General features: G+C 35.6%; 4 protein-coding genes, 4 long non-coding RNA genes, 1 other non-coding gene and 1 pseudogene across 11 annotated transcripts; 4 read left to right on the top strand and 6 right to left on the bottom strand.

The window, feature by feature from the left end:
• Positions 1-5,365: 5,365 nt before the first annotated feature.
• On the bottom strand, positions 5,366-11,878 carry LOC146935790 (putative disease resistance RPP13-like protein 1; annotated as a pseudogene). Its single transcript, XR_015030360.1, has 6 exons — positions 8,089-11,878; positions 7,944-7,961; positions 7,237-7,383; positions 6,579-6,632; positions 6,268-6,378; positions 5,366-5,789 (listed from the first exon to the last, which is right to left on the bottom strand). The product of XR_015030360.1 is annotated as a putative disease resistance RPP13-like protein 1 (transcript).
• A 9,542-nt stretch (positions 11,879-21,420) lies between these two features.
• LOC146935789 (uncharacterized) lies at positions 21,421-24,485 on the top strand. Its single transcript, XM_085749099.1, has 5 exons — positions 21,421-21,597; positions 22,899-22,970; positions 23,654-23,743; positions 23,938-23,980; positions 24,337-24,485. The coding sequence occupies exons 1-5, from the start codon at positions 21,421-21,423 to the stop codon at positions 24,483-24,485; spliced, it is 531 nt and encodes a 176-aa protein (XP_085605225.1).
• Positions 24,486-25,626: 1,141 nt separating this feature from the next.
• On the top strand, positions 25,627-26,475 carry LOC146935788 (uncharacterized). Its single transcript, XR_015033103.1, has 2 exons — positions 25,627-25,699; positions 26,117-26,475. It is a non-coding gene; the product is annotated as an uncharacterized LOC146935788 (long non-coding RNA).
• Positions 26,476-28,535: 2,060 nt separating this feature from the next.
• LOC146935787 (uncharacterized) lies at positions 28,536-31,266 on the bottom strand. The gene is made up of 2 exons (XR_015030359.1): positions 30,689-31,266; positions 28,536-29,340 (listed from the first exon to the last, which is right to left on the bottom strand). It is a non-coding gene; the product is annotated as an uncharacterized LOC146935787 (long non-coding RNA).
• Positions 31,267-34,871: 3,605 nt separating this feature from the next.
• LOC146935786 (DNA-directed RNA polymerases IV and V subunit 5B-like) lies at positions 34,872-38,982 on the top strand. Its single transcript, XM_085750868.1, has 4 exons — positions 34,872-35,198; positions 37,334-37,510; positions 38,122-38,235; positions 38,622-38,982. The coding sequence occupies exons 1-4, from the start codon at positions 34,938-34,940 to the stop codon at positions 38,745-38,747; spliced, it is 678 nt and encodes a 225-aa protein (XP_085606994.1). The 5' UTR covers positions 34,872-34,937; the 3' UTR covers positions 38,748-38,982.
• Positions 38,983-46,563: 7,581 nt separating this feature from the next.
• On the bottom strand, positions 46,564-48,831 carry LOC146935785 (uncharacterized). Of its 2 annotated transcripts, XM_085750866.1 has the most exons (3): positions 48,671-48,823; positions 48,138-48,220; positions 46,564-47,556 (listed from the first exon to the last, which is right to left on the bottom strand). In XM_085750866.1, exon 3 carries the CDS (start codon positions 47,544-47,546, stop codon positions 46,845-46,847), a length of 702 nt encoding a protein of 233 aa, XP_085606992.1. In that variant the 5' UTR covers positions 47,547-47,556; positions 48,138-48,220; positions 48,671-48,823; the 3' UTR covers positions 46,564-46,844. The 2 variants fall into 2 exon arrangements, with proteins under 2 accessions (XP_085606992.1, XP_085606993.1); XM_085750867.1 differs by lacking the exon at positions 48,138-48,220 and having other exon boundaries at positions 46,564-47,435; positions 48,671-48,831.
• Positions 48,832-59,386: 10,555 nt separating this feature from the next.
• Positions 59,387-59,492, top strand: LOC146935784 (small nucleolar RNA R71). Its single transcript, XR_015033828.1, has one exon. It is a non-coding gene; the product is annotated as a small nucleolar RNA R71 (small nucleolar RNA).
• Positions 59,493-73,049: 13,557 nt separating this feature from the next.
• Positions 73,050-75,106, bottom strand: LOC146935783 (uncharacterized). Its single transcript, XR_015030358.1, has 2 exons — positions 74,577-75,106; positions 73,050-74,501 (listed from the first exon to the last, which is right to left on the bottom strand). It is a non-coding gene; the product is annotated as an uncharacterized LOC146935783 (long non-coding RNA).
• An 885-nt stretch (positions 75,107-75,991) lies between these two features.
• Positions 75,992-76,670, bottom strand: LOC146935782 (uncharacterized). Its single transcript, XR_015030357.1, has 2 exons — positions 76,475-76,670; positions 75,992-76,289 (listed from the first exon to the last, which is right to left on the bottom strand). It is a non-coding gene; the product is annotated as an uncharacterized LOC146935782 (long non-coding RNA).
• Positions 76,671-118,775: 42,105 nt separating this feature from the next.
• LOC146935781 (uncharacterized) lies at positions 118,776-119,288 on the bottom strand. The gene has a single exon (XM_085749098.1). It carries the CDS (start codon positions 119,286-119,288, stop codon positions 118,776-118,778), a length of 513 nt encoding a protein of 170 aa, XP_085605224.1.
• Positions 119,289-121,896: the final 2,608 nt, after the last annotated feature.

The raw sequence follows: 121,896 nt of genomic DNA, 5'->3' as shown, positions 1-121,896 counted from the left end.
TACGGAAGTCATATATCCACATAGGTACACGAATAGTAATTACTTATAGGGATAGCCTATTAAGAGAGTGTAATTACATATAGTCAAAATCAATAAATGTTCAACGACATTCAATTAATCCAAGTTTTATAAAAAAAAAAACGTGACTATGAAAATCCATAAAAGCAAAATAGGAAATTCAATAATCCCCAAATTGGATTAACATAGACACTTAGTTTAAAAAAAAAATGTGGATTAATGTGGCCACTAGAATGTCAATAACAAAAGAACATTTATGATTATCTCAAATTATAAGTACCACAAAAACACAATATCATACTCGATAGGAGTATTGATATTATACATTGTACTTACTATTTATGACCTCATAAAATGTGGAATGTTGGTAAAACAGAAGCACAATGTATATTTGCATGCCAAGAAATTATTGTGCATATTCCAACAAAATTGACTTAAGCATCCAATTATGATGCTCATTGAGATCGATAGAATTTTAACATATATCTCAATATAATAGAATGAGACTAAAGTTTAAAGTCTCTTAAGCTATGCCATATTTTATAGTGTGCACAAGAGTATATGGCGATAACGACAATAATATTGTGTACACATTTCTCTTGATCTCACATATATATATAAACAAGAGTGAGATTTCTCATTTGAGCTCATAATATATAATATTGTGTACACACTCCCACTGATCCCACATATATATAAACAAGAGTAAGTGGAATTCTCATTAGTGATCACTGATACAAAATATTATAATAATGTAATATTCAACAGTGGGATACTCAATTACTAGTGCAAGATCATCAACATAAGTGGTTATATAATTTTAGCCAATAGAGTTTCATGAACTCAACCACATATTTTGCACATGAGCATAGCAGAATTATTAACACAAGTGGTAACTCAAAGATAATATGAAATCCCTTAAATACATATTTTATCAATGGCAGATATCATCAAGAATTGGGTTTCATAGTTAACCACATATTCTGCATTTACAATTAAGGAGAACGTAAATTTTCATTTAAGAATTTTATAACACAAGATCTCCTTTTCACAATTAAAATTCCACAGAATTTTATAAACATAGTAACCGTTATATGACAGAGTATGATGATTATATAAAAATTTATCATCATATGAGTGAGATGAGTCTCTAAAAATAGGATATAAGACTTTGTTCACAATTTTAATAACTCACTCAAAACTCAAACGCTACAATTATACTTACACAAATTATATGACAGAGTATGATGATTATATAAAAATTTATCATCATATGAGTGAGATGAGTCTCTAAAAATAGGATATAAGACTTTGTTCACAATTTTAATAACTCACTCAAAACTCAAACGCTACAATTATACTTACACAAATTTGAGAAACAATTAGGTTACAAGCAGCGGAAATACACAAGACTTATATTTTATTATTATTGAGGATATAAGAGAAAATAGTCATAAGCTTCCATAAGTATTAAAGAATAGCAATAACATAATTAATATCCTCAATATAAGTCTCTATTTCATATCTAAAATATGAAAACAAATAAATATATTTGTTTATGAGATATAGTTAGTTGACATGTAGAATTTTTCTCACTTATGTTAAGTAATGTCATACCGATAGGGTATGTCCATCACGTTACAGAATACATAGCAATGATTCTCCCACTTGATAGAGAATAGACAATGATAGTTGAATTAAAAAGGTTTGAAAGATATTTTAAATAAAATATTCAACTATTTCTCTATCACAAAATGATATGTTAAGTAACGTCACACCGATAGGGTATGTTCGTCACTCACATAACAAAGGGATAGTAGCAATCCGATATATTTATATATATATAAAAAAACACATTTAGGTAGAAATTTAATTCAAAATGTAATAATATTGGATTGCAAAATTTATACAATTTTCTACATGTCTTTTAACAAAGTAACTTACTTATATTAATCTCATTCAAGGATCTTAACGATAATAAGTAAGAACTATATCATCACAATGTACCATTCTTTATGTCTTACAAAATTTAAACATTGATAGAGTATTCTAATTATAATTGACATAAGTATAAACATTTTAGGTACATTGAATAATAACAATTATATTAATAACAACACACCGATAGGGTATGACTGTTACCAATATAATACTAATCTATTTAACAAAATTTGCATAATTGTACCCACGATAGGTGAGATTACAATTATACAAATAAATAATGTTTATGCTTAAGAGAATATGATACAATAATATCATGCATAAACAATTATACTTAAATTTACTCAACTTCGGTCATATTCAAATGATAGAAAAATGTGCTTAACAATATTTTAAATTAGCACATCATAAATATGACTTTAGAATTTCTTTTATATGAAGTAGTATAATAAGAAAAGTTGTTATTTGGAATAGAAGTGTGTCAAATAGTTTTCTAATTTATCCAGAAAAGAACTCTTAGAATAAAATTTTTCAATACTCCCACTATAAATTAGAAAAAACACAAATACAAAATGGAGCATTATAGTAAGAAAATAGTATATAACAACAGAGTTCTGTTTAGAATATTCTGAAAAAGGATTTCACTTCTATATAGGATATCATAATTGCACAACAAAAGAGAAGAAGAACTAAATTTCTTCATATGTGCAATAATAAGCAATAAGTCACAAGAGGATAAAATAATTAAATAACAACTTACCTCGCAGAGTGTGACATTCATCCTTATACTTAGAGCCACTGAATTTTGATGACTTAACGAGAATATCTTATAATATAGTCATCTCAAAAATATTCATCAATAGAGAATAAGCAATTATAAATAAGCATATGTGAGACTCTAATTATAAATCAATATGATTTATATAAGAATTCAGATGTAAGGATGATACATATTTCAAAAATTGCCTCCATTCTTAATAAGTTGTTTTGATAATAGTTAACAGATAAACAACAAAGAGGTTTACAAATTTTAATTCATCATTATAATTTTAGCATAAAAAATGCAATAATGCATTATTTACTATATACAAAAATACAGTTTAACATAATTGTGATCCAAATACTTAATTGCGACAAGACACACTAATAGTATTTATCACAAAATTTAGAGTAATAAATTACGGGTCTAGATTAGAGAGTATAGCAGAAAACATAATGTATATCAAAGAGAAATATGCCAATTTTAGATTCAATTAATATAAATGACATATATATACAACTCACTATACTCATTTTGAAAACAAAATATTATGAAGACCCTTCAAAACAATTTGTGACAAAAATCAAAGACAATTGTCTTAGTTTAAACATGTCGTCAAAAGAATGATCAAATAGTAAACTTTGGATCTCTATGCTAAGACAATATGAATTAAAGAATATCTTATAGTAGAATATTTATAATGCCAAGAATATTTAAAATCATAAAATTTAGATTAATTATATTTGGCATTAAAATTAATAAAATTGAGCCTTCTATAAATTCACAATAGTAACATTTTAATTGATTAGATAGTTAGTGTTACTAATATAAGAGAGAATTTTCAAAACAGCTTAAGCTCAAATATTGAGAATACATGATTTGAAATAAATTGTTCTCAATTTAATTGATATATGATCCTTACAAGATTTGACAAAATTTTGAAATCCATGCATCAAAAAATACAATATCAACAATTCTCAAAATATATTAGTTTATACAAGATATTTGAGACAAGAATATAAGACTGAGTCTAAAGATTCTTCACAATACTAACACTTTAAAAGAATAATTTACATAAGTGTTATATTTTATACTCAAATCTAAAGAATGGATGATTTAAAAGAACATATGATTCTCATATTAGTATACATCAAATATTTAGAGATCTCATAAACTAATTTAAATCCCAATTTTTATGAGTACAAAAAAAAAAAAAAATCAAATCTTCTTACGAATATTTTGGGTGGAAGAAAAAGTTATATTTTTATCCCAAAATAATATAATATTTACTAATTAATTTGGGGATGTAAAATTCCTCGTTGATACATCAATCTCAAGTTTGAGACTGAGATTTCTCATAAATATCAAACAAGAGTAAGGAATATTCATATAATTTTCACACACAAAAAAAAGTGAGAATAAAATTTAATTATCCCCCAAATAATAACATATAAAATATCCTGTCAAACATTCCAAAATACTATGCCAAAATGACGATACATAAAACAAATTATTTGGCATTAAAACAGCAATGCAGAAAGAGAAGAAAGACAAATAACATCAGTTTTTTTTTTTTTTTTTCACCCGGAAATCATAAACGGGTTAAAAGATCCGAAAACGGACCCGGTTTGGTATGTTGATTCCGGCCATGTAAAGAAGCAATATTTTGACAGTTTCAACTGTGATATATCGATTGACAAAAGCCCTCAATCAAATTATGATATCATGAATAAATTTATAATGGGTCTTCTTTACCCGTATTACAGAAAACGGGTCGTCGACAATCCTATTCAATATTACGGTCTATGCGATAAAATATGACGATTCAAAACCTTTAAGAATTTAAGAATTTAGATAATCATCAATCAATTAGAGATAAATTCAATGTCGAAGATATGGGTTATTTTTAAATTAAGAAATTTATTTCTCATAGAATAATACTAGAACATATCGCATTCCAGAGAAATTCAGATTGAATTTTTTATTTTTTTTTTGGGTTCGTAGCAAATCAAAACAAAAAAGGAATATTTCACACAAGAATTTGATATGTGTATATATATTGATCGTGAACCAAATCTTATCAATGACAAAGAATCATCAATCGATAACAAAAATGATTCACGTAATCACACAGCAAGAATGATCAATATTCAATATACAATTTGATAACAAAATAGCCATAAAATGTATCTATCGGCTCTGATACCAATTGATGAAAGTTTTAGTGCTTAGTCATGGATCAATAGATACAAATTATAGCATATCATCAATAACAAAGAAAGAACAAGAGATTGTGTACCTTTGAATTAGGTTGATGAGGATAACCGTAGACAACGCTGACAACTATGAGAGGGTAACTACCCTCATTCCGTCTAGCTCTAGGTTTTCACCATGACATTCAGAATAATTAACCGTCTAATGGGATGACGTTTAAATAGCTAAACGGCTGAGGGCAGGGACCTCTCATTGGGCTTATCTAAATGGTCCAACCCATCACGGTCCATTTAGTTACAAAAGCCCAATCACTCAAATTCATCATATAATTAGTGCTTAACACAATAGACCATAATTTATATTATGACACCGACTTATAATAATTGATTATTGTCAATCCATAATTGATTAATTAAATAATTAATCCAACAGTTTTCTCATAAAAATGGAGCTATATTAATAAACACACATATGCAGGCCATTTTTCATCCTGATTTTGAGCAACTTGGCCAGGATTTCATAGTTATATATTGGTATTAATTAAACTCATATTATCTTTACGGTTCAAGAAAAGGATTCAAACTTCAATGTATTTTTGAAAAATGGTTCTGCATTGTCTGTAACAGAACTGGATAGATGGCTGCTATACTCAACTAAACTCTTGCTTGGATGGCTCTCTGCTCTTTCATGGTTTTGATGCTCTTTCTCTAAATGTGTTAAATAAAGGATGAAGGGTCCTTGGCTACTGTAAAGTGTCAAGGATCTCTCCATGAAGGCCTGGATATTTTCTGAACACCGTTAAGATTTGTGGCGAAAACCATTGGACAAATCTACCTTCAGTTGAGCGAATACAAACCTAACATAAAAATAAATACAGATATTGTGTCAAGATTATTGGAATTGGTCAGTGTTTTCTAAGAGACTACAATGAATTAACATGTACAGGATTAGAGGCAAATAAAACATATTACGTTATAAAAGCTTAACTAAACTACCAACAAGAAAAAGTACAATATGTCAAGCCTAGTCAACTGCATAAATCGGAACAGGAATAAGTAATTTTGCATATGCAAAACCACTAAAATAATTTTGACGGTCCATAGGGCTCCAACCAGAAGAGTCCAACCACATGAAGATTCCATAAAAAATGTTTAATTTTCTACATGCATCCCTTCTCATATTCTCTACAATGATTCACTAAATGGCTACTAGTCATATCAAGAATTTTGAAAGGATCTGAACATCAGTTCTCAGACTAATGCATACGAAAAATCATGAACAACAACATGTAAAACTTAATGAACTGTTTAGTGTACGGAAGGGAAGAATGGTACCTCCAGGCTTCAAAACAAGTTCCTTGCAGAAAGGACTCAGAGTCTCAGACAAGCATGGATTCGTAAGGAATAAAATAAGTCTCCATTCACTAGCTCAGCAAAACACCAAGACTGTGAGATTGAAATTGAACTGTTTTATCAATCACTTCATGAACCACATCTGTTACTTTCTCTAGAGGCTCTATAGTCATCATTTTGGCTTTAAAATGGCAATGTAACATTATTTTTTGCTATATTAAGAAAGAAAGATGAGCACTGGACCATGCACGTAGTAAAAGGAACAATGTTAAATCCAATCGAAGAAGAGATACCTCTGCTACAATCTTGGCGCAATCCATCAATCACACTCAAAGCCATTGGTAAATCTGCAAACAGGATAAAATAATTAAAAAACAAAGAGTAAGTCACCAAATCTGATAGATGAACTGGTAAGCAACAGAACATACAGTCTTGAAAGTCAAAACATAATTTAGGATCACATAACTTCCTTAGGCATCATAATCCCAACTGGGAAATAAATAAATAAATAAATAAAGCATAGTCTAGGCTATCCTAAATTGTAAGATTTTAAAAACTCTTGAGGAAAATTAAAAGGTTGATAGAAAAGAAGCTACAACTTTATCTATCATGCATGAGAACAAAGGGTAGAAGGCTAATCACCTTTGCATGAGAACAAAGGGTAGAAGGCTAATCACCTTTTTTTGAAGAAGCCAAACTCGCCCACCAGAATTGGCATCGAGGAGAATCGAACCTGAGACCTTGAGAGAAATACACTCCAAGATCCCAAGCCAACCCAAGTGGGTTAGAAGGCTAATTACCTTATAAGGAAATGCATATATGATGTTTATAAGACTAATAGTTTAAAGAAGAATTTAAACCATGTTACAAGAGTTTGATAAAAATTAAAAATCAAATCATTAAAACAAATTCATTAAAATATGTATGAACTTATATAGACAAAAAGATTACCTAACATATTTGTGGTCAGTTGTTGTTTTTCCTTTTCATTCGTTTCATTTGTTCCTGATTAGTAAAACATTTACTGGACTTGGGAAAAGGCTGTACACACGAATTTGGCTTCTCACAACAGCAAGATTGGGCAAAAGCAGGCGTGACCATTGTTATCAAAAACCCGACTTAAGTCTCAAAATCCTGGTTTTTGCGACTTTGCGTAGCTTCAACGACCCAAATCCATAGCGAAGTCCCAAAAACAGGCAAAATCCTATCAAAATCGCACAAAATCGTGAAATCCATTCAAAATCGCAGGATTTTGATGGATTTTGAAGGATTTTGTTCATTTTTTTGATAAGGGTCAATTTTTGACCTGGTTCGTAAATTGACCCGATTTGAATCCATGACCTATTCTATAAATACCCGAAAGGCCAAAAATTTTCATTCCTTCACTTCTCCAACATTTATGTATATGTATTTTGTGGACTTTGAACTTTGGACATTTATGACCATATGCAATTTATAACATATATTTAACATTATTTTTGTTTTGGTAGAATCCTCGATTTTGATTGCGATTTTACGAGTCCCGACTTTGCTATCCTACATCGATTCTACAAAAGTCCTTGAGTAAAATCCTTCGATTTTGATTGCGATTTTACGAGTCCCGATTTTGCTATTCCCTTTCGACTTAAAGTAAAGTCCCGATTTTGATAACCTTGGGCGTGACACAGAATATATTTCTATGATAAAAAAGAGAGTTATTGTCAATGTATAATATAGTACTTTGATGTTACTATTGTAATTAACAATTTGATTGATGGTGACATAATAAGAAAGAAACAACAAAGAAATATCTTAGAGACTCACCAGCAATGGAAAGCAAGTCATATTTAGTACTGAAAGAGAAGTATGTGACAAACTCATGTGACCAATTCATCATCGATAATTATGGAGGGAATATAAGCAATCTTACGCCACTCTTTCCCTCGCTTCCTTCGCAAATTTGCTTTCAGTAATGGACACCGAGTCATATTTAGTACTGAAAGAGAGGAAGGCAGTCCTGTTTTTGGTAACGACTTGAGTTTGCGAGCGTTAATAATCTCAAGGTTTTGGAGAGAGGTGAGATGTTGAAACCACTTTCCATCAATTCTTTCATCATTAAGACCACAGATGCATAATGTTTCGAGCGATTCAGGTAGCAATGGCCCCATCAGCGTTTCGCAACATTGAAGGACAAGTGAGATGTTCCCAAGTTGGCTCAGTATTCCACATGATCCCTCCAACAGAACCAACAGTCAGTTCCTGTAAACTGCTAGGCAAATCATCTATGACAAAAGATTGAAGATTTGGTAGATCATCAATTTCCATTTCTTGAAGGCCTGTTAGAATGTTCATTGCTTCAGGTAGTGAACGAAGCTTCTCACACTTCCACACTGCAATGTAAATAAGGTTTGGAGTGGGCAATCCACCTGTGGGAAATGATTCCAATTCATTACAATCCCATATTTTGATGCTTCTAAGAAGTGAGAGGCTCTTTTGCAATGCGTCTTCTGCAATTGAAATTGATTTCAGATTCTTACAACCCTCAATAAACAGATTCTTGAGGACAGGGAGACCACCCAAGGTAAATGATATCATTGAATTACAACTATATGATATTTTCAGTTCCTCGAGCGACGTGTAATTGTGCAAGTATTCATGAGTAAGGAATTCCAAATTCTCACAATTACAGATTTTGAGAAATTTCAAGGTTTTTGGTAGACCGTCTGTTGGGAAAGACGTTAATGATGGAAAGCCGTCTATGGTCAACTGTCGAAGAGAATTGAGAGAGAGCATCAATTGGCTGAATACATTTGACAACAGGAATATACCTATGAAATTGATATTAGGATCTGAATGTCTTGAATTCACCAGTAGAGGACATCCTATTAACTCAAGTTCAGTTAAGGAAGGAAGTTTGTCAGGTATGTCTCCTCTTAGTTTCGGGCACTTACTTAGTAACAGACTTTTTAGTTTCGGAAAAATTATAGCCCCACCCCCAATCATTCTCCACTCCTCCCACTCTGGCATATCCACGAAGTGTAGAGTCTCCAAGGAGGGAAATGGTTGAAATGAAGGAGATCTATCACTTCCACAGAACTCGGTTCCAATTGTATGTACTGATTGCATCTCTTCAATAATGAGTTCTTTCAGATTAACCAATTGTCCAAGGGGTGGAAGCCATAAACAATCATTACAATTCGAGATCCTTACATAGAGCATGTTGCTAAATGAAAAATCACCCAACCAACTTGGAAAGCTGATTCCACCACAACCTTTGATGGTAAGACTTTTCAAATTTGTTGAGGGTTGCAAATGTTCAAGCACATCGCTTTTAATTTGTGAATCTGGAAAAGTACCACCACAACCCCATTCTAAAGCTAACTCATCGATTCCTTTTTTCATCTTCATATTGGCTTGATCTGCTTCAAAGGGGTCATTAACATTTTGTAGCTCTGAGATGGAAAGTTTTCCATGTAGGTGGAGAAATTTTCCCAGCTCCGCTAGCTTCAATCCATCATTATGCTTGCTGACAACAAAGTCGGACAAAGTATGGAGATTTTCTAGTTTGGCTATTTGTACGGGCATCTCCCTCAATGCAGTGTCACTAACGTCAAGGTGACGGAGATAAACCAATTTCCCCATGTCCTCCGGCAATTCAATGAGCCTTCTACAGCCTGCCAGTAACAAGAACTGCAGATTGTAAAGCTTGCATGTTTGAGAAGGCAACCTTTCAATCTCAGTGTGGGAAAGATTTAAGTACTGCAGGTATAACAATTTTCCAATAGAGTTGGGAACCGCTGTGATACTCTTGTAGTTTGACAATGACAACACCTGTAATTGTTTCATTGTTGGCAACAAGTCAAATACTACCTTGTTCGATAGCAAAGAGCGAGGCAATCGTTCTTGTAGTGGTAATGCTAGAAAGGATCGTAGACCATTTACTCCGTACAATTTATCAAATTTACTAAATGAGTCATATATCCCTCTAGTGTATGACAAATTATGTACCTCTTTATGTAGGTTATGTTCGTCCAACCTGATACAATATGGAGGTGAAACCATTGTAGCTAAATCGTGGATGAGGTTATGCATTTCAAAGTTTGCTTCATCATCACCAATATATCGTCGTTGTATCAATGACCTTGACACTAGAGCATCAAAGTATGCTTCGCAACTTTCCTGACCTATGTACCGATCTACTAAGCCTTCCGCAATCCACAAGTGAACTACCATTTTTTTGTCTAAGATGGACTTCTTTGGAAAAATGGAGCAATATGCAAAGCATTGTTTTAAAGGATCCGGAAGATAATGGTAGCTCGATTCAAGAGCAGCGTGCACCTCGTGATTAATCGGTTCCCAAATGTTACTTTCTAGCACATTATACCATTCATCTGTGGATAATTTTCCGTAAAGAAGTGCCCCAAATTCTACTGCAGCTAATGGTAATCCATCACACTTTTTTGCAATTTCCCTACCGATTTCTTCTAGATCGGATCGTTGTTGGTCGTTACATGCTCCAAATGCATATTTGGCAACTAAAGACCAACAATCTTCACTTTCAAGAGGTCTCAAATAGTGAATAGATAGAAAGGTTTGCATGGATAATGTAACTCTTTCATCCCGTGTTGTGATGATGATCCTACTTCCTGTTTTCCCAACATTCAAGATGTCCATCATATATATCCACTCGAAAGAGTCCCACACATCATCCAGAACTAGCAAAAATTTTGTTGTGCTTAAAATTTGTTGCAATGTCGCTAATAAAAGTCTCCAGTCGCCACTGGTGTCATCCTTTCTTTTTGTATTGAAAGATTCAAGAGGTCGAACATCCAGATTATGAGTCCAGATTATTTGTGAAGTAATAGATTCAAGAATGGATTCCAAAATCCTGGAAATATCAATTGTTTTGGAGACATGTGCCCACCCTCTCACTCCAAATTTATCCTTAACTTGGGGATCATTGTAAAGGAGTTTAGCAAGGGTTGTTTTACCAATCCCTGCCATACCAACTATGGAAATAACTCTTATTTTACAATCATCACCTTCACTAGACAACAAAAGATGTTTAAGTTTGTTTATATCATTGTCTCTTCCATAAATACAAGGTTCATCAAACACAGCAGAAGTTGTTGGAGTTTCATTGGAAACACTTAATTCACCTAGTTGCTCTCCTGAACTCAAGCCTTCTAATTTTTGAATTATTTTTTGCATTTTAGAATTAATGACTCCGTTAAACTGTTTGAAAAGAGAAGAAATATTTTTGAGAACCTGAGCAGTAGCAGTTTGGTTTTGATACTGAAACAAATTTATTTGGTCAAACAAATCATCAGCTTCAAAGACAGCATCTCGCAACATATCCAGCCTCATCAATGTTGTCTTCAGCTTTTTCAAGATTGAAACATCAAGCTTGGTGCTCTGGAAGTTGTCTACGAACTCACTAGAAACAAGCTTTTCTAACAACACCTCCACAGAAGTTGAGAAGAGTGTTTCTCCCATGATAGCCTCCATGCTTTGTTTGCAAGAACAAGAGAAGAAATCACAACAAAATGAAAGTGTGTATGCAACAAAACTCTGCTACTATTGATTTTATGTAAAAGAAGAAAACGCGGTGGATAAGAAAAGTTTGTTGGCTATTGAACTAGTGGTCAATACTTCATCACCTAAAAGTCAGAGTAATCATAACAAGGAGTAATTCTTGAGCAAAAAATTGGTATTTGAACACATCCAATCAAAATTTGACATCTCAAAAGCATTCAACTAAAAATAATAAATAATTATGACAAAGAGGGAGTGTTTTTGGACAATGAGTAAATGGTTATTTGGTCTCTTAGAGCATTTCGATGCTAGAACAATGTTGATGTTCTCAAGTTAATTTTTGTTGGCCAATAATTATAATATAGGATTTAAGAAGACTCTCTCATTTTCACTACAATGCATTTAAGTTCTTAATTTGTTGAAAAATGCTAACAAGTGCCCTAAGGGCATTGTTTAAGCATCTAAAAGTAGCAATTTTTGCATTGGAAATTATACGGTTATGACTTTAAAAAGTGTTTGACTTGTATTTTCAAGACATAGTTTCTTTTTTTTGGGTTCCTTAAACAATGCCCTTAGGGCACTTGTTAGCAAGACACTAATTTGTTTTAGGGTCTTGTTAACCAGTGCCTCCGGGGCACTAGTTAAGGAACTAAAAGTAGAAATAAAAGTCAAATTTTGCATTGAAAAAAACACTTTTTTAACTTTCAAAAAGTAGAATACACAGTTTCCAATACAATATTTCTTTTTATAATTCCTTAACCAACATTTCCCTTCCTTTGTTTTATATGGAGTCCACCATGAACTTCACATGGATTTTCTTTTCCTTTCATCTTTTCTCTCTCCTTGTTGTTTGCTTTCTCTGACATAGCAGCAGAGAATATTTGCCTTCACCTCATAACAATTACTTGAATTTTCAGGGTGACTGTCATTCTTATAGGGGGAGTTTACTCGGGGTGACGTTTAGTATGGGAATAAACTCTTTTTTCCCATGATGGGAAAGTGTCATTTACAGCCATAGATTTAATAGTATTTTAATTGGATGGCTGAGATGGAAGAAGTGGTAATTGTTGCAACTTATTGTTGGTCATTGTATAAAAATAATTCCGGCCCCACCAATTAATTAAATAATAATTTAGCATTTGTTTGTTTTATTTATTTATTTTTTTATCAAAACTCATTCATTGTCATTCCTTAAAAAAAAAAAAAACTATTATTCGTCCTCATCTCCTTCATCAAACCTCTTCAGATTTTTGATAACAAACCTCTTCATATTTGATTCTTTTCTTCTCCCTAAATTCATATCTCTTTTGCCACATATCAATCAACCACACTCTTTTTTTGCATCAACAACAAATAACTCCAGATTCATCCTTGAAAAACAAAACCCCAAAATCCAAATCTAAAAAACAAAACAATCTGGAAAAAAACACCAACCCAAGAAAGGATCCAACGTCGAATCTAGAAAACCCCAACTCTGAATCCGGATTCAACCCCGTGAATTAAAAGCAAATGTTTTCTTTTCTCTCGGACTGCATCAGTCAAAATTTCAGCAAGGTCAAGCTCCGCCTTCTCCTTGCGGCAGCGGCGATGGTGATGCTCCGACCACCGCTGATAATTAAAAAGTGTTTGTTAATGCTGTGTAACCATGAAAGTCCAGCAAATTAATGAATCCAAAAGAAAAGAAGTTTTTTGGCTGCAAGAGATGGCATGGTGTTAAAGATGGTGGAGATTGAATGTTGGAAGGGAATCAACTTGTGCTATCGTTGTTGGTGGTGGTGCTCGGAATCTCGTCGGGATGCCATGGTTATGGAGGTGGATGATGAGTTTTGTGGGTTTCTATGCAGAGGAAGAAGGAGTACAGTGAGAGAAAATGCAGAGGAAGGAGTACAGTGAGAGAAAATAATAGTACTGTATTTGTTTTTAGTAAATGGAAGAGATAAACTGAAAAAATAAAAAAAGGATTAAAAAACTATTTTAATTTTTAATTTTTTTATTCCTAAACCGGGTACACCGCCACCTGTCCTGGGAAATGGAACTTTCCCATGGTGGGAAAAAAGTGTCCATTCCCAGGCTAAATGCCACCTTTACTCGGTCAGTCACCTCAATTCACATTGATTGCATTTCAAGTCAATACTTGGCATGATGTTGGAGGTACATTGAGGGCATTTCCGATAATGTAATTGAAAAATAAGTGTACATCAAGTTGTTTTCGACCTCGCCCAGAGACTATGAAATTAGGCAAATGTTAATTTGTGCCTTCAAGGGTATATGTTAAGGAACTTATTATAGAATTATACGTATTAAAAGTTGTGCAGTCAACTTCTTTAAAGTTACATTATCATGTTTTCTAATGCAAAATTGTTCATTTTAGGTTCCTTAACATATGCCGTTAGAGCACAAGTTAACATGACCCATGAAATTAATAAGGCTAAGTAATCATATCTTTAATCCATAAATAGTATATGATTATGGTTGAAGTTGATGTTTTCTGTCTACCTTGAAGACTCTGTCAATAGTTGATGGACGATGACTATGAAAGCCATGAGGAGAATGGTGAAGAGTTTGGAACATAATTTTTATTACGAAATAGGAAAATGTAAGTAAACTGTGAACATGGATGACGGGTGTGTGTGTGTGTGGTGAGTCGAGGATCCCTTTGCATTAGGTGTTAAAATTGGTATACTTAAACCTTTAGCCATTGAATCATGGTTATCCTTCTAAGACTTTAGATAACTTGGACTTTCATTAACATGTATATTTTGTGAAATGTGCATGTAACCATTGAATCTTGGCATCGTGTTATAAAATAATTTATGTCTTAAATTTTGCATAGGATAATGCTAAATGACAATCCCACGATTTCGGTTGCTCTCTCCAGCAGCATTATACATCTCCAAAGAAAACAAACATTCTCCAATACAAAACACAAACCAGCCTCATCCTCATTCGTCTGCAACTTCCATGGCATTTTCTTTGTGTCGAATCCATGATTGCAGCTTCTATTGTTGCCATCAACCACAGCAAGAATCTGAAACATTTATGTTTTAATGCTAAGATCAAGCGGCCAAGAAGCCCCTCAACCTCATGTGTATTTCCCGAGGACGTCGACGATCTCATATTTGGAATGCAAGTTAAGGAACTCGGTTTAAGTGTCGCTGGAGTCGTTTTCGAGGTCGGCGAGATTCTTAAAATTAGAGACGTCTTTTCCTGCACCTCAAGGCAGGGCCATCGTTTCATATTCCTTTTCTGTCTGTCTTCCTTGGAGCCTCGACAATGGAGACACTCATCTTTAGGTTCTTAAATGGGTCTCACGTGTACACATCACTCATTTATAATTTTTTTAATAATAATACTTAATAAGAACTCAATCCCTCCAACCCAGCATCTCACAAAAATTTCTTAAATGGTACCCACTAATCAACTATCAATAACTTTGGATCATTACATTTCAATTTTTTAATATTAAAATAGCGAGGGTTCCGCTTAAAAGTGGAGGTCTAAAATAAGACCCCGGATCTTATAAGACCCTAGAAAAGATTCTCCCTAATGGGGGTACCTATGTCTTAAATGGTTAAGACCCTCCTATTGGAGATGGTCTTAATAGCAAACTGGACATATGCTTCATAGTTCGCTCAATTGAACTTATTAATTTCTTAAGATTTAAAGAAAGTGGTTCACCTAGTTATAAAAGAAAAAAAGCATAGATGTTGAAGTCACTGGTTAACCTTCGGAGAGTTTCCTAGTTCGATTTCAATTTGAGAGCGAGGAGTATTTTTTAGATTAATGGGAGGAAAATTACAAGCTTTTGGGTCTAGAAAGGTAAAATATCTTTAAAAATAAATGGTAGAACTGCATTCATGAAATTTCGCGAGGATATAGTTTGCGAGATAGAGACTACCTTGTGTGAAAAAAAAAGTGTTTATAACCAATTTAAAAAAAAATTATATGCAACTATAAATTAAAATTTACTAAAGTTTAATGTTTTGAAGTCTTTACCTTCTTTTTTTTTTGGTGTCCGGGGTTCGAACTCCGGATTGCATATATTATGTGTTGTCTTTACGAACTGAGCTAAGCTCACGAAGACAGTCTTTACATTCATGCATAATAGCATTTTATTTTAATTTTATAAATATTCCTTTCAACAATTCCATAACTTCATTTAATACTTTATACTTTGTATTTAATATATCACTCATTATTTTTAATAAATAAGTAAAAAAAATTTACAAAATAAACAATCATAAAAATGATACTAAATTAAATGAAACGAGGGTGTAATATCCCACTCGACGAATATTGGAATATTATCAATCAAACGAGTCAGATGACAAATGTTTAAGGAAAATAAGTATGATGGAAATGTTTATTACGAAATGATAGGCAAACACGAGTTAAGTACCAGTGTCGTATAAACACGCTTAAGGCAAGGGCATAATGGTAATTTCACGCAATAGGGGTATTTAAGTATTTTGGCCCAAAAATATCTCATTTCTCTTATCCTTTCTCTCTCTAGGTTTTGGAGAAAGAGTTTTCTCCTCCTTCTCTCTTCTCCATCGCCCCCTCTCCTCAATCTTCTTCCCTCAAACTTTCACAATCTTTTCATGTGGTAATCAAGCATGAAGTTTGATGAACTTTTGTGCAAGAAGCAACTTTTAACCTTGGATTCATGCTTGAGCCTCAATTCTTCTCTCCTTCAAGAAGTTAGGGTTTGAAAGATGTGGAGTGAAGGTGATGCTTAGAGCTTGAACTTGTGCGTGAAATGGTTTCTTCATGGTTAAGAATCAAAGAGAAAAATGAATTGAAGTTGGAATCAAGAGCTAGGGTTTGGTTGCCTGAGCTTGGAACTTGGAGCAATCACAAGAAACTTATTAGGTGAGTTCTATAGATAGCTTTCCTACCCTTTGGGACTATGTGTTTATCTTTGTAAGGAAAACATGAAAAACTAGGGTTTTATGATTTATGATTAGTTGCCTTTTTCATGCCATGCTTGCTAAACATGTAAATACTTGCCAAATGAATGTTTTACAAGTATTTTATGATCAAATAAGTTCAAATATGCATTAGGTCACTTGGTTTTGAGGTTTTTGAGCCAAAAATGCTATTTTTACAAGTTCTGGACTGTCATAACTCGTCGGGCGAGCTATTACTCGCCATGGCGAGCAAGACCATAGAACACAGGGGTCTGCTCGCCACCAACTCGCCTTGGCGAGCTGACAGCACCAAAACGTGTTGTTGGCTCGTTCCAGGCAGTTTTTGGGCAGCTTCGTGTCGGGTTTTCTCTATGATGTTTTTAGAAAAGTAAACCCCTCAAACCAAGGTCCTAATTTATAATCTTTTAAAAGGTTTTCTTTAGAATGAAGCAAGTATTTAGCATATTAGCAAAGCATGGCAAACGAGAGAATGTTATGATATAAGTCGGGTAGCAATGCAAATCTTTAAGGAAGGGAATGAATGTAGAGCCTCGACATAGTTCGTCGAGAACTAGAATGCTATGTATGTGTTCTAAGTATGTTAAGACGCGAAGTGTTTAGTGTATTCTCTTCGCACATGAATTAGAATGACCATGCAAGGAAGTTAAGCCGTCATTAGATAAGTTAAACCCTTGACTATGAATGAGCATGACAATATAGGTAGTTTACCGCTAAACGGGTAGATCACAGACCCGTGGTAAGCGAGTAAGAATGTATAGGTTTAACCATACGCGTATGTATGATTAAGACTATGTTTATTGGAAATTTAGATCTTAATAAAAACAAATTTCATAAAGTATGTTCAACAATTATGAATCAATAGCGGAAGCAAACAAAACGTTGAACATGATTATGATCGGATCTACGACATGTTTGATTTATCAAGGATATTGAGAATTAGGGTATTAGGAATACCTGATAAGCTTTCATGGCAGTCCTCTCAACGACAACAGTAAACAGAGAGAGGTGATCGATCTGAAACAAACAAGAACGTTAGCAGCGACTGGTTTGGTTCTTCCTCAACCTGTACCTTTATGCCTCAAGTTCTCTTCAGATGGGGAGAAGAGAGAGTTTGCCGTGGACGGTGTATTGGGGAACATAGCCTATTTTATATTGGATGGCCATTAGGGTTTCCCATTATTCCGTTAATGGGTCATCCTGACATCCACTCATTGAGTCCATATCAACTAATTAAATATTTAATTAATTAACCAATTAGAAATCTAATAGCCTTATTACTTAATTTGATCACAAATCAACTAAGGTCCACAAGTGATAAATAACTAATATAATTATTATTACGATATTTGCCCACATAATGATATTGGAATATAATAATATAATAAAATATTCCAACACACATTGCATACTATTTTGATGGCGCACAACATTTTACAATGGTGTTCCGATATTATTTCTCATGTGGCATAGATTAAATTAATTACTTAGTGACCATGAGCGGCAACAATTCGATACGTAATTGTTTACCTCTGATTCTTTTTTCTCGATTCTTTCTCAGTGTCTCCCCATCATCGGAGGTACAAGAATATCATCACAACTCATTGGACCCCTACGACGCATTGGGTCAAGGTTAATTCGGATTGTTCAGTCATTAGTAAGTATATATGCTTCTTGTGGGGGCATTTTCTAAGATCACTTGGGCACTTGTTTAGGATGATTTGCTTGCAATTTGGGTAGCCTAACTGTTTTTGAATCGGAAATTTACGGATACATTTGGGTTATGGAGTATACAACTCAACATGGTTGGTGGAATTTATGGTCAGGGCCAATCTGAGGGCCAAGCAACCCAAGCAAGGGCTTTAGGCCTCAAAATTTTGGGTGAAAAAAAGGCCTCTAAATAATTAATTTGTTTATAATCATATTACATGACAAATAAATTACAGACATTTGCATAGCTTAACTGATTATCAAAAAGGTCTCAATTACTTTTGGTCATGAATTCAAATTTTGGTCTCCACAAAATTGATTTTATATAAATATTCTCTTAAAAAAATAGTTTTATAGGCCATATTAATTTTTTTTGTTTTAGGCCTCTTAATCTGTTGGGTCGGCCCTGTTTATGGTTAGAGAGTTATTATTCAGTGCTATTTTGGCATTCAAGAATCCTGCTATCGTCCATATCTGCCATTCAAACCAGTGGCACAACTCATTCGCATAGGCCTACAGGTTGTATATTCGCACATCTATCGTGAAGGCAATGGTTGTGCCGACAAGATCAACAATATGGATCATACTTTTCAGGGATCTGTTTGGTTTGATGCTTTGGCCTCTATTAATTGTTATGTTTTTCTTAGGGACCATTTTGGTTTGCCGAATTTTTGCTTCCCTCAGATTCTTTTCTTTTCCACGCTTTCCTATGGCCTTTCAAGGATTTTGGTTTGGTTCCCCTTCTTGTATATACTTTTCCATTTTTTTAATAATATTTATGAGTAAGGCGGTATAGGATAGCGGTCTCTCAGAGGTGTCAACCTAGTTGGAATGTCTGAGTTTTTCCTTGATGTCCGTCCTTTCTCTTAGTTCATCGAAAAGAAAAGCATATTCAACTTTATATAAGTGGTTCATGTTTAAAAATTATGCTTAATAGGTCATTTGGTGACCCAATTAATTTTCAGTTTTCATTTTGGTCTTATAACTAATAAAACTTACGTTTTGGTCCCCCAATTATACGTCCGTCAGTCAAATTCGTCTCGTTCCGTTAATTTTAACCCCAAATGGTTTAAGATGGACCAACATTGTACATGGTCTACCATAAACTTTATTAATTTTTTTAATTTTAACCATTTGATCTATTTTTCAAAACAGGAACCGTTGGATCACATAGGTCTATTGTATCATACAGTGATCCATCCACAACTAATCATTTTCCCCTTTCTTCATCTTCTTCATTCCTCTTCTTCATTAAATTCATCATATTCTTCATACATTTTCATCAACATACCCAAAAAAAAAAACTGATATTTATAATCATCTATAAATTCATTACACAACTTTTCATCATCCCATCATCAAACGACACAGACTTATTACTATTAGTTAAGAGTGAAAAAAAACAACACACATTGCTCATATCAATCTCTCTATTTTCTCTCGGCTCATAGACCTTATTAATTTTTTAATTTTAACCATTTGATCTGTGTTTCAAAACAGGAACCGTTGGATCACATAGGTCTATTGTATCATACAGTGAACCATCAACAACTAATCATTTTTCCCTTTCTTCATCTTCTTCCTTCCTCTTCTTCATCAAATTCATCATATTCTTCATAGATCTTAATCAACATACCCAAAAAAAAAAACTGAAATTTATAATCATCTAAAAATTCATTACACAACTTTTCATAATCCCATCATCAAACAACACAAACTTATTACTATTAGTTAAGAGAGAAAAAAAAACACACACTGCTCATATCAATCTCTCTATCTTCTCTCGGCTCACACTACTCGTCTCTTTCTCTCTATCCAAGCTTAGCAAAAACAACACACACCAAGATTCATTAAGATTCATTTTCCTTAATTTAGTTTTAGGTTTTCTTCTCTCTTTTCTCTCTCTTCCTCAAAACCCTTTCACAAGAATTCAAATTTCAGATTCCATATTTTTTAGATTCAGATTCCCCAAAACGCGAATTCCAGATTCTTCTGATTTTCACTCGAATTCCAGATCCTTGTTCCAATTTTTTACACGAATTCCAGATTCCCTCTGAGGGTTTTTGTTGTTGGTGGTGATTCAAATTGAAAGATGAGAATGGATTCAAAGAGTGAGGAGTAATCTTTTGACATTTTGTGAATCTGAGGGTTTGAATTTTGTGAATTTAAGTTTCAGTTACATCCAAGGGTTTGAATTTGAGATCGTGAAATTTGCAGTGATAGAGTACGAGAAACAATCTGGTTTGAAACTGAGTTTGGGGAAAGTGATCAGATGTGAGTATTAACTTTTCCAAGTGGAAGGGAACAAATGAAGGAAGGTTCGTGAAAGATGAAAAAATTGTGCTTGAGAAATGAGTTATTGTGTGTTTGATTTTGTAGTGGGGAAAATTGAGTTTCAGTAATATGTTTTGGAAAAAAAATTCTATAAAAGGCTGAACCTTTTGAACAGATGAAGATATGAGGAAGAAGACGAGGGAAGATGATCAAAAGTGAAAAACATTAGGTGTTGATGGTTCACTAGAGATACAATGGACATACAATTAAACGGTTAAAATCATATAAAAAATATTAGACATTAAAAAACTAACGGAGGGGACCAATTTAACTGACAGACGTATAATTGAGGGACGAACGTGAATTTTATTAATTATGGAACCAAAATGAAAAGTGGAAATTAATTGGGGGACCAAATGACCTATTAAACCTAAAAATTAAAATATATTTTAAATTAATAAAAAGTCAAGTTAATTTTTTTACGCCATAAAAAACGTCAAATGTTTCCTAAAATGTAAAAAGAACAAAAAAATAAATAAATTAACTTTGGTCAAGGTTCATGTATCTTTTGAAGTTTTCATATATTTTTTTTATAGGAAAAAAATATTTTATAAAGTATTCAAACCAAAACAAATAACATCATCACATAAAACCAAAATCAAAGTGATAAAATCGAATGCTTATCCTATAATCTCATCCTGCATGATCGATGGCACACTTTACTCCTCAATCGCTCTCAACAAAGAACGATACATCGTTTATAGCTTTTCCTGGTGATTCTACCCAATCTAGCACCACTGATCATAGGATGGCTTACATGCAAAGCCTTGTTATTGAACTCAGCAATCCGGATCTTAGAGAAAATGCTCTCTATGTGCTCTCCAAGGTTCTTACATATCTATCTTTCATTTTTTGTTCATTTTTAACGTCTCTCATGGGATTCACAAGTAATCCAAATCTTGGAGGCGTTGTGATACTCTTATACTGTGATTTAAATTGTCTATGTGCTCCTCTACCAACAATGAACCCTTTTGCTAGACCTAATAACATCTTTGAATTGTCCGTTGTGATAACAATGAACCCTTTTGCTAGACCTAATAACATCTTTGAATTGTCCGTTGTGATATTTTTTATAATTGAATTGAAAGGGTTCAATTTTTTTTTTGTGTGTTTACGCTTCACTTCTCAGGGGAAATGAGACCTGATAATTTGGAGTACGTCTGGGAGGTAAATAAAATTTGGCTCAGAATTATTCCACCCAAGAATTGAACCCAAGTTCTCCAGAATAATTTGTCTTTGGTGGAGCACATTAACCACTTGAGCCTAATTGCTTGGTTATTGAAAGGGTTCACTGTTTAGTGTATCATGGGAGAAAACTTTAACTAGTTTTTTTTTTTTTTTTTTTATAAATAATCAATATTTTTCATGTATAATTTGATTTTTTTTTTCCTTTTCAATTTTAATGCATCTGAATCATTTTTTGTTGAAAACTTGGTATTCGGTCAAAGGACCGGAACACCATTGAAAAATTTTACTGTATAGCCTCATTTAAAGTGAAGGCAAAGTTTTGTATGAATTAATCCACCGAAATTTGATATTGTGATTTTTTTTTAATGGTTGAGATGATTGACTGAAATAATCAAGATTACTATCGCACACATGTATCAGTGTCACAAGATTTTATCATCAAGCGTATCGATCTCAAACAAAATTATTTATGTGTGCTCTTAAAGGTTCCTAGAAATCCATTTATCAATTTTTTATTCTATTTTTCACATCTTTCACTTAACCCACACATGTAATCCAACTTTTGGAGAAGTTGCCAAGCGTTAAACTAAACGTGCTCCTCTCTTAAGATAGATTTGAATTGTGATATGCCGCATTGTCAGACTATATCCATTTAGCAGACTTAATCACAATTGGTTTAGATTCTAAAGTTGAATCAAGAAGCTTCATTGTTTAGAATATCAGTGAGAAAAACCAAAACTTTCATTAAATTTTTTATATAAAAAAATTATTAATTTATATAATTTGAAGCATAGTTAATTAGTTGAGTATAATAGCTTATTATTACATGTATCATGTTTGTTTTATTTTGGAACTTTTATACTAAAATTTCGGTAGTATTCGTTAATGTTGCTGAAACTCATACAATCAATACATTATGTTGCATTTATTATATTTCAGAGCACCAAGTTATTTGAGGAACTTGGACCTTTATTATGGAATACTGTTGGTACTATTGCAGTATTTTTACAGGTATGTTACATGTGACCTTTACTTTCAGCAACTATAGCAAACATCTTCTTTTGTTCGTAATATTTTTTTAGAGCTTTACTATCTGTTACAATTAAACAAGATTTAATGAAAAAAAATATTGTGCATGTATCTTACTTGTGGATGAAAAATAGTTATTATGTATTTGATGAAACACACAATGGTATTGGGTGAAAATTTAATCATTGTCCTTTGTCGTATTACAATCCTTCAGAACAATCATTATTTCACCATTTTTAGATTTTGAATCTCTTCCTCCCTCCCTTCCTCCCTCCCTACCTATCGATCGATCTATCTATCTATCTATCCATTTATCTACCATGTAAATCTTTCACCAGATTTATGTTTATGTGTTTCCAACTTTTCGAGGGAGACTTAGAAAATATATGGTGATGGTATGATTCAATTTAGATATTTTTTAAAATAATTTTTCAAGAGAAGTTAGCTCAATGATATTTTTTTTTTTTTTTGAGGGAATGTTAGCTTAATGATAAAATTTAGTTTTTAAACCTCTAAGAAAGAAGTTCAAATCTCCTCAAACAATTGTAAAATGACCATTAATGTAACTCTTATGAATATATTTTTTATTGTTTAAGGGTCAAGAGTATTTTACAAAGATGTTTATTGATTTTCATACACTTATTGAGTTGTGCTATTTTTTTCAGGAAATAATTTCAATATATCCTACTCTTTCACCACCGAATCTCTCTCCCTCACAATCAACTCGAGTGTGCAATGTTCTAGCATTACTTCAGGTGAGACGAGTTTGTCGCTACAAGTTTTGAATATTATTTTAGCATATGGAAACTTTGATTATACCCCAAAATACATGAAAATCAATCATGTTAAAATGAATGCATATGTAAACATTATACTTTTTTCCTTGATGTAAAAAAATATATATGAAACTAATTCTTCTAACGCTCTTTTCTAATGTTTTTTTTTATAGTGTGTGGCATCTCACCCTGATACAAGGATCTCATTTCTCAATGGTAATGTTAAGTTTGTTATTAATCTTAATTATGTTATTCTGAATTTCAATCCAAGGCTGCATGTAACAAGTTGACAATATTTATTCTGACAATGATAGAACTAATGTTAGAGTAATAGTTCTTTTGTGAAAATACTACGGAGATATATAACTATTTGGTGAGATTTGTTTGATCTCATATGAGTAATAATAACGTGAAAAATATTTTGGGTAAGAGGAATGAATTTGGATTCTCTTTGACCGGCTTTTGGTTGCAATAACTTGCAGGCCATTATGTTAAAAATGGGAAAGTTATAAAAGAAAAAGTATTACTCTTTTTATTATTTATACTTACCTTTTTTTTTTTATTATATGCAGCTAATATGCCTTTATATTTATATCCATTCCTTAAAACGACAAGCAAGTTAACACCCTTTGAAAATTTGAGGGTTGCTAGTCTTGGAGTCATTGGTGGCTCGATGAAGGTCTTCCATCCTTCTAACTTTTGTTTTTTTAATGCATCATGACTACAAATTTAATAAGTTTTTCAGAGAGTATAGTTACTAAAAATAATGTCAAAAATCTTGCAATGTGAAAATATATTTTGCAATGGATTATGTATGTCATTAAATTGAAGTTGTATAATTATTTATTGATTATATTCACACAATAAACTAATTAAGGATTACTCTAAACTTTATGGCAATTATCTTTCTTCCAAAAAAAAAAAACTTTATGGCAAATATCTAGTTATTTTTAGCGGTAATTAAACATGTTTTTACCAACATTCCTTATAACTGTCCTTAAAACTTTTACTAACATTGGATTCACCAGTTATAATAAATTAATTGTCGGTAAAAGTTTTAACGGTCACTTGTATTATCCCTAAAATTAGATATTATTGTAGTGAAATATTTTGTTTAATTTCAATCTTATCATACTCTTGTTATGTTTTCAACTACATCTATTTAAGTTGCACAACTAATTATATGAAAATTGATATTAGGTATTTGGGACTTACAAACCCAACTTGTTAGGATTAGTTCATCTACATCACGAAGGGAACTAAAATGTCACAACTATTTATTCTTTTTAAACGATTGCTTAAATTCACTTTATGTTTGATTTTTTATTACATGTATACCATGCTTATTTATTTCGTTTTGTGGTATTTGATATTCACAGGTTAACACCAAAGAAGTGATAGGTTTCTATCTCTCAAGTGAGATAATTTCACTATGTTTGTCTAATATGCAAAACGGCAATGAATTGACAAAAATTGTTAGTTTCTCTATTCTTATTGTTTTGCCAATTTATTATTATAGAGTATTTTGCCATCCATTTTTGTTACCAATACCTGCTAATGAAAGTTGTATATCTCCACAGGTTGCAACATTTATAATTCTGAAAATTATATTAGACGATGATGGTTTGGCTCGTGTTTGTGCTACAACAGAGAATTTTTTTGGAGTATGTCGAGTTTTGAACATGATGTTGGAAGATCTTGAGAATCCACCCTCACCTCGTTTGTCGAGGCTTTTGATTTCATGTTATTCTCGTTTATCTCAAAATTGCAGGTTGGTTGAGAAGTTCCATGATCTTAAGAATTGTTGAATATGCCTTTTCTCTTGTTTCAAACGTTCCGATCAAACTTCTTTCATCTTAAAACAGGGCTAGAGTTGCATTAACAACTTATCTTCCAAACAGGCTCAAAGATGCCAATCTCATCAATTTTTTTCGTGTAAGTACTTCTTGTGGTATAAATATAAATTTGATTCAGAATTTGTTTGATACACCTAATATGATATAATTTAATATTATAAGATCTTCTATTTATCAACAAAATAAATATTACAAGACATGCTATTAGGGTGGCTTTTAGGTACACAACCTATTGAATGTGTGTATCATACATATGTGAAGATGACCATTGATTTATTATTAACTAATTTAATGATTTGTATTTAAGAAGAGATACCTCTTTAGTAAGTTTTGTGACACATTTATGGTATTTTCAAAGTGGATACTAACTATAGGATTTTAGTCTCTTAAATACTCAGTTTCATATCTAGAGAAATTTCAATTGCCTTTTATAAAGAGAGAATTCAATTGTTAGTTTGTTTACATTTATTGATACTAGATATTGTTTCAATTTCAGGATGATCCAAAAACTATGAGGTTGGTACTGTTGTTACATGAGAATGTTGGGGTGAACCGAGTTCCTTTAGAAGCAGGTAGAGGAGGAATTGATGATATTGTAGGGCCATCATTATCAAGAAAATGATATGTATTGTACTTGTTATTGGGTTTGAAACACCAATACTCTATGACATATTTATCTTTCTACTTGAAAAATTGAGTCAACTTAATAATGTCTTATGTATTAAATTGTAATAATTACTTTGAGTTTAAACATGTTGCTCGGTTGTGTTGATAAATTTAAATGTATTATTAATGATTATGGGGTTCTTTTGCTTTGACCCTTTGATGGATGTTCAACTTATGGTTAGATCGTTACATTAATGAATTATTTAAAGTCTTTGATATAGTTGTTTTTTACTTCATCATATTCAAATTTAAAAGAACAATGAGATATTTAGGTTTTGTGCATAAGAAAGATTTAAAATGAGGTCTCCCTCGTTTGACATCCTGTGTTGTGAACAATTGTGAAACTCTAAAACTTATGCATATTGAGGTGGTGGAGTAATCTTGAAAGTTTTTTTTGGGCCAATCAGAGTCTCATTAGTTCCTCCGTTAAAATTAGAGGCTTTTTTGGCCTAATTATTTTTTTCTATAAGTATTCAGAATTTCATTTTTAGTCCCTACAATCAAAGTCTCATCAGTTCCTCCGTTAAAATTAGAGGCTTTTTTGTCCTAATTATTTTTTTCTATAAGTATTCAGAATTTCATTTTTAGTCCCTACAAAAGATAATTGCACTTTTCAATCCTTGTAACAATTTTCATGAGCATTTTTAGTTCATATAAAATTTTTGATCATCATTTTTAGTCGTTGTGATATTTTTCGTTAGCACTTTTGGTCCTTAAAAATGCTAGAGGAAAATGTTTCAGAGACTAACAATTAATTTTTTCCGTAGAGACAAAAAAACAAAATTATAAATATTTAGAGATCATTTACTTAATTAATGCATAATTAAATATTAAATTCATTCTCAAATTTTATTAATTGTTTGACTAGATAAATTAATGGAAAAAGTACAATGAAATATATCTACCTATAAATTCTATATCTATTTATCTATATCTATAAATTCTACATAGTTTTGTTACCACAGACCCTAACCCTAATGCTCTAAACCAATCAAATGTGTTTTCTCAAGACCCTTATCCTGCCTTTATTTACAAAATACCCTCATTGGCACGTGATATGATTTTATTGTCGTGCTTTAATACACCCAATAAATGATAAATGTATCAACTTAATATGTGACTCGATACATCTCATAACATCCTTATTTGCCAATGGTTGCTCTCCCTAACTAATGTTTTCTCATCCATGTATGTATTTAATGATATGCATTATGACACTCATTAAAAAAGATCTACTATAAAAACATTACACAATATTAAGATCTACTATAAAGATTTTTTTTTTATAGAAGATGAAGAAAACCTTACGTTTTTGAATTAGGCTTAATTGCATTTTTCCCCTATCTTTTGCTAATTGTGCGATTTTGCACCCCCTCTTTTGTTTTGAGCAATTTTGCACCCCATCTTTTGCCAAAAGGGGCAAAAGATGGGGTGCAAAATCGCTCAAAAAAAAGAAGAGGGGGTGTAAAATCGCACAATTAGCAAAAAGATAGGGGGTAAAAGTGCAATTGAACACATATGAGGTGCAAAATCAGAAAGGGGGAAAAAAGATGGGGTGCAAAATCGCTCAAAAAAAAAGAGGGGGTGCAAAATCGCACAATTAGCAAAAGATAGGGGGAAAAGTGCAATTAAGCCTTTGAATTAAAACTAACGAAAAGGACCAAAATCTGTAACGGAGAGAAGTTAAGGGACCAATATAAATCGAATTTTAATTAAGGGACCAAAACGATACTACCTAAATAGTTAAGCAACCAAATCAATGCTCAATCTCGGTACTTAACACACACAATTCGTTTGGTTCAGGACCCTTCCATTTTCACACTAAGGTGCAGCTATACAGATCATTTTGCCATATGACAAGAATCCTATAGAGAATGTAATACTAAGCTATAGCGTGGTGTAGCTCTAGTGATTCTCAGCTCTATGTCCGTTTATTAACCACTTAAGCTAACTGAGATTCAAAGAGTTATAACTTCCTATAGCGTCAATTTTACATTTAGGATTCTAGTCCCTTTCACTCAATGGTGCTTAAGGTCAAAATAATATCGAATAAACATTTTGCACTCCTTACTTTGTTAGAAGTAAAATTTGTCAGGATTCACTTATAATGGTTTTGAGTTAAAAACTGTTTATCTGAGTAAAGCATGGTGCTACAACTTTATATATCGCTAGTAAATTAATAAATCATAACCTCACCATGTCTAAACCACTAGGGGTTTAGCTCATGGTGAGTTGAACCACAGGAAATGAAAATATAAAAATGGAAACATAATTGCATAAATCATTAGATAAGAATAGATTTTACAAAAGAGAAATTACAACCCTTTAAGGATGGAGGTGAGTTCTTTGCAGATCTCCCTTACCAATTTACTCTAATAACTCTACAAATCTAAGATTCTAACTACTATGCTTTAGATGTGTAATGGATGAAGATATGAGATGAAGAAGAATGATTTGAATCTCTAATGGTGACTAATTGGAAGTTGCTTCCTCCAATCTCTATTCTATTCGGCACATCCCCACTAGCACACCTTGAAAATTAGGTCTTGTTATCCTTTTATAGTACAAGTCCTTTCTTATCCTTTGGTGCCCTTTTAGGTCTTTTCCCATGTGGTGGTCCTTACCTTAACCATTAAGCATAGGAATATACCTTTATTCCTTTTGTGTACCATTGGAGACTCCCCTATCTTCTTCTCCGAGCACAAGATGTTATGGTCCCACTTTAGTGCTTATCCAATAAACCAAGTATGATTCGTCGCAAAGTTGTAGCTTCCTACATCTCCCGGATGAATCCTTCAGTACTATCTCCTCTGAGCTGGCAATCTTATCTCATGGAATCAACATATTCCTTATTTCTTGTACTAAATTCCCTGGAGCCAGCTCATGTAAACTTGGTCCTCAAGACTTGCAAATAATGGACCCAAGGTCATACACTTGTACGACCCGCACTGATAGATCTTCAATGCTATAGCTTTGGACTCCTTTTAAGCGTTATGGCTTCTTACATCGTTAGCATGCTTCCCAGTGTTGTAGCTTTGAACATCTTCCCATGACCTATCATTCAAACCAACACTAGAAAGCATAAAAGGTTCCTAAAACTCAAATAAACATAAAAAAAATATAAAAGACTAAATATACTCAATAAAGGTTAAATAAGCTTTGCATGCGCTCGAGGATCACATGTAATGGGAGATAAATGCAAGTTAATACCGACATATTTTCCAGTTATCATCTACATACTGAACATTTACCGTATTTAACATTTAAAGGCATAATGGCACATAATGATATATAAACAATTAATCATAGGATAAAAATCAAAGACATATCAAAACATATTAATACGTAAGCAATTTTTCAAATTAACATTTAGATGTATGCTCACAATACTAAAAGACATAGGTCTTAAAAAAAATCCTTTCAAGAATTCAATTACGGAACTTATGCTCATTATGATGTATGAATACACAATTTACATACACACTTTTACTTTTAAGTTCCCTTGATTCTTTTCACAACACTTTGATTTTCAACATGACAAAATACATGTCAACATTACTCACATTCACATTCATGAATCAACTACGACACATTTGGTACTACTCCTAATGACATGTTTGACCGATACAGACACATTCAAAGTCTCACAAAATCGCTAAATTTTTTCTGGGATCCCTTAGAGACATGCCAAAGTTATAAAGGGTTTCACATTTGATCACAAAAAATGAGGTGCTCCCTCAAAGGAATTCCCCCTCTTTGTACTCTCGTAACTTAACAAGTAAATCACCACAGATGTGCACAATATAGTTGTGTTCCCATGTAATGATTCTCGTTATACCCTATCTATATGATGATCGCAACACATCAGTTTGACCACATGTCATAACATTACTTTCTTCCCCATTGTTTGACTTGAGTCACTCCTTAGTTGAAGGATTATTGTCAATAGAGGATAAGGACTTAGAACACTTTATGACAATTAACATTCAACACATTATGCAATTGACATACAAGATTTCACAAACACGTAATCATTTTATCACAAAATATTGACACATAATCACAACTCATGCGACATTTAATTACACAATTATTATGTAAGGCATTTATTAGAACATAAGGATCAAAACACATGATCACATAATCATAATCGTAGACACTAAAGGCCCGTTTGGTGTACAGGATGTGATAGAGATAGGATAGGATTATAAAATGGATAAAGATAGGATATGATAGTGACATGATAGACACTTATCCTATCATACGTTTGGTGCACATATGATAAGAAATATGATAGCATTATGTTATCCTATCATGTGTTTGGTGCACATTTGTTATTGACACGACAAGAAAAGATTAACAACACTGCACCATATTCATCTCCTACATCATTCTATCATACCAGATTCACGATCTTAGACCACCGTCGTCGAGCCTCCATCTTCAGCCGACGAAGCACCTCACCCTAAACTCCTAACTCCACCAACTGTGAAGCCGCCGCTACCACATCATGTGCAACAGCCAATTGGAATTGATTAGGGAAAAAAATCCATATCCTTTAATTTTTTTATGGCCAAAATATGAAATTATATTAAAATTGAGACCTACACACCAGGAAACATATAATCCTAATTCATTCCGTAAAGTGCCATTTGAATATGCCAAATCCTATAACACCAAATCCTATAATAAAAAAGAAACACTAAATCGTTCATCATAGCAATTTGAATATGCCTTCGTTGAAATCAATTGCTTCATTGAAATTAATTTCTTCGTTGAAATAAAATTCTTCATCATTCCAGTAATTGAATTTGCAGAGAGGATGAAGAGTTTGAGTTGTGAAGTTGTTCGTATCAATTGAAATCAAATTGGGAATTGATATGTGTTGCCAATTCAAATCGATTGGGAAGAAAGGCAGAAGCAGTGGAAATAAATTGTTGGAATTGAAATGTTGGAACAAGGAAATTGGAAAAATGAATAAAAAAAATAACAAAATACGAAGAAACAGAAATGGTGGTGGGAATCGAAGGATGTATTGTGGTGAACATAGGATACACGTGTGATAGCTATATGCTATCATGTTTCTAACCCACCAAAAACTAAGGATAAAAATAACAAAGGAGGAGTGGGATAGGATAAGAAATAGGTTAAACTTATCCTTTTCTGTTGGTGCACCAAATGACAGATTGACTCATGATAGGATATTCTAATCATACCATGTCTCCTTATCCTGCGCACCAAACGGGCTCTAACAACTTAATTAATGACTAACAACATATACACACATTATATGAAATTTACTTAACAATTATTATAGAATGAGGTCAATAACCTCATTCTATAAACTTCTCAAGAAAATGTTTGTTGCAACCTTCGTGTATACCTGAATGTAAGTGAAATAATATAACCTTTGGGGATACCAGCTTGATATTAATGTCTTGCGTGTATCATCCCTCTTCGATGGAAGGATCCTTGTGTTGTTTGCCCTTCATCGAACTCACATGCTTCTTTCGTGTGAATCAGACATTAAAACACTATCAACATACAAATTGGATTGGAATCTATAAAATACGCAATATGCGAATGAATATAATAAAATATATAATAAAATCTGAGACCGTGTTTATTCAATGCAAAAAATAAATTTGAAAAACTCAATATTAAAAAGAGATGACTAAGACAATTAAGTGATAACAATAATTGGAAATAGACAATTAAGTTTCTAACAACTATAATAAAATAAAATAAAAAATTTTAATCTCTCTAACGAAACATTTTTAAAAGGGATTAACATTTTTATTTGTGTTGCAATAGATACAATCAAATTTGAATCTAAGATCTCATGTAAGCTACTCAAACTTCCCTTCATTAGAACAATCCTAAAGACTTGATGAACATTTTTTTTTTATATAAGCGACTTCAATAACATATGATTAAGTTGTCTCAATTTACTTCTTTAAATAATAAATTGGATCTCAAGGTTTTGTTTTCTTAGATTAAAATTGATATTCAACATGTCCCTAAACATAACAACTCAATTAATGATGACATTGTAGTATGCAGAAGTCGAAATTCAAATATGAATTTCTCACTTATTTACCTTAATGAGTGAATTTCTAACCACTCAGTTGATTAACAAACAAAAATATTGTTATTACTAAAATAAAAATTTATATTGGTTTTTTTGTGGGGAAATATTCCTTTTGATCCTTAAATGTGTCACGAGTAGTCACGATAATCTTTCAATGTATCGAAATTCCAATATAGTCTTTGTTTGTGCAGTATGTTAGTCAAAATAATTCTTTACGTTAAAATAATCTGTTAATATTGTCATATCAGTCATTATATGAAAAGAGTTAATGTCAGCCTTGAGAGACTATTTTAACTATTTGAGATTTTTCAAAACGTAAAACTTCTAATAAACCGAAACAAACAAAAAAGTGTTGAATAACTCTATATGTCAATAGCACTCAAAATTCCAAATAAAACTAAACCTAATATATTCCTAAATTTTTGAAAATTCGACGGCTGAAGCGACCAGTCACTTAAGCGGATAAAATCATACTCTTGATACCATGTTAACAATATAATCTGACATGAACATTTGAACAATAAGAAGAGAAGAACACATATAGACTAGGGTTTCATAAACATAATGAGCAAAGCTTGAATGCATAGTCTTACAATAAGAATATATACTAAATAATGTAAAAGTCTTAAATGCCCTTACTAACAAATAATAACTATATTATCGAACAATAATCACAACTCATGATACATTTAATTACACAATTATTATTTAAGGCTTTTGTTAGAACATAAGGATCACAACACATGATCACATAATCATAGTTGTACTAACAACTTAATTAATGACTAACAATATACACACATTATATGAAATTTCTTAACAATTATTATAGAATAAGGTCATTAACCTCATTCTATAAACTTGTGAAGAAAATGTTTGTTGCAACCTTTGTGTATACCTGAATGAAAGTGGAATAATATAACCGTTGGGGGTGCCAACTTGATATTAATGTCTTTCACGTATCATCCCTCTTCGATGGACAAATCCTTGTGTTGTTTGCCCTTCATCGAAATCACACACTTCTTTCATGTGAATCGGACATTAAAACACTGTCAACATACAAATTGGATTGGATTCTATATACAATATGCAATATGAGAATGAATAGAATAAAAGCTTACCTAAAAAAGAGAATAAAATTTGTGACCGTGTTTATTCAATGTGAAGAAAAAAAAATTGAACAACTCAATATTAAAGAGAGACGACTAAAACAATTAAGTGTTAATAATAATTAAAAAGAGACGGTTAAGTTTCTAACAATAATTTTTTTTTAAAGAAAGTTAATAACAATAATAATAAATATAAAATAAAACAATTTAATCTCTCTAACAAAACATTTTTTAAAAGGGATTAACATTTTTTTTGGGTTGCAATGGAGTCAATTAAATTTGAATCTAAGATCTCATGCAAATTACCCAAACATCCCGTCATTAGAACAATCCTAAAGACTTGATTAACATATTTGTTTTTGACAAGCGACTTCATTAAAATATATTTAAGTTGTCTAAATTTACGTCTTTAAATAATAAATTGAATCTCAAGGTCTTTTTTTCTAGATTGAAATTGTTATTCAACATGTCCCCTAACACAACAACTCAATTAACAATGACATTGTAGTATACAAAAGTTGAAGTTCAAATATGAATTCATTAACTTGTTCAACTTAATGAGTTGATTTCTAACCACTCAATTCATTCACAGACAAAAATATTGTTATTCTGGGACTAATCATTTTGATCACTGAATATGTAATGAGTACACATGATAATCCTTCAATTTATTGAAATTTTAAAATAGTTTTTGATTATGCATTATGTTAATGTCAGTATTAATAGCGTACTTGGTTCAGCTTCTTCTTGGGTAAAAAAGCACTTCTAGCATATCAAAATGGCTTCTTGCTTCAAAAACACATTTTGGTTCAGCTCATGAAAATCAATTATTACCTCCAAAAGCAATTCTCTTTAAAGCTACTATTCATAGCTTTTGAATCATCTAAAAGCAATTGTACATTAAACTACCATTAATTTCTTTCATTGCCTTATTTAATTGCCATCAATTTCTTTCACCATTTCTCTTATCGTATCCACTTTGGTAATTATATATACATTAAAAAGTAATTTTGTTCAAAATCATTCAAACAACATTCTTTTTATGAACTCGTCACTATTATAAGTAAAACTTCACTTTTTAGATAAATTGAATAATTAATGTATCTACTAATTATTCAATTTATTTAAAAAGTGAAGTTTTACTTGTAATAATAACCAAATGGAATAATTAATTTTAAATTATTACTATATCCAAACATAAATCTGTTAAACTCAATTATCACAAAATTAATTCTATCCGAATTAATAATAAATTCTCTACACACACTCAAAGACCAAAGTCATTATCACACTTTTCATATTCTTTAAATATTTTGTGAAAACGACAAAAAAGATCGTAACGGAAAAGTACTATAAGTACACACTCGTCGTTTCGTTTCATATACTCCTTCTCTACTAAGTTTCCTACTCAACCAAAAAAAAACTCTGCAACCTTTTTTTGTTGTTTGAAAATGGCGATGAATGAAGAAAATGTCAACGAAACAAGAAGCGAATGTTTGATTCGTATGTGCAATGAAGAAAGCAACATTGAAACCATTCGTTACTTCGAATGCAGAAAGACTCTGATGGAAATGCTTCATGATAGAGGCTACAATGTCTCTGAATCTGATCTCACTCTTTCTCTTTCTGAGTTTCGTTCACGTTTTGGTGAATTTCCCAAACCTGATACCCTTGGTGTTTCTGTTTCTCTTCGCTCTAACCCCTCCATCAAGGTATTATTTTCTGTATTAACAATGTTACTTATTTCTAAGGTTTATTCACGAAACTATTTCAATGTTTGGTTGCATCTTCATTTCGATTGTGACGTGATTTTGAGTTTGTATTTGATTTTTTGTAGTTTTGATTACGTTAGGGCATGTTTGCTATAGCTTTTTCAATAAAAACCATTACTTTAAGAACTTTCATATGATTTTTTTAATGAAAAATGTAATTAGTTGTTAGATTAGTTTTTCTTGTTTGTTCAGTTTAAATTCGTTGAGCTATCCAAACCACTAAAAACTTTCATATGAGCTTTTGAATGGAAAAAATAATCTAAAAATTGAAAAATGGAAAGCTATAGTGAGTAGCTTGTCTTCAAAATCATTTTTTATAGATGATTTTTTTAAAAGAAAATAGTTTTTTAATGGTAAAATAACTTTTTCTTTTCTTAAAAAACCCCTAATTTTTTTTTGTCAATAGTGACCGTAATTTCAAGTTTAATATCGTGTGGAATCTTGGGCTCGAACTAGTCCTGTATATTTCGGTGTCAACTAAGCTATGTTCACGATACTTAAAAAAAACCTTAAATTATTGAATGTCAATCAATATTTTATTACATGTAACAAACAGGCCATAGTGTGTCCGTGAGCATATCTCGGCAGAGACAATGCATTGGTATATGCAGTGTCCGGGGTTCGAACCTCAGGCACCCACTTATTCACCTTGAAAACTAAAAAAAAAAAAGGCCCTTAGTGTTCTTGAGTAGAATTCATTTATCCAAAAGTGCTTCAAAAATGAAAGTTGAAATTTATTTTTTTGGAATTGTGCTTCAAAAATGAAAGTTGAAATTTATTTTTTTGGAATTGATTTTGAATCTGACAAGTGTGATCTAGTGGAAATAAGGTGTCTGGGATTGATTCCATTTTGAATATCTTTTAGAAAATGAATTTTTTGCATGGTTCAATATTTTGTTTCATGATACTAGTTTATCATATTGTTTCTGTTTGGCGCTGTATTGGTGATTTGATGGGAATAAGGAGGTTTTACATATGAAGGTCTCAGTGGCAGAGCATGTCCTTTTTGCATACAAGTGATGGCTATTCTTGTTGCTCCCAAACTTACATGGATCATTATGTATATATTTGGATACTCTTACAATCTTAAAATGCTTCTGGTTGGTTTCATTATTTTAATTGTTTTTGCTTTGTATCATCATACTGAACATGAAAATTAGTAATTTTGAAGGTTAAAAGGAGTAATAGTTTTTATGTTATGGCTCTTCCAGTTGATTATTCATAAGGAAAAAGTTACAATATTTTCTGTTTATATTTTTTTCATAGAAGAAACTAGCAGTTTAATGTATTCTGAGAAGTCTCTAATACCATGTAAACTAACATCCATTTTGCTGCAAAATTCATTCTCTGTTTTTGGCTAATAATCGATGAAAAATACAAAACATCAAGAATATTTTTCGCCAATATGTTTTCACATGCTACCTGACTATTGAATGAGAGTGCATACTAACAATATGTACCGATTCACTTCATCCAAGATCCAAAACAAACCTTAATTGTGGTAAAATTTTGGGAAAGTTTTTGCTTTATATAGATAGTCATTTTTAACTTTAGAATTTGAGTCGATTCTAATCCAACCCCACAAAACTAGCTAGTAAGATGAGGGATGTTCACCACTTATAACCAATATTTAGGGTCGATAACTATTGACCCAACAAATCTAGAATAGACTCTGATACCAGCTTAGAATTTGGGTCGAGTTTAACTCAACATCACAAATCCAACATAAACGGAGAAAAATGATAACAACTTCTATTCAGGTTGTATCACTATCCAATTTGACCCTCAACAGTTAATAATAACAGAACTGCTATGTGAGAATGAATTATCTTTGAACTGTTATGTAAGAATAAATTATCTTTGAACTGTTATGAGTTTTGATTCCTTTCATCAATCTTGGGTGACATAAGATTCTCCCTCATTTGTTCAAGATCAGTTGCATTTTTTGGTCTCCTGACGAATGATTTAACTGTTTGTACGTTTTTAATCCACTGTTACGTAATCCTGTAGAATGAGGGGTGCTTTATACATTCACTTTTGTGGTTGCTGTTGGCTCATGAAATTCTGCTTTGCAGGTACAAGTTGTTTTCCCAGGAACTGATGATATCAGAAAAAGCAACTTGATTGTTATACAAAGCCAGATTGTGGAAAAAGAAAGGTTGAGTAGGCTGATACTTGTTGTGCAAAGTAAGATGACTTCTTATGCTCGTAAAGAATTGGAAAACTGTCCATTTAAAGTTGAGATCATAAACGTAAGTTAGCCCTTTCATGAATGTTTAATTTGAAATATTTTGGTGCAGAAAATAATTAACCTTTTTTTATTATTTTAGTTGTTGTAAATTATGCATAATATGTTAAGCAAACTAGGAACATATGTAAGTCCTCTTTTCTGGTAAGGTAAAATGGATTGCAGAATATGACTTGAGCTTATGCATTGATCACGTATGAGAACTGAACTTTGCTATTTTAGCTCACAATCGCACATTATCTATAAGATGACTTTAATTTTTTTCCCCATTAGTGTGTTATTCTGGGATTGAAAGATTGAAATCTTTATCCTTTTGACACAATGGAACCACAAGTTCAGACCAGAGGCTTATTCATCAATATCTTTTGCAGTTTTGTTTTTGTGTTTACTAGATATAGTAGGAGAAAATATTGAAAGGGTCTAAAGATATTTTCATTTCTAAATTAGAGATCGGTTACAAGATTCCTAATGTGTTAAAGTTCGTATAATGCGATTTGATTTTGAATTCAAGATTTGTGTGAACATAATCAGCAATTGATTCCACTTAAGAGTTCCGACCACTTTTAGTTTGCAATGGTTTTGTAAGTCCATAACACCATGTTACTTTGCCTCTAGTTGAATGACTTGCTGGTCAATGTGACAAAGCATGTGCTGCAGCCAAAGTATGAGGTTCTGACTGCTAATGAGAAGCAAAAACTGCTCAAGAAGTATAACGTCGAAGAGAAACAGGTAAACTTGGTAAATATGCTTATTGGCTGTCTATAACAAGCACTTTGTAATCATTAATCATTTTGACTCCTCTAAATTGAGTATGGGTGGAGAGTAAAGTAAGTAATCTCAACAGTTAATAACAAAAATTAAGGGTTTAGGTTTTAACACATTCCTGATTTGTTATGCATGTATGTAATGTCATATATTGTTTTATGTCAGTAATATTACTTTCTTTACAGTTTAGAGTAAGTTGCTTGCTGTAGAAGAGTCAGATAACTTAGAATTATGATTTTCTAATGTTGAAAGTGTAATACTATAGTAAACCATAGCTAATTTATATTGATTAAACCATTATTTATATTGATCATACCAGTAATTATATCTTATTCTGTTGCTCTTTTTAGCTACCTCACATGCTAAGAACTGATGCCATTGCTAGCTACTATGGACTGGAAAAAGGACAAGTTGTCAAGATCTCTCACAGTGGTGAGATGTTTAATTCTCTCGTAATGTACCGCTGTGTCGTGTAATAGTTCTATTACATTATGCTGCCACGTATGGAACAGCGACAATTACAATTTCATTGTTTTAGAACCTATACTGCTTAAAGTTCAGAAAGATAATATTTGAATTGGTAAATGTTTAGCAAGTTCTATTGTGTATGAGTTCAGTGTTGCCCATACATGTTAGAAACTTGTCAAGATGGAAACTTATTTATGATGTTGATCACATCACTTCTTAATTCAAAAGCTTCATTATTCAATATATACTCTTCCACTTATATGAAAAACTTGTTTGTTTAGAGCATGAGTAGGTGAATAGAGCTGGTATCTGTGAGTTTCAAAAGATTTTGTTCCCTTTCCCTCGAATTATTATGACCAAAGAATTTAAAAAATTATCTGTGGGTGCCAGATATAGAAGTATACACAAATGGTGTATGATTGCAAGTAGGAGACAGGTTAGCTATACTGTGCTGAAATGTTAAATAATCTAAATGATTTCAATAACTATTGTTGGTCACTTTCTTGGAAACTCATACATCAAAATAGTGATCATTTTTATTGACTTGGTTGTTCGAACTACTGTTCATCTCTTCCTTTACTTTAATTGTAATGCTTTTGTTATTTGTACGATTCACTATTTTGAAAACTAAACCATATACTCTAGTTTTGGTAAATAAAATTAAACTAAACCAATGAGAATTGGGTTTAGTGGAAATAGCTAAACTCATACAATACATCGAACTATAAATTATTGTTTAAATCTCGATTGGAAGACATTTAATGTTAACAGTGTCTCAAATAAGATTATCTTAAGTGAAAGAAATCTATGGTAAAAATAACAATACATAATTAGTGACGAATTTAAGCATTTTAAATTTTGCGAGCAACATGCATTTAATATGGACCCTTAAAAAATGCTTCAAGCTATGTTAAGGAATTTAAAGTACTCCCTCCGGTCCTTAATTTAAGAAGAAAAACCAAAAAACATCAAAACCAATGTCAGCATTAATTGTTGTAACTTTTTAAACATTTTTACAAATATACCCTTATAGAATGTTGTGAAACATTAAATACATCAACTAATATTAAAAAGACAAACATTAAATGAGGGATAATAAAGTCTTTTAAGCAATAACTATCCTTAAAAGTTGTGACATTTGCTTAAAAGTTTTAAGCAATAACTATCCTTTAAATTTTGCGAGCAACATGCATTTAAGGATGGTTATTGCTTAATTTTCTTAATATCCCAAAAATCAATTTTAGTCTCTCTAAAAGGGAAACCAAACATACACATAGTTTGTTTTCACACAAGTAACATATTACTCCTTCCGTTTCAAAATACATGTCCATTTTGGAGAAATTTTTTGTTTCAAAATACATGTCCATTTGATAGTTTAAGGATACATTTTGTCTATTTTACCCTTGTTTACCAATTAATTGGATTCTAGATTTTCTCCACAATAATTATGTTCCACTAATAAACATTGACCCAATTTTAAGTGGATTTACTCATGCACTCTCCCAAAAAATTAATCCATCGTGTGAACCAAGAAATTATTTTCCCATGACTACTGGACTTTCTAATTTGCATGGCCAATTTATAATTAAAACTATAAAAAACGACAGAAAACGACATCACTGCGGAGAAAGCCATGTACCAGTTACGTATACTAACAAAAAAGAGTTTAAGCAAATGAGAGTACATACCAGTTAAATCATGTAGTTCTTGATTTAAATCAAATAGTGGCTCTTCATTTAAATCAAACAATGGTTCATCATTTAAATCAAATGGAAAAGCATTGAGATCCATAGCAAAATTTTGTTCTTCGTTAATAATATAAATTTGATAAATGAGTACCTAACTCTTATATATACTGAAATTATAAGTGTTTTTAAAAAAATGATGGGAAATACAAATTTTAATTTAACTTTGGTGGTAAACATTTTAGGATTAGAGTATAAATAATGGAGGGAAGTTTTTCAATTGAGTTTTAAAAAAAATTTGATAACCGAAGCATGCCATTTAGATAAGAGAAGTTGAATTCCACACGACACCGCAGCAATAATCACGTCATTTACTAGTACTCCAAAATGGTATTGGTATTGCCATTTGATTAACTTTAATTATTTTGGTATTGGGAGTAATTATGAGATGGTGTAAATAAATGTAAAATGGAGGAAATCGAAGACAAGGGTATAATATGAACTTTTGTGTCAAACTAACTTCTTCTTGGTTACTGCAATTTCTTCAAAATAGACATGTATTTTGAAACGGAGGGAGTATATTGAAGAGTCCAGCTGGGATCAACATATAAACTTAAACTTCGTACAGGTAACTATCTCTTTCGAATTTCACCCTTTCTTATTATGGTCATTACCAATTTACTAAGGTGTTGATTGATTAGGAAAAATGAGTTGGCATCAATAAGTAAATGTTTCAATCTCAAGACCAATTATGTCCATGAAATTACATTTTTTTCTGTGGACCATTTCCTATCTTGGTTGCAATTAATGGACTGAAATTATCATTTAAAAGGAAACAATTTAAACTTACCATATGGTTCACTTGTTTCAAAAATAAACGAAGAAATGTCCACTGGTTTCAATTGTGGTATCTGCCAAAATCTTTTGCACATTATTTCACTAGCCATATAAAGAATGAAGATATGACTTTTACATGCGGTCTGCGATGGTCTATGGTTCACCTATGACAGTGATCTAGCTATTACCTAATTGGATTTGGACAACAAATAATAAGTGTGGTTAGTTGAAAGAAGAAAAAAAAAAGAGTAAATAATAGTGGTGTGTGTGTGTGTATATATATATATATATATATATATATATATATATATATATTGGACAAATATTTGAAAGTTGTGTGAAATTTTGTTGACGAAAGATATCATATTTGGTTATAAAGGCTCACACGATGATTTAATTGATTTAATAAATCAACAAAAATAGCGAGAAAATAAATGTGTGCCTCAAAATTCAACTCATATTTACTTTTCTTTTGTATGTATCGAATTGTCAATTGTTAGATCATTGACTTATCCGTGAAGACGAAGAAATATGTGAGCTCTATTCTTTGAGTGTCGTTAATTTTCATAAAAGTTTTAAAAAGGGCTACAGTATATTTTCGGTCATCTGTCTTTAGTGAAAATTCATTTTTCGTCCTTTTTTTTTATTTTTATTTAGGTCCGTTTTCTTATAAAATAAAATTTATTTTGATACTTTATTTTTGTAATTTTATACAAATTTATCATGTAAACAATTTTCGTTAAATGTAATATTATGGGACAATACTTGGATGATATTGTGGTGGCAATGTTATATGATATCAGCCAACCACAGTGTGACAAATGATTTTTTCTATGAACAAGTGGTTTTTTCTCTCTTTCACATGAATTTTTTGTTTTTTGTAACTTTTTAAATAAAGGGTGACACGTGTCACACTGTGGTTGGTTAATGTCACATGACGATGACACCACAATGTCACACAAGTGTTGTCCAATATTATGTGGTCATTTAGCGTATCATGTGACATCAGTGATATGTTATAAAGAGCTGTGAAGTGGTCCTCCTCTACGCTAAAATTCGTAATTTGAGTGATGGTCTACTTTCTTTTTCAAAATTCCATAATTTATTTTTTAAAAAATAGAATTTTGAGTAAAAGATAAAGTATCAAAAATATATTTTAACTAGAGATGACACTCGGCATTCACGAGTACAAATAGTAGTAATATGTTATCCGTTATGTTGGATTAAAATGATATTAATGTCCGTCTCATACTCGTGCATATATGTGTTAGACAAGTATTTCATAGATTTTTTTTTTTTTTTTTTGAAGAGGCAAAAGAAACTATACTGAAATAAAAAGGCACCAGCGATGCCAAAAGGAAGAGTACAAAGAATACAAACAGATCTACACCAAAGCCAACTCCTACAACAAAAGCTACAGCCAAGAAGACACCTAATGATGAAAGCAGCAAAAAGGAAAAATGCTAACAAGACGCCTAATACATGCTGCTAAAACAGAAAAGAGCCTGCTACCACAATTAAGATCCTGCACCTAATCAGAGCTGAAACAGAACCGCTAAGCTCACAACAAAGCTGAAACAGAACCTCAATGAAACAAACAGCCCCATAGAAGCAAAAACACAACATTCTTTGCCTATTACTTCACACATCCACACTGAAAAATTATAACATTAATCCACACATCCAAGACATGCTCTAGGATTCAAGTACCAATGAACAATGTCATAATCCATGCTATTCGATTTGTACTTCAGCCAATTCCAAGATAACCTTTTAACCTCTTCAATCATATGATACATACTAATATCCTTGTTATTAAAAAGCTTATCATTTCTTGATTTCCAAATGCTCCAAATTCCAGCAAACCAAATGACACTAACTCTCAAACGGAGAGCTCTTCCGCTACCAATCAAGCCTTCAAATTGATCAAGATGAGCCATCGCTTCATTCCGCAATGTTGTAACAGTCCCTAGCCAATTACACACATGATACCATAAACCAGCAAAATTCGGACACTCGAAAAAGAGATGAGAAATCGATTCCTCCATACCACAACCGCCTACACACAAGGACATTCCTTGACCAATGACACCCGTCCTCACCAGGTTATCTTTTGTCGCTATTCTATTTTGGAATAATCTCCACACTAAAGATGAGACCTTCGACGGAATTGATTTATGCCAAGCTCTTACCCAAGCAGGGTTAGACCGACTTGGTAAGCCTGCCATGATTGATTTATATGCGACTTTAACTGAATACTCGTCCATAAGATCCCTGTCGACAAATTCTAACTGCCTAATATCACGCCACCAGATAGAACAATCTCTGCCACCTTCCCTAAATCCACCCGCTCCCGCCCCATATCTACAAGCCAAAGCTCTATACCACAAACCAGCACTCTCTGATTTAATTTTCCACACCCATTTCCCTAATAGAGACAAGTTGAAGGCTCTCAAATTTTTAATCCCCAGACCACCCTCCTCTAAAGGCCTACACACTTTGTCCCAAGCATAAATATTTTCTAAGCATAAATATTTTTAAAAAAAATGCATTTATGTAAAAAAAAAATGGTAATTATGTAGAATGTTTCTTCCACTTTTGACAACAAAATTATTTATTAATCAAAACATGAACAAAAATTGAGAAATTGGGTGAGGATTTCTTTCATGTGGATAACATTTATATTTTAATAATAATATTTTCATAATTTTACTAATTTAATATGAGTACCGATATCTATAAGTTTGAATAACGTTACATTTGTGTCTGTATCCATTAACTCACAGGTAATTAAAATATTTATTTATTTTATCTCAAATACCAATTAAGCTATCCACCCTACCTCGTCAACCAATTTTTTTTTATGTGGTGATCCATCATTGACTACCTATGTCTCCGTACAACCCGGGTAGTAGCTATAAAATGAGAGTGAAGCAAACATACTATAAGGTGTAAAAATATGAAATCAAATATGTGTTGCAACAAAGTCTTCATTTCTTAGAAGTATTAGAATATGATATTGTGATGAACTTGAGTAATCTTCTTCTTTTGTGGATTGTCCACTCCTAACCTCATTTGTTTTAATTAAAATGTATTTTTGCAAGAAGCTTCTTTCACTATGAGAAGCAATGAACCTCTCTTAGGTATTACTTTTTTTTTTCTATATATTAGGTACTCTTCTTTTCTTTGTAAGTTTGCTACTCTATTTATATATATTTTCAACAAGTTAAATTTAATGTGTTGTAAGTATGAAACTTGTTAACACATTAAGTGCTAAAGAGGATTAGCTTTCTACAAGTTCCTTGATCCTAAATTATCTTTTGTTTTTTATAGTCTTTGTTTTTGAATTATTTATTTTCTTTGCAGATTTACCAAGGGCTTCAAGTGTGAATGTGTGATTTGTGGCAGTTAGGATAAATGATTTTCAAATTAAGTTCACAACCAAATACATTCATGTCCTGAATATGCTAAATGCATTTATCTTTTTCCACCAAACTTGTTAACTAACTGCAACCATGAACTCATAAAGTGAATTTCACTACCTTTAGAGCAAAATTTAAGTACACTATAGGAAAAAAGGACTAATATAGAACGAGTAACAATTATCACTATGGTCTATTTGATGTGAAGATTGATTTGTGTATATGTTAGTGTTGCCAGAATTGTCCATATCATACAGTGAGCCTAACATTTTGCAGTTACATAATTTCTTAGAATCTAATAGACAATGATCATCAAAGTTGCATTTTGTTTTCACCAACAAATACAGGTACCCTCAATTGCATCAACAGGGATGAAATACTTGGACTTGGGAGAGGAGGTAGTAGCAACATGGGATTATCATGCTGGGCATGACATGCAAAGCAACAACAAGATTAATGACATGCATCTCATTTCTCTGCACAAGTCTTTTGTCGCTTGGGTTAACCCATGAAGAAAATTGGGTTTGTATGGTGAGGCGATATGAAACAGTGTGCACCTCGACTTGGGTGAAGAGCTTATGGACAAATGAGTTCACATTATCAATTTTAGTGGATATTAGACCGTTAATGTTGTTGTTGGTGCCTTCAAATCCATCCAACGTGTATCTATATTTGCACATGTAGCACTTAGCCATGTCCTAACCTCAGAACTCAGGTTCCAATACTCATGATGTTTTTCTACAATTAATTCTAGACACCCTTGTATAACAGTACCAGGAAAACATAGTAGTACTAAGAACCTGTGTTCTGACTTTAGGACATGGCTATGTGCACTTGCAAATACAGATACATGACGGGTAGGTTTAAAGACATGGCTATGTGTTCTGACATAACGATCTAATATCCATTAAATTGACAAAGTGAATTTGTTGATCAACAAGCTCTTCACCCAAGTCCAAGTCCTCATCATTTCTGGTCCCTTCCTACACAATGCACATTCTTCATGGGTTGAACCACAAGACAAAAACATATGCAGAGAAATGAGGTGCGTGTTATAAATGCAGTTGTTGCTTTGCATTTCATGGCTAGTATGATGATGATCGAATGGAGTTTCGTCTTCACCTTCAATATTCTAAAACCATGAGCTTAGCAAGGAAGCATCTTCTGATATGTCGTGTTCCGTTTGGTCCATACTTTTTGTACTTAATAGTTGGATATAAGATGCACATTGCCCTTTAGCAAAAAATATCGAATACATAATGTCATACTAGGCACGATAGCGGACAATATCTTCTTTGCTTCGGTCATGTCAATGTTGACAATTCTATTTGGTACAATGGTATGGCAGATAAAAATGATTATACTGGTGAAGGTCAAGTTGATGGTAAAATATATCAAAAGCTCGAAGGAAAAAACTTATATGGATTGAGAAGGCAACACAGAACTCATACACAATAGAACTTGCTAAACACTAACCAATACATTTTATAACAGTCTTTCTGCTAATTGAAAGTATGTTAGGTTCTAAAACAATAAATAAAATTGGTATTGTCACTGTTTCATATATCGAAAAGTCAGATAGCTCATCAAGAAAAGTTAGCAGCAAATCAAATTGATTTGCATGAGCTTTTGCAAACAAGACACATTCCTCCCTTAGTGTTCCTTTCCTAAGATCTTTATAACAATCTTCATGAAAAAGCCTGAAAGTCAATCACAATCTTCACCACAAGTGCCTTGATACTTCTTCACAATCTTTCACTCTTAGAAATTCATTCCTCATGTGACTTCAACACTAGCAATTTGCAACCAAATGCAAGTCAATCACATATCTTTCATGTAAAATCTCTTTCTAATCATGAAAAGTATAAACAACAATGGCATATTCAAAAGTTATAGAATCTTAAGGTGAAAAAATGAACATTTCAGCTAAGTATAACTAACTTCTCTCCTACTAAAATTTTAGTTCTTCTGGTCATAATATTTGGAATTACATAGCCCTAAAATATCCCTAAAGGTTGAAAGATTTCATACAACAGCCCTAAATAATCGATAATCCACCCAAAATATCGACATAATTATACAACAAGAACAAGAGCAAGAATACAACAATGAACCCCAACCCAATATAAATAATTCTTCTTAGAAACATGTTAGCTTCATTTCACATTAACGATTTTAGTGACCTTTCTTTCACGGGTTTCCTCATTCTCCTCTTCCCATTACCATCATCATAATCATCCTCATAATCTTCAAAATAGTCCAATCCCTCCGAACAAGGAACAACATCAACACCAACATTAACCTTAATATCATCACTACTAGTACCTAATGCTACAACACTCTTGTTATCTTCATTTTTATCACCTCTTCGTTTCCCCCGCGATGGACCAAACCCAGAATAAAAATAGAATTCATTATTATTCGAACCTGAAGCTGAATCCGTTGCCACCTTCTTCGGTCTGCCTCTACCACGCCGCGGTGCCTCAATGTCTCCTCCCCCATTTGAGTTTCTCTTCAAACCTTTGTTGCAGCCACCATTATTATTAACTACCTTCTTATTACCATCACATTGTTGATTATCGTCAATCGCCATTATAGAGGAATTTTCTATCACAGGTTTATTATCAATATCAACAACATCAGTCTCCATCATCGAAGCCACACTTTCATCAAGAGCTGCAAGAGAATCTTCGAACTGGATTGAGGAGTTGTCGAAGTGAAAGGGGATGGCATCCCATGGAGATTGGTTAAGCTGACAAACGTGCATTTGAAAAGGTTCAACTGGTAATGAATCATTTTGTAGCAGTGAAGACGAACAAGTGAATAGAAGAGGGGAAATCTTCGCGGCTTTTCGAATCCTCATATCAAAGAATCTATGAATGAATAATATTATTATAATATCTGGAATTGGAGGGAAAGGGAACAAAATCTTTTCAAACTCACAGATACCATCTCTCTTCACCTAATCATGCTCTAAATTAACAAGTTTATAACATAAGTGTAAGAGTATATATTGAACAATGAAGCATTCTAGTTAAGAAGTGATGTGGTCCATGAAACACGGACACTCCTCAGATTAGATGGATGTGTCCTGGTGTCAGACATGCATCAGTGTCTGACACCGACACGACAATGACACATAGGATTACACTGAATTATGTCATTTTCTCAAATTTATTGTCAATGTTCGCATGTTAGTGTCTGTGTCGTGTCCGATGTCCGTGCTTCATAGGATGTGGTCAACTATCACGAGTTTCAACTTGACAAGTTTAAAAAATGTAAGGGCAAAACAGAGCATATACACAACAGAATTTGCAAACACTAAACAATCCAATTATAATCTTTCTGCTAACTATAAGCATGATAGATTCTAAAACAATAAAATTGGACTTGTCACTGTTCCATACATAGCAGCAGAATGTAATCAAACTATTACACAACACAGCAGGGTTACCAGATATCTTGAAGACTTATCCTCTTTCCAGCTCAAAGTAGCTAGCTATGGCATCAGTTCTTAGCATGTGAATTGTGAGGTAGCTAACAAGAGCAGCAAAAAAAGATATATTACTAGTGTTATAATCATTATAAATAATGACTTAATCAATATAAATAGCTATCTTTTTACTATGGGCCGTTTAGGTTGGCTTATTTTTTAGCTTACGAAAAATAGCTTATGTAAATTTGCATATAATAAGTTTTTATATTAATTCATACGTTTACGAAAATGGTATCTTCATAAAAAAGTGTTTGCATAAATTATTGAACAAATTCATAAAAATACATAAAAGCTTATGTATTTACATAAGTTTCTTTGTTTTTTTTTTACAAATTATCTACGTAAATTGTGTTTGTATAAACTCAAAAATAAGATCCAAAATGGGCCCTATGTTAATATACTAGTTTGTTAAAACAGTAGTTTACACGTGAAATGTGAATATTCATGAAATCTCCAACATTGTAAGCTACAATGAAAATGAAAATGATTACCTGTTTGCATTCCACCATATACTTGTTGAGTAGTTTTTGGTTCTTATGAATAGTCAGCACATGCTTTGTTACATTGACTAAGAAGTCATTCAAGTGATGTGGAGATAAAAATGAAGAACTGCTGTGAAGAAGCGGCTGGCAAAACAATTGAAGAGGGAATCTAGGGTTATCCTTTTCAATTTATATGCTATTGGGCTAGGCCCAATGATGTAATCCCACAAACCCAGTAAGATTTGTTGTTTCTATAAAGATTACTGAAAAGGACACGAGTTCGTCTTTCCGCTCTTTTTATTGCACTAATATTTGAAAACTATGAATAATATTTTTTATGAATTTTTAAATTTGATTAAAAGAAAAAATATATATGTTTATTGCTTTCAAATTATAACAAATACTAACCATGATTATATATTTCAATGAAACCAACAATATAACAAAAAAATTTAATCTAAATTCTTATTTGTTAATGACACCAACAACAATCTTTATTATAGAAAAAGTTGTTGTTTAAGAGTATAATTGAGATAATGAAAAAGTAAGTATAGATACATTCATCTAGTTTGTTTCACTTTTTAAATGATAAAGTAAAAAATTGGACATTTATGTTTGTTACACTTTTATTTTAATATTTAAATTTATTATTTTTTTTTTGAGAAAATGTTTAAATTTATTCTTATATTTTTGTTTTATATGCATTTTTTGAAGAAAAAAAATCCAGCCCAAAAAATCTGAAAGGGGTAGTTTTCTTTACATATAGTATAAATAGCTAAAAAGCTAAAAATATAGTTATTTATATTGATTAACTCATTATTAAACATTAGTTTACAAATCACTTTTTTTATGCAATAATTTAATGGTTAAAATTTTATCTTTAAGGTGAATAAAAGTATCTTCAATGGTAAACTCTACAAATAGTTATTTTGTGGGTCACATGGGGGAGAGAGAGTACTTAGTTGAGCACTCATGCTCCACAAGCACCAATAATACATTCAAAAGTAGGAGTGTTCAAAACTCAATCTAATGAAAAAAAACGCAAACTGAACTAATCCAAATTGAAACCGCAAAAAACCGCATTTGATTTGAATGTGTTCGTATTGGTTTTTTACTCAACCGCATGGTATGGTTTGGTTTGGTTTGCGGTTTTTATTTTACCAACCAAACCGCAACATAAGAAATTTTTTAATTGAACTTAAGTTACCTAGACCAATACTCATAGACACTCAATGATTTTTTTTTTATAAAACAATATATTTTTTCTCTTGTTAAGTGATAAACTCTGGCAAGTGCACCAAATACTATCGAAGTAGTAAAAATATCGATCCCACGAGGACTGTTTTTAACTTCAATAATTCAATTGCGTTATAAAATTAGGATGTATAAAAGTTTATTTTGTTTTGCCACTAGGCAGTAGATTTGGTTTGATTTTAAGAAATCAAATAAAAAAGAATAGATTTGATTAAGAAAATATGGAGAGAGATGAGATCAGGTCTTCGAATCCTCTATGTTTCCCCTAATTGGTTACTGCACCTATTGTTACTAATGATTTTCTAGTTTCACGATAGTTAACAAATTAGCCCTAATCAATCCCTTGAGTTAGGACCCTCTTCTTAAACTACAGCCCCTAATTCCTTAGGTGGTCTAATAATCCTTGAAGGTTTTATGAACGTTAACCTTATATCACTAACAAACGATTATCCATTCCTAGACTAACCATGTTTATTAGAACAATTCAATTAGGTCTAAGTCGAAAGCTATGGTCAGTAGTCATTCGATCTCACAAAATCATGTTTATATTTGATCAGGATATAAAAAGCAGTAAGAACAATTGAATTGAATAAAGACTAGAATTTCATTAATAAACAATAGAGTTTCACAGCAACATATGATCAATTAGGGTTACATAGGTTCATCTCCGACCTAATCTCTAAGAGATTTAGCTACTCATAATTGAGTTTACAAATAGCATAATCAATGAAAGAATTAAAACATACATAAACTGGGTTAGAGATGATGAAATCCTCTCCGCTGCAGCCTTCTGGGTGTTAAAATCGCACTTTCGTTCTCCAAAATCGTAACCCTTGTTCCTTAGGTTGAGTGCTGTATTTATAGAGTTTTGGGCCTGAAACAACAAAATCGCGCCACGGCTGATATAAGGCGCGCCGCGATTCCCTCAGAACAGGGAGATATGCAAATTTCCTTCTAAAATCGCGGCAAGGCTAGGTTTTGGAGTGGCGCGATTTGCTTCGAACAGGCTTCAATATTTCAGCTTTTTGCACTCCAGAACAGTATAAATTGCACGTGAACTCTATCAAAATGTCACAATAAGTCCTAAAAATTACGTAATGACAGCATGTCATCACAACCCCAAACTTAAACCATTCCTTGTCCTCAAGGAATTTGCTTGCAACAGTGACAAACGACAGTAAAATAACAGTTACCTGACAAAACGATAGTACCTAAAAGTTCATTCTCCTTCTAGCTAAAGATGAGCTAGTTTGACTTGTTCGTGTAACACCCCGTTTTCCCAACATAAAAATTTCATTTAAAATCAGAGTATTTTGATCACAACGGAATGTCACATACTTCATTTAAATCATAAAATGGATAATAATAATAATCCTTCAAATTCAACATCATGAAAAATCTTAAACTATTGCAGCGGAAATTAGTTCAACATTTAAAAGTCTTGGCACGCAGGCCTTATTGAAAAATCTCATAAATTAGTTCATAAAAGAGACACGTAAGGAATAGAAGTAAATGCAAGCCCCCATCCCGTTACGTATCAGAGCACCTAGACACCAACTGAGAGTCCACTCATGAACGCCTCTAATCTTTATTACCTGCACATTACCCACGGTCGAGGCAACATATACGCAGAAGGGGTGAGATTTCATAATCAATACATTAAGCATATAATCCAATAAAATGCATTTAACAACTTAAACATTAATAACATATCAACAATTAACAATTAGCATATTTTTCATTACATAACAAATACAATCATCAAATACCATTACTAATTTTCATCACAAATCATAATCAACTTAACACTCAACTTGACGACACAACTCATCCTTGACCATGCAACTCTATCAACTCAACAACAACCTAACAACACGACTCATCTTTGACCATGCAACTCTATCAACTCGACAACAACTCGACAACTTAAACATCATGAACTTCTTGATATGCAAATGCATGTGGTACCAATCAGCAACAAAATGAGCATAATAGGCTCTTCAACGTGTGAGCACAAAGGCTGCCGGGCCTAAAGCCCCCAACTTTAATGAGCACAAAGGCTGCCGGGCCTAAAGCCCCCAACTTTAATGAGCACAAAGGCTGCCGGGCCTAAAGCCCCCAACTTTAATGAGCACAAAGGCTGCCGGGCCTAAAGCCCCCAACTTTAATGAGTATGCAATGAACTCAACTTCCAACAACTTAGACAACGACGTGTACAACTCATACGACTCATAATCATGGACGACTTCTTAAATTCCAACAACATAGACCGACTCATGCAACCTCAAGGCACTAACAGTCGACAACAGAAAACAGCAGCAACATACAACAATTAACAACGCTTGAATGTGTTAACATTCATATAAAGAATTAATTACATCAATATAATTATCATAAAACATCATTATAGCATTCATGCAGCAACACTTCTAGTTTCAGTCACCATAACAGACTTCTGGAGCTTATGAAAGCATCCTAAACAGCTCTCTAACTTACTTCTAAGGTCATCTCAAGACTACACGTGCGAAAGGATCGCATCGGGACAATTTTGGGCAACTAACAGCCTAACTCGCAGTGACGAGTAACTTCACTCGCAATGGCGAGCAAAGTGTGCATTCTGGGTTCCTACGTATTTACTCGCAGTGGCGAGTTATTCTGCTCGCGGTTGCGAGCTCACAGGTCACTCGCAGTTGCGAGTGCATTGCTCGCAGTTGCGAGTTCTGGGTTCTAGCTCGCAGATGCGAGTGTTCTTGCTCACAGGTGCGAGCGATGAATGTCAGTACGGCCAGAAACCTAAAAATTCCAACTTTTCACTTAATCTCCTAATTCTAACCTCAATTTAACATCAAATTATCATCTTATGGTATAACTAAGTTCTGTACACTAATTTAGCATCAACCTAACATCTTTTCATGATTCAATCATCAAATTCGGTCTTAAACCTAATTCCCAATTCTCACCAAAACTTAACCTAATCATGCTAAATTCATCCTATAGAATCATACCCTTAATAGTAATGAAAATTAGTCTCACCCTTACCTTGTAATTGCAGAATCGATAGCCTCTCCCTCTGGTTCTCCTATTCTGACTTTTCTCCCTTTTCTCCAAAAGCGTTTCACGTAAAAACGTTTCCCACTTATGTCTGTATTATTTATTTACTCTTATTACTCATCTCACCTATAAACTTACTCTTTCCACCTCACAGCCTAACTTCTAATATTTTTATTTTATTTCTAATATCTTATTTTATTTAATAATAAAATAAGTCACACCAACATAACAACTTCACAACATCCTATACTCCACATAATTTCTTCATAAATCGTATAACTTACTCAAATCATAAATCACATAAATTACTCAAATTATAAATCATATAAGCATATATTTATAAATATATTCTAAACTTCATTGAATTAATTAAATAGTTAAGACGGGCGTTACAGTTCGCATCCACCAGTTCACAACTCCACGCATCAATATGAAACAGGGTTCTACCAGTCGACATGCAGGTCCACATATTACCATACGCTTGAAAAGTTTCTAAACATCAATCAAAGTCAGTATCATTACACACTTTTGAGGTCTTTAGGGTTATAACGGGGCTTAGGTGAAAGGTGGGATATATTTGGATAAGTAGGCTACACAAAATTTGAGTTAGGCATTCCTACGGAAGTTAAAGCACAAAATTCAATCCTTCAATCATTCACCTTGTGGAAATACAATCAATGCAAAGGTACTAGAGAACATTTTTAACATTTAGGGGCAATCGAGTTTGAAGTTACTCGGATTTTCAATGTTTTGTCCCTTTTTCATCATTCAATTTCTTTTTTTTTTGATACACCATTTTTGTGTGTATTTTGCATGACAATTTCATATTTCTTTCATTGTTGTTCTCTTATTCTCTAGTACCCCCACCCCAAACTTAGTTGGTTGCAAATTCCAATAGCAACCCCAAACTTAATCTTTAGCAACATTCTACAATGCCTTAACTCAGAAAATACATTAAGGGACAAGTCCTAAAAGTCTCTAGGCTTGTAATGTAGTTTGTCACCGAACAAAAAGTTCTAATCCTACCGGCTCACAATTGGTTAAGAAAGGATAAATTCAACAAATTAAAATAGGGTAGGCTTCAAAAAGGCTCACAGGACCAAGCACTTTTGCCTCAGTGAGTAATTGACAAAGACCAATCAATAATAGAGAAACAATGCAAGTTCTAGAAATGTAGTTGCATGGAAAACTAATCTAAATATAAGTAAATTGAAAAACAAGATTTGGCAATGAACCTTATGGCTGAGATTTCTGGGAGTATGTGACTACCTAGCAACGCCGTACACTTCGCCTTTGAATCAAGTCACCCCTCCTTTAGAACTTTTGGAATACCGTTTCATCAAACAACTGTTACTAAACTGGAATAGGTCACATGAAACAAAACAAATTCATTAATAAAACAAGTGCAAGAGCAATTACAATAGGGAAATAAGTTCAATGGACTTCGACATTAAAAGGAAAATAGAAACTGAATGTATTGAAAAACAAAGTAAATCTAGTGGGTTGCCTCCCACTCAGCGCTTCTTTATCGTCACTAGCTTGACTGCTAAGGATCCTTAGAGGTCCTTCAGAATGAGTCCCACCCTCTCTTTTGGTAGGTCGCCACCTAGGTATGGTTTAACTCTTTGTCCATTCACTTTGAAACTTCGGTCTCCTTCAGGCGTCACTAGTTCAACAGCTCCATATGGTGACACACTTTTGACCAAGAATGGCCCAGACCATTTTGACTTGAGCTTCCCAGGAAACAGCTTCAACCTGGAATTATACAACAAAACTAGTTGTCCACAGTTAATATCCCTAGACAATAAATTTTTGTCATGATACCTTTTTGTCCTGGCTTTATAGATGAGTGCATTTTCATACGCTCTAAGCCTCATCTCCTCAAGTTCATTAAGTTTCAAAATTCTTTTCTTACCAGCGGCTACTTGATCAAAATTTAAGGCCTTAATGGCCCAATAAGCTTTATGTTCTAGCTCGACTGGAAGATGACAATTGAATCTTCTCTAGGGACGAAACTTATTTTACACGAAGAGTCGATGTTAATATCATCATATGAGAGGTTTATTTTGTTTCACATAAGAAAATTTTATAACCACAATTCGAAACTTATTTTACACGAAGAGTCGATGTGACTACCTAGCATCGCCGTACACTTCGCCTTTGAATCAAGTCACCCCTCCTTTAGAACTTTTGGAATACTGTTTCATCAAACAACTGTTACTAAACTGGAATAGGTCACATGAAACAAAACAAATTCATTAATAAAACAAGTGCAGGAGCAATTACAATAGGGAAATAAGTTCAATGGACTTCGACATTAAAAGGAAAATAAAGAAAATACATCAAAAGAAAAATAACTGAAAATAAAATACAAAGCAGAAAATGCTAATCCATCAGTAGATCAGCCCATGTTAATATCATCATCCGAGTGTCCAGCCCCAGGTGTCCTCAATCCTTCGAAAATGCCATCCCCTTGATCTTGCTCGGTGGTATTGAAATCATCAGTGATTTCCCTCCTCATGCGCAGCCCATACTCTTCTTGATGTGTAAAATATTGCTCCATGTGCTCACGGGAGCCTCCAAACCTCTCATAAGACCCCCTAATCGGACCCATATGCAATTGAGCCTCCGCAGCAAACGCAGCTGAGAACCTAGGACGGTTCACCCACAGCTGGTCTGAAGTCTCAGTCATCCAATTAGCTTGCACATGCATGAATTCCTCAAGCTTTGGATGAAGAGGAGCATAACCCCCTTGGCTACTACTCCCTCTTTGCTCCATTTGTTGATGCCTTGCTGCCTCCCTCTCTCTCTCCTTCATATAGCCTTCATATTTCTTCACAAACCCATCCATGACCGAGTCGGTGATCGGCTTCATATTGCTTGTGTTGAGATCACTATCATAAGCCGGCACCAACTGTTGCTCACACAACCAATTAATTAAGCTTCCATGTCCCAATTGTGTGGTGTTCCCGGTTGCTAGATCATGAAGACTATTGGCCAAGAGGCGGCCAATATCTATAGGGTGCCCCTTGATGATGGCATAGGCAGCAAGCACCCTCTTGAGAGGAATTTCAGAAGTGCAAGATGCACTCTCAAGAGTCTGGACCACATATGATACCCACGCCTTGGGTACCGGCAACATCTCCGCATAAGTAAGCATCCGGGACTTTTTCCAAGTCGACCCAGGCCTACACATGGTTGTGATGATCTCATCAAAGGTATCCTCCGTAATGGCAAATCTCTCCCTCCTCAATTTTTCTACCCAACACTCCTCCGGTGCTTGAACATTCAGCCATGCGTTGAGAGCATCCGGGCTGAAATCAATGTACTTTCCTCGAACAAAAGATTGAAAGGGTGTATCGGACACCCTTGCATTTGCAAAGAATTCGACGATCACCGTTTTGTTGTTTGCCTCGTCGATCATCTCATTCAATCTCGTCCACCCCCCCTCCTTCTTAATTCAGACTCAAAGAAAGGATACTTCACTAGCTTTGTGAAATCAAATTTCCTCTCCCCTATAACTTCGAAACTCTTCATAGATTGATGGAACTCTTGGGCTTGGTCATTGATGAAATGGATGGCGTTTTCGGGTGGTTCGGATGCGGCACGAGGACGTTTGGATTTGCTTGTTGATGGTTTTGGGTTGGTGGTTTTCTTTGAGCGGGTACTTCTTTGGTTGGAGGCCATTTGTGGTTTGGGAATATGGTAGAAGGGGATTTTTGTGAAGTTTGGGAAAATTGGGAATGATTGTGGTTTGATGGTGGTTTGGATTGATGAATTTGTGATAGGAATGTGGTTTGATGATGGTTAGGAAGTGAATATTGAGATGAAGATGAGGAGATTTCGTGACAAGAAGTTTAGGAAAGTTTTGGTAGAGAAAGGTATGAAGAATGGAATGATAATGATGATGAACAGTGAAGGATTTATAGGTCTGTTTGGGCAAAATCGCGGCACCCCAAAGTGCAAGGCGCGGCGCGATTTTGTGTTACAACGGCTAGTAACGGCTAGTTTTGCAACGGTTGGGAGATAGTGGTTTTGTAACGGCTAGTTTTTGCAACGGTTGGGCAGCTTCCAAGCAAAATCGCGCTGCGGCCAAATACAAGGCGCGGCGCGATTTCATTAAAACAGGGGGTTATGCAGTTTGCTCATGAAAATCGCGTTGCGGCCATATATAGGCGCGGCGCGATTTTGGTCAAACAGGGAGCATTCTTTGCTTCCTCAGGCCAAAATTTTGTTTTCTTGAAAAATGCCTGAGTTCCTTGAATTTTTGAAAAACTTTTGAGGAGAGAATCATGCAAGACATCAGTACCTTGCATGATTTTCTTAGCAAGAGGTATCCTTGAACAAACTTTTAAAACTTTCCTGCCTTGTATTAAAAGAAAAGAAAAAATATTTTTGTGTTTTTGTTTTTGAAAGCAATAAAATCATACCTGAAAATTAAATAGTGGGTTGCCTCCCACCCAGCGCTTCTTTACCGTCACTAGCTTGACTGATGACTATCCCTAAGGATCAGTTGATGTCTCTCCCTCTTCATTGTTTGGGAGCCCTCCTTTACGGTACCGTTTCAGCTTTTGTTCCTTACCCTTGAAAGTTCCTTGTGCACCAGACTTCCTTAGATCCACATCTTCAACCACTTCCTTACTTTCAATAGGCTTAACAATTTCTCCTTCCATAGGGTGAATAGGTTGAGATTCAATGGAGTTCTTTTCGACTGTTTCTTCAACAACGTCAATCCGGTAGCAATTGTGGTTCTCATCTTGGTGCTTCATTGCCTCAAAGATATTGAAAACTACCTGCTCCTTATGGAACCTCAACATTAGCTCGCCACGTTCAACATCAATCAAAGCACGACCAGTTGCAAGGAAAGGTCTTCCTAAAATCAGTGGCATGTCTTCATCTTCAGCCATATCCAAGACCACAAAATCTGCTGGGAACACCAAGTCATTAACCTTGACTAGCACATCTTCAAGCACACCGAAAGGATAAGAGATTGACCGATCAGCTAAAGTAATGGTCATTCTTGTTGGTTTTGGTTCCCCACACTTAAGCTTCTTCATCATTGAAAGAGGCATCAGGTTGATACTTGCTCCCAAGTCACATAAAGCTCTTCCAATGTCTACCGGTCCAATAGAACAAGGGATAGTGAAAGCTCCAGGATCCTTCAGCTTAGGTGGCAGCTTCTTTTGAAGAATAGCACTACAATTCTCAGAAAGTGCTATGTTCTCATCATCCTTAGGCTTCCTTCGTTTAGTCAACAAGTCTTTCATGAACTTAGCATACAACGGCATTTGGTCGAGAGCTTCACCGAAAGGAATATTCACCTGAAGTTGTGAGAAAAGTTGCATGAACTTCTTGAATTGACCTTCATCCTTTTCTTTCTTCTTTGAAAGGTGAGGGTATGGAAGCTTCACATATGATGGAATAACTTGTGGTTTGTCTCCATCTTTCAATATTTGACTCTTCGTCTTCCTCAAGATTGAATCTTCATCAATTAACTTCTCAATTTTTTCTCCCTCTATTTTTTTCTTCCTTTCGTTTTCAACTACTCCATGATCATTTTCTTTTTCAACTTCACCCTCATCATTTTTTTCAACTACATCATTCTCCTCCACCTCAACTACATCATCAACCTTCTTTGGAGCTTTTGGAACTAAAGGTGTCAAAACCTTCTTGCTCCTCAATTCAATAGCATTACAAAACTCATTCTTAGGGTTGTCTTTAGTGTTACCTGAGAATCCGCCTTTGTTTTGTTCAGCCAATTGCTTAGCTAATTGCCCCAGTTGAGTTTCAAGCATCTTTCTTGAAGCTTCATTATTCTTTCTTTCAGCTTCTTGACTTTTCTTCATCTCTTCAAAGTTGCCTTGTGTCATCTTCATGAAGTTCATCATAGTTTCCTCAAGAGCTGATGGCTTCCTTTGTTGTTGTTGAGGAGGAGTGAGCATCTGAGAGTTCAAAGCATTGTTATTTGAGTAGCTTAGATTGGGATGCTTATTGATGCCTGAATTGTAGTATTGATTCTGCCTTTGATAACCTCCCATGAAGTTAGCTTCTTCACTCGATCCTTCTGGAACACATTCACCGTTTGGATGTTCTTCACCACATAAGTCACACTTGATTGCAGCTACTTGTTGTTGCTTATGAGCCAAGGTAAAGCCTTGAAACTCCTTAGTTAGAGCTTCGATTTGTTTGTTCATAGCTGCTTGGTTAGCAAGGATAGCAGTTTGCTCACTTACCCCAAACACTCCTCTTTCTTTCTTCTTAGCTTGATCATGATACTCATTGCCAGCCATGTTTTCAATTAGAGCTTGAACTTCATGATCAGTTTTGCTTTTGAGACTACCTCCCGCGGAAGCATCTAAGAACATTCTAGTGTTTGGTGTTACCCCCTCAGTGAAGATTTGGAGGTATTGCTTCTCGGTGAACTCATGATTAGGGCATCTCTTCAGAAGCAAATTGAATCGCTCCCAAGCATCATACAATGATTCACCTTCTCCTTGCTTGAAGTTAGAGATCTCCATCTTCTTTTCCCAATATTTAGACATAGGGAAATATTTCTCCAAGAACTTCAGCTCCAACTCTTCCCATGTTTGGACAGTCCCGTTTGGAATTGTTAGCAACCAATCTTTTGCTCTTCCCGTCAAGGTGAAAGGAAATAGCCTTAGCTTCTTTTGTGCTTCAGTCACGGTGGCTGGTTGCACACAAAACTCGCAAGTTTCAGCAAAGCGGCTCAAGTGTTCATGAGGACTCATAGCTTCAGTCCCATCGAATTGCTTGTCCCTCAAACCGTTGAGGACAGTTGTCTTGATGTCGAAAGCTACGGGGTTAGCTGGTTGAAAAGTGTGGGTCAGTTGATCGCGATGAGTGGCTAACCCACAGTCTCCAAGCTTAGGTCTCGGTGGTACAACTCCTTCTCCTTCCATAGTTGCAGATTTAGGAGAAGAGATCGTTTCAGATTCAGTTGAGAGTGGCTCCAGTATTTGTTCTCGAACACCCGGTGGAACGGACTGAGCTATCCTTTGCGACCGGACAGCTTTCCGACGTGCTCTAGCAGTCCTTTCAATTTCCGGATCGTACTCTAAGTCGTTTGAGCTCTGTTTACCTCGCATAAACAGCAAAATACATTAGTAGCACTGCACAACGCAAAGTAATCAAGTGAATATGAAAACAGAAAAATAAAAATTAAAAACAGAAAATTAAATTGCAAAAACCCTAAATTATAACGTAATTGCCTTGTTGAAATAATTCAACAGTCCCCGGCAACGGCGCCAAAAACTTGATAGATCTCTGGCAAGTGCACCAAATACTATCGAAGTAGTAAAAATATCGATCCCACGAGGACTGTTTTTAACTTCAATAATTCAATTGCGTTATAAAATTAGGATGTATAAAAGTTTATTTTGTTTTGCCACTAGGCAGTAGATTTGGTTTGATTTTAAGAAATCAAATAAAAAAGAATAGATTTGATTAAGAAAATATGGAGAGAGATGAGATCAGGTCTTCGAATCCTCTATGTTTCCCCTAATTGGTTACTGCACCTATTGTTACTCATGATTTTCTAGTTTCACGATAGTTAACAAATTAGCCCTAATCAATCCCTTGAGTTAGGACCCTATTCTTAAACTACAGCCCCTAATTCCTTAGGTGGTCTAATAATCCTTGAAGGTTTTATGAACGTTAACCTAATATCACTAACAAACGATTATCCATTCCTAGACTAACCATGTTTATTAGAACAATTCAATTAGGTCTAAGTCGAAAGCTATGGTCAGTAGTCATTCGATCTCACAAAATCATGTTTATATTTGATCAGGATATAAAAAGCAGTAAGAACAATTGACTTGAATAAAGACTAGAATTTCATAAATAAACAATAGAGTTTCACAGCAACATATGATCAATTAGGGTTACATAGGTTCATCTCCGACCTAATCTCTAACAGATTTAGCTACTCATAATTGAGTTTACAAATAGCATAATCAATGAAAGAATTAAAACATACATAAACTGGGTTAGAGATGATGAAATCCTCTCCGCTGCAGCCTTCTGGGTGTTAAAATCGCACTTTCGTTCTCCAAAATCGTAACCCTTGTTCTTCAGATTGAGTGCAGTATTTATAGAAGTCATGGGCCTGACCCATCAAAATCGCGCCGCGCCTTGTATAATGGCGTGCCGCGATTTCCCTCAAACAGGGAGGATGTAATTTTGCTTCAAAAATCGCAGCACGGCTTGAAATTGGCGTGGCGCGATTTCCTTCGAACAGACTTCAATATTTAAGCTTTTTGCACTCCAGAACAGTATAAATTGCATGAGAACTCTATCAAAATGTCACAATAAGTCCCTAATATTACGTAATGACAGGATGTCATCACGATTTGGTTTGCCAAAAACTTGATAGATCTCTGGCAAGTGCACCAAATACTATCGAAGTAGTAAAAATATCGATCCCACGAGGACTGTTTTTAACTTCAATAATTCAATTGCGTTATAAAATTAGGATGTATAAAAGTTTATTTTGTTTTGCCACTAGGCAGTAGATTTGGTTTGATTTTAAGAAATCAAATAAAAAAGAATAGATTTGATTAAGAAAAAAATGGAGAGAGATGAGATCAGGTCTTCGAATCCTCTATGTTTCCCCTAATTGGTTACTGCACCTATTGTTACTAATGATTTTCTAGTTTCACGATAGTTAACAAATTAGCCCTAATCAATCCCTTGAGTTAGGACCCTCTTCTTAAACTACAGCCCCTAATTCCTTAGGTGGTCTAATAATCCTTGAAGGTTTTATGAACGTTAACCTAATATCACTAACAAACGATTATCCATTCCTAGACTAACCATGTTTATTAGAACAATTTAATTAGGTCTAAGTCGAAAGCTATGGTCAGTAGTCATTTGATCTCACAAAATCATGTTTATATTTGATCAGGATATAAAAAGCAGTAAGAACAATTGAATTGAATAAAGACTAGAATTTCATTAATAAACAATAGAGTTTCACAGCAACATATGATCAATTAGGGTTACATAGGTTCATCTCCGACCTAATCTCTAAGAGATTTAGCTACTCATAATTGAGTTTACAAATAGCATAATCAATGAAAGAATTAAAACATACATAAACTGGGTTAGAGATGATGAAATCCTCTCCGCTGCAGCCTTCTGGGTGTTAAAATCGCACTTTCGTTCTCCAAAATCGTCACTCTTGTTCCTTAGGTTGAGTGCTGTATTTATAGAGTTTTGGGCCTGAAACAACAAAATCGCGCCACGGCTGATATCAGGCGCGCCGCGATTCCCTCAGAACAGGGAGATATGCAAATTTCCTTCTAAAATCGCGGCAAGGCTAGGTTTTGGCGTGGCGCGATTTGCTTCGAACAGGCTTCAATATTTCAGCTTTTTGCGCTCCAGAATAGTATAAATTGCACGTGAACTCTATCAAAATGTCACAATAAGTCCTAAAAATTACGTTATGACAGCATGTCATCACAACCCCAAATTTTCTTATGAAATCGCGGCACGCCATTATACAAGGCGCAGCGCGATTTTGATGGGTCAGGCCCATGACTTCTATAAATACTGCACTCAATCTGAAGAACAAGGGTTACGATTTTGGAGAACGAAAGTGCGATTTTAACACCCAGAAGGCTGCAGCGGAGAGGATTTCATCATCTCTAACCCAGTTTATGTATGTTTTAATTCTTTCATTGATTATGCTATTTGTAAACTCAATTATGAGTAGCTAAATCTGTTAGAGATTAGGTCGGAGATGAACCTATGTAACCCTAATTGATCATATGTTGCTGTGAAACTCTATTGTTTATTTATGAAATTCTAGTCTTTATTCAAGTCAATTGTTCTTACTGCTTTTTATATCCTGATCAAATATAAACATGATTTTGTGAGATCGAATGACTACTGACCATAGCTTTCGACTTAGACCTAATTGAATTGTTCTAATAAACATGGTTAGTCTAGGAATGGATAATCGTTTGTTAGTGATATTAGGTTAACGTTCATAAAACCTTCAAGGATTATTAGACCACCTAAGGAATTAGGGGCTGTAGTTTAAGAAGAGGGTCCTAACTCAAGGGATTGATTAGGGCTAATTTGTTAACTATCGTGAAACTAGAAAATCATGAGTAACAATAGGTGCAGTAACCAATTAGGGGAAACATAGAGGATTCGAAGACCTGATCTCATCTCTCTCCATATTTTCTTAATCAAATCTATTCTTTTTTATTTGATTTCTTGAAATCAAACCAAATCTACTGCCTAGTGGCAAAACAAAATAAACTTCAATTGATTATGATGATATTAACATCGACTCATAAGAAAATTCAATTGTGGTTATAAAATTAGGATACCTAGCATCGACTCAAAAGAAACAATGCAAGTTCTAGAAATGTTGTTGCATGGAAAACTAATCTAAATATAAGTAAATTGAAAAACAAGATTTGGCAATGAACCTTATGGCTGAGATTTCTGGGAGTATGTGACTACCTAGCAACGCCGTACACTTCGCCTTTGAATCAAGTCACCCCTCCTTTAGAACTTTTGGAATACCGTTTCATCAAACAACTGTTACTAAACTGGAATAGGTCACATGAAACAAAACAAATTCATTAATAAAACAAGTGCAGGAGCAATTACAATAGGGAAATAAGTTCAATGGACTTCGACATTAAAAGGAAAATAAAGAAAATACATCAAAAGAAAAATAACTGAAAATAAAATACAAAGCAGAAAATGCTAATCCATCAGTAGATCAGCCCATGTTAATATCATCATCCGAGTGTCCAGCCCCAGGTGTCCTCAATCCTTCGAAGATGCCATCCCCTTGATCTTGCTCGGTGGTATTGAAATCATCAGTGATTTCCCTCCTCATGTGCAGCCCATACTCTTCTTGATGTGTAAAATATTGCTCCATGTGCTCACGGGAGCCTCCAAACCTCTCATAAGACCCCCTAATCGGACCCATATTCAATTGAGCCTCCGCAGCAAACGCAGCTGAGAACCTATTACGGTTGACCCACAGCTGGTCCGAAGTCTCCGTCATACCAAATCTCTCCCTCCTCAATTTCTCAACCCAACACTCCTCCGGCGGTTGAACATTCAGCCATTCATTAAGGGCTTCAGGGCTAAAATCAATTATCTTTCTCGAACAAAAGATTGAAAGGGTGTATCGGAAACCCGTGCATTTGCAAAGAATTCGACGATCACGGTTTTGTTGTTCGCTTCACCGATCATCTCATTCAACTTCGTCCACCCTCTCCTTCGTAATTCAGCCTCAAAGAACGGATACTTAACAATTGTGAAGTCAAACTTTCTCTCCCCCACAACTTCAAAACTTTTCATGGATTGGTGGAACTCTTGGGCTTGGTCATTGATGAAATGAATGGCGTTTTCGGGTGGTTCGGATGCGGCACGAGGGCGTTTGGCTTTGCTTGTGGATGGCTTGGGGTTGGTGGCTTTCTTTGAGCGGGTGTTTCGTGGGTTGGAGGCCATTTGTGGTTAAGGAAGATGGTGAAAGGAAAGTTTTGTGAAGTTTGGGAAAATTGTGAAGGACTGTGAATGATAATGGTTTGGATTGATGAATTTGTGGTTGGATTGTGGTTTGATGATGTTTAGGAATGATAAAGTAGATGAAGATGGAAGAAATTTGTGAATGGGAAGTCTAGGGAAAGTTTGGTAAAGAAAAGTAGGAAGAATGGAATGAAAATGATGATGAACAGTGAGGTTTTTATAGGCTGAGGAGGAAAATCGCGCCGCGGCTAATATCTTGCGTGCCGCGATTTCCTCAAAACAGGGAGTTTGGTCCTTTGCTTGTGAAAATCGCGCTGCGGCCATATACAGGCGCGGCACGATTTTGGTCAAACAGGGAGCATGTTTTGCTTCCTCAGGCCAAAATTTTTGTTTTCTTGAAAAATGCCTGAGTTCCTTTAATTTCTGAAAAACTTTTGAGGAGAGAATCATGCAAGACATCAGTACCTTGCATGATTTTCTTGGCAGGAGGTATACTTGAACAAATTTTTAGACTTTCCTGCCTTGTATTAAAAGAAAAGAAAAATATTTTTGTGTTTTTGTTTTTGAAAGCAATAAAATCATACCTGAAAAATAAATAGTGGGTTGCCTCCCACCAAGCGCTTTCTTTTACGTCATTGAGCTTGACGTTTCAACCACTGTTAGGGTGGCAAATATGTCAAAAAGAACACATCATCCTTCTTCTTCCTCTTGTTTGGTAGGAATTCCATGAATTTGTAACAAAGAAGTAGATGCTCCCATGCACTCACAGTTAAACCTTTGGAATTTAAGCTCTCCCACCTTAGAGAAGGACATGCATCCATTTGCACACGAGTGATTTCCTTAACCCCTGTTTGTTCAGACTTCGGGAAAATGTCAGCACTCCTCACTTTTGGATTTTCTTCCACCACAACCTTGTGACACTCACTCTTCATCTGAACCAGCTTCCTCTGAGACTCATGTGCTTTCTCAACAAGATCACCACACTGAACATCAAACTTCTCAAATGAAACTTGATTTGACACCAAGAAATCATCTAAAATATTCTGAAGTTGAGTATTGTAATCGATGTTGATCATCTCTTTCTTCCCTTCACCATCACTACCTGGTTGATTTGCCTCATGATGATCACAACTCGAGATTTTGTTGTCCAAAATTTTGATCTTAAAAGATAGCATATATTTTTCATACTGCAACTTAGCAATCTCTTCTGTGTCATAGAGGAGTACCCTGTCTATCATAGCTGCAAAACTTGGATAAACTTTTCAGTAGCACAGTACAATGAAAAGAAAACAAAGAGCATAATATTTTTTTTTAAATATATATATACAAAAATATAAAAGACAAAAATCCTAAATTATAACGTAATTGCCTTGTTGAAATAATTCAACAGTCCCCGGCAACAGCGCCAAAAACTTGATAAACTCTGGCAAGTGCACCAAATACTATCGAAGTAGTAAAAATATCGATCCCACGAGGACTGTTTTTAACTTCAATAATTCAATTGCGTTATAAAATTAGGATGTATAAAAGTTTATTTTGTTTTGCCACTAGGCAGTAGATTTGGTTTGATTTTAAGAAATCAAATAAAAAAGAATAGATTTGTTTAAGAAAATATGGAGAGAGATGAGATCAGGTCTTCGAATCCTCTATGTTTCCCCTAATTGGTTACTGCACCTATTGTTACTAATGATTTTCTAGTTTCACGATAGTTAACAAATTAGCCCTAATCAATCCCTTGAGTTAGGACCCTCTTCTTAAACTACAGCCCCTAATTCCTTAGGTGGTCTAATAATCCTTGAAGGTTTTATGAACGTTAACCTTATATCACTAACAAACGATTATCCATTCCTAGACTAACCATGTTTATTAGAACAATTCAATTAGGTCTAAGTCGAAAGCTATGGTCAATAGTTATTCGATCTCACAAAATCATGTTTATATTTGATCAGGATATAAAAAGCAGTAAGAACAATTGACTTGAATAAAGACTAGAATTTCATAAATAAACAATAGAGTTTCACAGCAACATATGATCAATTAGGGTTACATAGGTTCATCTCCGACCTAATCTCTAAGAGATTTAGCTACTCATAATTGAGTTTACAAATAGCATAATCAATGAAAGAATTAAAACATACATAAACTGGGTTAGAGATGATGAAATCCTCTCCGCTGCAGCCTTCTGGGTGTTAAAATCGCACTTTCGTTCTCCAAAATCGTAACCCTTGTTCCTTAGGTTGAGTGCTGTATTTATAGAGTTTTGGGCCTGAAACAACAAAATCGCGCCACGGCTGATATAAGGCGCGCCGCGATTCCCTCAGAACAGGGAGATATGCAAATTTCCTTCTAAAATCGCGACAAGGCTAGGTTTTGGCGTGGCGCGATTTGCTTCGAACAGGCTTCAATATTTCAGCTTTTTGCACTCCAGAACAGTATAAATTGCACGTGAACTCTATCAAAATGTCACAATAAGTCCTAAAAATTACGTAATGACAGCATGTCATCATTAAGTGTTTCTTTGCTTTTGATTTCAAAAATTTATTTATGTGCTACTTGAAATTTTATATAATGATAAAAGCTTAGTCTTTTACATTTCTTACAAAACATGTTTACTTTTTGTCTACATTTTAAATTTCGTCTATATTGTTTGGTGAAAAAAATTGTAATTTTGGATAAAATTTAAAACATTGTCAGAAACATTGCTGGAAATATGTTGTGTTATTATAGCTTTTTAACTCGAGTTTAATGTCAGAAACAAAACATTGTATTGTCTCGAAAAAAAGACCGCACTAACCGATCCAATCAAAATCGCATTGGTTTGGTTTGGTTCAAATTTTATTTTAAACGTCAACGAAACCAAACCAAAGCGCATACTTTTTTTCTTGCAATTCGAATGACTTTTAACCCTAACACAGAATCAAACTGCATCGCGAACACCCGCTATTCAAAAGAGAGTGTTGCATTACTCTACTCTTACTTCCAATAAGGAGGTACCAATGTTTAAGGAGGCAAGCATCCCCCATTAAGGATGGTTTAACTCTATAGAACTTATTTTGAGTCCCACAGCTTTACATCACATATTAATACTCTATTTATATTTAATATTATCACAAGGCGTTGTTTTGTGACTTTTTGGTGCAAAAACCCCACGATTTTAGCTCATGTTCAGGTGGAAACTCTCCATATAAATACTACATTCCTTATTTAGAACGAAGCGGTTCAAGAGGAAGGCAGGAACTAGGAGCTTCAAGGGAGGAGTTTCTCTCCTCACTAAAGGTTTTTCTAGGGTACATTTTATTTCTTTTGTAATTTGTTTTTAGTTGCCATCGGTAATTAAATCTTTTTAGGCTAAGTTCTAAGATGAACATATATTCTGTTTGTTGCATAATTATTTTGTTTAAAGTCTTTTATTAAGTTACTTTTTGTTCGCTATTTAATTTTACTGTAGTGCTTAAGGTTTGCCTCCTTTGAAGCATAACTCTGATTTAGGCACTTAGGTAGTGACAAGACCTAATACTGATATTCATATCTTGATATTTATATATGTCTAACCAGGAAGTGATTAGTTACCCTATGAATTGCTTTGTTTTCCTCTCCAAGTTGTGGAGACCTAAAAACAGCAACACAAATAAATCAGAGACCAAACAAAAGGAATCAACATAAAAAAGTTAATCTAAGCCAAACCAAAGTAATTTTAAAATTTATTGGGATCATAAAGATATCGTTTTTAAAAAATAATTTTGGAGACAAACTGAGCAAGTCAATGAAAGAACAGACTTATCCTTGAAACAAAAAGCACAAAGGAAGGAAGAATGGTGATCATTTATTGTCGCAACATGTGTTATCTCATACAATGAAAATGGAGAAAAAGGAAAACCAAAAAAACCAAACGTTGTGGCAGAAAATGGGAAGAGACTACATTGAGAAGAGAATTCCGGCGAGCATGCAAGGAGGATGAAAACCAAAAATAAAATTCACAACATGCAAAATTGAATGGAAGGTCTGAGTTTTGAGGGGAGTAGGCCTGATTAATAAAGAGTTGGTAACAGGAAGTACTCCCTCTGTTTTTAAATATAAGCAAATTTGATTTTTTAGGTTCATTCAATTAATGATGTATGTGGTCCATATTATGAACCACATACATCATTAATTGAATGAACCTAAAAAGTAAAATTTGCTTATATTTAAAAACGTATTGGAAGTACATGAGATGGATATAATTGAATAAAATTGTGGGAAATTGAAAGAGAGTTGAAAAGTCTCTAGAAAGGCTCAATATCATTAAAAAAATTTGTGCACATTAAAAAGTTTTTCGCCGTTCCAGTGTTTCAACCTTGAAAACACACGCTTCGCATTAAAAGTTTTCAAAGTCCCCGTGAGCATAGCTCAGTTGGTAGGGACATGCATTATTATATGCAGGGGTCGTGGTTCGAACCCCGGACACCCCACTTATTCACCTTGAAAAATGTGAATTCTAGTCACTAGACTACTTGACCAAAAAAAAAGTTTTCAATATTTATTTAATTATAGTACTACTAATTTTGTCAAAAAAAATTATAGTACTACTAATTAACAAATGGGAGATTAGTCACTTTAGTCCCTGAATAGGAAAGAAATCGTCGCTTTAGTCCCTGAATGCAGATAAATTGCAAAATAGTCCATGAATGTAGACTCTGTTAGTCAATTTAGTCCTTGAATGCAGACTCCGTTAGTCAATTTAGTCCCCGTGGACTCCATTAGTCACTTTAGTCCTTGAACGCAAATTTAACAATTCTCTTATTTTAGTTTTTTTTATATGAGCTAATCAAATCCTTTTCTTTTTGTATTATTTGCACTAATCACATTGTATATAGATGACAACATGAAAAGGATTTGCAAAACATGAAAGTCAGTCCTAATATTTACAGGTTTCATTCATCATATGAACATCAACGTTTTATTTTTAATTTTTTTTTTGTCACATGTTATATATACTCTTTCTTCTTTTCCGGGTTGTATAAGGAACCATGATAATTGCTATATATATATATATATATATATATATATATATATATATATATATATATATATATATATATATATATATATATATATATATATGGGGTTTGCTAGAACACACCCACTAGTTTTTATGTGGGAGTGTTTTAGCAAGTAAATAACTAAAAAGTGGTTAAATACACCCTAAGGTGTATGTTGCTATAACACACCTTCTAACAATAACAAGTGGGTGTGTTCTAGCAAATCCTATAGGCATTTGCTAGAACACACCCACTAGTTTTTATGTGGGAGTGTTTTAGCAAGTAAATAACTAAAAAGTGGTTAATTACACCCTAAGGTGTAGCTTTGCTAAAACACTCCCACATAAAAATTAGTGGGTGTGTTCTAGCAAACCCCTATATATATATATATATATATATATATATATATATATATATATATATATATATATATATATATATATATATATATATATATATATGAGATTTGCTAGAATACACCCACTAGTTTATATGTGGGAGTGTTTTAGCAAGCTACACCTTAAGGTGTATTTAACTACTTTTTAGTTATAATTTGCTAAAACACACCTTCTAAAAAATAAGTGGGTGTATCCTAGCAAATGCCTATAGGAGTTGCTAACATACACCCACTTATTTTTTAGAAGGTGTGTTTTAGCAACATTCACCTTAAGGTGTATTTAACAACTTTTTAGTTATATCTTTGCTAAAACACACCTTAATAAAAACTAGTGGGTGTATCCTAGCAAACCTATATATATATATATATATATATATATATATATATATATATATATATATATAGACTCTGAACATTGATCCAGACTCAGAACACTATCAGACTCTGGACTTAGTTTAAAAAGTAGAAAAAACTAACACAATTCAACCCACCTCGATATTTTTGAGTTCTTCCCCCTCCACCTCTTCCCCATTAACTCTTGAAGCCTCTCCCATGTTTCATCTCCACAAGGAAATGTAGTAATACATCACAAAGAATGCAACCACGGTGCAACATAGAGCCGTCTGCCAGAAGAGTTGTTTTTCTAGGTTTTAAAGTCTTTTGAGTTATAACCATTCCATCAATTTTCCAAACAACAAAATGAGAATTTTGCTTCGTTTCAACATAATTGAATGAAATATCAATTCATTTTTCTCCGTTCGTTATAAAACATCCAAACAAAATGACCCATCCTTTAGCTAATTGATCGACGACAATAAAATATGATAGTTCTTCATTAGATATAAGTTATAGAGTCTGTAGAGTTTGTTTGTTTCAGTTTAATGTTGGATTTAGAGTTATTTTGAATAAATTGTTGTTTTGAAATTATTGAATCAATTAGATTTGTTCGCAATCAATTTCTCTATAACCAGCAATTTCTTGTAATGTTGTTTTAATTATTGTTTTCGACTAGATAGGTTGTTCATAAGAAGTGAAAATTCACTGCAGAAGATATGGAGTGGTTACTACAGGTAGGGCTGACAATGAACCGAACCAACTCGAATATAGTTCGGAATTCGACTCGACAATTCACTCGTTGAACTTGGTTCATGAACCAAATGAGCTGAACTTGAGCTGAAAATAAAGCTCGTTAAATAAGTGAGCCGAACTTGAGCTATATGTAGTTCGACTCGATTGGTTCATGAGCTGGCTCGATAATATATGTTTGTATATTAAATAATAAATTACACACCAACATAAAAAAGAAATATGGCCAACAACTAACAATAACAAAATAAGAGTAGTCTCTTTTAATAATAAAAAATGGTGAGAAAAAGTTCCACATTGAAAGTTAAGCATTGTCAATATGCTTTCCCAGAAGTTAAAATAGTCCCACATCGGTGGGTTTAAAATAATAGAGCTGAGCTTATCTATATAAAAAAGACGGAACTTCATTATACTAACATTCAACAGTTGCGTGTGGTACTTTACCTGTGAAGCGCTATTTTACCTTTGAGTACAAAGTTTATAATTTTTTGTTTTTGTATTCGGCACAAATTTATGTATTATAATTTGTGCTATTTTAATATTTACATTTTTAAAAAATTGAAAGCTCAAACTAAAAATGGGCATTTTAGTTATTTGATTTGACGAACTGAACCTAACGAGTTGAGCCGAGCTGTTCGTGAACTTTAAACGAGCCGAACTCGAGCTTAACAAAAGGTTCCTATCGAATCCGAGTCGAGTTTCGAGCCGAACCAATCTTTATCGAGTCGAATCGAGCTCAGACAAGTTCGACTCGGCTCGACTCATTTCCAGCCCTAACTACAGGTACCTAATGATGAAATAAAACTAAGTTCATCTTTTGTTGCTCAAATCACATGGCAGAGAAGCTGAGATCCCAGTTCCCGGTGCATTTGAAACATCAAAGTCTATCAAATCTCACAGTGTTGATACATTAAAAAATAAGTGATGCCGGAGGGTTTTATTAGTAATTTAATAGTATATATTATTTCAGCCTAATTTTCTAGAACTTTCTATTTTGTTTTCAGTTTGTTATTTTTAGGCCCATTAGGGTTTGTTATTTCCCTATTTAAGCTTAATAGTTTTTTTTTGACAAAAACAAAACGATATTCATTCATTCAAATCGATAGAGTACATCAGATACAAACATCGCAAAAAACGTAAACCTACAAAAAATATGATAAAACCTAAATCACCGAAATTCACATGCTTCCGGATCTGCAATGTTGACGCCAAATCATTTGTTGAATTTGTAAATGACTAATGCCGATCTTTCAATAGGAACTAAACGAACACCGCCACAAGACGCGAAATCAAACGCCGCACAAGATGACGACAACATAATGCTGCTCTTAGACGACAAAATCACAAAAAAAAACAAATGCAGAAACTTGATATATGTGAAAACCACTTATTTAGATTGAAAGAAAAGAGAAAAAAGATGTAGAGGGGGTGATTATAGGTCACAAAATGACCAAAACCACCCCTCCTCGATGAACGAAGGGGAAAGAAAGTTTAGAGAGAAGTTGGAGTTTCTCTTGCTGGAAAGTTTAGAGATTTAAGCTTAATAGTTGTAGCCTAAGAGGACAACTTCTAACTTTTATTCAATCAATAATATTTTATATAGAGTTTTTCTCAATTTCTGTTGGAGTCCGGAACCCTATTTTAACAAGTTTGTCGCTTGCGAACTTGTCTCTTTCAATTTAGGTTTAACGCTTGCTAGCCTACGCTTCCGTACTGCGTCAGTTGGTATCAGAGCAAGTTTCTCTTGTTCTTTTCCTAACGTGATCAACCATGGGAGATCAACCGGTGACGAAGGCAGATTTGGACAGTTTAGCTGCGACGGTCAAAGCTATATGAAATCAGATGGCGGCTCATATGGTGGCGTTTACCACAACAACAACGTAGCTAAGATTGACAACATCAACATCAACAGGAAAAAACATAACGGAAGATGTGAACCAATTAGGGTTCATGATGGAAACAATCTAATTAGTTCGGATTCGTGTTCTATTGAGAAAACTGATTTTGTCGAGAAAATGTCGAATCACTAAAAAAAGCTGCAGATTTTACGAGAACAGGCCAATTCAGCTAAATTTATCGAAAGGGATCATAAAGCACTAAAGGCTAAATTTGATGAAGATGAATTCAAACCAGAAGGTGGAGATTTGCGACAACATGAAGACAACCTTTCAACAAACAACAGTGAAGTTCTACAAACAGTGAAACGTGAGGAAGTTCACAGAAGTGTTGAAGATTCACCGCAACCCTCCATTTGTAACCAAAAATTCCCAAAGTCAAACCAAATTCACAATATAATTATGGATTCAAAATTTGAGGACCTCGCACTTGATGATGTGTTCGTGGCTCCGTTGATTTCAATGATGTTGACAACCAAATACACCAACACGAAGCAGCTGAAACCCTTGCTGGTGGTCATGGAACCTTCTGTATCATTTATTATGCCACTACCAAAATTCGTTTTGATCGTTTCCAGTTGGATCAAGCCCATGTTCGCACAATCATCCCTCTACCCTGAATAAAGATGTTGATTTCCAGGTAAATTTCAAACCTCTCTCACCTAACACAATTTGTGTATCCGCGCAATCATTACTTCCAGGCTTTGATTGTCTCAAATGTTTTGATCCCGGTGGGTCCTTATCATCGTTGTCTCCGCACGTTTCGATTTCGTTTTCGTGTCCACCAAGAGTCTCACGGTCATGCATTAATCAAGTTTTTGTTGAACGTGGTTGTTATGGCACAAAGGAGACCTTACACGCCAAATTTAATCACTCCCCGATCGCACCTCTGCCAAAGCCACCTGATATCGACACAATTCCACCAACAACCTATGTTACAGCCTCAACATTTTCACAAGTTCTTTAAATGTTTCGATAAATATATCTTTCAGTGAACCATATGTATAGGTGAAGGTTTTAGATGCAAGTCTGTGACTGCCTGCAATCTTCTTGTCTATGGTGTTGTTCAGGTTATACCATTTTTCTTTAGAATTCTGAAGACAAACCTCATGTATTCTCTTCTTGTTAGTTTATCCTCTATTGTTCAATACAACCGAGCAATCCTTGTAATGGATAAGAATTTCTGTACTGATATAGCTGGTAATAGATTTACAAGAATGCCAAATTCAAGTGTTTATATACATATTGACAGAAGAAAGGTGTATGTCAACATCAGGATTCATGTATCCAACAAGCTACTTCAAATTAACAGTGAAACTAGAAGAGCACATGCAACTAATGATCATAACAAGCTAACAGTGTATTTGTACTTCTCCACTCCATTTTGTTCCTTATTACAATGGCATAATCCACATCACATTGACGATATTTTCTCTCACAAGACTGATATTGGAGTGCTTGAAGATACTGGGAACCGTGCCCTCCATGGCATTTAACGTTTACAAAGTTACTCTAGGGATTATCAAGCTCGTTGTCATCGCAAGGAGCTATGGAGAGGAATCACTACTCTTCAGTCAATTATTAGAGGAGGGAAAAGCAGAAAAGAGTTTGCAACTTTGCTTCAGAGACAGAGCTGCTGTTATTATACAGAAGCACGTGAAAACAGTATATTAAAGTAAAAAAATGAAATATACCATTGATGCTACACTTGTCATACAATCATTTATTTGTGGATGGTTAGTCAGAAGGTGCTCAGGAGATATAGGATTTTTAAAATCCGGAGGCATGAAGACTAACGAGTCAGATGATTTTTCTGGTGAACTCTCCATACTGTCATCAAAATGCATATCACTGAATTTGACTTGAGAAAAAACGATGCACCAGAAAGTTATGCAGTTATCAAAGGCAGAATTTTGGTTAGGGTTTATGTGGTTTACTCTCTTGGCACTAAGTGTTTTAATCTTAGTTGTATTTTTGTTGATTATGAGGAATAAGTTTCAGTAACTGAGATAGTAAAAGCACTATATGGGAATGAGTTGGTTGACTGTGGTGACATTCACAATATTTTAGATTTTAACTTGGCTAAAAAATTTTGTTGCAAAATGGAGGCTATCACATTACTGATGGTGGTTAAAGAAAGAGGTACAAGGTTGCAGGCACCATATATTGGAGTGCAATGTGTGTCCAAGCTATGTCATAACTCATGGGGATCCTCAAAGCTTTATATGGATCCCCATGAGTTATGACATAGCTTGGAATGGTCTTCCCACACCATTTGAAGATTTATTTGCTTATTCATGGAATGGTAGTATTGACTCTATGAGTGGATTTAAAAATATTCTGGAGCATGTCCAAGTGTTGGCACCTGAACTACATCATGCTCATACTTGGGGCTACTTGAGCGACCTATTTCATGATGAATGCAGTTCTGTTTTGTCAATTATTCACTGTTGTTTTGTTGACAGGGCAGGGAGAAAAGAATTCAATTTTGTTTCTAATACTAAGGAAGGCAGTCAATTGAGTTTGGGTACAACACAATTGGAACAATTGCAAGTGTCCATAAAGGTCTTGATTGGAGAATCAAATTGCCAAACAAAGAGGTTCTCAGCAATACAACCAAGGGAAGTTATTCTTTTTTGCAAGAGTTTGGATACCACCATGAAGACTTCTTTTAGAAAGGGCATAAAAACAACCGACTTGTTCATTGAAGGAGTCAACATGCATGAGAAACTTTTTTATCAGAATGAGAACTTGGGGTCGAGTTCTTTAGAGGTGGAGGAGACTAATGCAGGAGGGTTTTATTAGTAATTTAGTAGCATTTATTATATCAGCCTAATTTTCTAGAACTTTCTATTTTGTTTTCATTTTGTTATTTTTAGGCCCATTAGGGTTTGTTATTTCCCTATTTAAGTTTAACAGTTATAGCCTAAGAGAACAACTTATAACTTTTATTCAATCAATAATATTTTAGTGATTTTTTCTCAATTTCTGGTGGATTCTGGAACCCTATTTTCACCAATTTGTCGCTTGCGAACTTGTCTCTTTCAATCTAGGTTTAACGCTTGCTAGCCTACGCTTTCGTACTGCGTCAATAAGAGATAAGACACAATTCAATTATAATATTATTTAGTGCCTACTTTCATTTTATTATCAACATCTTTGAGTGTAGAGTCATAATTTTAACATCCATGAAGTTGTAAAACGAAAAATATAAAAGATACAATTATTGGATGCTAGTAAAAAAATTTAAATGGCAACTCGCGGTACAACAATAAGGTATGGCAACTCGCGGTACCCTCATGGGCGCAATTTCATCATAAACTTTACACATGTGTTGTTAAGGCACTTATAAACTAAAGGATACGTAAGGTTTGGACAATCAGCCGCATTTACACAATATATTTTTTCTACAATGAAAGAAGAGAATAAAATAATGTTAATAAAATGATATAAAACATTATGTGTGAAGTAAATATTAAAGACGGAAATTTGAAAATGGTTTTAAAAAAAAATGCTTACTGTTACCCCCCTTGGCAACAAGAAATAGGGAAAGAATTAAAATCATAGTAAAAACAAACTTGAGAGTTCTAGCCATATTTTTTCTATGTCGTACGAAATAGAATATGATTTGGTCAATTTATAGTGTATTAAGGTCAAACAATATTGTTTGTGTGTGGTATTGAACACTTAAGTAGATGAATATGCTGTGTTTGCCCCTTTATCACACGTAGTAAAGGGGTAACATTAAAAAAATTGGTAATCATTATAACTTATTTTATTTTTATAACTTTTCAACCTTTCATGATAGAAAGGGGTAAAAAAAAGATAAAAAAATATTGTAATTATATGTGTGTGTCTATATATATATATATATATATATATATATATATATATATATATATATATATATATATATATATATATATATATATATATAACACTTAAGTAGATGAATATGTTGTGTTTGTCTCTTTATCACAATTAGTAAAGGGGTAACAAAAAAATGGTAATCATTATAACACACTTTTTTTTTTTTTTTTAACTTTTCAACCTTCCATGATAGAAAGGGGTAAAAAAACAAGAATTTAAAATTGTTCAACCACAACGAATTTATTTGTACAAATAATGCAACATCAACATGACAGCATAATTATGCATTAGTTGAACAGTTTGTAGGATATTTTCATATAAAATTATTTGATCGTAGGTAATGAGTATCATATTTTTGTTGTTGCATGCTTTTTTTAGACATTATTATTCACGTCATTTCATTCGGGACACCAAAGCCTGCCCATCCGTTTAGGCCCACCCTGCTTAAGTCCGCCAAAAACATGATGAGATGAAACCTGTCAAATTAGATGGCCGGGTCTGAAATCCTACATCGCCTCTTTAGTGGCGGGCCGGTCCGTCAACCAAAACAATAATCTTTAATGCACTTTTTTGACAATTTTTTTGCTATAAAAATTTTATTGTTTTTTTTTAAATAAAATTGGCAACAAAACAAATTATGGTAAAAACAAGTGTATGATACAAAATTTGAGTTATTAGGTCGCTCCACTTTAAAAAAAATCTGACCCATTTAACAAAAAAAAAGTTGACAAGTTGGCGGGCCGCCCCGTGTAACTTCTCCTTTAATTAAACTTAAATAAAATTTATAATTTTTGAAAATTCATGATTTGTACGTTGAATAAGTTGTATCTGATGACAAGTTAAAATTATTATCAACAAGAGCAATTTAAACGCTCTACCGATCTTACAAGATATTGCCTGTCATGGAAATAAGGTAGATAGGTACAACTTGTATCTGATGACAAGTTAAAATTATTATCAACAAGAGCAATTAAAACGCTCAACTGGTCTTACAAGATACTGCCTGTCATGGAAATAAGGTAGATAGGTACAACTTTCGAATGAAACTTTAATAAGTATGTAAATACTTTCATAAAATTGCTCTTCTCCCAATCAAAATTGCTCATTCCCACATAAGCTACCGAAAATACCGCCAACATGAGTTAACTCACGTTCAGTAAAACCGGCGTGAGTTAACTCACGTTCGATAACAACCAACGTAAGTTAAGTGCTGTTGAAAAAAATTACCAACGGAAGTTAAGTCTCGCTGGTAGCATAATTCTTTCCTATGTTTGCTTTACATTTATGTGTCGTATTGTATGGACATGTTGCCTTCATCACAACATGCCTCCAAAATGCATGTCCAATGCTATAATTTATTTTCAATCATTATTAAGTTTAGATTTAGACAAGAATGTTCAAATTCAGTTTTTTTCTTCTTATTTAATTAGAAACTAGATTGATGACCCGTGCGCCCAACGGGTCTTGTGAGCTAAAATTTAATGGTAGTAGTATAATGCATTTAGTACTGTAACGTTATGAAAGATAAATCATAATAATATATGCTAGGAGAAATAAGAACATATATGAATTTGTAGAATGTCTTAAAATAGTAAATATGAGTAGTCGTTGATAGTAAAAATAATTTGGTAATTGAAGTTTGAAAATCTTAGTACATCACTGAGATATTACATTACACGTTACGAAATACTTCCTCATAAACGACATTAGATGTCACAGTAGTGTCCTCACCATCTTCATCAGTAATCAAAATCTTTAGCCCTTCCTTATATGTAACCCTCGAAACAATAACATACAATTGTCCGTTAGAAAAAAACAGGAGTTGGGAGATACACTCCAACATGCTTAAGTGATTGTCCTTGACTCTTGTTAATAGTCATTGCAAATGACGCAGCTAACGAAAACTGTCTTCGTTGAAATTTAAAAGGAATTCTATGATTTACAAAATCCGAAAAATGACAATGGGATTATAGAATTTTTCCTAAAAGGATGGTGATCTTAATTTACCGTTTATTTTAACATATAACCAAGCATATTGTTTTTTCTATATACTAAACCGGTTTAGGGCATACCATGTATTTTAGAATTATACTTAACAATTTTCTTTTTTTTTAGCAAGCCAAAATGGAATTTTATTACCACACCAATAGCAGTTCCCACGCACAAGGTGTGCCTAGGAGACCACTACAAATTTACAAAGTACAGTAACAGAGGAAAACAAAAACAATTGTGGTTAGCCAATACCCAGACAAGCCAAGGGACTTGACCACCACCTTTGAGTACCTAACACAAATGTGACTTTTTTTAGCTTTCAGCCACATTAACGATAGTAGTTTAATCTTATCAAGCAACCTAGGGACATCAGTAACAACATTATTAACCAGATGATTATTACGATCGTTCCACATCACCCAAGTACAAAGTAGCCATATTAGCTGAAGAAAAGAACGCTTAGCTTTGCCACCACCTGTCATGTACGTAAACTGCACAAAGTGATTAGAAATGTTGTTGGAATCTTCCCCCACAAACCCAATCTAGAGCCGTACCTGCTCCCACAAAGCCGCATAGGATGGGCACAAAAGAAACAAATGGTCGGCTGTTTCCACTTGACCACAACCTGTCACACAAAGAGATGCATCTGGCTGAATAATACCTCTTGCTACCAGATTTGCCATCGTAGGTAAACGGTCCTTAAGAAACCGCCAAGCAAAGATCGACACCTTCAGAGGGACATGATGATGCCAAACCAAATCCAAAGAGCTATCCATATTTGAATTGTCATCAGTTGTTAATAAATCATAAGCACCTCGAACGGAATAACCTCCTATAGGGTCAGGAAGCCACACCCAAGTATCTGTAACATTAGATAACAGAGAAACATCAAGCAGTAAAGCCCTACACTCCTCTAAAATATTCTCCTCCCACGTCCATAACCTACGACGCCAACTCCACCCCATGAGAAAACATATTAGCCACCGTAACTGTTTTGTTAAGGGCTAAATCAAACAACCTCGGAAACCACTCCCTAAAAGGCGCACCACTACCATACCATCTATGGGACCAAAACAACGTAGAGGTCCCGTCCCCCACCTTCCTACTCACACTATCACCGAACCACCCGTCCCCTACCCCGCTAACACCATCACGAATCCTCCCTACCTCCCACCACCAAGAAGAACAACTCCGGCCCCCAACCTCCAACCTCCCGCCTACTTCGCCATAACGGGCGACTAAAACATGATACCACAATCCTTCTCTATCCACCAACATCCTCCAGCACCATTTACCTGACAAAGCAAGATTAAATACCCTCAACTTCCTTACCCCCAAACCTCCAGACTCCTTTGAGGAACACAAAGTATTCCAACCTATCCAAGTAATTTTTCCATGATCCTCACTCCCCCCCCCCCCCCCCCCCCCCCAAACAAAATTTATTCAATAAAGATTCAATGGAAGAGATTATACCTGATGGAGCTTTGAAGAAGGAAAGGGCATAGACAGACAAAGAAGTCAGTACTGATTTGAGAAGAATCAAGCGGCCTGATAGGCCAAACCACAAGTGCACGGTCTATCAAAGTAATAGTAGTAAAAGAGTATCATTCCGCTAGGGAGTTATGAATTCAATTAACTTTTAGAAAATGATTAGAAGAGAAGAAAGATTATAAAATAGGGGGTTTTTAAATAAGAGGAAATAACAATAATAAAATAAAAGGAGCCTTGGGATTATTGGTTCATCCTAATGACAAGTCCTTCACAAGCAAACCCTTAAACTTATAACTTTACGTTAGTCCAAATTTCTAAAGACAAGTTTCTCTTAAGCGTATCAAAGCTTCTCTCGAAGTCAGTGAGTGTATCCCTCCAACAACCACACCTATTCTCATGGGTGATTGCCTTTGGGACCCTTGAAGATCGAAACTTTATATGTCTCATGGTTTGCTAGACTATTCTCATGTTTCGCAAACCTTGTCTAAATTCACTTGTTCGAATATCAAAGCTCCGCGTTCGCTTTATGAATTGATATTTGAGATGATGAATTAACGATTATCAAACCCTCCGCGTTCGCTTCCACGGTTTGATAATAGTTAATTCATGTTAAAGCGGTGAATTTAGATTAGGAATTAAGGTAACATATAATTAGGGTTTAAGGCTTGGCTTGATCCGGACTACGTCATCAGACTTATCCAACAATCCCAAGACAAAGAAATCTACTCACTAACGTTCATTGTAGATATGGAGAAGAAGAGGAAGAAGAACATAAAATAAATAACAAGAAAATAAAGATGAACTTTTATTCTAAGAAACAATTGTCACATATTATTTCCAAGAACAAAAGATGAATGTTTATGATGGAGTGCTACTCTATTTATAGCTTACAATTGACTTAAAATCTAAGCAACTATAGGGGCTAATCAGTAAAACTAAAACAGAGTAACTTGGGCCCGAAGAAAAAGCAGCAAAAGAGACTCTGGAGGGTGGCACGGGCGTGCCACATGTTGGCACGGGCCGTGCCAAGCTTCTGACTTGTGGGAGACATATTTTTGTCTCCGTATCTTCGTATTTTTGCACTGTATTTGCTCCAGTCCTCTTTCTTTTGCTCCAAGACACCTTCCACCATATATTCGTTCCTAAAATAAAAATAAAATGCAATTTGAAGTAAAATATTCAAAAAGGAAATAAAACTAAAATAAAATAAAAATAAATCTAAATAAAACGGTACTAAATAATGCATTAAAACAGACTAAATTATGACTCATCACGGCCACCGAATGAGAGAAACCGGCTATTCCAACCTGACAGTTTAGATTTAATGCGATTCACAACAGGGTCCCAAAACGAAAGTCTCCGCGGATTACCCCCTATAGGTAAACCTAAGTACATGAAAGGAATCTTCCCCACTTTACAACTCAACACCAAAACCGCCTCAGCAAACCACGAATCAAAAATATTAATTCCAACCAACAAGCTTTTATTAAAGTTTACCTTCAAACCTGACATGGCCTCAAAAATAACAAGCGTAGCTCGAAGAGCACGAACATTTGCCCAGCTTTTGGTACCTAACAGCAGAGTATCATCAGCGAATTGAAGATGTGAAACTACCACCGGATTAACTGTCCCAACCAAATAACCTGTGAACAACAGATTATCAACCATTGCTTTCATCAAAATGTGTAAACCCTCAGCTGCCAGAAGAAACAAAAAAGGGGAAAGTGGATCCCTTTGACGAAGTCCCCTTTGAAGCGGAAATTCATCTGTAGGGCCGCCATTAACTAGAACAGAAGCTGTAGCAAAACCAACACATTCTCTAATCCACTTCCTCCACAAAACAGGAAATGACATGAGTTCCATGACCACATCCAGGTACCCCCAATCAACCGAGTCGTACGCTTTTTCAAAATCCACCTTAAACAACATTAACTCCTTCTTTAACTTACTAGCTTCATCAACCACTTCATTAGCTATAAGGATCCCATCAAGGATTTGACGATTTTTAATAAAGGCAGATTGCGTCTCGGAGATGACACTACTAATAACCATCCGCATGCAATTAGCTAACAATTTCGCGATGATTTTATACATACTCCCCACCAATGAGATAGGTCGAAACTTATTAAGTCTCTGAGGGTTGTCCACTTTAGGAATAAGAACGATAAAAGTAGTGCTGATACCTTTAGCTAATTTTCTGTTGCGGTGAAATTCAGAGACAAACCTCATAATATCATCTTTCAACTCAATCCAGAACTCCTTTATAAATCCAAAATTTACCCCATCTGGACCCGGACTTTTAAAACTATCACAGTCCCAAACGGCCTCCTTTAACTCATCCACAGAAAACAGTTTGATCAATCCCCCAGCTTCATTCAAAGACAATGCGTGAAATTGGAGACTAGAAACACTAGGCCTCCCCACTTCTTGCGACATGAAATGTTGAGAAAAATGTGTGAATATAGCATTCCTAACTGGCTCCACCCCCTCAACCATCACTCCATCAACAAGAACAGAAGAAATTGTGTTGTGTCGGTGACGAGATGACATAACATAATGATTTTTTTTTGAATTTGCATCCCCTTCACGAAGCCCCTAATTCCTTGATTGTTGCCAACAGATACTAGTATTTAGCCTGGAAAGTAAATGAATATTCACAGAAACACTATGTAACCCATCACACTCAGCGTCGGTCAACTCTTCTGTTTCACCTTTCCCATCCAACACAGCCAGACGGTCTTTTAAAGAAGTAATTGTAGCAGATAAATTTCTAGAATGAGAAGCGTGCCACTCCTTCAATGCTAATTTTATTAACTTGAACTTTTCTTTAAGCACATACCCACCCCATCCATCCACTTGCAAAGTCTTTCATTTATCGGACACAAATTGACGGTAACCTGGTGTATCTGACCAACATTTCAAGAACCTAGAAGGCTTAGGTCCCCAATTTTCCTCATCAACAGACAAAAGGAACGGGCAATGATCAAACAAACCTCTCAGCTGACCAACCTGAAGACAATTAGGCCACATCAAGCCCCATTCTTCAGAAATCAAAAATCGATCAAGTCGACTCATCGAACTTCCATCCCCTTTAAACCACGTGAATTTACGACCACATAACGGTAAATCAAGAAAATCATTTTCCTCAATGAAGTGATTAAAAGGCGTGCAATTTGTAACAACCCTATTTTTTCGCTAGATTTGTTTTATTATTTATTTAATTGCTTTTATGTGTATTTGTATGTGCTCATATGTGATTAATTGCATGTGTGTGTATTTTTGGTTGGGAGTGTAGAATTCGGTGTTAGAAGCGTATTTTAGTCATTTTGGACTCAAGGGTATTTTGGTCATTTTTGTGAGTAGGAGTAATTTAGTAATTTTGACGGGAATTATTTTAGTACTTAGTGAGAGCTAGTATTATTTTACTAAGTACTAGGGAGTTGTAGTGAATTATTTTATTACCGGTAGGTGACCGTTATTATTACATTTTACCGTTAAGTGAGTAGTAACATTTTGAATTAGATTAGTAATGGGTTAGGCCCATTAAGGCATTGTGAGTTGAGCCCAATTAAGTAGAGCCTATTTAAACACTAGTGTTGGGAGAAAAATAGGGTTTACACCATCATTTTTCATTTTGAGAGAAGAGGTAGAAAGAGAAAAGGGCAAGAGAGAAGAAAGGGTTTGAAGAGGAAGCTAGAGAGAGCTAGAGAAGGATAAAGATTCAAGCCTTGGGAGCTAAAGTGAAGCCTTAGTTGGTGATTGTGAAGAATTAAGGTAAGGGGGTTAGACTTTAATCATAATTACTTAGTTGTAGTTTCTACCCTAATTCTTTACATAAGTGCTTCTTTGTATATTGATTATTGTGGAATTAATTGTGAAATTCATGCTTATGTTGTGATGAAATGTTTGGGTAAGTGAATTTGTTGATAATCAAGTTGTTGTTGATGAAATTACATTCTCAATGTATGTTTATGTGTATATTTTGTGGATTTTGCTCAATTGATATGAATTAGTGTTGTTGTGGTTGATTGTGATGAATTCATATTTGAATGAAGTTGTTGTTGAATTAGATATGCTGTTGTTGTTGATTTATACCATGGATATTCCATTTTGTGAAGTTGTTGTTACTCAATGAGTTGAATAAAAATGAGTTGATTATGATTTTGGATGTGAACTTGAAGATTTGAAGTGGTATAAGTGTTTATTACAAGTGTTAAGATTATGGGTAAAGTTTTGACTTAATTTGGGAGTCTTGTCTTTAAGTCTAGTGAGTTAAGATTGAATCTTAAGTGAAAAATGTATTGTTAAACTGATTTTTGAACTGCTGTGAAGCCCAAAATCGGCCACCGATTTCTGAGCTGATTTTCCAGTTTTGACTCTGCAAAAATCGGCCCCAGATTTCTCTAAATCGGCCACCGATTTTCTGTCAGGCAAATCTGGGAAACATTCACATTTTTCACCCTTTTTCGTTTTGAATTGGCTTTTGGCGTAAACATGAAAGTTTTAGATAATTTTGTTAGCTTTCCAATGACTTTGGTTTGACTTGAAAATGTTTTGTGGATTTTAAGTTATGATGAAAACACTCCAAGTAGGTCTTGGAGAAATTTTAAGGAAACTTAGCATAACTATTTCTAAGTCAACTCAAACCTTATGGATTATGTCCAAACTTCCAAACTTATGTTTTATGGGTTCAATTAAGGTGTTAATGGTATTTAAACTGTGATGTGATGAACCTAAGTTGTTTTGATTTGAAAATGGAAATTTTTTGAAAAATGATAAAGAGAGACGAACTTTGTAATTCTCATAAATTCGTCGTATTTTGCCGGTGAAACGTAATGTATTCTCTACTGCACTTATATGTGGCCTAGAGATATACTTAGTTGAGGCATTGGATCTTGTTTACTTGATTTGGTTCAATTACTTCAATTATTTTGAATTTGTGGCTCGTAGACGAACTTTGTTGAAATTGGTCTTAAAGAGTCGATTGCCTTATGAATCCTTTATGGATAGTTTGATATGATTGTAAGAAGATGCATGGATGATTGTGAGGTGATGAATATTATGTTGTTATCATGTGTTGTATTGAATGGAGTTTGTTGAACTTTATGATAAAGTTGAATGTTGATGATAGCCGTTGATTATAGTCGTTGATTATAGCCGTTGAATTGTTGTGAACATGCATTGTGGATTGAGTCATATGTTCATGCATCATATGTCGTGTTGGATGTTATATCCATATTGCCGTTGACTATAGCCGTTGATAATGATGTTTTTGTTGCATCATGGGTGACGACCTTGAGGAGATTTGGTACCACATGCATGTATGTGTCGAGTCTAGGTGCATATCATTTTGGCATGTGTCTTGATTGTGTTGTTGTATGGAGAATGTTAATGATGAATGTGGGATGGATACATATACTTGTGATAAATAGTAATATTGTATTATTGTGGAGGTTAATTGCTTATGTTGATTAGTAAACAATTGAATTGAATTATTTATGTCAAGTTGATTATTATTGATTATGATTAATGTAAAGCTAACCTCCAGTGGTTTTGACCACCTACCTGTCTCTATGGATGGGTAGACGCTGTGCAGGAGTAGTTCGCTTTTGGTGCGTGCTTGGATAGTGGGAGCTATCTCCGTTATCGTTTGGAGTCGTAGGTTTAGGCTCTGATTAGGGTTGGTGTCTTTATGTTCTGTTGGATTTTGTTTTTATTTTAGTTGAGATTTGTCCACTTGTCGGGACTAGGAGGATTTTATATGATGATGTATTGTTGACCATGGCATGTATATTTGGAGTTATATGATTTGTATCCGCTGAGACTGTTGAGATATTTTTATATATGCATGTTGTTCTAGATTTTGTTGAGACGTAACGTCTATTTCTTGAATATTTGTTATATTCTCGTGTTTTATCGCTTTAATAGAAATAGGGCGTTACAAGTTGGTATCAGAGCCGTGGCCAGTCTTGTCCGGACTAGCATTCGTAGAATTTTCCTATTAGTATGCGAATGGTAATGAGTTACCTTCGATAGTTGTCTGGTTGTGCTTTTGTACTTATCTGTTGGTTGGTTTTGTGTAGTCGTCAGATGACTGGTGGTAGAGATGATGGAGCGATTGCAGAGGCTTTGACTGCAATGGCACAGGTGTTGGCTCAGGCTAATGAGCAGGCGGCGGTTGGTCATCGTGATCCTGGAGAAGCTAAGGAGCGGAGGCTTGATCGTTTCTTGCGAAACAGTCCGCCGAGGTTCAACGGTAGGTATGACTCGGATGGAGCTCAGACATGGATGCAAGCCATGGAGAGGATCTTTCGTGCTATGGTGACTAGTGAGGATCAGAAGGTCAGGTTGGCTACTCATATGCTTGCAGAGGAGGCTGAGTATTGGTGGACCAATGCTAAGGGAAGGCTTGAGGCTGGTGGTGAAGCTGTGACTTGGGTTAGGTTCAAGACTGAGTTTTTGAGGAAGTATCTCCCTGAGGATTTGAGGACCAAGAAGGAAGTGGAATTCTTGAACTTGGAGCAAGAGAACCGTTCAGTGGCTGAGTATGTTGCAAAGTTTGAAGAGCTTTCGAGGTTTTGTCTGTACATCAATACTGAGGATGCGATGGTTTCTAAGTGTGTGAAGTTTGAGAGCGGTTTGAGGCCCAATATCTATCAATACATGTGTATTCAGGAGATCCGAGACTTTGACACTTTGGTGCACAAGTGTCGTATGTTTGATGATGCTGGAAAGGTCAAGGCGAACCATTATAAGGAAATGAATGAGAAGAAGGGAAAAAGTCATGGATTTGGGAAGCCGTACAATAAGGAAAAAGGAAAGAAGAAATAATCTGGGGGAGGCTCTAAGCCGAATGCTGCTGAGGTGAGATGCTACAAGTGTGGAATCTTGGTTCATTTTGCTAATGATTGCAAGAAGGGTGATAGTTGCTACAAGTGTGGGAAAGCAGGTCACAAGGCGTTTGAGTGCAAGAGGGATATTACTTGTTTCAACTGTGGTGAAGAGGGTCATCTTAGTACCAAGTGTACCAAGTCGAAGAAGGCGGTGGGAAAGGTGTTTGCACTGAATGCGGAGGAGGTGGAGCATCCGGATAATCTCATCTGAGGTATGTGTTTTTATCAATAGTACTCCTTTGATTGCAATTATTGATACTGGTGCTACTCGTTCTTTTATCGCGGCTAGTTGTGTTGAGTGTTTGGGTTTGGTTGTGACTCTGTTGTCTCGAGGGATGGTTATCCACACCCAGGCTAGTGGTTCGGTAACTACTTCTTTAGTGTGTGCTAAGTGTCCTGTTAGTTTTATTAGCGTTGATTTTGAGTTGGATCTTGTGCGTCTTCCGTTGAAGCATATGGACGTGATTTTTGGTATGGATTGGATGTTGACTTTTGGTGTTAACATTAATTGTTTGACCAAGAGTATAACGTTTTCTAAGCCGGTAGCTGACGAAGGTGGGAAGTTCTTAACCGCGGTGCAAGTGAAGAAGTATTTGGACGGTGAAGCTAGTGTGTTCATGATGTTTGCTTCCTTGAAGGAAAGTAGTGAGAAAGGAGTTGGTGATTTGCCGGTAGTGCAAGAGTTTCCAGAAGTTTTTTCGGATGACATTACCAAATTACCGAACAAGGTATGGATACTATGAGTATTCTGTGATGCCATTTGGAGTATCTGATGACATCTTGTCATTACGTAATTTTAGATGTATTTTAGCACAAAAATGGAGTTCACAAGGAGACTTATGCAGCAAAAGAGCCGAAAAACTGAAGAAAAAGCAAAGAATGAAAACGTGTCACGATTTGGATGAAACGTGACACGATTTGAGAAGCTTCAGAAAGGTTTGGTTCGACATTTGAAAACGTGGCACGATTGGTAAAACGTGCCACGATTTGGAGAAACCCTAATTTGTTTTCTTGCTCTACAAGGTGAAAACGTGTCACGATTTACTTAAAACGTGACACGATTTGGGCGATATTCTGTGCCTATTTATGCTGAAGTCTATTCCAAAAACAAGGGGGACGAATTCTAGAGAGCAAAGTGCGATTTTGCAACTGCAAGGAAGACCCAGAGGACGATTTCTTCATCTTCCAACCACTTTGTGTATGTTTTATTACCTCTAATGATTATGTTATTTGTAAACACTATTATGAGTAGCTAAATTCATTAGAGGTTAGGTCTGAGATGATTCGTTGTAACCCTAATTGAGATATTATGTTGTGAAACTCTATTTATTGTGAATAATATTCTAGTCTTTATTCAATTCAATTGTTCTTAATGCTTTTTATATCCTGATCAAATATAAACATGATTTAGTGAGAATGAATGACTACTGACCATAGCTTTCTACTTAGACCTATTGAATTGTTCTAATAAACATGGTTAGTCTAGGAATGGATAATCGTTTATTAGTGATATTAGGTTAACGTACTTTAAACCTTCAAAGATTATTAGACCACCTAAGGGATTAGGGGTTGTAGTTTAAGAAGAGGGTCCTAACTCAAGGGATTGATTAGGACTATTTTGTTAACTATCGTGGGATCAGAAGATCATTCATACGAATAGGTTCAACATAACAATTAGGGGAACATCGATGATTCGAAAGACCTAAACTCATCTCTCTCTTATTCTTAAAAACCAATTTTATTTTCAGCAATTACTTTTATGCAATCAAACCAATCTACTGCCTAGTGGCAAATCAAAATAACCTTTATACATCCTAAAATACAACGTAGTTGAATTATTGAGATTAAAAACAGTCCTCGTGGGATCGATATTTTTACTACTTCGATAGTATTTGGTGCACTTGCCAAACGTCTATCAAGTTTTTGGCGCCGTTGCCGGGGACTGTTGATTATTTCAACAGGGCAATTACGTTATAATTTAGGGTTTCTACAATTTAATTTTCTGTCTTTAATTTTTATTTTTCTGTTTCAGTATTCATTTGATTACTCTTTATCGTGCAGCGCTACTAAGGTATTTTGCTGTTTATGCGAGGTAAACAGAGCTATGACGACTTAGAGTACGATCCGGAAATTGAAAGAACTACTAGAGCACTTCGGAAAGCTGTCCAGTCGCAAAGGTTAGCTCAATCCGTTCCACCGGGTGTTCGAGAACAAATACCGGAGCCACTCTCAACTGAATCTGAAACATCTGCTTCTCCTAAATCTGCTATCATGGGAGAACCTGTACCACCGAGACCTAAGCTAGGAGACTACGGGTTAGCAACTCATCGCGGTCAACTGACCCATACTTTTCAACCAGCTAACCCCGTTGCTTTCGACATCAAAACAACTGTCCTCAACGGTTTGAGGGACAAGCAATTCGATAGCACCGAAGCCATGAGCCCACATGAACACTTAAGCCGCTTTACTGAAACATGTGAGTTTTGTGTACAACCAGCCACTGTGACCGATGCACAGAAGTATTGGGAAAAGAAGATGGAGATCTCTAACTTCAAGCAAGGGGAGAATGAATCGTTATATGATGCTTGGGAGCGATTCAACTTGCTTCTTAAAAGATGTCCAAACCACGAGTTCACCGAGAAACAATACCTCCAAATCTTCACTGAGGGGGTGACACCAAACACTAGAATGTTCTTAGATGCTTCCGCAGGAGGTAGTCTCAAGAGCAAAACTGATCATGAAGTCCAAGCTCTAATAGAAAACATGGCTGGCAATGAGTATCGTGCTGAAGCAAAAAAGAAAGAAAGTGGAGTGTTTGGGGTGAGTGAACAAACATCAATTCTAGCTAACCAAGCAGCCATTAACAAGCAAATAGAGGCTCTAACTAAGGATTTTCAAGGGTTCACTTTGGCTCATAAGCAACAACAAGTGGCTGCAATCAAGTGTGACTTATGTGGTGAAGAACATCCAAATGGTGAATGTGTTCCCGAAGGATCTAGTGAGGAAGCAAACTACATGGGGGGCTACCAAAGACAAAATCAGTACTATAATTCAGGTATCAACAAGCATCCCAACTTGAGCTACTCAAATAACAATTCTTTGAACTCTCAATTGCTTGCTCCTCCACAACAACAAAGAAAGCCTTCATCTCTTGAGGAAACTATGATAAACTTTATGAAAATGACTCAAGGCAACTTTGAGGAGATGAAGAAGAGTCAAGAGGCCGAGAGAAAGAACAATGAAGCCTCCAGGAAGATGCTTGAAACTCAACTTGGGCAATTAGCTAAGCAATTGGCTGAACAAAACAAAGGCGGATTATCAGGTAATACTAAAGAGAACCCTAAGAATGAGTCTTGCAATGCTATTGAATTGAGGAGCAAAAAGGTTTTGACACCCTTAGTTCCAAAAGCTCCAAAGAAAGTTGATGAAGTAGTGGTGGAGGTGGAAAAAGATGGTGAAGTTGAAAAAGAAATTGAAAATGGTGTAATTGAAAAGGAGAATGATCAAGGAGTAGTTGAAAATGAAAAGAAGAAAAAAATAGAGGGAGATAAAAGTGAGAAATTGATAGATGAAGACTCAATCTTGAGGAAGTCAAAGAGTCAAATCTTGAAAGATGGAGACAAGCCACAAATTATCCATCATATGTGAAGCTTCCTTACCCTCATCTAGAGAAGAAGAAAAAGAAGGAGGAAGGACAATTCAAGAAGTTCATGCAACTTATCTCACAACTTCAGGTGAATATTCCTTTCAGTGAAGCTCTTGATCAAATGCCTTTGTATGCCAAATTCATGAAAGAGTTGCTAACGGGAAGAAGAAAGCCTAAAGATGATGAAAACATTTCTCTTTCCGAGAATTGTAGCGTCATTCTTCAAAAGAAGTTACCACCTAAGCTGAAGGATCATGGTGCTTTTACTATTCCATGTTCTATTGGACCGGTAAACGTCGGAAGAGCTTTATGTGATTTAGGGGCGTGTATCAACTTGATGCCCCTTTCAATGATGAAGAAGCTTGGATGTGGTGAGCCAAAACCAACACGAATGACCATTAGTTTAGCTGATCGGTCAATCTCTTATCCTTTTGGTGTGCTTGAAGATGTGGTGAATGATCTTGTATTTCCAGCAGACTTTGTGATCTTAGACATGGCTGAAGATGAAGATATGCCACTCATCTTAGGAAGACCTTTCCTTGCAACTGGTCGTGCTTTGATTGATGTTGAGATGCGAGAGCTAATGTTGAGATTCCATAATGAGCAAGTGGTGTTCAATATATTTGAAGCAATGAAACACCGAGAGGAAAACCCCAAGTGTTACCGAGTTGATGTTGTTGAAGAAATAGTAGAAGACAACTCTCGTGAACCTCAACCACCACAACCTCTTGAAAGAGCAATTGTAAATTCTATAGAGAGTTGTGAGCCTGATAAAGATCTTGAGGTGAGTGATTGTGTCAAGCAACTTGAGGCAAGCAACCAAGAGTTAGGCCCGGTAAAAATTGAAAAGTTAATTGGTAAAGACTACACTGTGGCATCTACTTTGAGTAGAGAAGGAGAGAAAAACCCAGAATTAAAAGAACTACCTTCTCACTTGAAGTATGTTTTTCTCACTAAAGATGCCTCTAAGCCAGCAATCATCAGCAACACTTTGACACCTTTAGAAGAAGAAAAATTGATGAGGGTGTTGAGGGACAATCAAGGAGCTTTAGGGTGGAATATTTCTGATTTGAAGGGTATTAGTCCAGCTTATTGCATGCACAAAATACACATGGAGGCTGAATACAAACCCGTTGTTCAACCTCAAAGAAGGCTCAACCCAACAATGAAGGAAGTGGTGAAGAAAGAGGTGCTAAAGTTACTGGAAGCAGGTATGATTTACCCTATCTCTGATAGCTCATGGGTAAGTCCGGTCCACGTGGTACCAAAGAAAGGTGGAATGACGGTGGTGGCTAATGAAAAAAAGGAATTAATACCCACCCGTACCGTTACTGGTTGGAGAATGTGTATAGACTACCGGAGGTTGAACACCGCAACAAGGAAGGATCATTTCTCGTTACCATTCATGGACCAAATGATTGAGAGGTTGGCTGGCCAAGCCTTTTATTGCTTTTTGGATGGGTATTCGGGGTACAATCAGATTGCGGTAGCTCCAGAAGATCAAGAGAAGACAGCCTTCACTTGTCCATTTGGTATATTTGCTTATAGGAGGATGCCCTTTGGGCTGTGTAATGCGCCGGCGACCTTTCAAAGGTGTATGCTCTCCATCTTCTCTGACATGATAGAGAAGAATATTGAGGTATTTATGGACGACTTTTCTGTGTTTGGTAAGTCTTTTGATCAATGCTTGTTTCACCTAGATGTTGTCCTTAAACAATGCACCGAAACTAACCTTGTTTTAAACTGGGAAAAATGTCACTTTATGGTGACCGAAGGTATAGTTTTGGGGCATAAAATAAGTGCGAAAGGCATAGAGGTGGACCAAGCCAAAATAGAGGTTATAGAGAAACTCCCTCCACCTGTTAATGTTAAGGGAGTAAGAAGTTTCTTGGGGCATGCTGGTTTCTATCGGCGTTTGATAAAAGATTTTTCAAAAATTTCCAAGCCCCTCTGTAACCTCTTGGTCAAAGAAACTGAATTTAATTTTGATGATGAATGTTTGAATGCTTTTTCTTTGATTAAAAACAAGTTGGTAACTGCACCAATAATCATTGCACCCGATTGGGATTTACCATTTGAACTTATGTGTGATGCAAGTGATTATGTTGTTGGTGCAGTCCTAGGCCAACGCAAGAACAAGTTTTTCCATGCAATTTACTATGCAAGCAAGGTTTTAAATGAGAATCAAATTAACTATTCCACAACTGAAAAAGAGTTGCTTGCGGTAATTTTTGCATTGGAAAAGTTTCGTTCTTATCTAATAGGCTCCAAAGTCATTGTTTTTACAGATCATGCAGCTCTTAAATATCTCTTGACCAAAGGGGATTCGAAGCCTCGGCTGTTGAGGTGGATCCTTTTGTTGCAAGAATTTGATCTTGAGATTTGTGACAAAAAGGGAGTAGAGAACGTAGTAGCTGATCACCTCTCAAGGCTGGAGAATGATGAGGTGACAAAGAAAGAGAAGGCCATTGAGGCCGAGTTTCCAGATGAACAACTGCTTGCTATTGGAGAAAGGCCTTGGTTTGCTGACATTGCGAACTTTAAGGCCGGTAACATAGTTCCTGATGATATGACTTATCCTCAGAGAAAAAAGTTCTTTAAAGATGCAAGCCACTACGTGTGGGATGACCCTTATCTGTTTAAATTAGGCACTGACGGTTTGATGAGACGTTGTGTTGCAGGTGAGGAAACTCTTAGTATCATGTGGCACTGTCATAGCTCAGCTTATGGGGGCCACCATAGTGGAGAAAGAACCGCGGCGAAAATTTTGCAAAGTGGATTCTGGTGGCCCACCCTTTTCAAAGATTGCCACGACTTTGTTGCACGTTGTGACAAATGCCGAAGGACAGGTAGCATCTCTAAGAGGAATGAGATGCCCCTATCAGGAATCATCGAAGTTGAACCATTTGATTGTTGGGGCATCGATTTTATGGGACCTTTCCCTTCCTCTTACTCTTTTCTTCATATTCTTGTCTGTGTTGATTATGTCACAAAATGGGTTGAAGCGATACCATGTGTTGCTAATGATGCTAAGACAGTTGTTAACTTCCTGCATAAAAACATTTTCACTAGGTTTGGAACACCTAGAGTCTTGATCAGTGATGGGGGGAAGTGATGACATTCTGTCATTACGTAATATTAGGGACTTATTGTGACATTTTGATAGAGTTCTTATGCAATTTCTACTGTTCTGGAGTGCAAAAAGCTTAAATGTTGAAGTCTGTTCGAAGGAAATCGCGCCACGCCAATTTCAAGCCGTGCTGCGATTTTTGAAGCAAAATTACATCCTCCCTGTTTGAGGGAAATCGCGGCACGCCATAATACAAGGCGCGGCGCGATTTTGATGGGTCAGGCCCATGACTTCTATAAATACTGCACTCAATCTGAAGAACAAGGGTTACGATTTTGGAGAACGAAAGTGCGATTTTAACACCCAGAAGGCTGCAGCGGAGAGGATTTCATCATCTCTAACCCAGTTTATGTATGTTTTAATTCTTTCATTGATTATGCTATTTGTAAACTCAATTATGAGTAGCTAAATCTCTTAGAGATTAGGTCGGAGATGAACCTATGTAACCCTAATTGATCATATGTTGCTGTGAAACTCTATTACTTATTAATGATATTCTAGTTTTCATTCAATTCAATTGTTCTTACTGCTTTTTATATCCTGATCAAATATAAACATGATTTTGTGAGATCGAATGACTACTGACCATAGCTTTCGACTTAGACCTAATTGAATTGTTCTAATAAACATGGTTAGTCTAGGAATGGATAATCGTTTGTTAGTGATATTAGGTTAACGTGCTTAAACCTTTGATGATTATTAGACCACCTAAGGAATTAGGGGCTGTAGTTTAAAAAGAGGGTTCTAACTCAAGGGATTGATTAGGGCTAATTTGTTAACTATCGTGAAACTAGAGAATCATTAGTAATAATAGGTGCAGTAACCAATTAGGGGAAACATAGAGGATTCGAAGACCTGATCTCATCTCTCTCCTATTTTCTTAATCAAATCTTTACTTTTTTATTTGATTTCTTAAAATCAAACCAAATCTACTGCCTAGTGGCAAAACAAAATAAACTTTTATACATCCTAATTTTATAACGCAATTGAATTACTGAAGTTAAAAACAGTCCTCGTGGGAACGATATTTTTACTACTTCGATAGTATTTGGTGCACTTGCCAATCTTCTATCAAGTTTTTGGCGCCGTTGCCGGGGACTGTTGAATTATTTCAACAAGGCAATTACGTTATAGTTTAGGGTTTTTGCAATTTAATTTTCTGTTTTTAATTTTTATTTTTCTGTTTTCATATTCACTTGATTACTTTGCGTTGTGCAGTGCTACTAAGGTATTTTGCTGTTTATGCGAGGTAAACAGAGCTCTGACGACTTAGAGTACGATCCGGAAATTGAAAGGACTGCTAGAGCACTTCGGAAAGCTGTCCGATCGCAAAGGTTAGCTCAGTCCGTTCCACCGGGTGTTCGAGAACAAATACCGGAGCAACTCTCAAGTGAATCTGAAACAATCTCCTCTCCTAAATCTGCAACTATGGAAGGAGAAGGAGTTGTACCACCAAGACCTAAGCTTGGAGACTACGGGTTAGCCACTCATCGCGGTCAACTGACCCACACTTTTCAACCAGCTAACCCCGTAGCGTTCGACATCAAGACAACTGTCCTCAACGGTTTGAGGGACAAGCAATTCGATGGGACTGAAGCTATGAGTCCTCATGAACACTTGAGCCGCTTTGCTGAAACCTGCGAGTTTTGTGTGCAACCAGCAACCGTAACTGAAGCACAAAAGAAGCTAAGGCTGTTTCCTTTCACCTTGACGGGAAGAGCAAAAGATTGGTTGCTAACAATACCAAACGGGACTGTCCAAACATGGGAAGAGTTAGAGCTAAAGTTCTTGGAGAAATATTTCCCTATGTCTAAATATTGGGAAAAGAAGATGGAGATCTCTAACTTCAAGCAAGGAGAAGGCGAATCATTGTATGATGCTTGGGAGCGATTCAATTTGCTTCTTAAGAGGTGCCCTAATCATGAGTTCACTGAGAAACAATACCTCCAAATCTTCACCGAGGGGGTAACACCAAACACTAGAATGTTCTTAGATGCTTCCGCGGGAGGTAGTCTCAAAAGTAAAACTGATCATGAAGTTCAAGCTCTAATTGAAAACATGGCTGGCAATGAGTATCGTGATCAAGCTAAAAAGAAAGAAAGAGGAGTGTTTGGGGTGAGTGAACAAACTGCTATCCTTGCTAACCAAGCAGCTATGAACAAACAAATCGAAGCTCTAACTAAGGAGTTTCAAGGCTTCACTTTGGCTCATAAGCAACAACAAGTGGCTGCAATCAAATGTGACTTATGTGGTGAAGAACATCCCAACGGTGAATGTGTTCCGGAAGGATCAAGTGAAGAAGCTAACTTCATGGGAGGATATCAAAGGCAGAATCAATACTACAATTCAGGCATTAATAAGCATCCAAATCTAAGCTACTCAAATAACAATGCTTTGAACTCTCAGATGCTCACTCCTCCTCAACAACAACAAAGGAAGCCATCAGCTCTTGAGGAAACTATGATGAACTTCATGAAGATGACTCAAGGCAACTTTGAAGAGATGAAGAAGAGTCAAGAAGCTGAAAGAAAGAACAATGAAGCTTCTAGGAAGATGCTTGAAACTCAACTGGGGCAATTGGCTAAGCAGTTGGCTGAACAAAACAAAGGCGGATTCTCAGGTAACACTAAAGATAATCCTAAGAATGAGTCTTGTAATGCTATTGAATTGAGGAGCAAAAAGGTTTTGACACCTATTGTTCCAAAAGCTCCAAAGAAGGTTGATGTAGTTGAGGTAGAGGAGAATGATGTAGTTGAAAAAAATGATGAGGGTGTAGTCGAAAAAGAAAATGATCATGGAGTAGTTGAAAACGAAAGGAAGAAAAAAATAGAGGGAGAAAAAAGTGAGAAGTTAATTGATGAAGATTCAATCTTGAGGAAGTCGAAGAGTCAGATTTTGAAAGATGGAGACAAACCACAGGTTATTCCATCATATGTGAAGCTTCCATACCCTCACCTTTCAAAGAAGAAAGAAAAGGATGAAGGCCAATTCAAGAAATTCATGCAACTTTTCTCACAACTTCAGGTGAATATTCCTTTTGGTGAAGCTCTTGATCAAATGCCGTTGTATGCTAAGTTCATGAAAGACTTGTTGACTAAACGAAGGAAGCCTAAGGATGATGAGAACATAGCACTTTCTGAGAATTGTAGTGCTATTCTTCAAAAGAAGCTGCCACCTAAGCTGAAGGATCCTGGTGCTTTTACTATCCCTTGTTCAATTGGACCGGTAGACATTGGAAGAGCTTTATGTGACTTGGGAGCAAGTATAAATCTGATGCCTCTTTCAATGATGAAGAAGCTTAAGTGCGGGGAACCAAAACCAACAAGGATGACCATTACTTTAGCTGATCGGTCAATCTCTTATCCTTTCGGTATACTTGAAGATGTGCTAGTCAAGGTTAATGACTTGGTATTTCCAGCAGATTTTGTGATCTTAGATATGGCTGAAGATGAAGATATGCCACTCATTCTAGGAAGACCATTCCTTGCAACTGGCCGTGCTTTGATTGATATTGAGAAAGGAGAGCTAATGTTGAGATTCCATAAGGAGCAAGTAGTGTTTAATATATTTGAGGCCATGAAGCACAAAGATGAAAATCCAAAGTGTTACCGGATTGACATTGTTGAAGAAATAGTTAAAGATGACTCTTGTGAACATCAACCAACACACCCTCTTGAACGTGCAATTGTGAATTCTATAGCAAAAGGTGAAGATGATGAAGATCTTGAAGTAAGTGAGTGTGTGAAGCAACTAGCAGCAAGCAAGCAAGAGTTGGGTCCGGTAAAAATAGAAGAATTAATGGGTAAGCATTCTATAGATGCTCCTATTTTGAGTGGAGAAGGAGAGAAAAATCCAGAATTAAAAGAACTCCCTTCTCACTTGAAATATGTTTTTCTCACTAAGGATGCCTCTAAACCAGTAATCATCAGCAATACCTTGACACCTTTGGAAGAAGAAAAATTAATGAGGGTGTTAAGAGACAATCAAGGAGCTTTGGGGTGGAACATTTCTGATTTAAAGGGTATTAGTCCAGCTTATTGCATGCATAAAATACACATGGAGGCTGAATACAAACCGGTGGTTCAACCTCAAAGGAGACTTAACCCAACAATGAAGGAAGTGGTAAAGAAAGAGGTGCTGAAGTTACTAGATGCAGGTATGATCTACCCTATCTCAGATAGCTCATGGGTAAGTCCAGTTCATGTGGTACCCAAGAAAGGAGGAATGACGGTGGTAGCAAATGAAAAAAATGAATTGATACCTACCCGCACCGTCACTGGTTGGAGAATGTGTATAGACTACCGGAGGTTGAATACCGCAACAAGGAAAGACCACTTTCCATTACCATTCATGGATCAAATGATTGAGAGATTGGCTGGCCAAGCCTTTTATTGCTTCTTGGATGGGTATTCAGGGTATAATCAAATTGCAGTGGCTCCGGAAGATCAAGAAAAGACTGCCTTCACTTGTCCATTCGGTGTGTTTGCTTATCGAAGGATGCCCTTTGGGCTGTGTAATGCGCCAGCAACCTTTCAAAGGTGCATGCTTTCCATCTTCTCTGATATGATAGAGAAGAACATTGAGGTATTTATGGACGACTTTTCTGTTTTTGGTAAGTCTTTTGATCAATGCTTGTTCCATTTAAATGCTGTACTTAAAAGATGCACTGAAACTAACCTTGTTTTGAATTGGGAAAAATGTCATTTTATGGTAACTGAAGGTATAGTTTTGGGGCATAAAATAAGTGCTAAAGGCATTGAGGTGGACCAAGCTAAGATAGAGGTTATAGAGAAACTTCCTCCACCAATCAATGTTAAAGGAGTGAGGAGTTTCCTGGGGCATGCCGGTTTCTATCGGCGGTTCATAAAAGACTTTTCTAAAAATTCCAAACCCCTCTGTAACCTCTTGGTCAAAGAAAACGAGTTTAATTTTGATTCTGAATGTCTAAATGCTTTTTCTTTGATTAAAAACAAGTTGGTGACTGCACCAATAATCATTGCACCCGATTGGGATTTACCTTTTGAACTTATGTGTGATGCAAGTGATTATGCTGTTGGTGCAGTCCTAGGCCAACGCAAGAACAAATTTTTCCATGCAATTTACTATGCAAGCAAGGTTTTAAATGAAAATCAAGTTAACTATTCCACAACTGAAAAGGAATTGCTTGCTGTAATCTTCGCATTGGAAAAATTTCGTTCTTATCTAATAGGCTCCAAAGTCATTGTTTTTCCAGATCATGCAGCTCTCAAATATCTCTTAACTAAAGGGGATTCAAAGCCTCGACTGTTGAGGTGGATCCTATTATTGCAAGAATTTGATCTTGAAATTCGTGACAAGAAGGGAGTCGAGAACGTGGTAGCTGACCACCTCTCAAGGCTGGAAAATGATGAGGTAACAAAGAAGGAGAAGGCCATCAAGGCCGAGTTCCCTGATGAACAGCTGTTTGCTATTGGAGAAAGACCTTGGTTTGCTGACATGGCAAACTTTAAGGCCGGTAACATAGTTCCTGATGATATGACCTATCCTCAGAGGAAAAAGTTCTTCAAAGATACGAACCACTACTTGTGGGATGACCCTTATCTGTTTAAGGTAGGTACTGACGGTTTGATTAGACGTTGTGTTGCAGGTGAGGAAGCACATAGTATCATGTGGCACTGCCATAGCTCAGCTTATGGAGGCCACCACAGTGGAGAAAGAACAGCTGCAAAAATTTTGCAAAGTGGATTCTGGTGGCCAACCCTTTTCAAAGATTGCCACGACTTTGTCACAAGATGTGACAGATGCCAAAGGACAGGTAACATATCAAAGAGGAATGAAATGCCCCTAAAAGGAATCATTGAAGTTGAACCATTTGATTGTTGGGGTATTGATTTTATGGGACCATTCCCTTCCTCTTACTCTTACCTCCATATTCTAGTCTGTGTTGATTATGTCACAAAGTGGGTTGAAGCGATACCATGTGTTGCTAATGATGCTAAAACGGTTGTCAACTTCCTTCAAAAGAATATTTTCACTAGGTTTGGGACCCCTAGAGTATTGATCAGTGATGGGGGGAAGCATTTTTGCAATAATTTTCTTGAAAATGTGCTCAAAAAGTATAACATTAAGCACAAAGTTGCAACTCCCTATCACCCACAAACTAGTGGTCAAGCAGAGGTTTCAAACCGACAGCTGAAACAGATTCTGGAGAAGACAGTTGCGTCAAATAGGAAAGATTGGTCTAGGAAGTTAGATGACGCACTGTGGGCATATAGGACAGCCTTTAAGACCCATCTTGGGTTCTCACCCTATCAGTTAGTATATGGGAAGGCATGTCATCTTCCAGTCGAGCTAGAACATAAAGCTTATTGGGCCATTAAGGCCTTAAATTTTGATCAAGTAGCCGCTGGTAAGAAAAGAATTTTGAAACTTAATGAACTTGAGGAGATGAGGCTTAGAGCGTATGAAAATGCACTCATCTATAAAGCCAGGACAAAAAGGTATCATGACAAAAACTTAGTGTCTAGGGATATTAACTGTGGACAACTAGTTTTGTTGTATAATTCCAGGTTGAAGCTGTTTCCTGGGAAGCTCAAGTCAAAATGGTCTGGACCATTCTTGGTCAAAAGTGTGTCACCATATGGAGCTGTTGAACTAGTGACACCTGAAGGAGATCGAAGTTTCAAAGTAAATGGACAAAGAGTTAAACCATACCTAGGTGGCAACCTACCTAAAGGAAGGGTGGCACTCATTCTGAAGGACCTCTGAAGATCCTTAGCAGTCAAGCTAGTGACGATAAAGAAGCGCTGGGTGGGAGGCAACCCACTAGATTTACTTTGTTTTTCAATACTTTCAGTTTTTATTTTCTTTTTAATGTCAAAGTCCATTGAACTTATTTCCCTATTGTAATTGCTCCTGCACTTGTTTATTATTAATGAATTTGTTTTGTTTCATGTGACCTATTCCAGTTTAGTAACAGTTGTTTGATGAAACGGTATTCCAAAAGTTCTAAAGGAGGGGTGACTTGATTCAAAGGCGAAGTGTACGGCGTTGCTAGTTAGTCACATACTCCCAGAAATCTCAGCCATAAGGTTCATTGCCAAATTTGTTTTTCAATTTACTTATATTTAGATTAGTTTTCCATGCAACTACATTTCTAGAACTTGCATTGTTTCTCTATTATTGATTGGTCTTTGTTAATTACACACTGAGGCAAAAGTGCTTGGTCCTGTGAGCCTTTTTGAAGCCTACCCTGTTTTAATTTGTTGAATTTATCCTTTCTTAACCAATTGTGAGCCGGTAGGATTAGAACTTTTTGTTCGGTGACAAACTACATTACAAGCCTAGAGACTTTTAGGACTTGTCCCTTAATGAATTTCTGAGTTAAGGCATTGTAGAATGTTGCTAAAGATTAAGTTTGGGGTTGCTATTGGAATTTGCAACCAACTAAGTTTGGGGTGGGGGTACTAGAGAATAAGAGAACAAAAAAATGAAAGAAATATGAGATTGTCATGCAAAATATACACATAAAAATGGTGTATCAAAAAAAAAAAAGAAATTGAATGATGAAAAAGGGACAAAACATTGAAAATCCGAGTAACTTCAAACTCGATTGTCCCTAAATGTTAAAAATATTCTCTAGTACCTTTGCATTGATTGTATTTCCACAAGGTGAATGAATGAAGGATTGAATTTTGTGCTTTAACTTCCGTAGGAATGCCTAACTCAAATTTTGTGTAGCCTACTTATCCAAATATATCCCACCTTTCACCTAAGCCCCGTTATAACCCTAAAGACCTCAAAAGTGTGTAATGATATTGACTTTGATTGATGTTTAGAAACTTTTCAAGCGTATGGTAATATGTAGACCTGCATGTCGACTGGTAGAACCCTATTTCAAATTGATGCGAGGAGTTGTGAATTGGTGGATGTGAACAAGTCAAACTAGCTCATCTTTAGCTAGAAGGAGAATGAACTTTTGGGTACTATCGTTTTGTCAGGTAACTGTTATTTTACTGTCGTTTGTCACTGTTGCAAGCAAATTCCTTGAGGACAAGGAATGGTTTAAGTTTGGGGTTGTGATGACATTCTGTCATTACGTAATATTAGGGACTTATTGTGACATTTTGATAGAGTTCTTATGCAATTTCTACTGTTCTGGAGTGCAAAAAGCTTAAATGTTGAAGTCTGTTCGAAGGAAATCGCGCCACGCCAATTTCAAGCCGTGCTGCGATTTTTGAAGCAAAATTACATCCTCCCTGTTTGAGGGAAATCGCGGCACGCCATAATACAAGGCGCGGCGCGATTTTGATGGGTCAGGCCCATGACTTCTATAAATACTGCACTCAATCTGAAGAACAAGGGTTACGATTTTGGAGAACGAAAGTGCGATTTTAACACCCAGAAGGCTGCAGCGGAGAGGATTTCATCATCTCTAACCCAGTTTATGTATGTTTTAATTCTTTCATTGATTATGCTATTTGTAAACTCAATTATGAGTAGCTAAATCTCTTAGAGATTAGGTCGGAGATGAACCTATGTAACCCTAATTGATCATATGTTGCTGTGAAACTCTATTACTTATTAATGATATTCTAGTTTTCATTCAATTCAATTGTTCTTACTGCTTTTTATATCCTGATCAAATATAAACATGATTTTGTGAGATCGAATGACTACTGACCATAGCTTTCGACTTAGACCTAATTGAATTGTTCTAATAAACATGGTTAGTCTAGGAATGGATAATCGTTTGTTAGTGATATTAGGTTAACGTGCTTAAACCTTTGATGATTATTAGACCACCTAAGGAATTAGGGGCTGTAGTTTAAAAAGAGGGTTCTAACTCAAGGGATTGATTAGGGCTAATTTGTTAACTATCGTGAAACTAGAGAATCATTAGTAATAATAGGTGCAGTAACCAATTAGGGGAAACATAGAGGATTCGAAGACCTGATCTCATCTCTCTCCTATTTTCTTAATCAAATCTTTACTTTTTTATTTGATTTCTTAAAATCAAACCAAATCTACTGCCTAGTGGCAAAACAAAATAAACTTTTATACATCCTAATTTTATAACGCAATTGAATTACTGAAGTTAAAAACAGTCCTCGTGGGAACGATATTTTTACTACTTTGATAGTATTTGGTGCACTTGCCAATCTTCTATCAGGAAGCACTTTTGCAATAATTTTCTTGAAAATGTGCTCAAAAACTATAACATAAGGCACAAAGTTGCAACTCCCTATCACCCACAAACAAGTGGTCAAGCAGAGGTTTCAAACCGTCAACTGAAACAAATCTTAGAGAAAACAGTTGCGTCAAATAGGAAGGATTGGTCTAAAAAATTAGACGACGCACTGTGGGCATATAGGACTGCCTTTAAGACTCATCTAGAGCTCTCACCCTATCAGTTAGTCTATGGAAAGGCATGTCATCTTCCAGTTGAGCTAGAACATAAGGCATACTGGGCCATTAAGGCCTTAAACTTTGATCAAGAAGCTGCTGGTAAGAAAAGACTCTTGAAACTTAATGAACTGGAGGAGATGAGGCTTAGAGCATATGAAAATGCGCTCATTTATAAAGCCAGGACTAAAAGGTATCATGACAAAAACTTAGTGTCTAGGGATATTAACTGTGGGCAACTAGTTTTGTTGTATAATTCCAGATTGAAGCTGTTTCCTGGGAAGCTCAAGTCAAAGTGGTCTGGACCGTTCTTGGTAAAAAGTGTGTCACCTCATGGAGCTGTTGAGTTGATGACACCTGAAGGTGACCGAAGTTTCAAGGTGAATGGGCAAAGAGTTAAGCCATATCTGGGTGGCGACATACCGAAAGCAAGGGTAGGACTTATTTTGAATGATCCTTAGGGGTCATCAGAAGTCAAGCTAGTGACGGTAAAGAAGCGCTTGGTGGAAGGCAACCCACATTTAGATTTCAGGTAGTATTTCTTATTTCTTTTTATTGCTATCAAATATTCAAAAATACAAAAAGATTTTTGCTGAAACGAACAGAGGAAGAAATTTTTTGTTTTCCAATACTGTGCAAATCGTGACACGTTTTGGCCAAAACGTGACACGATTTGCCTCCCTCTGAAGCTCCTCTCAGAAATTTTTCTAAGTTAAAAAGGTGCCCATTCGACATTTTCAAAAACGTGTCACGATACTGAAATCGTGACACGATTTTTGGCACCTAAAATTTTCTAAGTCTCAAACTGGTGCAATTCGACAATTGGATATCGTGACACGTTGGCCAAAACGTGACACGATTTCTGGGCAAGAAATTTTTCAAAAATGAGCAATCGTGACACGTTTTGCCCAAACGTGACACGATTTTAGCAGTTTCAAAAATTTAACCGTTACAAAACCTAATCGTGACACGTTTTTGGCCAAACGTGACGCGATTTTCCCAGCCTATAAATAAACCCAACACGATTTTCATTCCATTCACTTCCAAAAGTAGCCAAACTCTGCCAAAATTTTCCCAGAACCCTAACCTACGATTTTCTAACCCTTTTCTACCAAAAATCTTCATCTTTTCATCTTCCAATCATCAAACCATCACCATAAACCTTCATCATCACCCAGAAACAACCCAAATCCAACATCTCCACCATTTTTCTCCAAACCCTAACCCTAACCATGGTTGAGACCCGCAACAAAGGCAAGTCCCAAGCCACATCCCAGCCAACCAAAAAAGCCAAGACCGCCCCCAAACGCAAACAACCTGTCAAACCTAGCCCTAACACCGCACCACCACCGTCCATAAACCACCAGTTTTATAATAATGCTGCCCGTGACCGTTTCAAGGATATCCGGGGCTATAGGGTGATCTCGGAGAGAGGTTTTGATTTCACCAAACTCATCTCTAACCCCGAGTTCCATGAGGTGATCACTGAGAGAGGGTGGGAGTCCCTTGTTAGTATGATATTTGAGCAGGCCAACAAAACTATTGGGATAGAATTCTATTCCAACGCTAGGTATATGGGGAGAAAGTACATGTCCTATGTGAGGGGGAAGGAGATAGACTATGGCCCGGAGAGGATTAATCAGTTGCTAGAGATTGTTCCACCGGAGACTTGTGATGTGAAGAGGAGGATGGGAGAGTGCAAGAACTGGACGAATGAGAATTGGGAAGAGTTGCTTTTGTAGATTTGTGTGGAGGGTGCTAAGTGGCATGGAGGGTCACATATGTTGTTGAGGGCTGACTTCAAGCCCCATGCAAAGGCGTGGGCATCTTTTGTGGTGCAAACTATTGAGGGCACCTCTTGTACTTCAGAGATTCCGCTGCCCCGCTTATTGACGCTGTCTGCTATTCTTGATGGCGCACCCATCAATGTTGGTGAGTTAATTGCCAACAATATTTACATGTTTGCTTCAGGTACTAAGAAGGCACTCCCTCACTTGAGCCTTATCAATTGGCTTTGTGAGGATGCGGAGTGCGATTTGTTTAGTAATGATTTGAGTGCAGCTATGATGAAGCCCATCACCGACACTTATATGGATGGCTTTGTCAAGGATTATCATGACCGCATGCATGCTATCATGGTTGCCGAGGCAGCAGCAGCAGGACAGCCACAACCGCCACCACCACAACAGCCACAGCCACCACCTCAAAGTCAGACTTTTGCTGGAGAGGGGAGCAGTCAGCAGGGTACCAATGCACCCATTCATCCTATGATGCTGGACTACATGTTCGTCCATGCCAACTGGATGAATGAGGTGTCAGATCAGGAGTACTAGAACCGTCCGAGGTTTGGTCCGGAGTTCACTGAGGCGGTCTGCCTCGACAAGAGGAAGATGACTGGGTCGTTCGAGCGCTTTGATGGGTCCGAGGAGGCAATGGACCACTATTTTGATGTCACTAGAGGTCGAGCTCAGGATAGAGAGCAGGAGATCCGAGCTGACTTTGCTGCTGGTGGCGCCCAGTCTAGATATCACTTTGGGGAGGACACCTATGAAGAGGAGAACCCAGGCACATGGATTCCGGAGGACCAGATGCAGGATTGAGTGGGGTACTGATGGCCCATCTTTTGTATTTTTCTGTTTTTGTTTCAGCACCGTTGGTTTTGTAACTTTAACTATTATGTTCGAACAATTTTATTTGCTTTCATTTAAGTTTAACTCGGTTTTACCCCCCGTTTATGTAATTATTCCTGCACTTGTTTATTATTGATGAATTTGTTTGTTTAGTTGACTTTTTACAGTTTAGTAACAAATGTTTGTTCAAGCGGTATTCCAAAAGTTCAAAAGGAGGAGTGACTTGGTTTTCAAAGGTGAAGTGTACAGCAGTAAAGATAGGTAGTCGCAACTCCCAAAAATCTCAGCCATAAGGTTCATTGCCAAATTTTGTTTTTCAATTTACATATATTAGAATATCACATGCATTTACATTTCTAGAACTTGCATTGTTTCTCTATTGTTGATTGATCTTTGTCATTAGCACACCGAGGCAAAAGTGCTTGGTCCTGTGAGCCTTTTGAAGCCTACCCTGATTGGTGATTGTTATAATTTATCCTTTTCTTAACCACTTTTTAGCCGGTAGGTTTAGAACTTTTTGTTCGGTGACAAACTACTTTACAAGCTTAGAGACTTTTAGGACTTGTCCCTTATTGTTTTTCTGAGTTAGGCATTGTAGAATGTTGCTAATAATTAAGTTTTGGGTTGCTATTGGAATTTGCAACCAATTAAGTTTGGGGTTGCTATTGGAATTTGCAACCAATTAAGTTTGGGGTGGGGGTACTAGAGAATAAGAGAACAAAAAGAAAAAGAATTGTCATGCAAAATGCAAAAATACACTCAAAAATTGGTGTATAAAAAAAAAATGAAAATGAATGATGAAAAAGGGACCAAACTTTGAACATCCGAGTAACTTCAAACTCGATTGTCCCTAATGTTATAAATATTCTCTAGTACCTTTGCAATTGTTGTTCTATTAGGTGAATGAATGTGTTTGATTGAATTTTGTGCTTTAACTTCCGTAGGAATGCCTAACTCAAATTTTGTGTAGCCTACTGATAGAGGTTTGGCAAGTGCACCAAATACTATCGAAGTAGTAAAAATATCGATCCCACGAGGACTGTGTTAATCTCAATTCAGCAATAAGGTTAATATTTAGGATGTGTAAAAGTTATTTTTAGTTTGCCACTAGGCAGTAGATTTGATTTGCGTAAAAAGTAAATGAACATAAAATAAAGATTTGGTTAGAAAATAAGAGAGAAAGATGAGATCAGATCCTTCGAATCCTCTAAGTTCCCCTAATTGGTCTACTGCACCTATTCGTTATGAATCCTTTTCTAATTTACGATGATTAACAAAATAGCTCTAATCAATCCCTTGAGTTAGAACCCTCTTCTTAAACTACAGCCCCTAATTCCTTAGGTGGTCTAATAATTCTTGAAGGTTTTACCGAACGTTAACCTATTATCACTAACAAACGATTATCTATTCCTAGACTAACCATGTTTATTAGAACAATTCAATTAGGTCTAAGTTGAAAGCCATGGTCAGTGGTCATTCATTCTCACGAAATCAAGTTATATGTGATCAAGATATAAAAAGCATTAAGAACAATTGAATTGAATAAACTAGAATTGAATTCATAAACAAAATAGAGTTTCACAGCAACATGTGTCAATTAGGGTTACAAAGATTCATCTCGGATCTAATCTCTAAGAGATTTAGCTACTCATAATCGAGTTTACAAATAGCATAATCAATGAAATAATTAAAACATACATGAATTGGTAAAAGGATGAAGAAATCGCCCTTCTAGCCGTCTCCGATGTCTCAAAATCGCACTTTGCTCTCCAAAATCGTCACCCTTGTTCTTCAGGATTAGTGCAGTATTTATAGAAGTCATGGGCCTGACCCATCAAAATCGCGCCGCGCCTTGTATAATGGCGTGCCGCGATTTCCTCTTTACAGGAAGTGTGTAATTTTGCTTCAAAAATCGCAGCACGGCTTGAAATTGGCGTGGCGCGATTTCCTTCGAACAGACTTCAAATTTTAAGCTTTTTGCACTCCAGAACAGTATAAATTGCATGAGAACTCTATCAAAATGTCACAATAAGTCCCTAATATTACGTAATGACAGGATGTCATCACAACCCCAAACTTAAACCATTCCTTGTCCTCAAGGAATTTGCTTGCAACAGTGACAAACGACAGTAAAATAACAGTTACCTGACAAAACGATAGTACCCAAAAGTTCATTCTCCTTCTAGCTAAAGATGAGCTAGTTTGACTTGTTCGCATCCACCAATTCACAACTCCACGCATTCAATTGAAACAGGGTTCTACCAGTCGACATGCAGGTCTACATATTACCATACGCTTGAAAAGTTTCTAAACATCAATCAAAGTCAATATCATTACACACTTTTGAGGTCTTTAGGGTTATAACGGGGCTTAGGTGAAAGGTGGGATATATTTGGATAAGTAGGCTACACAAAATTTGAGTTAGGCATTCCTACGGAAGTTAAAGCACAAAATTCAATCCTTCGATCATTCACCTTGTGGAGATACAATCAATGCAAAGGTACTAGAGAATATTTTTAACATTTAGGGACAATCGAGTTTGAAGTTACTCGGATTTTCAATGTTTTGTCCCTTTTTCATCATTCAATTTCTTTCTTTTTTTTTTTTGATACACCATTTTTATGTGTATATTTTGCATGACAATCTCATATTTCTTTCATTTTTTTGTTCTCTTATTCTCTAGTACCCCCACCCCAAACTTAGTTGGTTGCAAATTCCAATAGCAACCCCAAACTTAATCTTTAGCAACATTCTACAATGCCTTAACTCAGAAATTCATTAAGGGACAAGTCCTAAAAAGTCTCTAGGCTTGTAATGTAGTTTGTCACCGAACAAAAAGTTCTAATCCTACCGGCTCACAATTGGTTAAGAAAGGATAAATTCAACAAATTAAAACAGGGTAGGCTTCAAAAAGGCTCACAGGACCAAGCACTTTTGCCTCAGTGTGTAATTGACAAAGACCAATCAATAATAGAGAAACAATGCAAGTTCTAGAAATGTAGTTGCATGGAAAACTAATCTAAATATAAGTAAATTGAAAAACAAGATTTGGCAATGAACCTTATGGCTGAGATTTCTGGGAGTATGTGACTACCTAGCAACGCCGTACACTTCGCCTTTGAATCAAGTCACCCCTCCTTTAGAACTTTTGGAATACCGTTTCATCAAACAACTGTTACTAAACTGGAATAGGTCACATGAAACAAAACAAATTCATTAATAAAACAAGTGCAGGAACAATTACAATAGGGAAATAAGTTCAATGGACTTCGACATTAAAAAGAAAATAAAGAAAAGACATCAAAAGAAAAATAACTGAAAATAAAATACAAGCAGAAAATGCTAATCCATCAGTAGATCAGCCCATGTTCACATCATCATGGTAACATCTCAGCATAGGTAAGCATCCGGGACTTTTTCCAAGTCGACCCAGGCCTACACATGGTGGTGATGATCTCATCAAAGGTATCCTCCGTAATGCCAAATCTTTCCCTCCTCAGTTTCTCAACCCAACACTCCTCCGGTGGTTGAACATTCAGCTATTCATTAAGCGCTTCAGGGCTGAAATCAATGGTCTTGCCCCAAACAAAAGATTGAAAGGTTGTATCGGAAACCCGTGCATTTGCAAAGAATTCAACGATCACGGTTTTGTTGTTTGCTTCTTCGATCATCTCATTCAATCTCGTCCACCCCCTCCTTCGTAATTCAGCCTCAAAGAACGAATACTTAACAAGCCTTGTGAAGTCAAACTTTCTCTCCCCCACAACTTCAAAACTTTTCATGGATTGGTGGAACTCTTGGGCTTGGTCATTGATGAAATGAATGGCGTTTTCGGGTGGTTCGGATGCGGCACGAGGGCGTTTGGATTTGCTTGTAGATGGCTTGGGGTTGGTGGCTTCTTTGAGCGGGTATTTCGTTGGTTAGAGGCCATTTGTGGTTTAGGAAGATGGTGAAAGGGAAGTTTTGTGAAGTTTGGGAAAGTTGGGAATGATTGTGGTTTGATGGTGGTTTGGATTGATGAATTTGTGATAGGATTGTGATTTGATGATGTTTAGGAAGTGAATAAGGAGATGAATATGAGAAAAATTCGTGAATGGGAAGTTTAGGGAAGTTTTGGTAGAGAAAGGTAGGAAGAATGGAATGGGAAAAATGATGGAAAAGCTGGGTTTTTATAGACTGGTAGGCAAAATCGCGGCACGCCATATAACAAGGCGCGGCGCGATTTTGATCAAACAGGGAGCATGTTTTGCTTCCTCAGGCCAAAAATTTTGTTTTCTTGAAAAATGCCTGAGTTCATTGAATTTTTGAAAAACTTTTGAGGAAAGAATCATGCAAGACATCAGTACCTTGCATGATTTTCTTTGCAGGAGGTATACTTGAACAATTTTTTTTTAAAAACTTTCCTGCCTCGTATTAAAAAGAAAAGAAAAATATTTTTGTATTTTTGTATTTGAAAGCAATAAAATCATACCTGAAAAATAAATAGTGGGTTGCCTCCCACCAAGCGCTTTCTTTTACGTCATTGAGCTTGACGTTTCAACAACTGTTAGGGTGGCAAATATGTCAAAAAGAACACATCGTCCTTCTTCTTCCTCTTGTTTGGTAGGAATTCCATGAATTTGTCCACCACAACCTTGTGACACTCAATCTTCATCTGAACCAGCTTCCTCTGAGACTCATGTGCTTTCTCAACAAGATCACCACACTGAACATCAAACTTTTCAAATAAAACTTGATTTGACACCAAGAAATCATCTAAAATATTCTGAAGTTGAGTATTGTAATCGATGTCGATCACCTCTTTCTTCCCTTCACCATCACTACCTGGTTGATTCGCCTCATAATCACCACAACTCGAGATTTTGTTGTCCAAAATTTTGATCTTAAAAGATAGCATATATTTTTCTTACTGCAACTTAGCAATCTCTTCTGTGTCATAGAGGAGTACCCTGTCTATCATAGCTGCAAAACTTGGATAAACTTTTCAGTAGCACAGTACAATGAGAAGAAAACAAAGAGCATAATATTTTTTTTTTAATAAATATATATACAAAAATATAAATGACAGAAATCCTAAATAATAACGAAATTGCCTTGTTGAAATAAATCAACAGTCCCCGGCAACGGCGCCAAAAACTTGATGGAGGTTTGGCAAGTGCACCAAATACTATCGAAGTAGTAAAAATATCGATCCCACGAGGACTGTGTTAATCTCAATTCAGCAATAAGGTTAATATTTAGGATGTGTAAAAGTTATTTTTAGTTTGCCACTAGGCAGTAGATTTGATTTGCGTAAAAAGTAAATGAACATAAAATAAAGATTTGGTTAGAAAATAAGAGAGAAAGATGAGATCAGATCCTTCGAATCCTCTAAGTTCCCCTAATTGGTCTACTGCACCTATTCGTTATGAATCCTTTTCTAATTTACGATGATTAACAAAATAGCTCTAATCAATCCCTTGAGTTAGAACCCTCTTCTTAAACTACAGCCCCTAATTCCTTAGGTGGTCTAATAATTCTTGAAGGTTTTACCGAACGTTAACCTATTATCACTAACAAACGATTATCTATTCCTAGACTAACCATGTTTATTAGAACAATTCAATTAGGTCTAAGTTGAAAGCCATGGTCAGTGGTCATTCATTCTCACGAAATCAAGTTATATGTGATCAAGATATAAAAAGCATTAAGAACAATTGAATTGAATAAACTAGAATTGAATTCATAAACAAAATAGAGTTTCACAGCAACATGTGTCAATTAGGGTTACAAAGATTCATCTCGGATCTAATCTCTAAGAGATTTAGCTACTCATAATCGAGTTTACAAATAGCATAATCAATGAAATAATTAAAACATACATGAATTGGTAAAAGGATGAAGAAATCGCCCTTCTAGCCGTCTCCGATGTCTCAAAATCGCACTTTGCTCTCCAAAATCGTCACCCTTGTTCTTCAGGATTAGTGCAGTATTTATAGAAGTCATGGGCCTGACCCATCAAAATCGCGCCGCGCCTTGTATAATGGCGTGCCGCGATTTCCTCTTTACAGGAAGTGTGTAATTTTGCTTCAAAAATCGCAGCACGGCTTGAAATTGGCGTGGCGCGATTTCCTTCGAACAGACTTCAAATTTTAAGCTTTTTGCACTCCAGAACAGTATAAATTGCATGAGAACTCTATCAAAATGTCACAATAAGTCCCTAATATTACGTAATGACAGGATGTCATCACCTACTTATCCAAATATTATCCCACCTTCACCTAAGCCCCGTTATAACCCTTCAAGACCTCAAAGTGTGCATTGACATTGATTTTGATTGACGTTTAGAGACTTTTCAAGCGTATGGTAATATGTAGATTGCATGTCGACTGTGTATGAACCCTTTTCAATTAAATGCGTGGAGTTGTGAATTGGAGGATGTGTACAAGTCAAACTAGCTCATCTTTAGCTAGTAAGGTGTTGAACTTTTGGGTACTACTGCTTGATCAGGTAATTGTTATTTTACTGTCGATTGTCAGCTTTGCAAGTAAATTCCTTGAGGACAAGGAATGGTTTAAGTTTGGGGTTTTGATGATATCTTGTCATTACGTAATTTTAGATGTATTTTAGCACAAAAATGGAGTTCACAAGGAGACTTATGCATCAAAAGAGCAGAAAAACTGAAGAAAAAGCAAAGAATGAAAACGTGTCACGATTTGGATGAAACGTGACACGATTTGAGAAGCTTCAGAAAGGTTTGGTTCGACATTTGAAAACGTGGCACGATTGGTAAAACATGCCACGATTTGGAGAAACCCTAATTTGTTTTCTTGCTCTACAAGGTGAAAACGTGTCACGATTTACTTAAAACGTGACACGATTTGGGCGATATTCTGTGCCTATTTATGCTGAAGTCTATTCCAAACACAAGGGGGACGAATTCTAGAGAGCAAAGTGCGATTTTGCAACTGCAAGGAAGACCCGGAGGACGATTTCTTCATCTTCCAACCACTTTGTGTATGTTTTATTACCTCTAATGATTATGTTATTTGTAAACACTATTATGAGTAGCTAAATTCATTAGAGGTTAGGTCTGAGATGATTCGTTGTAACCCTAATTGAGATATTATGTTGTGAAACTCTATTTATTGTGAATAATATTCTAGTCTTTATTCAATTCAATTGTTCTTAATGCTTTTTATATCCTGATCAAATATAAACATGATTTAGTGAGAATGAATGACTACTGACCATAGCTTTCTACTTAGACCTATTGAATTGTTCTAATAAACATGGTTAGTCTAAGAATGGATAATCGTTTATTAGTGATATTAGGTTAACGTGCTTTAAACCTTCAAAGATTATTAGACCACCTAAGGGATTAGGGGCTGTAGTTTAAGAAGAGGGTCCTAACTCAAGGGATTGATTAGGACTATTTTGTTAACTATCGTGGGATTAGAAGATCATTCATACGAATAGGTGCAACATAACAATTAGGGGAACATCGATGATTCGAAAGACCTAAACTCATCTCTCTCTTATTCTTAAAAACCAATTTTATTTTCAGCAATTACTTTTATGCAATCAAACCAATCTACTGCCTAGTGGCAAATCAAAATAACCTTTATACATCCTAAAATACAACGTAGTTGAATTATTGAGATTAAAAACAGTCCTCGTGGGATCGATATTGCGCCAGGTGTCTTCATGGAATATATGAATAGAATATTTCATCCTTTTTTGGACCGTTTTGTGGTGGTGTTTATAGATGATATTTTGGTGTATTCGAAATCTGAGGAAGGGCATGTTGAGCATTTGAGGATTGTGTTGGGTGTCTTGAAGGAGAAAAAGTTGTTTGCTAAGTTGTCGAAGTGTGAGTTTTGGTTGCGGGAAGTGAGTTTCCTTGGTCATGTGATTTCTAAAGATGGTATTGCGGTGGATCTGTCGAAAGTTGATGCAGTGTTGCAGTGGAAATCACCTAAGTCTGTTTTTGAAGTTAGAAGCTTTCTTGGATTAGCAGGTTATTATCGGAGGTTCATTGAGGGATTCTCTATGTTGGCGTTGCCATTGACGCAATTGACTCGGAAAGGACAAGCTTATGTTTGGGATGCTAAGTGTGAGAAGATTTTCCAAGAGTTGAAGAAGAGGTTGACTTCAGCCCTAATGTTGATTTTGCCGAATCTAAAGGAATCGTTTGTTGTGTATTGTGATGCTTCTAAGATGGGTCTTAGCGGTGTGCTTATGCAGAATCGTTAGGTTGTGGCTTATGCGTCGAGGCAGTTGAAAGTGCATGAGAAGAATTATCCTCATGATTTGGAATCTGCTGCCGTTGTGTATGTGTTGAAGATTTGGAGGCACTATCTGTATGGTTCTAAGTTTGAAGTGTTCAGTGACCACAAGAGTTTGAGGTACTTGTTTGATCTGAAGGAGTTGAATATAAGGCAAAGAAGATGGTTGGAGTATCTTAAGGATTTCGATTTTCAGCTGAGTTATCATCCTAGAAAGGCGAATGTTGTTGACGATGCATTGAGTAGGAAGTTGTTGCATATGTCTGCTTTGATGGTTAAAGAGTTGGAGTTGATTGAGCAGTTTTGAGATTTGAGTTTGGTTAGTGAGGTGACGCCGGATGGTGTGAGGTTGGGAATGTTGAACTGACGAGTAATATTTTGGAAGAGATTAAGAATGGACAGAAGGAAGATTTGGAACTTGTGGATCGAGTGGTGTTGGTTAATCAAGGCAAGGGTGGAGACTTCAAGTTGGGTGAGAACGGTGTCTTGATGTTTCGTGATCGTGTTTGTGTACCAGATGTTTTTGAGCTTAAGAGACGAATTTTGGAAGAAGGTCACAGAAGTAGTTTGAGTATTCATCTAGGAGCGACTAAGATGTATCAGGATTTGAAGAGGTTGTTTTGGTGGCCTGGAATGAAGAAGGAGATTGCAGAGTTTGTGTATGCTTGTTTGGTTTGTCAGAAGTCTAAGATTGAACATCATAAGCCGTCGGGTTTGATGCAAACGTTGTTTGTACCAAAGTGGAAGTGGGATAATATCTCTATGGAAGACTGTGAAGGGTTTTGATTCAATTTGGGTCATTTTTGATCAATTGACGAAGTCGGCACATTTTGTTCCTATTAAGACCGGTATGTTTGTGGCAAAGTTGGCTCAGATCTACATTGAGCAGATTGTTAGGTTGCATGGTATTCCTTCTAGTATTGTGTCGGATCGGGATCCGAGGTTTACTTCTATGTTTTGGGAGAGTTTGCAAGTTGCTTTGGGAACTAAGTTGAGGTTGAGTTCTGCTTATCATCCCCAGACTGATGGTCAGATGGAGAGGACTATCCAGAGTTTGGAAGATTTGTTGAGAGCTTGTGTGTTGGAGCAAGGTGTCAGTTGGGTCGAATGTTTACCGTTGATTGAGTTTACTTACAACAATAGTTTTCATTCTAGTATCGGAATGGCACCGTTTGAGGCTTTGTATGGTCAGAGGTGTAGAACTCCGTTATGTTGGTATGAGTCTGGTGAAAGTGCTTTGTTAGGACCGGAGGTTGTGCCGGAGACTACGGAAAAGGTTAAGATGATTCAAGAGAACATGAGAGCGTCTCAGAGTAGGCAGAAGAGTTATCATGATAAGAGGAGTAAGGACATTGAGTTTTAGGTTGGTGATCATGTGTTTTTGAGAGTGAATCCTGTAACGGTGTTGGTCGTGCTTTGAAGTGTCGGAAGTTGACTCCTCGTTTTGTTGGACCGTTTGAGATTATTGAGAAGGTTGGGGTTGTAGCGTATCGGATTACGTTACCACCATCTTTGTCGAATCTTCATGACATGTTTCATGTGTCTCAGTTGAGGAAGTATGTGTATGATGCGTCTCATGTGATTCAAGTGGATGATTTGGAAGTAAGAGATAATTTGACCGTTGAGACTTGGCCAGTTAGGATTAAGGATCGTGAGGTGAAGCGTTTGCGTGGCAAGGAGATCGTTTTGGTTAAAGTGATATGGGTTGGACCAACTGGTGAGAGTGCCACTTGGGAATCGAAGAGTAGGATGAGAATTTCGTATCCAGAGTTGTTTCCTTCAGGTAATTTTCGAGGGCGAAAATTATTTTTAGTGGGGGAGAGTTGTAACATCCCGATTTTTTCGCTAGATTTGTTTTATTATTTATTTAATTTCTTTTATGTGTATATGTATGTGCTCATATGTGATTAATTGCCTCTGTGTGTATTTTTGGTTGGGAGTGTAGAATTCGGTGTTAGAAGGGTATTTTAGTCATTTTGGACTCAGGGGTATTTTGGTCATTTTGTGAGTAGGAGTAATTTAGTAATTTTGACGGGAATTATTTTAGTACTTAGTGAGAGCTAGTATTATTTTACTAAGTACTAGGGAGTTGTAGTGAATTATTTTATTACCGGTAGGTGACCGTTATTATTACATTTTACAGTTAAGTGAGTAGTAACATTTTGAATTAGATTAGTAATGGGTTAGGCCCATTAAGGCATTATGAGTTGAGCCCAATTAAGTAGAGCCTATTTAAACACTAGTGTTGGGAGAAAAAAAGGGTTTACACCATCATTTTTCATTTTGAGAGAAGAGGTAGAAAGAGAAAAGGGCAAGAGAGAAGAAAGGGTTTGAAGAGGAAGCTAGAGAGAGCTAAAGAAGGATAGAGATTCAAGCCTTGGGAGCTAAAGTGAAGGCTTAGTTGGTCATTGTGAAGAATTAAGGTAAGGGGGTTAGACTTTAATCATAAACACTTAGTTGTAGCTTCTACCCTAATTCTTTACATAAGTGCTTATTTGTATAATTGATTATTGTGGAATTAATTGTGAAATTCGTGCTTATGTTGTGATGCAATGTTTGGGTAAGTGAATTTGTTGATAATCAAGTTGTTGTTGTTGATGAAATTACATTCTCAATATATGTTTATGTGTATACTTTGTGGATTTCGCTCAATTGGTATGAATTAGTGTTGTTATGGTTGATTGTGATGAATTCATATTTGAATGAAGGTGTTGTTGAATTAGATATGTTGTTGTTGTTGTTGATTTATACCATGGATATTCCATTTTGTGAAGTTGTTGTTCCTCAATGAGTTGAATAAAAATGAGTTGATTATGATTTTGGATGTGAACTTGATGATTTGAAGTGGTATAACTGTTTATTACAGGTGTTATGATTATGGGTAATGTTCTGACTTAATTTGGGAGTCTTGTCTTTGAGTCTAGTAATTTAAGAGTGAATCTTAAGTGAAAAACGTATTGTTAAACTGATTTTTGAACTGCTGTGAAGCCCAAAATCGGCCACCGAATTGCCAAAATCGGCCACCGATTTCTGAGCTGATTTTCCATCTTTGACTGTGTAAAAAACGGCCACTGATTTCTCTAAATTGGCCACCGATTTTCTATCAGGTAAATATGGGAAACATTCACATTTTCACCATTTTTCGTTTTGAATTGGCTTTTGGCGTAAACATGAAAGTTTTAGATAATTTTGTTAGCTTTCCAATGGTTTTGGTTTGACTTGAAAATGTTTTGTGGATTTTGAGTTATGATGAAAACACTTCAAGTAGGTCTTGGAGAAATTTTAAGGAAACTTAGCATAACTATTTCTAAGTCAACTCAAACCTTATGGATTATGTCCAAACTTCCAAACTTATGTTTTATGGGTTCAATTAAGGTGTTAATGGTATTTAAACTGTGATGGGATGAACCTAACTTGTTTTGATTTGAAAATGGAAATTTCTTGAAAAATGATAAAGAGAGACGAACTTTGTAATTCTCATAAATTCGTCGTATTTAGCCAGTGAAACGTAATGTATTCTCTACTGCACTTATATGTGACCTAGAGGTATATTTAGTTGAGGCATTGGATCTTGTTTACTTGATTTGGTTCAATTACTTCAACTATTTTGAATTTGTGGGTGGTAGACGAACTTTGTTGAAATTGGTCTTAAATAGTCGATTGCCTTATGAATCCTTTATGGATAGTTTGATATGATTGTAAGAAGATGTATGAATGATTGTGAGGTGATGAATAATATGTCGTTATCATGTGTTGTATTGACTGGAGTCTGTTGAACTTTATGATAAAGTTGAATGTTGATGATAGTCGTTGATTATAGCTGTTGAATTGTTGTGAACATATGCATTGTGGATTGAGTCATATGTTCATGCATCATACGTCGTGTCGGATGTTATATCCATATTGCTGTTGACTATAACCGTTGATAATGATGTTTTTGTTGCATCATGAGTGACGACCTTGAGGAGATTTGGTACGACATGTATGTATGCGTCGAGTCTAGGTGCATATCATTTTGGCATGTGTCTTGATTGTTGTTGTTGTTGTATGGAGAATGTTAATGATGAATGTGCGATGGATACATATACTTGTGATAAATAGTAATATTGTGTGATTGTGGATGTTAATTGCTTATGTTGATTAGTAAACAATTGAATTGAATTATTTATGTCAAGTTGATTATTATTGATTATGATTAATGTAAAGCTAACCTCTAGTGGTTTTGACTGCCAACGTGTCTGTATGGATGGGTAGACGCTGTGCAGGAGTAGTTCGCTTTTGGTGAGTGCTTGGATAGCGGGAGCTATCTCCGTTATCGTTTGGAGTCATAGGTTTACGCTCGGATTAGGGTCGGTGTCTTTATGTTCTGTTGGATTCTGTTTTTATTTTAGTTGAGATTTGCCCACTTGTCGGGACTTGGAGGATTTTATATGATGATGTATTGTTGACCATGACATGTATATTTGGAGTTATATGATTTGTATCCACCGCGCCTGTTGAGATATTTTTATATATGCATGTTGTTTTGGATTTTATTGAGACGTATCGTCTATTTCTTGAATATTTTCTATATTCGCGTGTTTTATCGCTTTAATAGAAATAAGGTGTTACATAATTTGCCACACCACCATAGTCCGACACCGACCTTCTTTCTTCCCTACATCGCACAACGTTAAAATCACCACAAACACAATCCTTCGCCCCTCTCGAAGCCTGAAGTCGAATTGTTAGAGCATCCCAAAGAAGTTGACGTTCACTACCACCACACGGGGCATACACATTAAACAAATGGAATTCCTCATTAGATACAATAAACCGGCCATGAATACTCAGAACGTGATCAAAACTGCCTGTAGACCAGACCTCCACCTCCGTTGTATCCCACATGGTCAACAAACCCCCTAACGCCTCTTGAGATGGACGAAAAGAGAAAGCAACTGTCTGACTATCCCAAATTGACGAACAAACCCCATCATCACAACATTGCAACTTTGTTTCTTGCAGACACATAATCAAAGGACGCTTTTCCTTCACCAAAGAACGAACTTCCTTTCTTTTCTCAGGGCCACCTAGCCCCCTGACATTCCACGTTAATAACTTCATCTCCCACACCCTCACCCACACCTTCTCCACCGCCACCTTCGACACTACATCGCACCCTCAACCGACCCCCCTAACTCTCCCTCACCACCCATTGGCCCCTTCTTCCTCCCCTTCCCCTTCCTCGCTAACACCCCAAACATATTATTGCACTCACCAAGCTTCACACCAATTGTGTCTCCTATGTTCCTGACATCCTCCCTCACCACTTTCTCACTACCATGAACAATCACCCAATTCTTCCAATCATTACTAGTCGAATTCGAAGAGGAAGTATCCTCAGATAAGTCATTAGATATCATCTTAACTGCCTTTTTCAGATTAGTTGAACCTTGAAAATTTTGTCCTTTTTTCTTTAAAATTTGCATGACCGCTGCCCGATCTTTGTTAGGTAGCCATGCCACTTTTTTCAAACTATGCACAGAATGACGCAATACCCCTTCCACCTTTTTACGTTTTTGTCCAGAAGGTTCACCTCTAACTCGAGCCTCTTTAGTCTGAACCCTCTTCTTTACAACTTTCTTTGATGAAGAGACAACCCCTGCTTCACTGTGATGCTGATCAATCAGCCATTCCAAACTCCAAGGTCCGGAAACCACTGAACGCTCTGATTTTGGAGGACATGAGGCCGCGCGTTTACTTCGTAGCTTCCTCTTAGGTTTGGTCTCCACAACACTAATAGATGCATAAACATGTTTCACACCAAGCTCCTGATTTACAACACAATTAGGGCCCGTAACACTACCCTCTTGTTGTTCCATAATTGGGTGAGAGCTAATCGTTTGCACATCAGCAGCATGCGTGCTATCTGAATCTGAACCACTAGGCTTAATTTGTGTTGGGATAGCACCCACCTCATTAGTTTCTGGATTATTCATTTTACCTTCAAACATATTACAATTACCTTCTGATTCCACCAAATCCTGCACTATTTTGTCCACCAACAAGTCCACATTATTATCATCAATATGTTGCTCCATCCGAACGTCGTCCTGATTTGTCTGCTCATCAATAGAACCCTCATCATATTCATAAAGACAAACATCATCGCCAATATTAAATCCCCACTCCTCTATAATTTTCACGGTCACCATTTCACCATCTATCAACAACGACTCAGAACAATTAATAGCCTAAAGTGTGGATGTAGCAATCAAAACCCGAGCATTATCAAATCTTTCTTTCTCCACCAAGCAAGTATCGGAGTGCATAAATCTACCACAATCCAGAATACAAAGTTTGAAGAAGCATTCATTCCAAGCATGTGACGGTATGCCATACAACCTCAACCAAGCTCCCCGTTGAAAAGGTACAACTTTCTTATCCCAACGCACAATATTGGTGATGAAATGAGCAAACAAATCCTTAGCATCATTCAGAATAGTGGAAATATTAACCTCAGATAAGCTTTAAATAAATACTCTGTCAGCTTCGATCGAAATTATGTCAATATCCTCCATCCCCGCATCAACAATACGCTTTTGAACAATCGGGATAGTCTCACCATTACACACAGAAACCAATACACCGTTACGTGCCCACTGCACATCTTCTGCCCGCGACCTATACTTACGCACCAATTTTTGGATTGAAGGTTTCCCTCCTGCTTTGAATTGACCGCTTGTACGCTTACCAGGCCCTTCCTTACCTCCCACGCCTACCTTTCCTTTGCATAACTCCTTCTGCAACGACACCGTCACATCTCCAACTTGAACATTCACCACCGGTTCCGAACAATCATTCTGCAAGACTGACTTGCCCGCTTTTACCTTTCCCACACTCTCACTGTTGACTCCCTCACCTCTTTTTGGTTCACCATCCTTAGCTACCCCAAGACTCACATTTGTCTCAGGCTTCTTTCCTCTGTTACCAACAACTGATTTCACACCGCCCCCATCACTCACAATTCCCTTCTGTTCTTTAATAATCTCCCCTTCACCCACTTCACCCTTCTCTACCTCTAACAAAGTTGCCTTGTCAAACCTGGCTACATTTGCTTTGATTTGAAAGTTTCCAAAACTAACAGAGTTCACCGCTTTTAGCAAATTACAAACATCTCGGACCTTTGAAAAACGCATAAAACCATAGTGTTCCCCATTGACATTACGCTTACTAGGAACCACCACCTCTTCCAACATACCACAAACCTCAAACCCTTTCCTTAAATAAAAATTCGATAATTGCGGTGGAAAGTTTGTAAAATTGAAAGTCACAAACCTTCAAAATTGAGGCCAGACACAGTGTCATTGTTTTTGTTGATAGCTTCGTGCACCTCTGACTTTCCTAATCTGGTTGCTCGCTGATGTATGGCCTTGTTCCCCCGCACCTGACCTTCTTCCTTTCTGCAATAACCCCCAGGTCGCCTCCTATCTTCACCTTGATACCAATCGACCTCTGATTCCACCATATACCGATCAGAATACCTATCATGATAGTAGTCGACGTCGCTTTCGTAAAAACCCTCTCGTGAATCCCTAAATCTTGACTGTCGTTTGCCAGCTTCCTCCCAATCTCTGAACTGCTTGTCCTCTAGCTTCCAATTTTGACCTCGATCTCCCTGTCGCCGCGCTTTCCTCCTCCTCGGTCTCACAACAAGCCAATCATCCCCATC

The sequence above is a fragment of the Medicago sativa genome, chromosome 3 (genome assembly GCF_051527215.1).
Source record: "Medicago sativa cultivar Bolivia chromosome 3, Bolivia_mono, whole genome shotgun sequence".
Taxonomy (NCBI): domain Eukaryota; kingdom Viridiplantae; phylum Streptophyta; class Magnoliopsida; order Fabales; family Fabaceae; genus Medicago; species Medicago sativa.
The sequence above is the reverse complement of the archived record's forward strand: the minus strand, read 5'-3'. Positions and strand labels throughout refer to the sequence as shown.

Coding starts and splice junctions, on each gene's coding strand:
- LOC146935785 (XM_085750866.1), bottom strand. CDS start 47,546: ATGAGGATTCGAAAAGCCGCGAAGATTTCCCCTCTTCTATTCACTTGT.
- LOC146935789 (XM_085749099.1), top strand. CDS start 21,421: ATGGCACACTTTACTCCTCAATCGCTCTCAACAAAGAACGATACATCG. Junction 21,598..22,898: donor CTCTCTATGTGCTCTCCAAG/GTTCTTACATAT, acceptor ATTATATTTCAG/AGCACCAAGTTATTTGAGGA. Junction 23,744..23,937: donor ATGTTCTAGCATTACTTCAG/GTGAGACGAGTT, acceptor TTTTTTTTATAG/TGTGTGGCATCTCACCCTGA.
- LOC146935786 (XM_085750868.1), top strand. CDS start 34,938: ATGGCGATGAATGAAGAAAATGTCAACGAAACAAGAAGCGAATGTTTG. Junction 35,199..37,333: donor GCTCTAACCCCTCCATCAAG/GTATTATTTTCT, acceptor TCTGCTTTGCAG/GTACAAGTTGTTTTCCCAGG. Junction 37,511..38,121: donor TTAAAGTTGAGATCATAAAC/GTAAGTTAGCCC, acceptor CTTTGCCTCTAG/TTGAATGACTTGCTGGTCAA.
- LOC146935781 (XM_085749098.1), bottom strand. CDS start 119,288: ATGAAGTTATTAACGTGGAATGTCAGGGGGCTAGGTGGCCCTGAGAAA.